Below are 130887 nucleotides of genomic sequence, written 5' to 3'. Positions count from 1 at the left end.
CACCGAGATCAATGGCACAGAATAGAGAACCCAAAAATAAACCCACACATATATGATCACATTGAGTCCCACATTGAGGTCATGCTGGATGTGGAACCTGCTTGAGATTCTCTCTCTCCCTCTCCCTCTGTACCTCCTAAAGTTTTCATATAATATATGAAGTATATATGTGTGTATATAAAGAACTTATACAGCTGACCACACACACACACAAAAAAAAAACTCCCACACAATCCAATTCTAAAAGGGCAGAGACATGAACAAATATTTCCCCAAAGAAGATACACAGATGGCCAAGAAACACATGAAAAGATGCTCAACATCACTCATCATCAGGGAAATGGAAATCAAAACCACAGTGAGATATCACCTCACACCTGTCAGAATGGCTAAAATAAAAAACAAAAGAACAAGCATTGGGGAGAATGTGGGGAAAAGGGGGCCCTCTTATACAGTTGTTGGGAATGCAAACTGTGCAGCCACTGTGAAAACCAGTTTGGAAGTTTTTCAAAAAGTTACAAATATAACTACCCTATCTATGATCCAGTAATGGCACTACCAGGCATTTACCAAAAAATTACAAAAATATTAATTCAAAGGGATATTTGCACCACAATGTTTATTGCAGCATAATTTTCAATAGCCAAGGTACGGAAGCAGCCCAAATATATATCCAATAGATAAATGGATACAGATGTGATATGTGTGTGTGTGTACACACACACACACACACAGGAATAGTTTTTAGCCATGAAAAGGAATGAAATCTTGCCATTTGCAACAACATGGAAAGAGCTAAAGAGTATAATGCTAAGTGAACTACAGCAGTTAGAGAAACACAAATACCATATTGTTTTACTCACATGTGGCATTTAAGAAACCAAACAAATGAACAAAGGGGTAAAAAAGAGGCAAAAAACCAGACCCCTAACTATAGAGAATAAACTGATGGTTACCAGAAAGGAGGCGGGAGGGGGAGGGAGGAAATAGGTGAAGGGGATTAAGAGTACACTTATCTTGATGAGCACTGAGTAATGTGTAGAATTCTTGAGACACCATGTTGTGCACCTAAAATTAATATAATGATGTATGTTAACTATACTGTAGTTTTTAAATAGAAAAAACTTAAAAAGGTGGGAGGGATAAGTGTTGGCAAGGATGGTAAGAAACTGGCACCCTTTTGCACTGCTGGTGGGAATGTAAAATGATACAGCCACTGCGGAGAGTAGTTTGGCTGTTGCTCAAAAAGTTACAGAGAATGACCATGTGATTCAGGTATTCCACATGTAGGTACCTACTCAAAGGCCAAGCAGGAAGGCGGAAACTCCAACAGACACCTGCACACCAATGGTCACAGCAGCATTATTCACAAAAGCCGAGAGGTGGAAACAATCCAAATGTCCATCAATGGATGAATGGATAACTAAAATTAAAAACCCAGCCTTTCTGTGGTAGGAAAATACTTCAATTCAGTCTATCTCCAGTACAAAACATGCATTTCTCCTCATACAAAACATGCATTTCTGACACTTCCGGCCAACAAATGTGTGGCTCTTTTCTTCCCCCAGCAACAAGCAAGTCTGTGACACCAGTTGAGTGTCCTGCGATTTACCTCAATTCTGATACTCTCTACCCAGAGACAGCACTGGATCCCACAGCTTCAGGGTTTAATCCCACAGACTGTTCCTACCCACTGCCCCTCATACTACATACACTTCAGAAGCCAGCTGCAGGTCCAGGTTATCACCTGGGCTTCTGACCAACCAGCTATTGACTGGAGTTGCTAATGACCCTGGGTTCAGTTAATTTGCCAAAGTGGCTCACTGAACTCCAGGAAACACATCTACCAGATTATTGAAGGATATAACGGGTAAACAGCCAGGTGAAGAGATGCATAGGGTAAGGTCTCAATGTTCCTGAACGCAAGAGCTTTTGTCCCCATGGAGTTGGGGTGCATTATCCTCCCAGTGTGGATGTGTTCAGCAACCTGGAGGCTCTCTGAACCCCATACTTTTGGGATTTTATGGAGGCCTCATGTAGGCATGATCAATTATTAATGTTATTCTTAGCCCTCTCACCTCTCCGGAGGATGGAGGGCTGAAAATTCCAAGCCTCTCATCATGGCTTAGTCTTTCTGCTGACCACTCCCCTATCCAGGAGCCCACCTAGAGGTACCTCACTAGAACAAAAGATGCTCCTAGTGTTCTTGTCACTGAAGAAAAAAATTTTTTTAGATTTATTTGTTTATTTGAGACAGAGAGAGAGAGAGGGAGAGCGAGCGCAGGGAGGGGCAAAGGGAGAGGGAGAAGCAGGCTCTCCTCTGAGCAGGAAGCCCAAAGCAGGGCTCCTTCCCAGGACCCTGGGATCATGACCTGAGCCAAAGGTAGCCGCTCAACTGACTGAGTGGACTTGAGTGACCCACGTGCCACCACCTTTTTTTTTTTTCAAAGATTTTTATTTCTTTATTTTTTTTGTTATAATAAATTTATTTTTTATTGGTGTTCAATTTACCAACATACAGAATAACACCCAGTGCTCATCCCATCAAGTGCCCCCCTCAGTGCCCATCACCGATTCACCCCCACCCCCCGTCCTCCTCCCCTTCCACTACCCCTAGTTCGTTTCCCAGAGTTAGGAGTCTTTATGTTCTGTCTCCCTTTCTGATATTTCCCACTGACTTTTTCTCCTTTCCCCTTTATTCCCTTTCACTATTTTTTATATTCCCCAAATGAATGAGACTATACACTGTTTGTCCTTCTCCAATTGACTTACTTCACTCAGCATAATACCCTCCAGTTCCATCCACGTCGAAGCAAATGGTGGGTATTTGTCATTTCTAATGGCTGAGGAATATTCCATTGTATACATAAACCACATCTTCTTTATCCATTCATCTTTCGATGGACACCGAGGCTCCTTCCACAGTTTGGCTATTGTGGACATTGCTGCTAGAAACATCGGGGTGCAGGTGTCCCGGCATTTTATTGCATCTGAATCTTTGGGGTAAATCCCCAAGAGTGCAATTGCTGGGTCATAGGGCAGATCTACTTTTAACCCTTTGAGGAACCTCCACACAGTTTTCCAGAGTGGCTGCACCGGTTCACATTCCCACCAACAGCGCAAGAGGATTCCCTTTTCTCCGCATCCTCTCCAACATTTGTGGTTTCCTGCCTTGTTAATTTTCCCCATTCTCACTGGTGTGAGGTGGTATCTCATTGTGGTTTTGATTCGTATTTCCCTGATGGCCAGTGATGCAGAGCATTTTCTCATGTGCATGTTGGCCATGTCTCTGTCTTCCTCTGTGAAATTTCTCTTCATGTCTTTTGCCCATTTCATGATTGGATTGTTTGTTTCTTTGGTGTTGAGTTTAAGAAGTTCTTTATTAGGTCTTGGAAACTAGCCCTTTATCTGATATGTCATTTGCAAATATCTTCTCCCATTCTGTAGCTTGTCTTTTAGTTTTGTTGACTGTATCCTTTGCTGTGCAAAAGCTGCTTATCTTGATGAAGTCCCAATAGTTCATTTTTGCTTTTGTTTCTTTGCCTTCGTGGATATATCTTGCAAGAAGTTACTGTGGCTGAGTTCAAAAGGGTGTTGCCTGTGTTCTCCTCTAGGATTTTGATGGAATCTTGTCTCACATTTAGATCTTTCATCCACTTTGAGTTTATCTCTGTGTATGGTGAAAGAAGAGTGGTCTAGTTTCATTCTTCTGCATGTGGATGTCCAATTTTCCCAGCACCATTTATTGAAGAGACCGTCTTTCTTCCAATGGAGAGTCTTTCCTCCTTTATCGAATATTAGTTGACCATAAAGTTCAGGATCCACTTCTGGGTTCTCTATTCTGTTCCATTGACCTATGTGTCTGTTTTTGTGCCAGTACCACACTGTCTTGATGACCACAGCTTTGTAGTACAACCTGAAATCTGGCATTGTGATGCCCCCAGCTATGGTTTTCTTTTTTAAAATTCCCCTGGCTATTCGGGGTCTTTTCTGATTCCACACAAATCTTAAAATAATTTTTTCTAACTCTCTGAAGAAAGTCCATGGTATTTTGATAGGGATTGCATTAAACGTGTAAATAGCCCTGGGAAACATTGACCTTTTCACAATATTAATTCTGCCAATCCATGAGCATGGAATATTTTTCCATCTCTGTGTCTTCCTCAATTTCTTTCAGAAGTGTTCTATAGTTTTTAGGGTATAGATCTTTTACCTCTTTGGTTAGGTTTACTCCTAGGTATCTTATGCTTTTGGGTGCAATTGTAAATGGGATTGACTCCTTAATTTCTCTTTCTTCAGTCTCATTGTTAGTTTATAGGAATGCCATTGATTTCTGGGCATTGATTTTGTATCCTGCCACGCTACCAAATTGCTGTATGAGTTCTAGCAATCTTGGGGTGGAGGCTTTTGGGTTTTCTATGTAGAGTATCATGTCATCGGCAAAGAGGGAGAGTTTGATTTCTTTGCCAATTTGAATGCCTTTAACGTCTTTTTGTTGTCTGATTGCTGAGGTGAGGACTTCCAGTACTATGTTGAATAGCAGTGGTGAGAGTGGACATCCCTGTCTTGTTCCTGATCCTAGGGGAAAGGCTCCCAGTGCTTCCCCATTGAGAATGATATTTGCTGTGGGCTTTTCGTAGATGGCTTTTAAGATGTTGAGGAATGTTCCCTCTATCCCTACACTCTGAAGAGTTTTGATCAGGAATGGATGCTGTATTTTGTCAAATGCTTTCTCTGCATCTAATGAGAGGATCATATGGTTTTTGGTTTTTCTCTTGCTGATATGATGAATCACATTGATTGTTTTACGAATGTTGAACCAGCCTTGTGTCCCGGGGATAAATCCTACTTGGTCATGGTGAATAATTTTCTTAATGTACTCTTGGATCCGATTGGCTAGTATCTTGTTGAGAATTTTTGCATCCATGTTCATCAGGGATATTGGTCTGTAATTCTCCTTTTTGGTGGGGTCTTTGTCAGGTTTTGGAATTAAGGTGATGCTGGCCTCATAGAATGAATTTGGAAGTACTCCATCTCTTTCTATCTTTCCGAACAGTTTTAGTAGAATAGGTATGGTTTCTTCTTTAAACGTTTGATAGAATTCCCCTGGGAAGCCATCTGGCCCTGGACTTTTGTGTGTTGGGAGGTTTTTGATGACTGCTTCAATTTCCTCCCTGGTTACTGGCCTGTTCAGGTTTTCTATTTCTTCCTGCTCCAGTTTTGGTAGTTTGTGGCTTTCCAGGAACGTGTCCATTTCTTCTAGATTGCCTAATTTATTGGCGTATAGCTGTTCATTGTATGTTTTTGAAATCGTTTGTATTTCCTTGGTGTTGGTAGTGATCTCTCCTTTCTCATTCGTGATTTTATTAATTTGAGTCTTCTCTCTCTTCTTTTTAATAAGGCTGGCTCATGGTTTATCTATCTTATTAATTCTTTCAAAGAACCAACTCCTGGTTCTGTTGATCTGTTCCACAGTTCTTCTGGTCTCGATTTTGTTGAGTTCTGCTCGAATCTTAATTAACTCTCTTCTTCTGCTGGGTGTATAGGATCTATTTGCTGTTTTTTCTCTAGCTCCTTTATGTGTTAGGTTAGCTTTTGAATTTGAGTTCTTTCCAGTTTTTGAATGGATGCTTGTATTGCGATGTATTTCCCCCTTAGGACTGCTTTTGCTGCATCCCAAAGATTTTGAACGGTTGTATCTTCATTCTCATTAGTTTCCATGAATCTTTTTAATTCTTCCTTAATTTCCTGGTTGACCGTTTCATCTTTTAGCAGGATGGTCCTTAACCTCCACATGTTTGAGGTCCTTCCAAACTGCTTATTGTGATTTAGTTCTAATTTCAAGGCAGGCATTAAGGTCTGAGAATATGCAGGGGACGATCCCAATCTTTTGGTATCGGTTCAGACCCGATTTGTGACCCAGTATGTGGTCTATTCTGGAGAAAGTTCCATGTGCACTTGAGAAGAATGTGTATTCAGTTGAGTTTGGATGTAAAGTTCTGTAGATATCTGTGAAATCCATCTGGTCCAGTGTATCATTTAAAGCTCTTGTTTCTTTGGAAATGTTGTGCTTAGAAGACCTATCGAATATAGAAAGAGCTAGATTGAAGCCACCAAGTATAAGTGTATTATTATCTAAGTTTTTCTTCACTTTGGTTATTAATTGGTTTAAATATTTGGCAGGTCCCACATTCGGGGCATATATATTGAGGATTGTTAAGTCCTCTTGTTGGATAGATCCTTTAAGTATGAGATAGTGTCCCTCTTCATCTCTCACTACAGTCTTCGGGGTAAATTTTAGTTTATCTGATATAAGGATGGCTTTTCCTGCTTTCTTTTGAGGACCATTTGAATGGTAAATGGTTCTCCAACCTTTTATTTTCAGGCTGTAGGTGTCCTTCTGTCTAAAATGAGTCTCTTGTAGACAGCAAATAGATGGGTCCTGCTTTTTTATCCAGTCTGACACCCTGCGCCTTTTGATGGGGTCATTAATCCTGTTCACGTTCAGAGTTACTATTGACAGATATGAGTTTAGTGTCATCATGGTATCTGTTCAATCCTTGTTTTTGTGGATTGTTCCACTGGACTTCTTCTTAAAGGGGAATTTTAAGAGTCCCCCTTAAAATTTCTTGCAGAGCTGGTTTGGAGGTCACATATTCTTTCAGTTCCTGCCTGTCTTGGAAGCTCTTTATCTCTCCTTCCATTTTGAATGAGAGCCTTGCTGGAGAAGTGTTCTTGGTTGCATGTTCTTCTCATTTAGGACCCTGAATATATCCTGCCAGCCCTTTCTGGCCTGCCAGGTCTCTGTGGAGAGGTCTGCTGTTACCCTAATACTCCTCCCCATAAAAGTCAGGGATTTCTTGTCTCTTGCAGCTTTAAGGATCTTCTCTTTATCTTTGGAATTTGCAAGCTTAACTATTAAATGTCGAGGTGTTGAACGGTTTTTATTGATTTTGGGGGGGGATCTATTTCCTGGATCTGAATGCCTGTTTCCCTTCCCAGATTAGGAAAGTTTTCAGCTAGGATTTGTTCAAATACATATTCTGGCCCTCTGGCCCTTTCGGCATCCTTGGGAACCCCAATTAAACGTAGTTTTTTCTTCCTCAGGCTGTCATTTATTTCCCTTAATCTATCTTCATGGTCTTTTAATTGTCTCTTTTTTCCTCAGTTTCCCTCTTTGCCATCAACTTGTCTTCTATGTCACTCACTTGTTCTTCCACCTCATTAACCCTCGTCGTTAGGACTTCTAGTTTGGATTGCATCTCATTCAATTGATTTTTAAATTCTGCCTGATTAGATCTAAATTCTGCAGTCATGAAGTCTCTTGAGTCCTTTATGCTTTTTTCTAGAGCCACCAGTAGCTGTATAACAGTGCTTCTGAATTGGCTTTCTGACATTGAATTGTAATCCAGATTTTGTAACTCTGTGGGAGAGAGGACTGTTTCTGATTCTTTCTTTTGAGTGAGGTTTTCCTTCTAGTCATTTTGCTCAGTGTAGAGTGGCCAAAAACAAGTTGTATTGGGAAAAGGAGAAAAAGAGAGGAGAGAAAGGAGGAAAGAAAAAAGAAAAAAGGAAGAAAAAAAGAGATAGAAAAAGAAAGGGGAAAAAAAGGGTGGGGGAAGCAAACAGAAATTAAAAAAAAAAAAAAAAAAAACCACGGGGGAGTATCTTCTGATTCTGTATACTTTAAGTCCCTTGACTTCCCCTGGAACTGGTCCGTCTCGCTGGTCTTCTGGGGGAGGGGCCTGTTGTGCTGATTTTCAGGTTAGCACTTGGGGGAGCTGCTCTGCCCCTGCCTGGTGCAGGGCTCCGTGGGGGTTGTTTACCCCATGAGGCCCCAGGAGGAACAACCGCAGTGGCGGGGCCAGCCCTGGAGCCCTGGAGTCAGCCCCCGCAGTACCTCCGGGGCTCTCCGTCTGCAAGGCCTGGAGGCTCCGGGGGGGGGGCCCGCTGATCTGCTCAGCTCATGGCAGGAGCGTCCTTGCTGTCCTGGGCCCTCCCGGCCTCTGCCTGTCCCGGGGGGTGGGGGGCGGATCCTGGGGTGTGTCCCGGCCCCCTGGGCTCCCGGGCCTGCACTGTTGTTTTCGCACTTCTGGTGGCGCAGCCGCCTCCACACGGAGCCGCCGCCTGAGCCCCTCCCTCCCAGCTGCTCCCAGAGCCGCGCAGCCCCCTCCGCACGGAGCCTCTTCGTCTGCCGGAGTCGCCTCCGAGCTGCTCCCGGGACACGCAGCCCCTTCAAGCTGCTCCCGGGTCAATGCGTGCGCAAGATTTTTATTTCTTAGTGTTCTTATAACTTAGGAAATTCCAAGGGTTTTTTAAGAGCTTTGTGCCCAGGAATTGGGGGCAGAGACCAATACATATGTTTTCTACTATCTTACAAAAACAGAATTGCTATATACATAAAGCAGAATATTATTCAGCCTTACATGGGAATTAAAATCTGACATTTTACAATATAGATGAACCCTGAAATAAGTCAGAAAAAAGAACAAATATTGTATGATTCCACTTATGTGAAGAACTTAGAAGAGACAAATTTATAAAGACAAGAAGATCAGAGGTTTCCAGGAATAAAGGCGAAGGAGGTAAAAGAGAATTATCATTTAATGGGTACAGTTTGTTTGAAATGATAAAAAATTCCAGAGAAGGATAGTGGTGATGGTTGCATAACATTGTGAATATAAAAAAAACAAAAACAAAAACAACAACAACAACAAAAAAAACATTTTGAATATACTAATACCAATGAATATATTTAATACTCAGAATGATAAATTGTTGATAAATTGTGTATTTTATCACTTAAAAAAAAAGAAGCAACAAAAGTAAAAGAAGTGGAGTGTATCAAACTGAAAAGCTTCTGCACAGCAAAAGAGACCCATCAACAAAACCAAAAAACAACCTACTGAATGGGAAAAAATATATAAAAATCATATAGCTGATAAGGGGCTAATAGCCAAAATGTATAAAGAATTCATATAACTCAATAGCAAAAAAAAAAAATCTGATTTAAAAATGAGCAGAGAATCTGACATTTTTCCAAAGACAGTCAAATGGCCAAGACACAGGAAAAGATGCTCAACACCACCAATCATCAGGGATAGGCAAATCAAAACGACAAGGAAGTATCACCTCACACAAATCGGAATGGCTATTATCAACAAGACGAGAAATAGTGCTGGCATGGATGTGGAGAAAGGAACCCTTGTGCACCATTGGTAGGAATGTAAATTGGTACAGCTACCATGGAAATAGTATTGAGGTTCCTCAAAAACAAAAACAAAAACAACCCCCAAAATTAGAACTATCATATAATCCAACAATTCCACTCAGGTATTTATCCAAAGGAAACAAAAAACATGAACTCAAAAAGATACATGCACCCCCAAGTTCTTTGCAGCATTATTTATAGTAGCCAAGACATGGAAATAACCTAACTCTCTATCCATGGGTGAATGTATAAAGAAAACATTATGTGTATGTACATTTATGTGTACACACACCCACACACCACAGTATTACTCAACCATAAAAAAGAATTTAATCTTGCCATGTGTCACAACACGGATGGATCTCCAGGGCATTATGCTAAGTGAAATAAGTTGGATAGGGAAAGACAAATACCATATGATCTCACTTAAATATGGAATGTAAAATAACAAAAACACAACACAAAACCCACTAGATAGATACAGGTGTTTATAAGAGGCAGAAGAGTAGAGAAAGGGATGTGGAGGGAGAGAAATGGGTGAAGGAGGTCAAAAGGTGAGAACTTCCAGTTATAAAATAAATAAGTCATGGGAATGTAATGTATAGCACAGTGACTATAGTTAATAACACTGTAGTGCATATTTGAATGTACATCTTAAAAGTTATCATAAGGTTTGATTTGCTAGTATCTTGTTGAGAATTTTTTCATCCATGTGCATCAGGGATGTTAGTCTGTAATTCTCCTTTTTAGTAGGGTCTTTGTCTAGTTTTGGAATCAAGGTAATGCTCGCTAGTAGGGGTTTGGAAGTTTTCCCTCCATTTCTGTCCTTTTTGAGGACAGTTTGAGAATTATTCACTTTGATCAAGTGGGATCTATTCCTGGGCATCAGGGGTGGTTCAATATTTGCAAATCAATCAACAGGATACACCACATTAATAAAAGAAAGGAGAAGAACCACATCCTCTCAATAGATGCAGAAACAGCATTTGACAAAATACAGCACTGATTTTTGATAAAAACTCTCAACAAAATAGAGATAGAGGGAGCATACCTCAATATCATAATGGCCATATTCAAAAGACCCACAGCTAATATCCTCAATGGGGAAAAACTGAGAGCTTTTCCTGTAGCTTCAGGAACAAGACAGGGAAGTCCACTTTCACCACTTCTATTTAACATAGTACTGGAAGTCCTAGCCTCAGCAATCAGACAACAAAAACTACTAAAAGGCATCGAAATCGGTAAGGAAGAAGTCAAACTTTCATTATTCACAGACAATAATGATACTGTCTGTAGAAAACCCAAAGACTCCACCAAAAACTTACTAGAACTGATACACAAATTCAGCAAAGTCTCAGGATATAAAGTTGACATACTGAAATCTGTTGCATTTCTGTCCACCAATAATGAAGTAACAAATAAAAATTAAGGAATTGGTTCCATTTATAAGTGTACCAAAAACCCTAAGATAACTAGGAATAAAACTTAATGAAAAAGGTAAAAGATTTGTCCTCTGAAAACTATCGATCATTTATGAAGGACACAAAGAAATGGAAAAGCATTCCATGCTCATGGATTGGAAGAACAAATATTGTTACAATATGCATACTCCCAAAGCAATGTACCTGTGTAATGCAATTCCCATCAAAATACCATCAGCATTTGGGGCACGTGGGTGGCTCAATTAAGTGTCCAACTCTTGATTTTGAGTCAGGTTATGATCTCAGTCAGAGTTGTGAGATTGAGCCCCACAACAGGCTCTGTCCTCAGCATGGAATCTGCTTGAGACTCTCTCCCTCTACTCCTTCACCTGCTTGCTCTCTCTCTAAAATAAACAAAATCTTAAAAAAAAAAAAAAAATACCACTAGCATTTTTCACAGAGTTAGAACAAACACTCCGAAAATTTGTATGGAACTATAAAGACCCCAAATCACCAAAGCAATTTTGAAAAAGAAAAGCAGAGCAAGAGACATCACAATTCCAGACTTCAAGCTCTATTATAAATCTGTAGTTATCAAGACAGTATGGTACTGGCACAAAAACAGTCACACAGATCAATGAAACAGAATAGAAAACCCATAAAGGGATCCACAACTATATTATGGTCAACAAATGTTCGACAAAACAAGAAAGAATATCCAGTGGAAAAAAGAGCCTCTTCAACAAATGGTGTTGGGAAAACCAGACAGCAGCATATAGAAGGATGAAACTGGTCCACTTTCTTACACCATACACAAAAATAAATTTTAAAACGATGAAAGACCTAAATGTGAGACAGGAAACCATCCAAATCCTAGAGGAGAACACAGGCAGCAAGTTCTTTGATCTCAACCAAAGCAGCTTCTTACCAGACACGTCTCTGGAGGTAAGGGAAGCAAAAGCAAAAATGAACTTTTGGGACTTCACTGAAATAAAAAGCCATGAAGGAAACAATCAACAAAACTAAAAAGATCAATATGCCAAATCTGTAAAGAACTTACCAAACTCAACACCCAAAAAAATAAAATTTCAGTCAAGAAATGGGCAGAAGACATGATCAGATATTTCTCCAAAGACATATAAATGGCCAACAGACACATGAAAAAATGCTCAGTATCACTCATCACCAGGAAAACACAAATCAAAACCACAATGAGATACTGCCTCACTCCAGTCAGAATGACTAAAATTAGCGACACAGGAAACAACAGATGTTGGCAAGAATGCAGAGGAAGGGGGGCCCTCTTACACTGCTGGTGGGAATGCAAACTGGTGCGGCCACCCTGGAAATTGGCATGAAGGTTCCTCAAAAGGTTAAAAATAAAACTACCCTATGACCTAGCAATTACACTACTGGGTATCTACCCAAAGGACACAAATACTGATTCAAAGGGGCACATGCACCCCAATGTTCGTAGCAGCATTATCAACAATAGCCAAAATATGGAAAGATAAGAGAAAAAAGGATGCTAGAGTATCAGTAATATTGCCATATATATATATATATATATCTCCATCAAAAAGAATGACATCTTACCATTTGCAATGACATGGATGGAGCTAGAGTTTATTATTCTAATCCAAATAAGTCAGTCAGAGAGAGATAAATACCATATGATTTCACTCATGTGGAATTTAAGAAACAAAACAGATGAACCTAGAGAAAGGGGGAAAAAAGAGAGGGAAGCAAGCTATAAGAGACTTAACCCTAGAGAACAAACTACAGGTTGCTGTGCTGAAGGCGGGCAGGGGATGGGCTACATGGTGATGGGTACTAAGGAGGCTCACTCCTTGTGTTAAGCACTGGGTGTAATATGTAAGTAATGAATCACTAAGTTCTACACCTGAAACCAATTTTACCACATTACTAGAACTGAAATAAAAATTGGAAATAAAAAAGTAAATACAAGTTATCATAAGAAAATAAAATTCTGAACACCCTGGGTGGCTCAGTGGTTGAGCATCTGCCTTTGGCTCAGGTCATGATCCCGGGGTCCTGGGATCGAGTCCCGTGTCAGGCTCCTCTCAGGGAGCCTGCTTCCTCCTCTGCCTGTGTCTCTGCTTCTCTCTTTCTCTGTGTCTCTCATGAATAAATAAATATTAAAAAAAGAAAGAAAAGAAAATTCTGTAACTATGTAAGGGAATAGATGTTCATTAGACTTACTGTGATCATTTCACAATATATACAAATATTGAATCCTTCATGTTATATGAAACTACATGTTATATGAACTTCATGTTATATGAATGTTACATGAAAATTACTTTTTTTTTTTTTAACAGACTTGAGAGTGAGCGGGAAAGAGCACGGGGCAAATGCAGAGGGAGAGAATCCCCAAGGCGACTCCCTGCTGTGCACAGAGCCCTGTGGGGCTGCAGCTCCTGGCTGAGGAGGCCCTGACCTGAGCCAAAACCAAGAGTCGGACACTTAACTGACCGAGCGGACTGACCAAGGTGCCCCTCAACTAATTAGTATTTCTCAAAAGACTAAGGAGTAGTACTATCCCAGTGACTTTGCATTGTTTTCTGAATAAAAATATCTAAAGATTCATCCCTGTTCTTCCTTTTTTGTCCACATACCCTTTTCTACATGAATGTTCTCCCCTTGGATGCTTCAGCAAGTGTCCGCCTCAGCCTTTGAACGGAAGCTGCTGGGAATATACGGTCAGAGAAGTGGGGAGGAAGAAATGAAGACAACCTTGGATGCTAGAAGGTCCTGTACAGCCAATTCTGGGCTTGTGCCAGAAATCCTCTTCTGCTGCCACCTACGGAATTCAGTTGTCTTTTTTTTTTTTTTTTTTAAGATTTTATTTATTTATTCATGAGAGACAGAGAGAGAGAGAGAGGCAGAGGGATAAGCAGGCCCCATTCAGGGAGCCCAACTCAATCCCGGGTCTCCAGGATCAGGACCCGGGCTGAAGGCAGCGCTAAACCACTGGGCCACCCGGGCTGCCCCAGTTGTCATCTCTTTATGAGAGTTTTTTTCATGCCCTCACAATGACCTAGGCATTCTCATCTATGTGTACCTGGAGCACTTATACTTATTCAAATATTTGTTAAGTAGCTACTATGTGCCAGGCATTCCTTAACATGGTTGGAATAACTAGATCATTGAACAAAATGTAAAAATATCCCTCCCCTCATGGGACTTAGATTAGAATCAGGGCAAGTGGACAAAGGACAATAAACATGATAAATCCACTGAGCGTTAGACAGTGATACGTGACGCAGAGAAGAGAAAATGGTAGAGTATCAGCGCAGGGGGTGAGAAACGATGGCAGGGCGCAGTATTAAGCCGACTAGCCCAGGTTAGCCTCGTTAAAAGGTGACGCACGAGCAAAGGCATGTTTTCATCTCCCCAGATGGGCTTCAATTACCATGTAATTATTTGGGGGCTTTCCTTTCTGGCACCATGCCTAACTCTTAGTAAGTTATTAAATGAATTCATTGAAATAGGTGTGTATCTTTAAAACAACCTGTGTGTGTCCACATGTTCACACACACGTGTGATTGTACATACACATAAATTCTTTTACATTCTAAATTCATTGCCATTTTATATTTCATCTAGTTATACATTAAAAATATATGCACACCTTGCTTCATTTAAAAAAGATTAAAAATGACTACGAAGAAGACATACGGGGGGGCACCTAGATGGCTTAGTTGGTTAAGCACGTGCCTTCATCTCCTGTCCACAATCCCAGGGGCCAGATGGATCGGGATTCCCTGTTCATCTGAGAGTGTGCTTCTCCCTCTCCCTCTGCTGCTCCCCCCTGCTTGTGCTCACTCACTCTCTCCCATTCTCTCTCAAATAAAATCTTTCTTTTTTAAAAAAAAAGAAGACATAAAAAAAATATTTATTCTTTATTAAAGTTACAAATTGGGGGGATCCCTGGGTGGCGCAGCGGTTTGGTGCCTGCCTTTGGCCCAGGGCGCGATCCTGGAGACCCGGGATCGAATCCCACATCGGGCTCCCGGCGCATGGAGCCTGCTTCTCCCTCCGCCTGTGTCTCTGCCTCTCTCTTTCTCTCTGTGTGACTATCATAAATAAATAAAGATTAAAAAAATAAAATAAAATAAAGTTACAAATTGGGCAGCCCAGGTGGCTCAGCAGTTTAGCGCCACCTTTGGCCCCGGGCCTGATCCTGGAGACCCAGGATCGAGTCCCATGTCGGGCTCCCTGCATGGAGTCTACTTCTCCCTCTGCCTGTGTCTCTGCCTTTCTGTGTGTGTGTGTGTGTGTGTGTGTGTGTGTGTGTGTGTGTGTCTCATGCATAAATAAATAAAATCTTTATTAAAAAATAAAGTTACAAATTAAGGGCACCTGAGTGGCTCAGTTGGTTAAGCAACTGACTCTTGATTGATCTCAGGGTCATGAGATCAAGTCCTGGGTTGGGAAGCCTGCTTAAGATTCTCTCTCCCTCTCTCTCTGCCCCTCCCCAAGCCCTGCTTGTGCTCTCCCCCGATAGAAGATAGGTAGGTAGATACCTAACTAACTAAATTGTAGAAAATCAGGACTAACTGAAAATTAGGACTAACAGAAACATGTAACTGAAGGCCAACATAATGGCTTAAACTTCAGTGCTTGCCTGATGCCTCTTTAAACTAGAATGAAAAGATGTATGGTTCTTCTCTTCTTTTAAAGAAAATTTAAAGAATTTATTTAAAATATTTTATTTAAAAATATTTTATTTAAAATCTTTTTTTAAAGATTTATTTATTTATTCATGAGACACAGAGACACAGAGACACAGAGAGAGAGAGAGAGAGAGAGAGAGAGAGAGAGAGAGAAAGAGAGAGGCAGAGACACAGGCAGGGGGAGAAGCAGGCTCCATGCAGGGAGCCTGATGTGGGACTCGATCTCGGGTCTCCAGGTGATCCTGGATCACGCCCTGGGCTGAAGGCACGCCCTGGGCTGAAGGCAGGCGCTAAATTGCTAAGCCACCCAGGGCTGCCCTAAAATCTTTTTTAAAAAAGATTTTATTTATTTATTCATGGGAGACACTGAGAGAGGCAGAGACACAGGCAGAGAGAGAAGCAGGCTCCCCGCGAGGAGCCCAATGCAGGACTCGATCCCAGGACCCCAAGATCACGACCTGAGCTGAAGGCAGATGCTCAACCACTGTGTCACTCAGGCTTCCCTTTATCTAAAATCTTTAAATAAAATAAAGATTTTTTAAATTTTAGATAGAGAGAAGGAAAGTGGGAGAGGGCCAAGAAGATTCCACGCTGAGTGCAGAGCCCGACTTGGGGCTCTATCCCAAGACCCTGAGATCATGACCTGAGCTGGAATCAAGAGTTGGATGCTTAATTGCCTGAGCCACCCAGGCACCCTGGCTATTTGATTCTTATTAACAGAAAAGAGAAAGGCTTTTGGGGAGGAGAAAAGGCTTTTGGGGAGGAGAAAAAGTTTTCATAACTCTGAAGGAATTTCCACAGAAATTTATGAGACAACTGGATAAAGTAGTAAATGGTATTCTCTTTTATGATTACAACAAAACAGATGAATTTCACAAAGCTGTTTAAAGTAAACTTTGATAAAAAGGAAAATTATAGTATTTTAGAATAACTCAATGTAAGAAATTCCACAAAAAGTGCCCGACTACATAGTAGCTTTGTAGTGTATAACCTGATCACTGGGTGTAATTGAGAATATAAGAATGGAAAGCCCCACAGGCTAGGTGTCTCAAATACCATTTCTCTCGGCTAGGCTCTGGGCGAGCAGAGGAGTCTATAATCTGACAAGCTATTAATGACAAGACTTGGAACGCTGCTAGTTTATGTTTCCAACTGAGGACAGAACCACAGGTTTTGGAAATGAGAGAACTAAGATCAAATCATGAAACCTGAGCTAACCTCTGTTACGGCTACCTCCTCTGACCGGTTCATGTTGAGCAAAGTGAAAATTTTCCCCAGTAAGTTGCTTTTAATTAAATCGATGTTAGCGCCTAAAATAACTTTTTACTGGAATTCCAGAGCTCCAGGTCTTTTTTTTTTTTTAAGATTTTATTTATTTATTCATGAGAGACACACAGAGAGAGACACAGGCAGAGACTCAGGCAGAGTGAGAAGCAAGCTCCATGCAAGGAGCCTGGCGTGGGACTCGATCCCGGGTCTCCAGGATCACACCCTGGGCTGCAGGCGGCGCTAAACCGCTGTGCCACCGGGGCTGCCCCAGAGCTCCAGGTCTTAAAGCACTGTTGAAATAATTTGGCTGGAGCACTTTCAAAGCAGCTCTTGATGTCATCCAACACAGCCAAAGAATAGCTTCAGTCGTGCATCCCCGAAGCATCTGTTTAGAGCTGCATGGACTTCCTGGTGTATAATTTAGCCACAAAATGTCTTTCTAGGAAACTAAAATTCAATTTGCAGTGTGGCAATGCTATAAACCAATTATCCATTGTGCAAAAGTCACTGATTTCATTTCCTAGTTAATAAATTTCCTGAGTAACCTTTATGTGCCAGTTATTGTTCAAAATACATTTGTGTTGATGTTGAGCCACGTTTTTCTACCGATAATAATTTAAAAATAGGACAATTCGTTTTTCTTAAAAAATCAGGGGGAGTTGCACAGAAGATGGTAGAGGAAGAGGATCACCTTGCCTCATGGATACACTGGACAATACCCACATCAGTGTAAATAACCCAGAAAATAGCCTGAACACTGGCAGCACAGACTCTCCACAGTTCAATGTAAAGAAGAGGCCACAACAAAGAGGGTAGGAAGGGGAGAGGTGCAGTCAGGAACTAGAAGGACCCAAGGGATGTTCTGTGACTGAGAAGGACGAGTGGCTGCAGAGAAGCAAGAGGAGCAGAGCCGCACACCCAGCATCCCAGGCATGGGGAAATGAACCCCTCAACATTTGGCTCTGAAATCAGTGGGGCTTAAGACATGGACATTTAAGAATCAGCAGGCTCAGCTCTAGGAGAGCCAGAAGGGCAGATTCTCCACCCTCAAAGAGCACAGCTGAGATATAGTGGAGAAATAGCAATTTAAAAAATACCTAGGATAGGGACACTGGGTGGTTCAGTGGTTCAGCATCTGCCTTTGGCCCAGGCCATGATTCTGGGGTCCCAGAATCGAGTCCCGCATCAGGCTCCCTGCATGGAGCCTGCTTTTCCCTCTGCCTGTGTCTCTGCCTCTCTCTCTCTGTGTCTCTCATGAATGAATAAATAAAATCAAAAAAAAAAAAAAAAAGAGAGTTCTGTCCTTTTCTGAGGAGGCAGCTAGAATCTATCAGGTAGCATAGTTTGAGTCAACAGAACAGAAAACACTGAAAAGAGGTCTTGTGAACTAGTCTCGCAATAAAGACTAAAAACTAAAAGTCAAAAGTGAAGTAAATTGTTAAAAACATTAAAGTCAGATAAAGACAGTAATATTTCCATCATTTACTGTCCACATACAATGTGTCAAGGACTGTTTTAGGAGTAGGGATATATCAGTGGGGTTGGGGGGGGCGGGTTTCCCTGCTCTGTGTGCCCCAAGGGAGCTTCTATTGTTGTGGGAGTATATGTATATTTGTAAAAATGTTATACACATTTATACATATAATAGATAAAAATAAGTAAAAAGCACAGATGTGTATTGTCAGATGACAATAAGTACAATGGAGCAAAATAAAGAAGGGTAGAAAGGAGTACAGGCAGGGAGTGGGGCTATGGACTATGCCCTGAGGGGAGTGAACCAGGGAGATAACTGGCAGATGAGTATTCCAGGCAAGAGTAACAGGAAATGCAAAGTGCTAATGCAGAAGAGAACGGATGTCTGATGAACAGCACTGTGGCTGTATTGGAGTGAGCACAGGAGAATAGTTGGATGTACAATAAACTGATGAAAGTTTTAAAAGCTTAAAAAGATATTTAAAGACTAAAGCAAAGTTACATAAATATTTTAGTGCTAGGGCAAAAATTCATACAACAAACATCATCCAGTCTCTATTGTGTGAAAGGTAGTGTTTTAAGAGTTTTGAAGCTAACAAAAATTCCAGCTCTCGGTGTCCATCGAAAGATGAATGGATAAAATGCAATGGAATATTCCTCAGCCATTACAAATGACAAATACCCACCATTTGCTTTGACGTGGATGGAACTGGAGGGTATTATGCTGAGTGAAATAAGTCAATCAGAGAAGGACAAACATTATATGGTCTCATTCATTTGGGGAATATAAAAAATAGTGAAAGGGAATAAAGGGGAAAGGAGAAAAAGGGAAATATCAGAAAGGGAGACAGAACGTGAGAGACTCCTAACTCTGGGAAACGAACTAGGGGTGGTGGAAGGGGAGGTGGGAAGGGGGGTGGGGGTGACTGAGTGGCAGGCACTGAGGGGGGCACTTGGGTGTTATTGGGTGTTATTGGGATGAGAACTGGGTGTTATTCTATATGTTGGCAAATTGAACACCAATAAAAAATAAATTTACAAAACAAACAAAAAAAATTCCAGCTCACATTTTAGCAGAATGTAAATTATTAGATAAAATGGAATATGAGAAGATACAAAATAGGACAAATACAGAAAGTAAGGTCTACTGTAATACAGTCATTTCCAACCACATCACTGGAAATTTACAGAAATAAAACTAGGTAAAGGATTCAAAACTACTTAATTAACAAGATGAAGGATCAAGTGGTAGAGGAACTTGTTAAGTAGAAATATAACAGAAAATATTTTTTAAAAGATACAAATTCAACTTCTAGACATGAAAACTACAATGGCTGAGATATAAAATACATTGAATAGGATTAACAGATTTGACACTGCAGAAGATTAGTGAATTTATAGACACAGAAATAGAAACTATTCGAAATGAAAGAAAAAAGACTCCAAAAAGTGAACAGAATTCTTCCTCAGTGAGTTCTGTAAGCCAATGTCAAATAGCATAAAATATGTATAGTTGGAGATTCTCAAAGGACAGGGATATGGATGGCAGAAAAAAATCTTAGATGAAATAAAAGCCAAAATATTTTCCAAATTTGGTGAAAACCATAAATCCACAGATCCAAGAAATTCAACAAATCCAAGGCTCAAAAAATATGAAGTAAAATACATCAAGGCAAGTCATAAGCTGCTCAACATGTGATAAAGAGAAGTTTCAAAGGAGCCAAGAGGAAGGGTGTTATTTATAAACAAACTAAAATAAGGAGGACAATAGATCTCTAACTGGAAATAGTGCAAGACAGAAGACAGTAGAGCAAGGTCTGTAAGGCCAGGAAAACAACAATAGTAATAATGTGTTAACCTACAATTTTATGCCCTGTAAAAAGGCCTTTCAAAAATATAGGTTCTAACAAAGCTGTGGTAATCAAAACGGGATGGTACTAGCACAGAAACAGATACACAGATCAACAGAACAGAACAGAGAATCCAGAAATCAACTCACAATTATATAGTCAATGAATCTGTAACAGAGGAGGCAAAAGTAAACGTATTCAATGGTGCTGGGAAAACTGGACAGCTGCATGAGAAAGAAGGAAACTAGACCACACCATATAGGCCTAAATGTGAAAACTGAAACCAGAAAACTCCTAAAAGAAAACGTAGGCAGTAACTTCTTTGACATCATCATTAGCAACTTTTTTCTAGATATGTCTCCACAGGCAAGGAAAATGAAAGCAAAAATAAACTATTGGGACTACATCAAAATAAAAAGCTTTCACATATTGAGGGAAACATTGACAAAATGAAAAGACAACCTACTGAATGGTAGAAGATATTTGCTAATGATATATCTGATGGAAGTTAACATTGAAAATATATGTAGTACTTACACAACACCAAAGAAAAGACTCCCACATAACCTACTTTGAAAAATGGGCAGAGGACCTGAATAGACATTTTTCAAAGAAGACATACAGCTGGCCAACAGAGACATGAAAATATGCTCAATGTCACTAATTATCAAGGAAATGCAAATCAAAGCCACAGAGAGATATCACTTTATACCTGTCAGAATAGCTAGGATCAAAAGGATAAGAAATAAGTGTTGGCAAAAATGTGAAGAAAAAGTAAACCTCATACATGGTAATGTAAATGGATGCAGCCACTATGGAAAACAGTATGGAGGGTCCTCAAAAAATTAAAAATAGGGGCACCTGAGTGGCTCAGTCAGGTGTCCAACTCTTGATCTCAGCTCAGATCTTGATCTCAGGGTTGAGTTCAAGCTTCACATTGGGCTCTGTGCTGGGTGTGGAGCCTATTTAAAAAAAAAAAAAAAGAAACAGTATATGATCCAGGAATTCCAACTGGGTATTTACCCAAAGAAAACAAAAACACTAATTCAAAAAGATACGTGCATTCATGTATTTATTGCAGCATTACTTACAATAGCCAAGATATGGAAGCAAGCTAAGTGCCTACTGGTAGACAAATGGATAAAGAGGATGTGGTGTGTGTGTGTGTGTGTGTGTATATGTGTGTGTATATATATATATATACATACACACACACATACATACCGTGGAATATTAGCCATAGAAATAAATGAGATCTTACCATTTGCAACAATATGGATGGACCTAGATGATATTATGCTAAGTGAGGGGTCACTGAAAGCCAAATACCACGCGATTCATTTATATGTGGAATATAAAAACAAATAAGCAGCAGAAACAGACTCAAAAATACAGAGAGCACACTGATGGTTGCCAAAGGGGAAGGGAGTGGGGGAGATGGAAAAAATGGGTGAAGGAGAATGGGAGATACAGGCTTCTAGTTATGGAACGGATAAATCACAAAAGGTATAGCATAACGAACAGTCAATATAATAGCATTGTATCATGACAGTAGCTACATGTGTGGCAGCACAGCATTATGTATAACCTTGTCAAATTGCTGTTACACCAGAAACTAATATAACATTGTGTATCAACTACACTTCAATTAAAAATATATATATGTATGTGTCATACCTAAATATCAAATCATTATGTCATATACCTGGAACTAATATGATGGTGTATATCAACTATACCTCAGTAAGAAAAAATATATATAACATCTTCAGACATATAAAGCTGTATGCATTCATCACCAAAAGACCTGTATTACAAGAAATATTAATGGCAAATCAGACAAAAGAAAAATTATATCAAAAGAATACATGCGTAATTGAACCATCAAAGGGGGAAGGTACAGAAAATATTTGAAGAAATAATGGAAGGACTAGAAATCATAACCACATGAGTAAATACATATGATTACTTTCTTGTTATTGCAATCTTTTTTGAATAGAATTTATTTGAGGGCACCCCGGGCTCAGCGGTTTAGCGCCTGCCTTCGGCCCAGGGCGTGATCCTGGAGTCCTGGGATCGAGTCCCATGTCGGGCTCCCTGCATGGAGCCTGCTTCTCCCTCTGCCTGTGTCTCTACCTCTCTCTCTCTCTCTCTCTGTCTCTCATGAATAAATACATAAAATCTTAAAAAAAAAAAAAAAAAGAAGAAGAATTTATTTGAGAGAGAGAGCAAGTGCGAGCACAAGCAGGGAGAGCGACAGATGGAGAGGGAGAAGTAAGCTCCCTGCTGAGGAGGGATCCCTGATGTGGGCTCTATCCCAGGACCCTGGGTTCGTCACCTGAGCTAAAGGCAGCCGCTTAATTGACTGAGCCACTCAGTGCCCCTATTTAAGTCTCCTTAAAAGACAAATGAGATTTCCAGGTTTTGGTCAGCATTTAAGAAGCCTGAAAGTTGCCACTTCACCTTACGAAGTAAAAAAAACTTGAAAAGCTAAAAAATCAACAACTTTTCCTAGATCCATAAAAGAGAGGTCACAGAGCAAACAACTGCTCCCTGCCCCCAAAATTGGATAATAGGCTAATACAGAAAATCACAACTTACCGGAGTAGAAACTGAAAACCTCCACAAGAACGGATGCCAGGGTAGGTAAACTTGAACTGCAACTGAAGAATTACTGGAGGCTTGGTGTGGGCAAGCCCAAAAAAGATAAAAAGCTTCAGAGGAGCACAGTCACACTTCTGAGAGTTTTACTTCTAGGAGTTCACAGGGTCCTCACAAAATCCCTTTGTGCTTCTGGCGGGGTTTGGGAGAATGGAAACATTTAGAAACATACTAGGGCATTTTGTTCTTAAAAAGTTCTGCCTTCGGGATCCCTGGGTGGCTCGGTGGTTTGGGGCCTGCCTTTGGCCCAGGGCGCTATCCTGGAGTCCCGGGATCGAGTCCTGCGTTGGACTCTCGGCATGGAGTCTGCCTCTCCCTCCTCCTGTATCTCTGCCTCTTTCTCTCTATCATAATAAGTAAATAAATAAATCTTAAGAAAAAAAAAAAGTTCTGCCTTCAGGTGAAACTAGTTAACCAGAGCCTAACCTACTAGGGCTTATCAGAGCCCAATTGATCTGGGGGTAGAGAAACCCTCAGCTCCAGCTGGCTCTAGCCTTTTTAGAGGAAAAAAGGTAAATACCCAACTCATGCCCACTATAATCATCGTGTCCCACTTATGGGGGGGTGAGGAGAGGTGAAGTTCACAGTCCAGAAGCAAAAGCTAACTGGAGCCTGAGACCTAATCATAGGACTACAAAACACTTCCCTGGACCCACAGCTTACCACCACATTCCTAAAACCTATTTACAGCACTTTTACCCAGTACATCATGTTCATCTTTCAACCAAAAATAAGAAAAGATACTAAAAGAAAAAACAGTTTGAAAAAACAGGGCATTAGAACCAGACTCAGCTATGGCAGGGATATTGAATTATCAGGCTGGGATATAAAATAACTATCATTAATATGCTAAGGGCTTGGGCAGCCCCAATGGCCCAGCAGTTTAGCGCCCCCCTTCAGCCCCAGGGCGTGATCCTGGAGACCTGGGATCCAGTCCCATGTTGTGCTCCCTGCATGGAGCCTGCTTCTCCCTCTGCCTGTGTCTCTGCCTCTCTGTCTTATCTCTCATGAATAAATAAAATCTTTAAAAAAATATGCTAAGGGCTCTAATGGATAGCTAGCATCAAGAACATATAGGAAATGCAGGCAGAGAGACTGAAATTGTAAGAACCAAAAAGAAATATTAGAGATTAAAAACACTGTAACAGAAATAAGGAAAGTCTTTGATGGTCTCATCAGTAGATCGCACGCAACTGAGGAAAAAAAATCTCTGAGCTTAAGGATATGTCAATAGACATTCCAAAACTGAAAAGACAAAAAGACTGAAAAATAAAAAGCCCCAAGATATCCAAGAACCCTGGGACAACTACAATAGGTGTAACATATCTGTAATGGGAATTACCAAAAAGAGAAGAAAGACAGAAAGAAAAAGAGGAATATTAGAAGCAACAATGCTTAAAAACATCCCCAAATTAATGTCAGACACCAAACCAAGGATCCAAGCAGCTCTGAGAATAGCAACCAGGATAAAAGCCAAAAAACTACACATAGGCATATTATTTTCAAACTATAGACAAACATAAAAGTTCATAAAAGGAGTCAGAGGAGAAAAAACACCTATAGAGGAGCAAAGATGAAAATTATATTCAACCTCTCAAACTATATGAGCAAGAAGAGAGTACAGTGAAATATTTATGGTTGAGAAAAAAAACCCCAACAACCTAGAGTTCTGTGTACCTTGAGAAATTATCCTTGTAATGTGAAGTAGAAATAAACACTTTCTCAGACAAACAAAAATTGAGGGAATTTGTTACAAGTCAACCTATCTTGTAAGAAACGTTAGAAGCTCTTTAGAAAGAGGGGCACCTGGGTGGCTCAGCGATTGAGCGTCTGCCTTTGGCTCAGGGCGTGATCCTGGAGTCTCGGGGATGGAGTCCCACATCGGGCTCCCTGCATGGAGCCTGCTTCTTTCTCTGCCTGCGTCTCTGCCTCTCTCTCTCTGTGTGTATCTCTCATGAATAAATAAATAAAATCTTAAAAAAAAAAGTTCTTTAGAAAGAAGGAATATTATATAGGTCAGAAAGTCAGATCTAAAGGAAGAGCCCTGAAGAAGGGCTAGTAAAATAAAAATTTTTATTTTTCTTCTTCTTAATTGATTTAATAGATAACAATTTATTCAAAATAATAACAGCAACAATGTATTTTTGTATGTTTATGTCTTATAGGCTTATCTAAGCAAAATGAATGAACTACCACTAATACACGAGATGGAAAGGAAGAATTAGGCTTACTTTGTCACTGTTAAGGTACTTGCTTGCACTACCCTAGAAATGGACCTGGATATCCATAAGTGTATGTTGCAGACTCTAGGGCAACCAATAAAAAAGTTTTAAAAAAAGAGGCATAATTGATTTGCCAACAAAGGAGAGAAAATGGAATCATATAAGGTGCTCAATTAAAACCACACAGGAGGGATCCCTGGGTGGCGCAGTGGTTTGGCGCTTGCCTTTGGCCCAGGGCGCGATCCTGGAGACCCGGGATCGAATCCCACATCAGGCTCCCGGTGCATGGAGCCTGCTTCTCCCTCTGCCTATGTCTCTGCCTCTCTCTCTCTCTCTCTGTGACTATCATAAATAAATAAAAAAATTAAAAAAAAACACACAGGACAGAAAAATATGGAAGACAGTAACAGGAACAAAGGCAACAAACAGAAAAGATTAGCAAATATAGTAGATAGTAATGCAATTATATTGATAATCACTTTGGTTTTTTTTTTTTTTTAATTTTTATTTATTTATGATAGTCACACAGAGAGAGGCAGAGACACAGGCAGAGGGAGAAGCAGGCTCCATGCACCGGGAGCCCGACGTGGGATTCAATCCCGGGTCTCCGTGATGGCACCCTGGGCCAAAGGCAGGCGCCAAACCGCTGCGCCACCCAGGGATTCCATCACTTTGGGTTTTAAGATTTTATTTATTTATTCATGAGAGACACAGAGAGAGAGAGAGAGAAGCAGAGACACAGGCAGAGGGAGAAGCAGGCTTGACGTGGGACTTGATCCCAGGACTCCAGGATCACGCCCTGGGCCGAAGGCAGGTGCTAAACCGCTGAGCCACCCAAGGATCCCCTTGATAATCACTTTGAACATCAATGGTCTAAATATATGAATTAGAAGGCAGAGACTGTCAGAGGAGATTAAAAAACAACATTCAGCTATATGTTATCTATAAGAAATCTTATAGAGATAAAATAAAGACATATAAGATTAAAAGTAAAGAGATGAAGAAAGATATACCATGCAAATACAAAGTAAAAGAAAGCAGGAGTAGCTATATTAATTTCAGACAGAGCAGACTTCAAAGCAAGAGAAGTTATCAGGACTAGAGAGAGGCATTATGTAATGAGAAAGGGGTCAACACTCCAAGAAGACATAACAACCCTAAATGTGTATGGACCTCAGAATATGTGAAGCAAAAATTGATATAATAGCAAAGAGAGGGGCACCTGGGTGGTTGAGTCAGTTAAGCATCTGTATTCCGCTCAGGTCACTATTCCAGGGTCCTGGGATCAGGCCCTGCATCAGGTTCCCTGGTCAGTAGGAGTCTGTTTCTCCCTCTGCCACTCCCCCTGTTTGTGTTCTCTTGCTCTGTCAAATAAATAAATCAAATCTTAAAAAAAAAAAAAAAAAAAAGGAACTACAAAGAGAAATAGTTGTATCCTATTGTAGCCTTCAACACCCCAGTAGAGAAATGGACAGATCCAGCAGGAAGAAAATCAGTTACGGTCAGAATTGAACTCAACACCACCATCAATCTACTGGATATGATGAACATCTACAGACTACTTCATCTAATATCAGCAGATTACATTCTTCTCAAACTTACATGAAACATTCACCAAGAGAGACAACATTCTGAGCCATAAAACAAACTTTAACACATTTAAAAGAACAGATATCATAAATGGCTGCTTTTTAGATCACAATGGAAGTAAACTGGAAATTCATAACAGAAAGAAGACTGGAAAAATCACAAAATACCTGGACATCAAGCAACACACTTCTAAACGACACATGGGTCAAAGAAGAAATCTCAAGAGAAATTTAAAAATACTTTGAACTTTGTTTTTTTTTTTTTACTTTGAACTTTAAATGAAAATGAAAGCACAACTTCTCAAAATTTGTCGATGCAGCAGAAATAGTGCTTACAGCAAAATTTATAGCATTGAATGCATGTATTAGAAATGAAATACCTAATATCAATCATTTAAGCTGCTACCTTAGGTAAAAAAGGAAAAGAAGAGCAAAATGAATCCAAAGTAAATGAAAGAAGAGAAATAATAATTAGAGCAGAAATCAATAAAACAAAAAACAGGAAGACAATAAAGTCAACAAAACCAAAAGCTGTTTCTTTAAAAAGAATAAAAATCAATAAGCCTCTAGCCAGACTAAAGGAGAAAAAAAAGAAGACACCAATTACTAATATAAAAAATGAAAGAGAGGCTATCACTGCTGATTCCCTATACATTAGAAGGATAATAATGAAATATTATGAACTTTATGTCCATATATTTGATAACCAGGATGAAATGGACTAATTCCTTGAAAGATACAAACTGTCAGAATTCACAGATGAAGAAACAATCTACATAGGTCTATATCTATCAAAGGCATTTAATCAATAATTAGTAACTCCCAAAACAGAAAGGACCAGGCTTACTTGAGTTTACCAGTGAATTCTACCAAACATTTAAATAAAAAACTTTTCCAATTCTCTACAATCTCTTCTAGAACACAGAAGTAGAGGGACTATTTCCTAACTCAGTCTTTCAGGGCAGCATTTCCCTAGTGCCAAAATCTGACAGAGACACTCTAAGAAAAATAGAGATCAGTATCTCTTAAGAACTTAGATGCAAAAAAATCCTCAACAAAATATTGGCAGATTGAATCCAATAATGTATGAAAAGAATTAAGCACCACACCCAAGTGGGATTTATCCAAGGTATGCAAGGCTGTTTCAATATTTGAAAATCAGTTCCTGGATTGCCTGGGTGGCTCAGTGATTGGGTGCCTGCCTTCAGGCCAGGGTGTGATCCTGGGATCTGGAATCGAGTTCTGCATCAGTCTCCCCTGTGAGAAGTCTGCCTCTCTCTCTTAGTCTGTGTCTGTCATGAATAAATAAATAAATCTTTTAAAAAAGAAAAGAAAAGAAAATCAGTTACTATAATGCATCATATCAGCAGGCTAATGAAGGAAATCATGGGATTTTTTAAAGAGAAGCAGAAAAAGCATTTCACAAAATCTGACACTGATTCATGAGAAAAACTCCCAGCAAACTAGAAATAGAGAGTAACTTTCTCAACTTGATAAAGAACATGTACTGAAAATCCTGGCAGGTAACATCATATTTATTAGTGAGAAACTCGCTTTCCCACTAAGATCAGGAACAAGGCAAGGGTGTCCCCTAAGATCAGGAACAAGGCAAGGGTGTCCCCTTTCATCACTGCTTTTCAATATCATATTAGAAGTCCCAGTTAACGCAATAAAAAAAGAAAATAGAAATCACAGAGATCGGGAAGAAAGAAATAAAACTGTATTTATTGGGGTGCTTGGATGGCTCAGTGGTTGAGCATCTGCCTTCGCTCAGGTCGTGATCCCAGGGTCCTGGGATCAAGTCCCACATCAGACTCCCAGCAGGAAGCCTGCTTCTTTCTCTGCCTATGTCTCTGCCTTTCTCTGTGTCTTTCAGGAATAAATAAAATCTTTTATTTTAATTTTTTTAAAGTAAAACTATTTATTTGCAGATAGCATGATCATCTATGTAGAAAATCTGAAAGAATCTACATATAAAACTTCTAGAATAATAACTGATTATGGCAAGACTGCATGATACAAATACGCGGCTGCTCTCTTATACATAAGCAGTGAAGCAGTGGAATTTGAAATTAAAAACATATTACCATTTACATTAGCACCTCCCTCACACACACATACTTAGGTATAAATCTCAGGACACCTGAGTGGCTCAGTGGTTGAGCATCTGCCTTTGGCTCAGGGCATAATCCCGGAGTCTTGGGATCGAGTCCCACATCGGGCTTCCTGCATGGAGCCTGCTTCTCCCTCTGCCTGTGTCTCTGCTCTTGCGCTCTCTCTCTCTCTCTCTCTCTCTCTCTCTCTGTCTCTCATGAATAAATAAAATCTTTAAAATAAATAAATAAATCTAGCAAGGTATGTACAAAATCTATATGAAGAAAACTACAAAACTCTGATGCAAGATATCAAAGAAGAACTAAATTAGTGGAGAGATAGATACTCCATATTCATAAATAGGAAGACTCAATATTGTCAAAACATTAGTTCTTCCCAACTTGATCTATAGTTTCATTCCATCTCAATCAAAATCCCAGCAAGTCATCTCATGGATGTTGACAAAAGGTTTCTAAAGTTTATATGGAGAAGCAAAAAACCTAGAATAGCCAACTCAATATTGAAGGAGAATAAATTTGGAGGACTGACACACTCTGACTTCAAGGCTCACTATAAAACTACAGTAATCAAGAGAGTGTGGTATCATTGAAAGAACAGACTAATAGATTAATGGAACAGAATAGAGGGCCCACAAATATACCACATAAATATGGACAGTCAACTGATCTTTGTCAAGGGAGCAAAGACAATATAGATCTTTAACAAATAGAACAAAAACAGTCTTTCAACAAATGGTACTGGAACAACCGGACATCCACATGTGTGCGTATGTGCACACACACAATCTAGACACAGATCTTGCCACCCTTCACAAAAATTAACTCAGAGTAGATAATAGACCTAAGCGTAAAACACAAAACTACAGAAGTCCTAAAACACAGGACAAAACCTAGATGACTTTGGGAATGGTGATGACTTTTTAAATACAACACCAAAAGCCCAATCCGTGAAAGAAACCATTGATATGCTGGATAAAATTAAAAATCTACTCAGTGAGAGACAATGTTAAGAAAAAGAAGATAAGCCACAGACCGGAAATATTTGCAAGATACGTCTGATAAGGGACTCCTAAAACTAGACAATAAGAAAAAACCTGATTTAAAGACAGATAAAAGACGTGCAAACAGACATCTCACCAAAGATAAGCAGATGAAAAGATGTTCACCATCCCTTGTTATCAGGGAAATGCAAATTAACGCAACAATGAGCTACAATTATACACCTATTAGAATGGCCAAAATCCAAAATACTGACAACATCAAGTGCTGCAGAGCAATAGAAACTTTCACTCGTTGTCAGGAATGCCAAATTGTACGACCTCTTTGGAAGACATTTTGGTGGTTTCTTACAAAACTAAACATACCCTTACCAGGTAATTCATTTAAGAAGAAATCATGCTCCTTGGTATTTACCCAAAGGGGCTAAAAACTCATACTCACATAGAAACCTGTCCATGGATGGATATACTTGGTTTTATCCATAACTGACAAAACTTGGAAGCTACCAAGATATCCTTCAGTAGGTAAGTGGACAAAGTATGGTATATCCAGATAATGAATTAGTATTCAACACCAAAAAAGAAGTGAGCTATCAGGCCATGAAAAGACATGGAGGAAACTTAAATGTATATTACTAAGTGAAAGAAGACAATCTGAAAAAGGTACTTACCACAAGTGACGCTTGAACAACACAGGGATTGCGGTTGTTAAAAATCCACATACAACTTTTGATTCTGCTGCAAAAAGTTAATTACTAATGGCTTGTTGACAAGAAGCTTTAGTGATAACATAAACTATTAATACATATTATATACTGTATTATTACAGTAAACTAGAGAAAAGATAATGTTACTTTAAAAATCATAAGGATAAAAAAAATCATAAGGAGGGGTGCCTGGCTGACTCAGAAGCACCAGGGATGCTTGACCTTAGGATCATGAGTTCCAGCCCCAGGTGGGGTATAGAGATTTCTTAAATAAATCTTTAAAAAAAGGAAACAGGGGGGCAGCCTGGGTGGCTCAGCGGTTTAGCGCTGCCTTTAGCCCAGGGCGTGATCCTGGAGTCCAGGGATCGAGTCCCACCTTGGGCTCCCTGCGTGGGGCCTGCTTCTCCCCCTGCCTGTGTCTCTGCCTCTCTCTCTCTCTCTCTCTCTGTGTCTCTCATAAACAAATAAAAAATATATTTAAAAAAAAAAAAAGGAAAGAGGGGCTCCTGGGTGGCTCAGATGGTTGAGAGTCTGGCTTCAGCTCAGGTCACGATCCGGAGTCCTGGGACGAGCCCCACGTCGGGCTCCCTGCTCAGTGGGGGGTCTGCTTCTCCCTCTCCCTCTGCTCTCACGTTCTCGGTATCTCCGTGTCTCAAGTGAATAAATATTTTAAAAATTTAAAAAAATTAAAAAGAAAATCATGAAAAAATCTATTTACAGTACTGTAAAAAAAAAAATGTGTAAGTGGAACCCTACAGTTCAAACCTGCTATTTGAGTCAATTATATATGACATCCTGCAAAAGGAAAAACGATGGAAATGGTAAAAAAAAAAAAAAAGATGAGCCGTTGCTAGAGATGCGGCGAGAGAGAGGGATGGAGACAGCACAGCTTTTCAGGGCAGTAAAGTCTTCTGCGTAACCCGACCACCGCGCTGTGCACCTGTTACCCAGGTACCTGTTACTGTTACTACGTACCTGTTACTACGCCGCGTCTGTTAAAACCCATAGGAGGTACACCACTACGAGTGAACGAGACTGCGAACCACGAACTCTGGGGGATGATGTTTCAATACGCGCTCCCTGGTTGTAACGAAGGCTCCCCTCCGGGGAAAGTATGTTGCCCCTGGGCGTGCGGGGAATACGGTTTACGGGGCGGGGGGCGGGGGATACGGGAACTCTGTACCTTCCTCCTAAAACTTCTACAAGAAAACACAGCAGAAACCCCTTGCGACCTCGCGTCTGCCGGAGTTCCAGGACCAAAAGCGGGAACCGCACAGGCCACCTGAGCCACCGCACCGCCAGCCCGGCTCCTCCGGTTCCACCTGGGCGGGAGGCGCAGCCTGGCCCCGCCCCGGAAGTCCTCGGGCCCCGCCCCCGGCCCCGCCCCCTCGCGTCCCGCGGCACCAGGCGGAGCGCGCGCCCGCCCGCCCCTCCACCCGGAAGAGCCGCCTGAGCGGCGAAGTTGAGGCGGCGCGCGGCTCGGCGTCCGTCGGGGGCGCGGGCCCGGCCGAGGAGCCCGCGCGGCGCCTAGTTCGCTCGGGCGCGAGGCGGCCCCGTCGGAGCCTGCGCGCCCCCGTGGCCCGCCCCGCCCCCAGCGGCCTCCGGGAGCCCCCGGCGCCAGGCCCGAGCCCTGGGCGCCCGTCGGCCTCGGGCGCGCCGTGTTCCCGGTGCCCGCCGACACTGCGTCTCCGCCAGTAAGTGACAGCCGCGGCCCCGAGTCGGCGTCCCCGCCGTTCCGTCCCTCCCGCAGCCGGCCCCGTGTCGCCCACATCTGGGTAGTTCCCAAACTCCTCAACTCGGGGGTGGCTGGGGCGGCCGCGCTGCCCGTCAGGGCCCTGCCGGGGACCGGCCGGGCGGGGGCCGCGACCCGAGGCCGAAGCGCGGAGAGCCGCCCCCTCCGAGGACGAGCCGGCTCCGTCCGCCGAGCGCCCGCGGGGAGCCGGGCGGGCGGGCGGGAAGGCGGCGCCCGAGAGACGCGGGCCGCCGGCGAGGGGGCGGGCCCCGGGCCGCGGGGAGCGGCTGGGGGCGTGGCCTGGGGGCTGCGGCGGGCGCCCGGCGGAGGGGCGCGGTGCTGCGGCTGGGGTCGCCTCGGGGCCGGGTGGGCGCCTCAGGTGGCCCCGAAGCCGCAGCCGCTCGCTGGTCCTCGCGGTTCCGCCTCGGACGCTCCACGAGTGAAAGGACGGGGAGCTTCAGAGCAGTTGTACGACCGTGGGGGGCGTGTTCGTGGGGCTAGGAGCTGCGTAGAGGCAGTCGAACACTTCTACACAGATTTTTGAAAGGGAATCTTTTTTTTTTTTTTTAAGCTTCCATTTCAGAAAGCAGTAGGCGAATGTAATCTGGCTTTAGCTTGAGCCACGAATTCTGCAGCCACACACACCCCCTTTTCTGCCCCATGTGGGGCCGTCTTTTAAGTTGCTAAACTTGGGGCTCCGAATTTACTATGCACTTATAGAACCTTCGAGAGTCTCTTGTAGCAGCAACTCTTGGGAGTCCGGTTAAGTTTTCTTTTTCTTTTTTTAATATTTATTTATTAGAGACACAGAGAGAGGGCAGAGGGAGAAGCAGGCTCTATGAAGGGAACCCGACGTGGGACTCGATCCTGAGACTCCAGGATCACGCGCTGGGCCCAAGGCAGGCGCCAAACCGCTAAGCCATCCAGGGATTCCCCTGATTACTTATTTCTAAGTGGTTTTTCTGCTCTACGCTTGGCTGGATTTATGTTATCTAATCAGAACAATTTACTTATCAATGCAGTGGCCGTAATTTGCTCTCTCTCACTTCTCCGGATATACACATACCGGTCTGTCAGGCTCACACTGGCATCCTGTAACTGTGAGACTTCCTGGTCTATGATACATACCCCCCTTGACTCCTTCCACATCTTCTCCAATAGTTGGTTCCCAGAAAAGGCAAAATATTGCTAATAAGTAGCCTTTGTAACATGTAGTTAGGATGCGGAAATGTGGACTTTGTAAGTCTTTATCACCCGTTTGTTGAACTGAATACAAAACTGTTGGTTGAATGAAGTAAGTCAAAATAAATAAGTCAAAGTACGTTTGTCCTCCAGTTTCTGTTTCCAACCCAAATAAGAGTTTCTTAGATGATTGATTTCAGCAGTTTATTTGGAACTGCCCATTGCCACGTCTGGGATTGTCAATCCACTTAAATTTAATCCTTCTCTCCTTTGTGCTCCTATTCATATTGCATTTTTACCACTGTTAGGGCACTGTTTCATTTCATCTGGCCCTTGGTTTTCCTCTGAGGCTATTAAGGATATTTTATTGTGCTTTTTATTTCCCAACATAGTACCCTGAACATGATTGATATCTGTGTACATGAAAGTAGAATGAAGCTCGGCCCTTTAAATCTGTAGGTGCAAATTTAAAAATACACACACATATATATATTACTAGGGGAATGAGAGGTGAATACAATATAATATGTTTACTTTCAGGCAGCCCCCGGTGGCTCAGCGGTTTAGCACCGCCTTCAGCCCAGGGCATGGTCCTGGAGACCGAGGATCGAGTCCCACATTGGGCTCCCTGCATGGAGCCTGTTTCTCCCTGAGTCTGTGTCTCTGCCTCTCTCTCTCTCTGTGTCTCTCATGAATAAATAAATTTTAAAAAATAATAATATGTTTACTTTCAATCCTAGTTATCATTTATTTCCTTTCCTTCAGTTTAATTATCTAGTTTATACTCTTTGACAGCTGTTTTTGCTAAGGCCAATAGGTTTCCTAGGTTACATAGAGAAAATGGGAAGCAAATTCACCTCAAAATGTAAATTTCAGAAGCAATTTGTTAGCTATTCAAGTCAGAACTGGGTATCCATGTATGTTCCATTTATGTAGCAGAAAACACATGAATATGTGTGATGAGCGAGAGTCAAAGAGAGAGGGGAAGATCCGTTCTTTGGATAAAACCTAGAATCTGGACACATGCAAAGAAGTCTACTGGAAGAAACTTTAGCCAAAAGACTGCTGTTTAAGATTTTACACTTGAGAGCAAATGTGTATATAGAGTGTGGTTAAAGAAAAGAGAAGGGCCTTTTACATAACATATCATAGGGTTAATGAGGAAGTTTGGGGAAGAGATATGGAAAAGGCATTGGACCATGTGGATTTCAGTGATCAGTACCAACATAATTCTTTGGTTTGACTTCCCTTTATTAAAAAATACATTTACTAAGTGATTATAACAAGTAATGCAGATCTAATTAAGAGTTCAATTCAGATAATATTTTCAGTTTATGGTGGGACCCATAACAATTTACAGTCAGACTTTTTTTTTTTAACTTGTCTGAGTCTGCTATATCAAAAGTATACGACCAATCTTTTTTGTTAATTTTTGTCTAAGTCTGCAATATCGGAGATATAATATGGTCTTTTTCTTTAGTCACCTAGATTCAAGATGAATAGTGATCAAGTCACACTGGTTGGTCAAGTGTTTGAGTCCTATGTATCGGAATACCATAAGAATGATATTCTTCTAATCTTGAAGGAAAGAGATGAAGATGCTCATTACCCAGTTGTGGTTAATGCCATGACCCTTTTTGAGACCAACATGGAAATTGGGGAATATTTCAATGCATTCCCGAATGAAGTACTAACAGTGTTTGATAGTGCTCTGCGAAGATCAGCCTTGACAATTCTCCAGTCCCTTTCTCAGCCTGAGGGTGCCTCTATGAAGCAGAATCTTCATGCCCGGATATCAGGTGAATCACTTAAGGATTTTACTGCCACATACTCTCCAGGAATGTTTGAAGAGATTCTAACACACTGAATTCAGATCACTAAGAAATAATTTATATTTATACTTAAAAATATATCTACTATATAGTTTATGGTCACTTTTAGAGCAAAGTAATGGTTTTAAACTGTTTCCTCTGGACGTTTGGAAGGCTGGGATACTAGCCATTCCATCTGAGGGGAAAGAGAATGTAGGTGACAGTATGTTAATATGCACATATACACACATGGGTATGTGTGTATAAAATTGGAATTCAGAAGTTTTTGAACTACTAACAAAAAATTGATACCACAAAGAACTTGAAAAGTGGTAGATTCTACCCTGTAATCTTCAAAACTATTTTAGGGAATTTATTATTTTTATATATCAAGTTTAGCATTATGCTGGCCACCTATTAGGCACTCAATTTTTGTTGAATGAATGACAGAGTAAGTACCTTAATTTTTAGTTGCTCCAGTGGAGCAGTCAGCTTGTAGCAAAGCTCTATCTTTGAATTACTGCAGATTAAGTTGGAGAACACATGTATCATTTTGTTTAAAAATGTAGTACATGTCAAAAAAATATATAGTACATTTCAGAAAGGTGGGGATTTGTAATCAATAAAAATGCTTTTTATGATTCCAAAAAGATGAATCAGTATAGTACAACTCTTTGGGGACCAATTAAGATCCCTCAAAAGACCATACATTTGATTTCATTGAAAAAAAGTAGTATTTTATCTAGAATAAAATTATGAATATTATAAATCTTTAAGCGACAAGACGCTAGATCATCTCTTGGTAGGATCAAGAATAAATGTTTCCTTATAATAATGTTGCAAAAATGTTGTTAAAAGAGGGTTTAGTTAATGTTATTGAAATGGCACTTAGGAATGGTTTTAGGCTGTCCTTATCCTTATGTTTAGATATTTTTCCATGTTCAGTTTAAATACCAAAATTTTGCCTGCCTAGGTGACCCTATTGGTTTTGGGTAAATTTAGTCTATTTTTTCCCCCAATTCTTCTCTGAAAAAGTAAATTACAAATTATGTTACTACCGTGGTATATTCATCCTACAAACATATTATGTCAAATATTTAACAATTGGTGTATGTATGCCCAAAGATACATGGCCTATTGTATATTAAACTTAATCATAAAGGAGCTTAGTGGCAGCTTTTATGTTATATGATTTGTGCCTCACTCAGGATATGTGCTAGCAGAACAGGGAATGAATTCTAGCAGATTCACTGGAGATTTCAAGAAGAGAGGGTAAGGCAAGGATAGAGGTGTCCCAGGCAGAATGAACCAGAGATGGAAATAGTCTGGTTTTAGTTCTATTGCACCTTCATTGTGGACTCCAGGCAAGGCATTCAATTATGAAAACATAGGTTGCCTCTGTGATTCAGGCTCCTTAGGAACCTAAGACATTTTCCAGTTGTCTTTCTAGGATATACATTGCTCTTTGTCTTCTGGGATTTTTATTAGACTAAAGTTTACTTACCTTTTCCATGGTTTTGATGAAAGGTGTTCTAATACCCAGATAGCATCAAACTAAATGAGAAGGAAAAAATAGCATTCATGTGTTCTCAAACATTAATGGCAATCAGAATCAACTGTAGGGCTTGTTAAAACACTGATAGGCCCCACCCACAAGAGATTCTAATTGTGAAGGTCTGGCATGGGGCCCAATAATTTGCATTTCTAACAGCTCCCAGGTGATGCTGATGCTGCTGTTCCAGGAACTACATGCTGAAAACCAGGGGCCTAAAATCATTGATATGGACATATCACTAGCATAGATATGGACAGATCACAAACTATTTCCAAAATTTCTTTTTGTACTCGATCATTGAATGAATCAGGGAATGGTAAAGGTTTCTGTGTTCACTAATGGTAGCTAAGCACCTGATGTCCGCCACACTCCACTACCACCACCCCTTCACTGGTACAGTTGAAGAACATACTTAGTAACATAGATAGTAAGACAGAAAGATTAACATACACTGACATTTCCATCAAAACATTGTCTCTTAGTATCTTTTTAGTATTAAAATTTTGATTGTTATATGGTCTGTTTTGCTAACATTTTGTTGCCTTTATCTTTATATTTTGTTTATCTAAAAATCATAATGTTCTGAAATGAAAAGAATCTGATGACCCAGAAATATACTCACCTTTATTATTTTTTTCTTAAAATAATACAGTTACTTTACAAAATAATCACTTACCTAAAAAAAAACAAAAACAAAATAATCACTTAATCTTTCATATGTTAGACACATTTGCTCAAAAAAAAAAAAAAAGCAAATTTCTCCTAACAGGTACTATGTACATGATTCAGTAAAATGTAAATTGCTCTTTTGTTTACAGTGCAAGAACATTAAAAGTGATATATTGCCCTGTATTGTAAAAGTAGAGAGGATAATTGAAAGCAGATTTTCTTAGAAAATTTGGTTGTAATCTTTACATAGTTTTTCCTTCAGAGACATTGTAATTGTGTTAGACATAGGACCGTTGCTGGGGGTGAGCAGCAGGGAGTTCATTCATCCTGGCTACACTTCTAGAATAACACAGAAAGGGTTGGTGAGCATATGTGAGACCCTTGGAACTGAGTCCTACCTTCCTCCACCTCCCACCTGCCTTCTTTGCAAGTGTGTAATATCTCTCCAGCACATCTCCATATGTTGACTGAAATAAAACCAGTTTGTGTAGACTTGTCATGACCCAGCTTGCATCGGCCAGGGTTATCATTTGCAAGGAATGGATGGGTGTCTCTGGAACCTTCGTTTTTACTCTGGCAATAGATTTCTCTAGACATAAAAGGCATTATTTATACAATGGCATATTCATTTGACCATTTTGCTTGCTTACTCCATTTGTTTTGTTGTGGGTGCTAGCCTGGGCTTGGGGAGGTTTTCTTGTAGAAAGGAAAACTCGAATGTACTTTCCTGGCTGGAGAGAGTTTGCCAGACCAAGTAAAGTGCCTAAGGAAAGGTACGGAGGTATAAAGTCCCTCTCTGCACAGAAAAATCAAGCATTTTGTTCTGAACTGGGAAATTTGAGGCCACATTTGCTAAAAGTGAGGCTAGAGAGAGAGGGAAGCCCATTCCCCTGTCTCATTTATTCATTAATTTTCTCCTTATGGGAAAGTACTTATTAAAGCACTGGGCTAGGCAGAGAGAGGCCATAAGTGAGCAGTACAGTCAGTAGGTGACTATGAAAGTCACTGTCATGCTAAAGCATTTGGAGGAAGCCTTGTAGAATGTGAGCTAAGACCAGGGATATGAATAGAGATATGAGAGATTAGGGTATTACTATTAAATTAGGGGAAGGGAGGAAGATTTAGTAACTGTTTCCACAATGTAAGTTTCTTCTGTTCTTGGAGTCATGCAAGCCAATAGAACTATGGGACTGAGTATTTAAATAAGTTCTTCAGGGTTTTTTGTTGAGAAGGTTATGGACCCTCTCCAGAAAGTACAGGTATGTGTATATACATAACCTTGTACCTGAATTTCAAGAGATTTAGAGCTTTCCTAAAGCTCAGCCATGTCCCATAATTAAAACCTTGATTTAGATGAGACATTACCCCGCATCCTAAGGTCAGTTAGGATGGAGTAAGTGACCAAGGTAGGAAGGTGGGTAAACTATGTGCTCTAAAGTCAGTCACCAATCAGGCCAAACCCCTGGGGGAGCATGGACTCTATGGGGCGGTGGTAGGTTAGACTGTGAATCCTTTTGGCAATTCTATCTGAATTTTCTCTTTCAGGTTTCTCCCATTTTGTAGAAGGAGAAAGATCTCTTTCAACCATCAGTCCCCCTTCATCCACTGTTCTTTTCATAAGTAAATGTTCTGACAAAGTATATCCAATCTTCATGATAATCTCCTATTCATCCTTTCACGTCCACCATACTGAAACCGCCCTTGCCATCGTCACTAGTGACAGCCTCATGGCCAAACTGAGGGTCACTTTTCAGTATTTCACTTCATTTCCCTGCTGAGTTTGATACTATTGACTCCTCCCACCTTATAAAATTCCAGCGTTGGCCCCACGACAGCACTCTCTTGCTCCTTCCTCCCTTTCTGGCTGTGGCTTCTCTCCCTCTTCTTAGGCGCTGCCTCTTCCTTTACTTGGCCTGTAGGTGGTAGGTAGGTCCTTAGGATTCAGATGTGGTCACATTCTCCTGGATCCTACACTCTCATAGGGTAGTCTCTATCCCAAACCTGAGCTTCAGCTGCCACCTATGTAGAAACAAATGCCAACTCTATTTTTTTTCTTAATTTTAGCCAGAATCTGTCTCTTAAGCTCTGTATCCAAATATCACCATGCTTATCAAATGTCTCATACTAAATCTCTTCTTGCAAACTCAGTGATTGAAAAGTGTAATGATTTTACTCTCTCTGCCCCACTCCAACCGAAAGTGGTATTTCCTTTTTCTTTCAATAGGTATTTACTGATTGATTACTATGTAGCTTGCAGAATTTCTTGTTAATGGAACCAGAGAACTGAGAGTCACTCTAAATTTCACCCTCCTCTTCATCCCTTATCTCTAATTGATCTCGAAGCTAACACAGTAACCTTAATCTCTCATATCTATCCCCCCACTTTCTAGCCTTGCCTTTCATCTTTCTCTCAAGTATCTTCTAAAGCATGGTGCTTACTCTAATAAGAGTGGTGAATAAAATCTACCTCAATCCTGATTCTCTGGAATTTATTTCTAGTGTGGAAGTGTAATAAATTGCAGTAAGTGGGGGATACCTGGGGGACTCAGTTGAGCATATGCCTTCCGCTCAAGTCATGATCCCAGGGTCCTGGGGTCAGTCTCCCCCATTGAGCTCCTTTTAGCAGGGAGCCTGCTCTCCCTCTGCCGCTGCCTGCTGATGCTCCCCTGCTTATGCTCTCTCTCTGTTGAATAAATAAATACAATCTTTAAAAATAAATAAATTGCAGTAAGTGGTATGAAGGAGAGGAACAGTGTGTTAAAGCACATAAAAGAGAAAATTTAACCTGAAGTGGGTTAAATAAAGATTTTATTAAGAAAATTATATTGAAGCTGATCTTTTAGGGAGGAAAAATGATAGTAATCATGTATTAAGAACTAATGTTTAAATAGTGTTTGCTATATGTAAGGTGCTATTCTAAGAAACTTTACATATATGAATTATTTTAATCCTATGACCTATGAGGTAGGTTTTATGGTTTTTGCCATTTTATAGAAGGAAAATATGAGAAGTTATAAGTTAGCCAAGGTCACATAGCTAGTAAGTAATAGAGCTGTGACTCAAAGCTGGCTTTAGACTCTATCTTCTTAACCTCTATATTGTTTCTTTTTGTGGACATTTTTGAGGAGCAGTTCTGGAGGAGAGTGTTGAGGCAAAGGAGACAAATATATGTAAATGAGTGAGTGATTAGAGTAGTTGGTATGAGAGGAAGGCCCTGTAGTCCAGTACAGATTTGGTGCCTTATTCTTAGATCTGTAGGCAGCAATGGAAGGATTATATGCAGAGGAGGTTTGAAGTTAGGCCTTCATTACTTCCTTCTGGATTACTACAGAAGCAATGAAGGTAGGGGATTTTATTTTTCTATTCTAAAGTACTATGTACAATAAGATAATACCAAGTTAAAAATCGCTTTCTAGGAAAAAATTGCAATAAAATTACACTTACTACTGTTTTCAATGCAAAATTTATAAGCCAGAGATAGCGAACATCTATCTAAACAACTATGTAAGTTTTCATCAGTTACATAGGATTTCATCATATTAAATATCCAAAGACTCTGCTAAATTAACACTAGCAGTCTATAGTTTTTATCTGCAGCTATGCAAGCCATCAGAGTAACGCAACACTTTCTACAACCTGGTTCTTGTGATTTTAGTTTTTCTTAAGTTCTAATATATTCATAATATAATTTAAACTGAACAATCACTTTGCATCTGAAACAGAACTAAAATGAGAGGAGTAGAAATTGAATGCAAAAATGATATTTTTTTAGGGGCCTAGGAAGAGAGAATGGATACTGAAAAAAACCTAGGCAGTTGTTAAAATAAGTTTCTTAATCCGTTTTTTTTCCTATTCTTTTTACTTTGCTCATTTTTCTTAGGAGTACTTGTTGGTAGATTTTGTCTATTCTTCATGAAGGAATTTGGAGTAATAATCTTATTTCCCATTTGAATAATGCTATTTTTCCATCCTCTCTATACTTACATTAGAGAACACTTAGTGACTTTTTTTGCAAGTGCAAAAATAAAATTGTTTCAAAAAGTATATGTAATTATATGACTCAGTAATTCCACTCCTAGATACATGCCCAAGAAAATTGAAAACAGATAATCGAACAAAAACTTGAACATGAATGTTTGTAGCAGCACTATAATAGCCAAAAAGTGTAAGCAATCCAAATGTTCATCAGTTGATGAATGGATAAAGAATATGTGGCATATCCATACCATGGAATATTTAGCCTTAAAGAGTAATGAAGTATGGATACATGTAACGACATAGATGAATCTTGGAAACATTATGCTAAGTGAAGAAAGCCAGACACAAAAGGCCACTTACTGTATATGAAATGTCCAAAATAGATTTACCATAGAGATAGCAGCTTAGTGGTTGACCAAGGCTGGGAGTAAGGGAGTGGGGAGTGACCACTACCGAGTACAGGGTTTCTTTCTGAAGTGATAAAAAATATTCTGAAATTAGTGGTGATGGCTGTATAGCCTTGTGAATATACTATTAACCACTGAATTATACGTGTTAAAAGAGGGAACTTACGGAATGCAAATTATAACTCAGTTTTGAAAATATATTCATGTGGGGAGCAAAAGAAAGGTAACAGAATCTCTAAAGCAGTGTTAAGGATTGCCATAATATACATTCCAGTTAAGACCCAATAAAAAGGCTTTCCATTTGGTCATTTCTTTCTTACCATTCTGTGATATAAACTAAAACATAAGTAGTGTTGGGCATGAAAACAAAACCTGTTTTTAATGAGAAGTTTTGGTTGCTGGTAAGGCTTTTACTGGATTGTATCAGTATAGTTCAACATTTAGCTACCCACAGCTGAATTAACAGGTGCCTGAAATCAACATGAAATTAATAGAATGGATATATTTTTTTTTTTAGAATGGATATTTTTAATGGATAAAGTATCTAATCCAGGTCCAACCTCTCTATTCTTGTGCATGTGATACCACACTTGTCAGCCCTGGGGTCAGCCTTGGATAGGAAAAGAAGTTATAGTGGCAAATAATTGGCAGTGCTTACCTTGTTAATACAATATACAGTATACAGAGAGAGAGTCTCAGCCATCAAAAGAAAATTTAAGTCTGTAGACTTGTAATCTGTAACACCAGATGTAGTCTCATGCCTGAAGCATACAGTTCATGTCACTGATTTGATTTTTCCCCCTTTAGTTTCATAATTCACAAACTACCTTATTATTACTATTATTTGGTTTTCAGAATAGATCTACCAATAGGAAGAAAATGTGCTGGCCATAGAAACTTAAAGTATGGGATCCCTGGGTGGCGCAGCGGTTTGGCGCCTGCCTTTGGCCCAGGGCGCGATCCTGGAGACCCGGGATCGAGTCCCACGTCGGGCTCCCGGTGCATGGAGCCTGCTTCTCCCTCTCCCTCTGCCTGTGCCTCTGCCTCTCTCTCTCTATCTCTGTGACTATCATAAATAAATAAAAACTAAAAAAAAAAAAAAAAAAAAAAAAAAAAAAAAAAAAAAGAAACTTAAAGTATAATTGTAACTATTATGGCTCTTTCTCAGAGCGTGGCAAATCTAGTAGATCCATCTTCGAGGTGCACGTTTGCCAGATTTCAGAGCTGCTAAATTCTGAGGACAAGACAGTGGACCATGGGTTCATTTGTTAAACCAGTGTAACAAATGCTGCTGCCTTATAAACCTGTTAGAAGGCAGCCTTTGACCATCATAGGCAGCATTTCTGTACTCCAGTGATGCATGGTAGCCAAACATGAGAAGGTGGGGATTCCTTTTTTTTTTTTTTTTTAAAGATTTTATTTATTCATGAGAGAGATAGGTAGAGACATAGGCATAGGCAAAGGGAGAGGCAGGCTCCCTTGTGGGAGCCTGATATGGGCACTTGCGACTCCATCTCAGGATTCCAGGATCATGACCTGAGCCACCCAGGTGCCCCAAAGTGGGCATTCCTACTAAGAATTTTCTTTGGTATTTTGTACCTTTTAAGAAGTTGCCTGTTTATTAATGGTGAAAAACATGTTTTTTAAGGGATAAAATGGTGCTGCTGTGGTTAAACCTCTAGGTAATTCAAGGCTTGGAAATAGTCAGATTTATGTATTAATGAATTCTGAACCTAAAAAAGGAATAGCCTTCTAGCACTGTGGGGCTCTGTCATTATGCTACCCTCCCTTTATCAGTTAGCTTTGTGGTTTATTCAGTCATCAGTTGATTTTATGTGTTGCATGTGGCAGTATGTTTTTTTGTTGAATGAGGTTACAATTACTGTATTTAGATTCTATTCAGCCCTTTTAATGAAAATCAGTCCTTTTTTTTTTTCTTTTAATCCTGGTTATTATTATGTCATCTGGATATGTACTTTTAAAAAGAGTCCACTGATCATCTTTATTTAAAAAATCCTTTTCTATTTTCTTAATTGAGTTGATCTGATTTCTTTTTTCTTAAGTCAAACTCAATTTTTTTTTTTCCTGAAATTATACCTTCTCTGCCAGGAAATATAAGAAGAATATATTCCATGGAGTCAAATTCCAAGATAATAAGTTGATATGGTTTTGTTGTTGTTTTTCTCCATCAGGTTTGCCTGTTTGTCCTGAGCTGGTGAGGGAGCACATCCCTAAAACCAAAGATGTGGGACACTTTTTATCTGTCACGGGGACAGTGATTCGAACAAGTCTGGTGAAGATCCTGGAATTTGAGCGGGATTACATGTGTAACAAATGCAAACATGTATTTGTGGTCAAGGCTGACTTTGAGCAGTACTATACCTTCTGCCGGCCATCCTCCTGCCCGAGCTTGGAGGGCTGTGATTCTTCCAAATTCACTTGCCTCTCAGGCTTGTCTTCATCTCCAGCGAGGTGTAGAGATTATCAGGAAATCAAAATTCAGGAACAGGTAAATGATCAAATGATCAAATGAAAAAACAAAACCAACTTTGAAGAAGCTGAAGGTCAACCTTTTTAGCTCTGGGCAAATTACCAGGATAGGGAACGCATACAGGATTACACATGGGATGTGTGTTGCCCATACATCAGAATACAGTCTTTAGAGTCATGCAATTTTATTTTATTTTATTTATTTATTTTTGTATATTTTTTGTATATTTTTTGTATTTTTTTTTGTATATTTTTTTATTGGAGTTCGATTTGCCAACATATTGCATAACACCCAGTGCTCATCCCATCAAGCGCCCTAGTCATCTCTGTATAGAGAACATTGGTGAGAGGGTTGTAGAATGGCTTAATAATTATGTTAAAATTAAGGGAATATTTAAGAAGTTCAGATAAGCTGTATTTAAGGGATAGGAGAAAATTAAATGGGTTTAAGTGATTATTAAACATTAGAGTGGTCAGGATTTAGGGTTTAGGCCTGATTTTATATGCCGTGTCAAATGAGACATACATAGACACTTTAACACTGAGAGTATGCCAGCTTTTCCTTTACTTGCTACTTAAAGTCATATTCAGTGTTGAGGACTCAAACTCCTATCTTTCTACACCATTCTTAACACATGGCCTCTATTCTTAGTCCAGGATGGTAGTTTACAACTCTGTCACTGCTGTATGCTAGTCAAGGAGCAGGGAGAGGGAAGGACAGATGAGAGCATCAGTCATCTACCCCAAGTCACCATTCGAGTAGTCTTCCTTGAAGTCTCCCCGGGCAGGTCTACTTGTATTTCTTTGGCCAGAGCTTAGTCATAGGACCATATGAGTATACCCAGGGGCAGAGTAACCTGGGAAATACAGTCTTTTTACTGGGTAGATGTCCACATGGACTAAAACCAGGGTTCTGTCACTAAGGAACAGTAATTTGTCCTGGGTCTTAAGACTGCAGAGGAAAGAACTACATGTCTTGTCTAGGTAAGTAATTTTTTATTCTACTTAATCATGGAGTATACATTTATTTTGACCATCTACAAGGTAGATTACATTTTGAGATATTTTCTGTAATCTGTAATGGTGTTTTTATTTTACTCTAGTTTTAGTTTATAAATGGATAGTAGGCACAGTTTTCAAGAAAATTCTGTAAATCTCCATCATAATTGAATTGTATGATAATACCAGGGAAATAGAAAACAGTAATTTCAAGAACTGCTAGCTTCTGAATACTTAGCATGTATTTAAGCATACTCAGAATGTATCTGCTTTTCCTTGCTAGGTACAAAGGCTGTCTGTTGGAAGTATTCCACGATCTATGAAGGTTATCCTGGAAGATGATTTAGTAGACAGTTGCAAATCTGGTGAGAATTAACTTTTGCTAACTTATGTAAGATGTCCTAAAGTGCTGATTAGGAAAAAGCCACTTTTTATTTTCCCGAGAGCACTGGGAAATGACTGTAGAGGCTTAATTGCTCACCTTGAGAATAGAAACTGGCATAGAGGCAGGAGGTGATACATAACAGGGAAGAAGCTGGGCCAGTAGCTTAGCAGTCCAGTACAGCCACTTGTTTTGTAAATGAAGAACTTGACTTGCCCAAGTCATTTGGAGAATAAGGGGCAGAACTAGAACATGAACCCAAGTCCACTGACTTGTCATCCAGGAGTCTCTTCAGTATATGCTTGCCTAACAGCAGCAGCTTTAAAGATTATAGCAGATTTAGTGAGGAATTAAGTAAAATGGACCAGACGTATGACTCTGTCAGATGCTCTTGTACTCTTATTGCTACCTAGAAGAAAGGAAGTGATTGTTCTTCTTTCCTCTGTGCTGGTGACAGCACTACAGGAGTCACATTTTTTGTCCTCTGAGGGTTCTCAGTGTTTTCATTGGCCAATTGCCCAAATTGGAAAGGAACTTAAAACCATACTGAAAAGAACTGTGGGTATTTATCACAGAGAAGTCTCAGGAAGGACATGACAGCCAACTTTTCATTAATTGGAAGGTTGTCATACAGAGATGGAATTATAGTTATAGAAGATACTATTGGGTTTCGGTAGGCTGAAGCTCCAGAAGGTAGATTTTGACTCCATATCTAATAATATAAGGTGTCTACCATGGGACGCAGATAATGGTTGAGTTTCTTTTTTCAGAGACAATCAAGCAGAGGGTATACAGCATCTTGTTAGTGACTTATGCCTTATGATGGCGGTTGGTCTGGATGATTACAATGTTGCAGACAAGTCAAAGACTCTGAGCTTCAGAGCCATTCTGGAGATCTGAGGGCTCCAGAAGGGGTTATTATGATGTCATTCTTAGTTATATTTTGATCTTGAGGCTGACTAGACAGCTCATTAGCTCTCTTTTGCCCCATTTCAACTCATCTTGCCCTGCCTATTCTCTTCTCACCGGGGAGAAGGAATCAAAAGTATCTGTGGAAAGAGAGCCTGGGTGACTCAGTCAGTTGAGTACCTGACTGTTGGTTTCAGCTCAGGCCATGATCTCATAGTTGTGGGATTGAGCCCCAAATTGGGCTCTGCACTCAGGGTGGAATCTGCTAGAGATTATCTTCTCCCTATCCCTCTGTTCCGCTCCTTGCTTGTGCTCTCTTTTTCTTTCTCTAGAATAAATGAAATCTGGAAAAAAAAAAAAAAAAAAAAGTCCTGTGGAAGGGCAAGGATTAATATCAGCTTCTGTGTATAGAAGTGTTCTGCATTGAATTTTTAAATTATTTTTACAAAAGTGTTAAGGAGGAATTTTATTGGAAAAATTAAGATGTGGGGTGCCTGAGTGGCTCAGTCTGTTAAGCGTCTGCCTTTGGCTCGGGTCATGATCCCAGGGTCCTGAGATTGAGCCCCACATCAGGCTCCCTGCTCAGTGGTAGTCTACTTCTCCCTCCCTCTGCTTGTGTGCTCTCTCTCTCACGTTCTCTCTGCCTTCCTCTCCCCCTTTCCCTTCTCTCTCTCTCAAAAAATAAAAAAATAAAATCTTTAAAAAAAAAAAGAAAAATTAAGATGTTGGGAGGTTTTGTAAATCAGTGTTGCTCAGGAGAGTAAATACTATTCTGTCTCTGCAGTAACATTTAAATATCGTGAGATATTAATAAAATTTGGTGTGTTTTTTAAACCAATGTGATGGTGTTATTTTACATATATAATGCAAAAAGAAGAATAAACGGAGCTTTTTTCAGTTGTTGGTAGGGGCTAGGGCTATAAAATTTACATGGCGCATAGGTCAGCTAACAGTAAAGATCTCAGACACCAAGCAGATTGCCTTCAAAGTAATAATCTGAAAGTTAATCAGAAACTTTTACCAGAACTGACAGGCACTAAAGACTCTAATGTGGAGTTTAAAAGTCTTTTGGATTTACAGAACTTTGATCCAAAAAAGGTTGTCTAGAACTGCAAAACTTGAGTCAGCTTCTCTGAAGCTACTCTTTCTACCCCTAGAAAAGACAGATGACAACCTGTTCCCCTAAAGCCAGTATGTTCTGCTCCCAATACACATTCCCAGTCCTTGACCGACCTTTGTCTGTGAAAAAGATATGAGAGCTTATTCTTTCTCTCTTCTTATTCCAAGTAACTTTAAAACGGTTGCTTTCACTATTTCTCTAGGAATTTCCAGTTGCTATTTAACATTTAAATTGCATTGAAGGTGGGTCAGAAAGTGGAAATGGTTGGTAATCTTAAACTAAGCATCAACAGTTGTTTCTTAATTCACCTCAACATTCCCTGCTATAAAGTATTTCCTGTTCTCACTCACACCTTAATCTCACTCACCCTTAATCTGTATAGAAAACACAAAGCACAAATGTGTCCCCTGGCAGAAACAGGTATATCTAACCTCTTACTCTGCATCCCTGTTCTCGCCTACCAGACAGATCATTTCTCCAAATTCCATCGTTTCCCTTTCTAACTCTAGATTTTTCCAGATGCCTCATTTATGAAATATTTGCTGAGCTACCATTTCATTAAAATGATGAGGCAAGGGCAGCCCCGGTGGCGCAGCGGTTTGGCGCCGCCTGCAGCCTGGGGTGTGGTCCTGGAGACCCGGGATGGAGTCCCACGTCCGGCTCCCTGCATGGAGCCTGCTTCTCCCTCTGCCTGTGTCTCTGCCTCTCTCTTTCTGTGTCTATGAATAAATAAATGAAATCTTTAAAAAATAAATGATGAGGCAAACACCTATGGAAGTAAGAGTTCATTATCTAGAACCAAGACTGCCCCCATCCACCCAAGAATCACCAACCCATAGTTTGAAATTTATAATATCAAATATATCAAATATATTAAATTTACATATATATAATATGTATTATATATATATTAACAGTTTATCATTGTCTAAATGATTCTCCATGAAAATAACTGTGATCGTGGATTGCCTGCTGAATGGACCAGGCTGTGTAAAGTACTTTTTTCATATAGGACAGATACTTTTTGATTTTAATCAAAACCTATGATATGTGGATCAGCAAAGTAGTGCTTATATAAGCTTAGCCTGAACATGAAAGTACCCTTTGTTGGAAAATAAGATGTTTTTATGCAGTTCATCTAAACTGAATTCTTCAGTGAAAAATCTAAAGCTATTTTTCTCTGACATGTCACTAATAATAATGGGTGGAAGCAGTCTGTCAACAGTGCTTTTTTCATTTATCCATAGCTACAAACGTCTGTGGGAATCAAAAGATAAATGGCATAATCCTTGCCCTTCAGGAATTTACAGTCTGGTTGGGAACCCCAGTCTGACACATGCAGAGTAATAAAGTTGGAGGTTGTGTCCTGATAACTGCCAGTGCAGCAGGAGATCAGAAATGGGTCCGAATGTGGGTAGCTGAGTGGTAAATAAGCTGCCGAAGACAGAGCAGGACAAAGAGATAAGATTATATAAAAGCAAAAATCTTAGCTTCCTGCAAATAACATCATTTATAACATTTACTACAGAAAAGTTAAAGTATAAGTAACAGCTAATATTTAGCTGTTGAGTGCTTCTTATATTCTACATTTTGTATGAAGTAATTTACAAACATCATCTGACTTAATTTTCACTGTGGTTCCGTGATATAACTATTCCCATTATTGTAGGTCAAAGCATAGCTCAGCAAATTTAGATAATTTGCCCAAGGATATAAACAAGTGAATTGTGGAGCTGGGATCTGAACCCAAATCTGAGGAGATCAGTGCTCTTGGCCATTCTTCAGTACTCTACATTTCCATATAATCACAAGTCAGATTATTTGTGGGTGCTGTATCTAAAGGTTGTTTCTTATTTGACTAATTCAGAAACAACTTAAGTATAATCCATTAAAATGACAGTAAAGGACTGTTCTAAGTGCTCATAGAAAGGTTACCCCAGTTGTTTTCATCTAAAAATGGGGGGCAAACAATATAGTAAATGATCACTATCTTGATTTGGTTTGAAAACCATCCAAGGGGATCCCTGGGTGGCGCAGCGGTTCAGCGCCTGCCTTTGGCCCAGGGCGCGATCCTGGAGACCCAGGATCGAATCCCACGTCGGGCTCCCGGTGCATGGAGCCTGCTTCTCCCTCTGCCTGTATCTCTGCCTCTCTCTCTCTCTCTCTGTGACTATCATAAATAAATAATAATTAAAAAAAAAAAAAGAAAACCATCCAAGCAGTGTCTTCCAAAGATCTTGAAAACACATGCAGAGCACCTACTGAATTTGTCACCATTTGTTACAAAGTTGCTTCTGGCTAGAAATCTTTCTATCCTGTAATTGCTACCACCAGTTTCTTCATGCGTTTAGCATTTACAGAATGTTTTTCTTCAGAAAATCAAAAGTTCTGCAGATTATACATTGCTATTGATATTTAGAGAGGCATTTTGCATCAGCAAATATCGTGTATTTGACACAAGCTTGGATGTGAAGACTTGTCAGTTCAGAGACGCTGTTGCACAAATTATAAATACCAGATTGGATTTGGGGTATGTCCAACATCTTCTATTCAACAAGATTTTGAGAACTAGGACCATCTTTTCTTCTTGGGGCTCCCTTTTCTCTAACACCAAAATACTGAATGCCAACCATTCATTCATATATACCCGTTAATTGATGCACTGAATTGTATGTAATAATCACAGATGTTAAGTGTTTGGAGAATGTGCCCATAAACTACCCAAGACCTCTTAGGAAAACCTGTAGAAGTTAAATATTCTGCTCCCTAGGAATAGGAGAGTTTCTTTAGGTGGGAAGAAACCAAGAAGGAACAGGCAGTATTTATCTTCTGTTTTCATAGTTTATGGAAAAGGGCTTTGAAGAAGAACAGGCATTTACTTATTTCTTAGTTCATTCATCTGGTTTTTTTTTAGGCAATAAGTAAAATATCAGTAAAGGTGATAAGTAAAAACTAATATATAAGAAACTAAAACTAGTGTCACTTACCACAAGACTGTCTCCTTTCCTGATACCAAACTGATCATAGTCTAACCTTCTAGCTGTAGCTCCTATTCTTTAAATGAGAACTGTATGGTTAGGGATTATGAGAGGATGGACATTTCATCCAATATAGTAAGAATGAATAAATCATCCAATAAGTTATTTTTCCAGTGAAGGGTGATAATCTTGTATGATTATCATGGTGCAGATTAAGAAAAATAAAAATGCCAACTTTAGCTTTTGGCTATGCAAATATAAGTGCCTGTACCAAAAAAAAAAAAAAAAAAAAGAAGAAGAAGAAGAAGAAGAAAGAAAAAGTAGGAAATCTGTGGTGTTCCTTTGCCTCCAGATTGTTTTCTAGATGAGTGTTTACCATTCACTGAGTGTAGGAGAGTGGTTTATTTATTTCCGGATCTTTGCCATGCAACCCTGTGCCCAGCAAGCAGTATGCTACTCCTGGACTTTGCTGCTACTTGGTGCTCTTCCCTAGGTGATGATCTCACTATTTACGGAGTTGTAATGCAACGGTGGAAGCCCTTTCAGCAAGATGTGCGCTGTGAAGTGGAGATAGTCTTGAAAGCCAATTACGTCCAAGTAAATAATGAGCAGTCTGCAGGAATCGTCATGGATGAGGAGGTCCAAAAGGAATTTGAAGATTTTTGGGAATCCTATAAGAGTGATCCCTTTGCAGGTTTGTGATTTAATGGCATTTCATTCAGTAGTTAAATATGAGGTCTGTGATTAGGAGGGGCCTTACATGCTGCAAAACTCAATGGCTGAATTCAAAGGGTGGCAGAATTCATCAGTACTTGTAGCCATAGTTTCCTTTTGAAGAGCCCTTTTCTGGTATAGTCTTTTCAGTTATAAATCTTTTTGGAAAATCAAGGCTGGATTACAAGCCATCTTCCACTTCTGTTATTTTAGATGTCTCTTGTACTGCCAGTTTTCTCCCTTAACCAATCAAATATACAATTCATCCTTACATAGGCAAAACACATCCTACTATGAAACCTAATTCTGTTAAAGCTTTATTCCTTTTCTGATGTACTTAGATAATAAAGACAACTTCACCCTATTTTAGCTAAAATTTTTTTTTAAAGAGATTTTACTTATTTATTCATGAGAGACACATAGAGAGGGGCAGAGAACTAGGCAGAGGGAGAAGCACGTTCCCTGTGGGGAGCCTGATGTAGGACTCCATCCCAGGACCCCAGGATCATGACCTGAGCCAAAGGCAGATGCTCAGCCACTGAGCCACCCAGGCATCCCTTAGCTAAAGATTTTGAAGTATACAATCAGTAGGAAAGAGATGAGAGATAGAAAGATGCAAAAAATAAGCTTTGTCATCATAGCAAAAACATGACTATGGCACTAAAATATGTAGACTAAAACATGATAGCTTTTGGATGCATGGACTATTTTTTATTTAAAAATTCCAAAGGTATAATACCAGTTAAATCTTTAAATGTCTGTTTTCATTCTTCCTTGGAGGCATCTTCTGAGAAAATTAAACAAGTCAGTGATAGACTATTTGTAATAAACTTCACCTCAAGTCTCACTCATATTGATTATTTTATTCTTAAATACTGAACTGGGGCACCTGGGTGGTGCAGTCACTTAAGCATCTGACTCTTGGTTTTGGCTCAGGTCATAATCTCAGGGTCATGAGATCAAGCTCTACATCAGGCTCCATACTCAGCACAGAGTCTGCTTGAGATTCTCTCTCCCTCTCCTTGTGCCCCTGCTTGTGTTCTTTCTCCCTGAATAACATCCTAAAACAAAATAAAATACTGAACTGGACAGACACCAACTCACAAAGTAAGGTTCTTACTTGCCTCATTATGAATTGTTAGCTTTTATTTTGTGGATGGATTCTTTTTTTTTTTTTTTTTTGTATCTGCAAATAGCATGTACATAGGGGGTTCCTGATCATTCTTTTATCTAATCTGTACAAAAGGAACTAAAGTTCTCCACATTGTGGCTTTAATAAGCAAGCCCTTTAAGAATCATTTATATTTTTAAATGAATTTTTTAATTTAAAATTGTTTCTTAGGATCAGGTCCTCACAAAAATCTGTAATTCTTCCTTGGACCACAATCACTTCTTATTAATTCCTGTAACGAGTGAAGGAAGGGTATTATTATACAGTGTTTTAACCAGACCATGAGAAATACTTTGTGCTGGCAATTAAAAAGAGTCTGTTTTGTTTTAATTAGAAAGTTATGGATGTACAACTGATTTACTGGATAAAAGGAAGAAGTAAATATAATGAATGATCTTGTAAGAAACATTAGTTAAGAAGACAGAAAGAAAATGAGGCAACATTTTTCTTTTTAGTCTGAGTGGATTCTGCTTTCTTAGTTTCCCAAGCACAGTATATTGTACTTTACCAATGAAAGTATATATGTACTAGTTGCAGGGAAGAAGACAGGGATGGTGAAGGTGGGGAGCTATATCCAGAAGGGTGTCTTCATTTTGCTAGTCTAAAGTCAGAGATTACTTCACTGCTCAGCTCTTAGAGGTTGATCTGCTTCATTAAGATCTGATACTGTGGGTATTGTCTAGAAGCTGAAGGCTTTTTTATTCCAGTCTACAGTGTCCTCAGGAATTCTCTGACCCTGGTGTTTAGATGCTGGTTATAAACCCACATGTAGGCATTGGAGTCTGTTGGGCTATCTGAACCCATTTTGGGGTGACTCAGTTATCTTAGATCTAGGAAGTTCTCTTCATTGGGTAACTGAGGGCCATACCACAAGAGTGGGCTAATAGGCCATAGACACACTATAAACATGGTCTAGAATCAGAAATTTGGGAGCGAGAAAGGGTTGGGGGTAGCAGTCACTCTAATGCGTTCTCTTCCATGATACAGCCATGGGAGCATCTACTGTCATGATTCAAGGAACTTTAGACCGCAAATTTAAGGGAATGGTTCTTCCCCTTTATTTTTTTCTGGTATCAGATCTGCCTTTATAGTATATCTTTTGTGAGAAAATCTTGAGATCAGAAATAAGTACAAGTAATACAAGTAATATAATAGTTTAACAGTTAAGTGTGTTAGGTATTGTTTGTTTCTGTGCTATACAATTATTAACTCCTTTGATCCTCAACAATTCTACAAGATACCATTATCATAACCATTTTACAGATACGGAAATAGAGGCAGAGAGGTTAAGAAACTTGCCAAGGTCAGACAGGTAGTAAGTAATAGCACTGGTATGTGAATCCAGGCCCTGATTTTAGAGCCTGTGCTCTTTACAGGGATATGTTTTCTGTCAGCATATCAGTCACTAAATCCACCTTTATTCAGGAAAGCTGGCATAGAAGTCTCCCAGGTCAGTTTGCCTACTCCTAAACCTTTTTGGGGGCTATTCCTTCTTTCTTTGTAATGTTAATCCCTAGATTCTGGACAGAATTTACATACCTGCTTTAAGGTCTTATTTGCTTAGATCCCAGATATTCATCTTTTTTCTCTGGGTTTTCTACCTCAGGAAAAGGGAGTGATTCCCTCTGGTAATTAATGAACTGCCTTCCAGGATTTACTAATTCTTTTTTTTTTTTTTGATCCCCATTTTACTAAAAGGTTTTCTTTCTTCACCATTTCTGCCATCCCAGGTCATATCATTGCCTGTATTGCCAATGGATCAATTTTGATTCATTACAAAAAGTAGCCCTTGTGTTTAAGGCCATAAATTCTGGAGGAAGCCCTTTCCTTTCCCTTAATGCTTTGGCAGAAAAGCTTCTGGAACTGGAATAATTAGCTAAATATTTACACGATTACTTTCCTCTTCAAAAGAGCTACCTCTGAAACATTAATACAAACCTGGAAGTCCCTGAAACATTGCAAATTAGTTGGCAGCATGTAGACATACAGAGTACCATCACAGCAGTGAATTCGTGTAAGTTAAGACAAGCTCAGGACAGGCTTGTTAGGATATTATAGGTTCTAAGAGCCCCTGCTGGTTGATTGGGCCAGTGATTGAATGAAATAGCTAATTTATATGTGGATAGGCAGATTCTCAGATTTGATGTTTTGATATTTCTGAAAACAAACTCAAACAGTGATACTCTCTTATTTAAAGTACATGACCAGGGGCACATGGGTGGTGCAGTCAGTTATGTGTCTGATTCTTGGTTTGGCTTAGGTCACGATCTCAGGAGATGGGAGCCCTGCATCAAACTTTACACTTAGTGCAGTCTTCTTGAGATTCTCTCTTTCTCTCTGCCCTTCCTGCTTATGTGGTGATGCGTGCACTCTAAAATAAGTAAAATCTTAATTAAAAAAAAAAAAAAAAAAGCACGTACTTAGGAGAATCCAAGACTTCCAGCTTAGATTACTGGAATTGTAGTTTATAATAATCTTTTTAATACTGATTCCCTGGTAACTTATTCTAGGTAAAACAGACTTAACCAAATTGTTCAGAACAAACGCTGAATTGACTCACAGGTAGATTGATTTTACTTCTCTTACACCTCTGAAGAAGCTCCGTTGAGCTCCAAGTACCTGTTGTATTTAAAAATTATTGGTTTCTGCAATCTTACTGTTTGAGATCAAGCACCTTCACTTTATTTAGGCAATGGAATTACTGCACAGAAGTGCTGTGTTATTTTAAAGGGATAATATTATCTTAATGAAGGGATAAAGGAGATTGCTTTCTGTCCCTTGTAAAGTATGATAAATTTATGGAAACTTAAGTAGAGGTCTAAAAATAAATAGCAAGGACTAAAAAGCAGACTTCTCCTATCATGTCATGGATAAAGAGGAATTTTAGGGCCAAAACAGTTATTCACTCCTTTAGGCATTTGGAAATAGTCTTCTTGATCATTTTAGATGGCAGAGTATGTTTATAGGAAGTTAGGATAGGAAGGGAAATTTCAGATAGGATTTCATGAAAACTGTTAGTAACATCTGACCTTTCTGCCTTTCCTAGGAAGGAACGAAATACTGGCTAGCTTGTGCCCTCAAGTTTTTGGGATGTACCTAGTAAAGCTTGCTGTGGCTATGGTGCTGGCTGGTGGGATTCAAAGGACTGATGCTTCAGGAACACGGGTCAGAGGTTAGTACCTACTTAAAACTTTGTGAGAAATGTTAATACATACAAGGTGAGAAGCTAGAATTTTTCTTTCCTGAATAAAAATTACTTGAGCTTTATTTTCCAGCCATAATCTTTTAAAGCTGACAGTTGTCTAATACTTAGTCTAACATCCAAATGTCAAAAGGTAATTTCTAGAGTTCCAAGGACTAAAAGAAATGTTAAGTTTTTTGATGAATATAAATTTTTGCTCCATTCTGTAAGGGTGCCACAAAATAAAATCATTACATTTTGATTACTATGTTTTTCATTGGATTCCCAGTCTGTCTTCAAGAGGAAAAGATTAGAAATAGTGCTTTTTAAGGTCTCCAAGTCAGTGTCTCCCCATCTGTGACTGTCAGTGTGTTTCTCTCAGACTGCTGCTCCCAGTCATCTGCCTGCTGATTCCCCTTCTGCTGGTAGGTAGCAAAAGTGCCATCTGCCATGAGGTGCTGCTGTAGGTCACACATTCAAGCAAAGATTACTCTAAATGTATAATTATGTTCAAATGGCGGAAAGCTCTTTTGCGGCTAACACATTTAACTGACCTGAATCTGGCATACAGTAGGTTTATTATGGCCCATATATAGGCCACCTGAGGGTCATAATAACGAAAGACTAAAAGGACATTGTAATAAGCAAGGCAGGCTATTAGTAAGATTTCTAAATCCATATGGTACAGTACAGAATAGTAAGTATAATAAGGTTTATGTGTATTTTATATTTTGATCACCTGCTGATTGCAGGCACTCTGCTAAATATTGAGCTTAAGTAGGAGTTTCCTATTAAGGTAAAAATACTTGAATATTACTGAATAAATTTGATAAGTTAGATAATACATACAAGATATTCATATGTTCATTTATGTTACATTTGAAAATAAGTACTTTAATATAGATATTTCATTAAATTACTAAGATTTTCATAAAATGAAAAGGTCTTCACTTAACTGTTAGAATTATAGCAATTCGATACTTATAAAGCACTTATAAAGTCCTGAACACTTAAAAATACTTAAATAAAAATGGAATAAAATATTTGTATAGCTTGTATGGAAAGATTTAATCAAGTAGTTTGCTTTTAAAAATAGATTAAAATCAGAAACTTTATAAGGCCCCAATTTTTAAAATGTTACACATGTCTAAACATTTGTAAATAGCAGTCTATTAATTTAGATTTTAAATGTCACATTCAGAAATCACTTAAGGATTGTTATTTATGATAGTTAACTTTTCTAAGGATATCTAGTTAAATCCTTAAGTGACCTTAAGTGTACAGCAAAAGCATAAAATGCAAATTGTGTTGGCATTCCAAGAAGACCATTTTCTTTTTGATTAATTCACTTACTCGTGCTCACTTTGGCAGCACATATACTAAAAATAATTCACTTACTCATGGGTCTTTTCATAGAAATGTAAAACTTAACTTTTTCCTAGGTGAATCTCATCTTTTATTGGTTGGGGATCCTGGCACAGGGAAATCTCAATTCCTCAAGTATGCAGCAAAGATTACACCAAGATCTGTGCTCACCACAGGAATTGGATCTACTAGTGCAGGTATTTTACATGATAATTTCGATTAATTTAACTTTACTACAGACGCTAACAGTTTTTTTTTTTCCTGATAAAAAAGTACCTAAAATAGGATAAGTTTCAAGCTAATTTTGTAGCTACTGCCAAAAATCAAAGAAAATATGTAGCAGTTCTTTTGTAGCTCGAAGAAAATATTTTAAAAGCTCTACTTTCACTTCTTTTCCTAAAACTTATCCCATTTATCTTTTTGCATCTTGGTTTTGAAAGATCCTATTTAATGTGGAAAAAGCATCATCTGGCATTCTATGAGGACCCAATAAACAATGTTGAGATAAATGGGGAAAATCTCACTTTACCAAAGTAGAACTTGAGGCATTTTTGTGCTCATAGATCTTAATGGGCAATGGTAGCTTCCACTGAAAATTCTTAGGTAGAAAATTTGTCTTAATATATGGAAAGCATACTTTAATTGCATTGTGGAGCCTCATTCATACGTTGTGATGATTCTTCAGCAAGTCTATTTAAAAGCCTTTGGAGACAAATATCAGGATCTGATTATAAAGTAACTTTAGGAAAAATTTAAAAACATGTCTTGATGCCATTTTGCGTTTTACATTGTTTTGACTGGGGAATTACTTCTCCTGCACTGTTGTCTGTAATAGGCCTTTGGTTTTACACATTATACAAATGTTCTTTGCTCTTTACTAAGGGAAGCCTGTACTGAAATTTTCTTATGAGAAGCTTATACCACAAAACTTACCATAAAACAGGAAATGCTGTATTAATAGTCCTACATAAGGAGAGCCCCATTCTAAGGGGCTTTCAGATTTTGAAATATAACTAAATAGTACATTAAGCATTGATGAGAAGGGATTTGTGAATGTGAGAGGCATAGACAAGCTTCAGCATACTAGAAGGGTATGCACACTTTATGTGCATTTAAAAATTTTTATGACCCAGTGTTCTAGAGTTCTGTATAAAATGATACCAGTAACAAACAGAAGTGTTTGCCAAGTAATTATGTGGAATGTTTCCTAAGTTAATTATACCAAGTGCCAGGAAATGAGAACAGGCTATGGTGGTGGGCTTACTAGTAATTTGGACAGTTTTTAAGTGAATGACTGCTGATTCACTACAGTAGCCCTTTACCCTCTTTTTTTTTTTTTTTTTTAAATGTCAGGATCATGTCCAATCCAGGACAAAAAAGATAGGTACAGGGAATATAAATTTTAGAACTATAGAAAAAGATTGCTATGTCTCATCTACTCAAAAGGTCAGACTAGCCTTTCTTCAAACTATGTATCCCAACCCCTTAGAGTCATAGATGCCAGTTCAGTGAATCAAACCAGCAATTTAAAAATAAAATACCATAAAACATACCAGAATGTAACAGCACATAGTAAAGATGCACTATATGGGTGCATTTTTATGAAAATTAATATAAATACTTGTGTTAAAAGGGTCATACTTTATATATATCATAGATTACAGTAAAAAGTTCTGAAAACTGCTGCCGTAGACTTTCTTGGTAAAACTATAAGCCCCAAATCTTAAAACCAAAGGATAAGACCACATGGAAGCCTAAGGTTATAAATGAGCAAATACATGCATGTTCCTCAGATTTCCAGAATGTTTTCTTAGCTCAAGATATCCTCATTCCATCCAACCTACCTGCTTCTCTCTTCTGTGGCATAAGTAATTTATCTTTTCATGACCGAGCTAGTTATGATCATAAAGGAGAAAAATTGTTCCAAACATTTTAGCTAAAATTCATAGTGTCTATAAATGAAGCCAAACCCGGGGGGGCGGGGGGGCGGGCATGACATGACTGTGCTAGATCTTCTTAGCCTCTAATGTTTGAATTCTAAATCTCATAGAATCATAAAAATTTTAGGATAGGATTTAAAAATTAAGTCGTAACCTATTGTGAAAATTAGCTGTCTGTTTACAAATTGATGTAAAAACCTACCCTTGGTGTCAATACAAATCAATCGTTATAATTAGTCAGAATAAAAACTCAGCAGTAAATTGCTTTATTTGGTAATTTGGCTTATATATGCTTTATTTCTAACAAGCACATATCTTGTTATATTAATCACTGAGCTCTTTGTTGGAAAATTTTATTTTCATTTTAATATTTTAACATTTTCCTGTAATTGCAATTAGACAAAAATGAAATTTTCTTCATATAGTTTTAACAGTTGGATGTATTTTATTTTTAAAATTTATGAACTAGTTAGTGGACAGTATTTTAATAATCTGGTATATTAAATTTCAAAGTTTAACATATAGCAAAATTTTGCTTCACAAATTCTTTTTTAGAATGACAGGAAATATATACAACTTAGAATCCATATTCAGACAAATGCCCTTTTCCCTTCCTCAAAATAAAAGCTTTAAAAAGTGCAGTATAAAAGTTTTAGATATGAAGGCACTGCATAACTGCATCATATGGCTAATGTCTTGCTTAGCAGCAAGAGTAATGAGAATATTCTACACTTAATTTAATGAAGCATAAGAAACTTTGAGGAAGGACCTAGCTCTTATCAAAGAAAAAGATCCCTTTGGCCCAGTTAATGGATTCCTTTCCAAGACTGCTTTTAAGAAACTTACCTGGAAAGGCTATCTAAAATATGCTGACCACAAACATGCCTAATCTTATTCTACATGAGTGTCAAGGGATATGGAGAAGAGTACCACATGTGTGAAAATATATATATTTCCAAAATAGTGACTTATCTATTATGATAAAGCTAATAACACCTTCCCAAATCCACTGTTTTTTAGAAATGCTGCCAACAATAGATGATCCACCAAATAGTTTTGAAGAGTTAAGTTCATAGTATTTTTATAAGTCATTATAATATCCTATTCTTAAACTTAGCAAGTTTGTATCTGCTCTTGACCTGTTGAATTCACTGAATAAAAATGATGTATGATTCAAGGAGTATTCAGTATTCAGATGTTCCAAACTATTATAAAACAAAATCCATAGCCAGAGGACCTTAAAAACAGTTAACTACATTTGTTATCTTAGAAACCAAACTGAATGCTAACATTCCATATGATAGTAGCCATAAGAGGCTTCAAGGTGGCCTAGGAAATCAGGTCCTAAAGTTCGCGGTTGCATATATTTGACTTCAAATCCCTTCTTTAAGGACAAAAAAAAAAAAAAAAAAAAAAAAAAAGAATGGAAATTTGCCCCTCACATTAAACCAAACTATTTATCACTGGAAGAAACATTTTAGTTGAAGTTTGTTCTTGGAAGGCCAGTAAAATAGTGGTCCAAAGATTATTGTCAAAAAGGCTGACAGCTTTACAACCTACTCTGATGATTTCTATTTTTCTTTATAAGTGCTTTAATTACATATAGAGGAGAAGAAAATAATATATATGTTTTAATCAGGTTAGTTTCAGAACAAATAAAATAACACATTAGAGAAAAAAATTACTTAAAAATAGTTGTATTTATATTCCACAATTTGCTCAAATACTGGTTTTCTTATAAACTTTCTACAGGATGTTTTTAAACAAATTCTTCACATTGTGTCTTGACTATGTACTTACGGAATTTCAGGGAAATAGTTCTGTGTGTTTTTATAGCTTAATTTGTACTAAAGGGATGGCAGGTGGTCACATGCAGTCCATATGGGATTCTAACATGACATTTAATGAGTTTTCTGACGTGGACCATCCCTTTGATGCTGAAGGTAATGCATCTGTTGAAAGAAGTGATTGTAGATTTGGATTACTGCTCTCTGCATCTTCCAGTTTTTCTGTGTTATCTTCCCAATTAATGTGGAATCTTGTGACTCTGGGATTAGATGCCAAAATGTTCCTTTGAAGCTAAAGGAAGAAGGAAATATATAAATTAAAGTTAGATACCATATACAAAAAGAAGCTTAATAGAATAGTTCTTTATATCCTACTCCTTAAAGTTCTCATACAAGGGTAAAATTAAGTAAAGCACCTTAAACTTAATTAATACACAATGACTAAGGCTATAGCAAAAAAAAAAAAAAAAATTATTGTAGCCTAATGGAAACAGGACATGGAAAATCTGAGGGAATTCATGCAGATTATTTACTAACCAACAAAATATCTAATCCCTCTACACTTCTGTTTCCTGAAGGGAGAGAATTTCTTTTTTGAGGGTGAGTTCTTCACAAGATGCTTTATCTAACAAACTAGTATGCTTTTTAGATTGACGTGATATTTCTTCAGTAATATTTTCAGAGAAAATAAAAATTTCCTCAAATATAACCTCTCATGGTTAGTGGTTTCCTACCTTTAAATTATTGTGGTTCATTCTCAGAAAACGGTATTCTAGTTTTTTCTTTTTGCTACACAAGATGCCATTCATGTAACTAATACATTGAATCAGTAGAAGGTCCCACACCAGGATTAAACATTTCAGCCTAATTATCAGAAAGAACATTCCATGCTACTCTCATGTAATTTTTCTTGCATGATCCAGCAGATGGAGTGTTGTGTTCCAATCTCATATAAGTCACCAATTACTAAATTGTTATAGGTCCCAATGAAAAATCATAAAATAGTGAGTATTTCTGAGAATCTGTATTTCTGAATCACGGGTTTCAGCTTCTTACACAGAAGCTATTTCCATTAACCAGAAATACTTAAGACCTTTAGTTTAACCTCCAATACATATTGACATATGGGAAATGCCATAGAGAAAGTTGTAAACAACTGTTTCTTACAGGAGGCACTTTCTATTTTCTAAACCATCAGAGACCCTGAAGGTGCCTGACCAACATTAATTACTAATGATCTCTCTGGAGGTAGGGTATGAGGTCACGTCTGGCAATGGAATGATTAGTTTGCCCAGTTGGTACACAGGCCTCAAATTTATTTTGTCTCCAAGCTGTTTTCACAATATACTATGAAATGACATTTGCTTAAAAAAAAAGTATAGTAAAAGTAATGAAAAAGGAATAGTTAGGACATTACCTTAGAAAAGTCTGGTTTTACTGGTGGATTTTCCCTTAGTTCTGTCTCAGTATATTCATTATTTACATAATAGCCAACTCTAATAAATTCTTGACCTCGATAGGTACATGTAATTAGCACAACGGTTACACCCACTGCATCTGCATCTGGAATGAGTCCTGGATTAGGTGCATCAGCCTAGGATCATTTAAAAAGGAAAGAAACAGATCTTTTAAAAGGCTGTTAACTGCAAGCCTGACTGAAGTTTTACTTACCTTGAGCACCACTGGTTAAGGGCAGAGCAACAAAAACTAGCAAGGCAAATGCTCATTTTTGAGACTGACTTATTGCCAGAAAATGTAGTTTGAATATTAGTCCAAACAATAGACCTGACTGTTCTGGGCACCTGAAAGCTTCACTCTTTTTATAGGAAGATAAATCTAGCCAGACTGTGTGGTAGTTAATGAGGGATTATACAATATTCAATTACAACCCTTTTATAAAATACAGCAAACGATTAACCCAATAGTCTAATTGATTCTAACCTTTTCCAGTCATATTTTCAAACCTAAATTAGTAAATACTCAGTGATCTCCACACAGCCGGTTGGCAACAAAGGTTTGCTATATCAGTTTCTTTCTTATACCCAGGACACATATTCTCACACCCACTCTCCCATCCTGTACAGATATTCTAATAGTAAATTAAAACAAGACTGAAAATGACATAGAAATAGCTACATAGATTTTCAAAAATATTAATCCTCTATTGTAAATGACTTTGATAGGCACTAAAAACATAGCATGTACTATTTAAACCACATATATTATGGAAATACATTAAGGTAAAGATTGATTTAAGCAGATATACTCAATGACATTATTTTAAATCAAGCCGCTGAATTTTGAGGAATGCAGAAGGTGAAAGCAAGTGAACTAGAGAAGGCTAACAGCATGAGCAAAGGCTAGTAGGGTCCTGTCCACAGCAGTGTGCGAGGCAGTAGGGAGACTGGTTTGAAGGAGTCCCAGGCTGATGGGCAGTGATTGTGAGGCATCTGAGCGTGACCTGAGGCAGCCATTGAGTGGTGAATGGATGAAGCTTATCCCAGCAGATTAGCTTACTCTTGCCAGGACACTAAAGAACATCCTGGACCTGGGTGACCACTTCAGCCAGTGCCTTAGCTTGGCAACACCCCTGGCTGGTATTCTCAATCAGGCCATTATCATCAAACACTAATGATTATCATGTACCTCACCACGTGTAGATGACACAAAAAGGCACACAATACCTATCTAGTCTAAAACATTGATGTAGGCTAAAAACTTCACTCATCTTCTGCTTCCCTCCCTCCCATATCCAGCCAGTCTCAACGTTTCTCATCTCTGCAGACTCCATTCATGTCTTCATCTCTTACCTGGAATACTGCTGACACTTTTCTAACCCGCCTCCCCCAGCTCGCTTGCTATTTGCACTGCTGCCAGCATTAGCTAGGCAAAGATCCATTCCTATCCCTTTACCAGTTTTATAAACTCCAGATGACTACTCCCATTTGAGATAAAAATCTGTTAACTTCATCAATAAGGCCCTTTACAATTTGTCTTCAACCAACATCTCTGTTCACATTCCCTTTAACTCTATACCTCTTACTCTTGTTCTAGAATTAGAGTTCTTTAAAATGTATTGGTAATCTTTCCTGCCTGTGTGCCTTGCATATACTGGTTCCCTTGGCCTGTAAGGTTCTTCCCTAGCATCCTAAAAAGTTCATCTAAGTTTGCATGAATTTCCTTAGTGAAACTCTTTAAGTAGGCTCCATGCCCAGCGTGGAGTACAGCCTGGGACTTGAACTCAACCCTGAGATCAAGACCTGAGCTGAGATCAAGAGTTGGATGCTTAACCAACCAAGCCACCCAGGTGCTCCTAGTGAAGCCCTTTCTAATTCCGAAGGCAGAATTAATAATACTCTGTCTTTACACTTAAAATTACTTGACACACATCCTCTACTAACATATGTCCAATAATCTAAGTAAATATCTTTACCCTTCATTTTTCACTAGGATTTTAAGTGTTTTCCTAGGCAGAAGTCCTGTCCAGTTCATCTTGATAATCTCATGACTGGCACAGCTCTGGACACACCGTATATACTTAGTATTTTGAAATTCATTCATAACTCAATTCCTGGGCTGAAGTAATTTGAGTAATTGAAGAGAGATCAAGATCAGCAGGGGGACTCAGGGCCTGTCCTGAGAGTATTCTGTTGGTCCTACAGATCCTGTGTACCTCCCTTCCCCCAGAGGGGTCGGGTTACTTCCAGGTTACCCAAAGAGATTCTAATGTCCTGGAAGAGAGAGAATGGGAAACAGAGGTAGTTCAGTACTGCTATGGAAACCTTCCCTCCATAGTTCTTCCCATCCCCTCAGTAAATTAGTTCTGGCCATGTTTGGGTTTTAAAATTTGTTTGCCAAAGGATTCAACTTGAGCAAATTCAAATTCAAGTAGGAAAACCCAAAGGCTTCTCAAATCACTTAGGAAGAAGTGAGAAGTAGAGATTTTTAACTTCAACCAGCAATACTAGGCAGATGTCTGGACATCCTCCTGCTAGCCTTTGATACACTCAGGAGAAAGGCATATTTATTCACGGCAGACCAGGAGGATACTATGGCAGTTTGTTTAAAGCACAAAACAAAAACTGTATTTTAGTCACTTTTTGCTGATAATGGTGAATTTTGTAAAATGTACAGGCTGACCATCGGATTTAAATCGCATGGTGCTTTCTCTGTGCTTTTGGCAACATGAACACTGATACAAGGTAAAACTACTGGAAAATCACTGGAGGGAAATACTTTTGAACAAATTATTCACTCTAAGCCAAAAGCTTAAGAGTGTTCTTAACAACGTAAACACACAGGAAAGACATTTAAAGGTTTGTTTCAAAGCCAAGGGATTTATTTGCAGGTTTTATAGTAGCATAAAAAGGTATACCACTACATACCACATCATGAATTATCAGTGAAGTATAGGTTTTCCAAGCTTGTGGGTCAAAGCAGATACTGCTTCTTTTATGTAACAATTTCAAGAACTTAAGAGAATAAAAATTTAGTTCTAATTATAGTAGTAGGGTGCTATTTGTCAGTGATGGCACTTAACTGCTTTATTCCTCATTTAATCCTCATAACATTATGATGAGGTAGGATATTACCCACATTTTATAGATGACTAGAGTGACTAAGGGAGGCTAGGGAGCCTGTTCAATGTCACGTGTCTAAATAAGCAATGGAGCAGGATCTGAAGCAGGTCTTATAACTGCAGTGCCTTCCCCTACACATTCTCTGGTACCCATGTCTTTCACCAAGCTTATGCACTCACAATTCAGGGTAATAGCACTTTTAATGAGTAGATCTGAACTAATATATTTGAGCTTTTCTTAACCGTCTATTTAAATGTAGTAAATTATTTGTTGGTTTTTAATAAAAAGCACTAAGGCTAGGAGACCAAGATTCTGAATTCTGTGTTCAGTAGAGGGAAGGATGGGTAGTAGCTCTAGAGATACCATACGTTTGATTCTTGACCCATATCTGATGGGATTAGCTGACCAATAGTATTCATTTAAATTGGTCCCATCTGTGAAATGAGAAAAAAAGGAGGTCAGGGGTAGAGAGTGAATTTTCTTTCTGGATTAAAGTCTTTTCAGTAGGTTCTACTTAACTGATGGGACTCTATTGTGTAGAAACACTTGTAACAAAAAAAAATTTTTAAACCTATGGCTACTCTTTGGGCTACTTATAAAGATCTCCCTCTAGTAAGCATGGATAATTGAGAAGTGAATGAATAGCCTTATACAACAATTTAACATGATTAAAAGAAGTAACACTTTGAATACAGAAGACAATGTCTAAAGCCTTGGCACAGACCCAAATACTGTCAGTGATATCTGAGAACATAATTTGTATTAGAATTTCCCCTAACAAATAATAAACAGAGCAACAGATTTGTAATAGTAATCCTCTATAATATATGTGGATTAGATGCTTTAGTAAACCACTGGACCTTAATTCTACTTTGTTTATGCAGTCGATCTCTATCTAGCAGAATACTTATAACCTAGTTCAATGACTGATTATGCTGAAATGAAGTTGTTGTTTTTGTGATCATTACTCCTAATGGCTGAAACCATAAACTGAAGATGCATATTACTAACTATACCAGTTAGTAGTATGCATTGAATCCCTGTATTGGGCTGATGGACAGCCACTCTGAAAGTCTGATACCATAGGACTTTTCACAGGAAGAACCCCAAATTAACCACCACATGGGCTGTGACACAGTATAAGCTTTACTGCATGCTGTGCAAACTCTGGAGTAAACATCACATTAACGTCCCACAGCACACAATAGAAGGTAAAAAGTGAATGCAGCAGAAGCAGAGTGATTTAACCCAAAAGGAAATGGATAAGGACCATGCAATCATAGGTTAGAAACATATTTGGCATACTTATTTACCAAGAATAATCTTACCTGAAATACAAACATATGCCTTCCTGCGGGAACAGGGCCCACTAAAACAGAGTCTAAAACTTGGTCGTATTCTTCACTTTCTGCAGAGCCCACATAGATAATTTTCCATTCCAAGTCTAGGGTTAAAAACCAAAACATTATTTCATATTCAGTAATTACATTATGAGATGCTATCAAAGACCCTTTTAATGTCCACTTAGGCCATTTATTGGCTGCTAAAATTGGCTTCTCATAGAAAATCCAGAAAGGCACTGGACTGCTCTTATAAAATTCTTAGGTTTCTTACCAGAGTCTCTCAAAATTTCTTTGGTGAAACGCTAGTCCCTGGGGCAGGGCTCCTTGCAAACAAAGCAGCATGGCCGAAAACTTGGGAAATGCTACCACCTTGTTTTGAGGATTCTTAAAGCACACTGGCAGAGTAAGGAACACTAGTAACATTAATCTAGGATTTCCCAAGTTTGTTCTGCTATGGAATTCCTCCCCACTTTTACATGTCATCTTTTAACAAGCTACTAAGCACACTTTGGAAGGGCTGGGCTGCTCCATATTATGTTGCACAGATCCAAATTATCAAAAAGCTCTAAAGTGGGGGAAAATCCTTATTAGCAAACGTCCCTTGTGGTTCAGGAGGGGCTTCAGCTCATCCACTGGCAAAGGGACCACAGTCGGTTTTTTCCTCATGGCACCTCTTCATGTTGTACATTCTTTTAAATTGGAAAGAGGAAACCAAGGATCCTTATAACCACTTGATACAGGAGTATAGATGGTGGGGACAGGCATAAGGAAGAATGAGACACTGAGTGCAACCCAAGACATTTCATGTAATTTAATTCTTCTACGTAATTCAGCATTTATTGAGCACCTTTTACAGAGTGCTCTGTGACAATGAACCCAGAGATGAGTAAAACTGCTTTTTCAAAGAAGCTGCCTCCTCTTTAGTAGGAGGAGGAAGACAACTGCAAATACAGATCACCTCTGAGACCTTTTGATCCTCCGAGGGTGTTTAAGCACTGTGCGGCCTGCCTCTTGGATTCACTAAGCTGAGGCTACAGCACCACTACCACGGGGGTGTTTCTAGGTCACTTGTTGAGAATTTACTTAGTGCTGCTGTATATTGCCACTTTTGTGTAATTGTGTAAATATTTTTGTTCCCTAGACAAGAGAAATAGCATAGGTACTACTTATTCATACCATATAATCTTCAATTTACTGAAAAGCTACTTTAGGTTTATTACTATTACTACATTAGGTTCTCTTTCTAAGTCAGCAGTCATTTTCTGAGACCCTATTATCTATTTCGTGGCTCCATCCTAGACCACTTGTATCTCCATCTTCTAGCACATTTCCAGATGCAAGGTCCTGCATCTGACATCTCACAAGATCATCTATTTGTTGATGAAGATTAAGAGGAAAGAAGCAATATGTATATCTAGTTAGAAGGAACAACAAATATCTGGAGTAGGAACATGCTTAGCTTGCTCAAGAAAAAGCAAGAGAGGGCGCCTGGGTGGCTCAGTCAGTTAAGAGTCTGCCTTTGGCTCAGGTCATGATCCCGGGGTCCCCTGCTCAGCCAGGAGTCTGCTTCTCCCCTCTCCCTCTGTTGCTCCTCCTGCTTGTGCACACACACACACATTCTCTCTAATTATAAATAAATTAGTTAAGGAAAAAAGAAAAAGCAAGGAGGCCGGGCTGGTACAAATTGAATAAAGGGGAAAATAACTGACCATTAGATTGGGCGTGAGGGGCATGACCAGATTATGCAAAGTTTCAAAGGCTGTGTCATAAAGACTTTTGACTTTTACACTGAGTGGCATGAGAAGCCATTGGGAGGGTTCTGATTGGAGGAATAACATGATCCAACTTTCATTTCAGAAAGATCATTTTAGATCCTGTGTTCAGTACAGACTGTAAGACAGGGAGGGAAGAAACAGGTAGATATTTAAACAACTGAGGCAAGAAGGGATGGTAGTTTGGACCGCGTGTAGCCATGGGGGTGAGAAGCTACCACACTCTGGATAAATCTTGATGATCAAGGCAGCAAGAGTCACCTTTTTTTCAAGGGGTAGGGGATGAAAACCAACAAGAATTAGTTTTGGACATGATAAGTTTGAGTTATTTACTAGATACAGGTATCAATGACATAGGAAACCCAAAAGCTAAGTGGAGAAACTTTTTAAGAAAGGAGTGTAAAATCTACTAAACTAGCCAAGTGAGAGTAAGTCTGGGAATTGTCACATGGATGTTTTCATATTTTGTTCATTTCATATGTATTTATTTGTACCATACATCTAGTGCTCTTGGCCTCCTAATTGGTAAAAGGTAAGGTGGCAGTTGTGGTCTGGCAGAGGAACCATAGTCAGGATTTATAAACTCTACTACGTGCTGGGCATTGGTCTTGCCAACTTCACACTTGTTATTTAAATCTCAACAGCTTTATTTTATGGATTGAATTATTCTATTATGCAAACAAGAAAGCCCTGAGAGGCTAAGTAATCTACCCAAATTCACACAGCTAGCAAACTCAGGAATCAGAACCCAAGCTATGTCTCTGCAACTCCAAAGCCTGGGCTCTTTCCAAAACCGAAACTAGGAAGATAAATTCTTCCGTTTCTGGCTCTCAAATGGATAGTGGAATAAAGGAACTTAATTGTGTATGCGGGGGTGGGGGGAGATGGGTGAGGGCAGAGGCCATGGAAAGATAATCTACCCTCAAGGAGCACAGGCTGTAACTCAGGGAACACCTGTACCCTTAAGCTAATGGAATCCTTGCTATAGCTGAGTTTAATTTATTTATAAATTAGCATCAGTTGTTAATTTTTTTTTTTTTAAACTCCACTTCCATTCCCGTGTCTCCTGTATTCAAAGGAGAAAGGGGTAGAGTCTGATGCACAGGTTATCTGTTGAAGGACTTTATTCATTTATTTAAAAAGTCAATTGTTGACTTAATCATGGTAATCCCAATCTGCGAGTATCTGCATTTATGTTTGGGAGTGAGGGAAGTGAGCAAGGGAATTTTAAACTAATTACCCTACTTGGGAAGATCTGTGGTTACTGTGAAGTACGTAATCTTTGGGGATTAGAGCAAGCCTGAAATTTAAAAGCATGAAACACCATGTTCAATTCTGGTACCTTTTAAGGGTTCAACTGACAGTAGTTTATAATTATCGATATTGACCAACTTAAAAAAAATGGCTCCATTCTGTGAGAGAAACAAAGAATCAGCAGTCCACAGAGGGTATACAAGATTAGCAGGAAGATCAATCCAAACTTGTACAAGCTTGGGAACCATCATATCAAACATCCTGAGTCTCCTGTTAAGTTTAAGAAATGGTGGCCAATGTCTGGCTTGGGACTAAGACAAAATTATGAAGTGAAAATTTCTCTTCAGAATATTCTCTAGACTGCAGGACAAAAGTATGGAACTTGTTAAAAGCTTTTACTAAATAAACTCAATTTCCATAATCCACATAGCCTCTAGGTGGAGTACACAAGCATGGCACCTTTTTGAAAGATTCCTTTGCAGCTTCAGTATGACTCAGCTTAAACTCTTGAAAAATGCTAAATAACCAGTATAAGTGCCCTGGGAAGAGGTACACAAGTGGGAAGTGTACTGTTAATACTAGTACCCTAAAAACTCTGACGTGATTCAGCTGAGTACTCAATTGATGCCAGTTAAAGATGGAACATAATTCGGCTTCCATGAATGGCGGCTTTCAGCCATCCAGTGTCAAAGCCCTGTAACCTCTTGAATCCATCTATCATCCTTGTCCAAAACTGGCTCTTAAAATGGAAGGCCTCACTTAAGAAATACCTATAATTTGAAGAACTTCTAAAGCTTAAAATATATAGTACGTTGGAAAGGACCCGATAATGGTTTCTCTTGCATTTGCCCATTTTTATATGCAATTGGCAATAAAAAGGAAAACTTACTGTTGGGTATGAAAAATTGGCCTGGTAGCTTTCAGTGATTATAGCACTGTTCTGGGAAAGTAATCAAATAGTTTCAGAATAATAACAAAATCCCCTTTAATTTTATTATCAGTGGCCTATTAGAAATTAGCTTAATAAATGAGTTCTCTCAAAATGTGACCTACATATTATATACATATGCATACATGCTTTATGTATGCATTAATGCTTATTGGAAGAGCACAGATGAAAGTGTTCTAAATTACAGGAGATGGTGGAAGGCACTGAAGGCAGAGGACTACTTTATATATGTATGTACAACTTTTAAAAAGTTTATTCCAATAAGCATGTATTGCTTTTATAATTTAAAAATCTAACACCCTACATAAAACATTTTGTGGAGACTGAAAACTAATTTTTAAAGTGAAACACTTTAGATGCCATGATTAGCATAATTTTAAATGCATTTTGTTAAATAACTTGTAAGTTCAAATAAGTATGTCCCCTATTTAATCGTAAACTTACCATTGATGGAGTCAAATTTTCCTCTCTTCAAATTTCGAAAGTGAACCACTGGATTATTTTATAAACTCTTAAGTGCAAAGATGAAAACCTTGGCAAGCTTTAGCTTTCTAAATATTTATTACTGCACACGACAAAAATATCTTTGGAGACCTTAAAACGAACTTAAGAAAAAAATTGTAAGAATTTTTGCATTGCTATCAGGACTTCCTTTTATTTCCTAGCCCACTTTCGTGTTTTATGCTGAGGGTGCTGGGACGTGGGGCGATTTTTAAATTAGATCCCAATCGGGTCTTGAAGCAAAGTCCTCTCAGACTACCGAGAAGCCAGTGATTAAGTCCTGGAAACGATTTCGGTGTTTGACTTTATTTCTGCTCCCGGGCTAAATGCAACTTTCTGGCTTGGCGGCGTCTTTCCTCCGGGAGAGGGGAGCCCACGCCGGCCGGGGCGGGCCTGCGCGCCTGCACCGGGCGCCCCGAGCATCCCGGCGCCGTCCCCGGGGAGCGCCGGCGCCCGAGCCTGCGCCCGCCTCCCCCGCTGGTTGGTCCAGGGAGCCAGAAATCAGCGCGAGGACAGCCTCGCTCTCCTCCCCGAGCGGCCGGCCACGGCCACCCCCGAGCGGGGCAGCGCCGGCGCGGGCTCTAAAAATGGATCAGCCTCCGGCCCGGGGGCAGGGGGTGGGCAGGCGGGGCGCCGCGCTCGTCACCCGCGGCGCGGAGAGGAGGCGTCGTGACGCCGGGGTCGGTGGCCCAGCTCTCCGCTCTGGTAAGATGGCTCCGCGGCGGACCCGCCGGCGCGACCCCACGCGAGCCGGTCCCTCCCCGGCCCGCGCGCCGGCCCGGCCCGCGGAGGCCGCTCGCGGCGCGGGGCCAGCCCGGGACGCCCCCCGGCCGGCGGCGCGGGCGAGTGCGGGGCTCGCGCGCCGCCCGCCCGCCCGCCAGACAAAGCTGACAACATGGCTACCTCCGCTCGGGCAAGTTCCGCGCAAGTTGAGCCGCGGCAGGCGCCCCGGCGGCGGCAGGACGCCGCGCGCGCCCCGGTGGCCGCCGTCCGCCAACTTCAAGTTTCCCTCCGCGGCGCCGAGCCCGCCGCCCGTCCGGCGCCGAGCACCGGCCGCCCGCGCGAGGCCGGGCCCGGGAAACTTTCAACGTCTGCAGCCCGCAACTGACAGCCCGGCGGCGGGCGGGCGCCGACTCACCTTCAGACAGGTCCTCGATGCACTCGAAGGTGATCTCGAACTGGAACGGGTTGTAGAAAGGAGAAGGGTTATCCAGCACCACTACATTGTTCACCTGAACCTTTGCCATATTTTGAAAAAAACACAAACAATGGGAACGGGGGCTTGTTGCGGCACAATAAAGTCCAGCGCGCGGCCGCTCGGGAGAGCGCAGACCCCCGCCCCGGCGCCTGCCCGACGTCGTGCAGCGGCGACTTGAGAAACTTTTTTTTTTCCTCTTTTTATTTACACGGGAGCACTCCACAGTGTTTTGCAGCTTTCCTATTTCACTAAACTACAGCCCATTCTGCTCTGATAACTAGCAGCGTTGCCCGCGATTGGCTGCACCCGAGCTCTGACCCTCCTCCTCCAGCGAGGGCCGCGGCGGCGAGCAAGATGGGCTCCCGCTCCCGGAATGGACTCGGAAACTTTAACTGCGGCTCCACCTGCTGGTGTGGATTAGGACAAAGGCGGAGAACAAAGTGAGTGGAATACGGGCTGGGAGGCCCGCGCGGAGGCCGCCGGCGGCGGCGGGGGGAGGGGCGGCGCAGGCCCCGCCCCCGGCCCGGCGGCTCCCGCGCCTCACGTCGGGCGTGGCCGCGGCGGGCGGGGCGGGGGCGGGGCCGGGCGGGGGCGTGGCCGCCGGGGAGGCGTGCTCGCGGCCGGCGGGGCGGCGGGAGGGCGCGGTCGGGCGGCTCGGGCGGCTCGGGCGGCTGGGGCGGCGCCCGCCCCTGGGTGTAGGCTCCGTGTGGTTTCTGGTTGGGGTTTTTCTGTTTTTTTTTTTTTTTTCTCCTTTTTCTTCACCACCCGCCCCCCGTAACGCTCTTTTTACATTAGTCCAACGGCTGTGCCGTCCCTCTGTTGAATTTAGCAGCTGTGATTCGGTTGTTGTCTACACCGGGTTAGGTTCAGCTGCGTCCGTACGGAGTAACATTTCGGGTAGACGGAAGGGTTGGTTGCAGTGGAAATAAATTGTATTTTATAGACCCCGTGCCAGCTCGAAAGGAGCAAAGCCATTTTGAAAATGTAGTTCTTGGTCAATACCTGCGTCTGGGCGCTACCGCGCCGTTAGTCAAATAGACGCAAAATGAAGGGCGAAGGGAGGCTTTTCCACGCGCACTTCGCTTGGAAAACCTGAATAGGTAATATCTGGGCTGCCCTGGGTCTCCCGTTCTCTTCTGGAAAGCCCTAGCATAAGAAAAAGCTTGCTAGAGATGTGATCGGTTGCACCCCACGTTTCTGCCGTTTGATGAGCATAACAGGAACATAAAAAGAGAAAATGGAAGTGTCAGGAAACCAAAGGGCAAAAAATATGATAAGAAAGGGAAAGGAAGAGTACAGAACACAGCGGCATACCGGGACATGTGACTCTCAAAAAATTTATGACCTAAACCGTTAGTAAATGAAAATTTATGGCACCACAGACAAGTTTCCAGGAGTCTTTGCTTGATTCATCGGCTTTCATGTCGAATCATTTATGCTGTTTGACTACCATTGTGGGGAAAGGGAGACGTTTTTAACACATTTGTGGGGTTGTTGAACAATTTCTGTTTAGTAAGGAGTGGTATAAAGATTTGCTTGATTATCTGCTATTCATAAACCATCTTTTTTTTTTTTTTTTTTTTTTGTCTTTCACTGTTTTGAATGAAACCACTGACCTTGGCTAATTAAATTCAGAGAAAATATTATTTCTTAGGTGTTATCGGGGCTGAAAGAGTTGTTGCTTAGAATAGTGCCCAGGATTTCGAGTCGTCAAGCTTTGGACATTGTTCATACTTAGGTAGGTTGCTGTTGACGTGGCTTCTTTATCTGATGGTCTTTTGAAAGTTAATGTGGCAAAGGTAATACCAGGCCTCCCCGTATTTAGGGAAACTACTTAGAGCCGGGGTTCTCATTTTATTGGCAATGGATTAAACAGTAAAATAGGACCTACCAGAGAAGGCTTCCTCAAGCCCAGTTGTTTGTGTACCTTAGACTATGAGTCTTAGTGTGGTGATAGATTCAGATTACTGTTACTGATAAGCTGTATTGTCAGTTCACTCCTAATAGTGCTGGTCCAAACACTAGCCAAGATAACGTGTTAATTGTTGTGTATGGTGTTGAGATACACTAGATGTATAAGGTAATATATGGCCATTTGAAGTTTCAAACGTGAGAGAGCCTTGAGGATGGTGTACGCAATTTCTGATTATTGCAGGCACTCTGAAGAGATTCTAATTCACTTGCTTTATAAAAATGACTTTAGAAGCTTGGTGTAAAATAAAGTGTATTTTGCAGTCTGAGCATAGGTATGACATAATAAGGCACATCTTCCATAAAACTTGAAACGTCAAGAACTGAAAAAAATCTATCTGAATACCACTAGTTTGGCTTTTTTTTTTTAAAGATAGATAAATAGATTTATTTATTTATTTATGATAGATAGAGGCAGAGGAGGGACACAGGAGGAGGGAGAAAGAGGCTCCATGCCGGGAGCCCGACGCGGGACTCGATCCTGAGACTCCAGGATCGCGCCCTGGGCCGAAGACAGGCGCTGAACTGCTGAGCCACCCAGGGATCCCCTGGCTTATTTTTTTAAAAACCTTTTGTTTAACATGTCATATACAATAGTAATTAAGGGGAAAATGACCCTCCTCAGTAGTCCACTAGAAGCCACAAGTATTGACTCTGGGCCTCTCATGCTGCCTTCCTAACTCTTTTATTATTGCTCCTCAGAAATCTTAAAGAGCCTTTGAGCACTTTCTCCAATAGTTTCTTTCTTCACCTTTGACAATATTTTACAAGATAAGTCAAAGGGATTCAGGATGTGCCATGGCATATTTCAGATGAGCTGGTGTCTCATACTGGGAAAAAATTTGTAAAAGCATTACTCTGGTTACTAGCATTACTATCTAGGAGATCTCTCGCTGGACAACTTTTTGGTGACACTCAAAGAGCTAACCGTGTTGTAGCAGATGGGGGCATCGTGAGTGTCTTCACTTATTAAATACCCAAGGGGAGATCCATGTGATGCTTGGAGGGCTACATAGAATATAATCTCCAAAATTGCTTCTCTCTGTACAGATTACATGGGGGAGGGATGGCTGAAAGAGATCATTTGGGTTCTAAGATGAACAAAGCCTAAACTAGTGCCTCAAACAGAGATAAATGAACCTAGTTAGCTGTTGTTATAGGCTGAATTTTGTCCCCTCACCCTGTTCGTGTGGTGACACCCTAAGTCTTCAGTACCTCAGAATGTGACTGTATTGATGATAGGGCCTTTAAAGAGGTGGTTAAGTTGAAATGAGTTCCTTAAAGTGGGGCCCTAATCCAGTCAACTGATGTCCCTACTCAAGGAGGGAATTTGGACATAAAAAGAGACACCAAGGGTAACATACACAGAGAAAAGACCATGTGAGAATACAGCAAGCAGGAAGCTATTTGCAAGCCAAAGAGAGGCTTTAAAAGAAACCAACCCTGCTGATACCTTAATCTTGTATTTCTAGCCTCCAAAACTGTGAGAAAATATATTTATATTGCTTAAGCTCCCTGGGCTGGTATTTTGTTATGATGGTGGCCCTGGCAAACAAATACAGCTATAATTATTTTCCCTCATAATTAGGCTTATTTGGCAATCCAGGTTTATTTAATCCAGTTATTGGGCTGTTATCAAGTGCTTTCTGTGGTGTGAAATGGGGTGGTCATTTAACCACACCAATAGATTATGGCGGGGTGTGGAATGGTGTGCTGCTGTAGCTATTCAGAGAAAGTACCTACTGGTGTTGGGCGTACATCTTAAAATCTGAAGGGACAAGATGCAGCTTGCTTCCTTGCTCCAAAGCTTCTCTGCAGAGGGCTTCTAAGAATCTTAAGCTTGAAATTAAATTGTCACACAAAAAACAAGATGAAAGAGTGAATTAAAATGAACTAGAATTAAATTGAATTAAATTAAAATATATTGAATTAAAGTGTATTATAACTAAGATTTAAATCAAGTCTCAGCTCCTGTCTACTGCAGAAGTTATCATAGGAATGGAAGTGCTAACCTCTTGCTTTTGTTCAAATCCTGGGTTTCCACCTGGGGTGATTATATTAGCCCTGCGTTTAATTCTCTTTAAAGAGACACTTGCATTTTTGTTCCCATCTTTTAAAAAAATTCTCATGTAAGGCTTGTTGTAGTATGATCTTTAGTTAGTTTAAAGGGCTTCCACTTATTAGTTATAGGATGTCAACATTTAATGACAGTTTTAAATAAGATTTTCTATATAAATGTAGAATGTTGAGGTTTGCTGGAGGTTACGTTTCTAAAAGGAATAAATCCTAAATGATTTAGTAATAACTAAATAATAACTCATTATATTGAGAGAGCATTTATTATGTGAAATTGTGCTAGGCTCTATGGATTATTCAAAGATAAAACATACATAGAATTTATTGGAAAGATAACTGTAACCAGGGCAGCCCAGGTGGCTCAGCGGTTTAGCGCCGCCTTCAGCCAGGGCCTGATCCTGGAGACCCGGGATCAATTCCCACATGAGGCTCCCCACATGGAGCCTGCTTCTCCCTCTGCTTGTGTCTCTGACTCACTCTCTCTCTCTCTCTCTCTCTCTGTCTCTCATGAATAAATAAATAAAATCTTAAAAAAAATAGATAACTGTAACCAAGTGAGTATGGTACACAATAGAAAGTATTAGACGCAACTTTAACCAGTTATTGTTAAAGTTCTGTGGGAGGCAAAATAGGGTATCACAATAAAAGCTATGTGTGTATGTGTGCGCACATGTGTGTAGTATGTGTGTGTATATATATGGTGCATATATATGGAGCATGTGTATATTTATATATAGTATGATGCTTTATCCTTTGCAAAGAACTTTTAAATAACCTGCTTTTAGGCCTCAAAACATCCTGGTATGGTGGGAGGGTAAGGTATTACCATTCCTACATAACAAATGAATCAGACACTGGTGCTCAGAAACCCTGTTCTTGTTATTGCTGACCTAGTGCCTCTCTGCTCTCCTCTGTCAGATATTTAAAGTGGCTTTTATGTGTAGAAAAAGCAATTGGTATCATTTCCTGAAGAACCCACAGGCTGGCAGACACGGTAGTAATATCTTGATTAATGAACTCTTGAGGAACCCAGCTCCATGAATGAGGTTAGCGTAGTATATATGGGGAGTAAGAAGAGAGGCTCAGCCCAGGCAGAGCTGTGGGAGTCTCCCCCTTGAGGCACTACAGAGGTCAAGCCTCCTGTTGCAGAAGGGATGTCTGGGGGAGGATGGAGCTACACATCCTAGAATGCCTCCCTATATTTTTTAAAGAGGTTTCCATATTTGTTACATAAAGTATGACTCTTTCTCCCCATTCTGTGTTCCACTTCATTGATAACAGTTTCACTGTTTGGTGGTCACTGCTATCCATCATTAGGTTATGAGTTTGTTGAAGATATAAACTATAAAACTGTTTTTGCTTTTTTTTCCTTGTTCTTTTGGTGTCACTTCTCTGATTCCTATCCGTAATGGGACTCTACTGTAAAACACCCTGTGTAGAGCTATCAGTGACATACGTCAGTTAGTTTTCTAAAGCACTGTAATTATGTTTGCTGTTGACAGTTGTTGATGTTAATATCATTATATCGGTTCTGACCAGAAGAATATGAATGGAAATGCTTAATAATTATTTTCTGCTTTTCGTATCTAGTTTCTTACCATGTGTTCTTACTCCTGTATGAAACAAAGCTCCTTCTAAATTCATTTTCCTCTTGGTTTCAGTCTCCACTCATCCAGCTTCCTTCATGTTTTACATTCAGTCTTTTTCTCTTTAGCCCTCTACCTCTCTCATTCATCATCAGATGCTCTCTTTCTCCAGTATCAGGAGAAATGGGTGATAAATAGAAAAAGGACTCAAATCTTTAAAACCTCTCTAGGCTAGAGCACTACTTGCACAAAGCCACTGCTAAGCATAGCAGCATTTCTAGTTGGTTACTATAGAGACAATCAGCATTAGATGGAGCCTCGCTTGACAGAAGCTAGGAAAGGAGGCTTCGTGAGATTGGAGAGCTTGTATGCAGGGGCATGTGGAAAAGGCCAAAAACTAGAAAGGATAGGAAGGGGAATAGTTTCACAAAGGAGCTAACAGGTAAATACTGATAGATTTTAGGTTGATAGAATCTGTGCCTGCCAAAGCCTTGAATCTAGCATATAAAGAATCCAATTCGGAACCAGTATGATTACACAGTAATTTTTTTTTTTTTTTTTTTTTTTAGTAACAGCTATGCTGCTATTAACATTTGTGTACAAGTTTTTGCATAGGACCTGCATTTCCTTTCTTTTGGTTATATGCTTAATTAAGAGTGGAATTGCTGGGTCATATGGTAATTCCTTTTGAGGAGCTACCAGGCTCTTTCCCATAGTGGCTGTACCATTTTACATTCCCACCAACAGTATTTGAGCATTCTAATTTCTCCATGTCCTCACTAAGGCTTATTATTATGTCCTTTTTTTTTTTTTTTTACGATTTTATTTATTCATACATGAGAGACAGAGGGGGCGGGGGCAGAGACACAAGCAGAGGGAGAAGGAGGCTCCATGCAGGAAAGATGCGGGACTCGAGCCTGGTCTCCAGGTTCGCACCCTGGGCCGAAGGCAGGTGCCAAACCGCTGAGCCACCCAGGCTGCCCCTGTCTTTCTGATTATAGCCACGAATTGTATGTGAAGTGGGATCCCATTGTGGATTTTGTTTTTTTTTTTAAGATTTTTATTTATTTATTCATGAGAGACACACACACACACACACACACACACACACACATACACACACAGAGAGAGAGGCAGAGACACAGGCAGAAGGAGAAGCAGGCTCCATGCAGGGAGCCCGAAGTGGGACTCGATCCCAGGTCTCCAGGATCAGGCCCTGAGCTGACAGCCACGCTAAATCGCTGAGCCACCCAGGCTGCCCCTCATTGTGGTTTTGACTTACGTTTACCTGATGGCTAGAGATGTTGAACATTTTTCGTTTGCTTATTGACTATTTGTATATCTTCTGTGGAGAAATGTCTATTCAGATCCTTTGATCTTTTAAAAAATTGGGTTTTTGTCTTATTGAGTTGTAAAGTTCCTTGTAGATTCTAAATACAAGTTTCTTATCAGAGACTTTCAGGTTCAGAAAAATTTTCTTCCATTCTGTGAGGTTTCTTTCCTTTTTTTCTTTTTTCTTAATTTTGGTGGTGGCGGGATCCCTGGGTGGCGCAGCGGTTTGGCACCTGCCTTTGGCCCAGGGCGCGATCCTGGAGACCCGGGATCGAATCCCACGTCGGGCTCCCGGTGCATGGAGCCTGCTTCTCCCTCTGCCTGTGTCTCTGCCTCTCTCTCTATCTCTCTGTGACTATCATAAATAAATAAAAATTAAAAAAAAAATTTTGGTGGTGGCTTGCTGCCCAAAAGCTTTTAATTTAGATAAAGTCCAATTTATCTGTTTTGCTTTTTTTCCTTGTTCTTTTGGTGTCATTTCTCAAAAAAACTGCCATTATAATCAAGGGTCATGAAGATTTACACCTGTTTTTTTTCTTTTTCTAAGCATTTTATACATGTATTTTTGTTCTCTTCAAGAATTTTAGTAGTTTCATTTTTAGAAGTTTTTTATTACAAATTATTCAATGTACTTAAACCAAAAAAGAGAAAAAAGACAATTCACCCATTTCTCCCTCCCCACCAATAGATTGGCAGCTACCAATCTATCTTTTGTGTCTGTGAGCCTGATTCTCTATGTCTATGAGCTTTTTTAGATTCCACATGTATGAGAGATCATGCAGTGTCTTTCTCTGTCTGATTGATTTCACTTAACGTAATGCCCTCAAGGTTTATCCATGTTGTGAATGGCAAGATTTCATTCTTTTTTATGGCTGAATAATATTCCACTGTATATATACAACAATTTCTTTATTCATCCATCAATGGACACTTAGGTTGTTTTCATGTCTTGATCTTTGTAATAATGCTGCAGCCAACAATGGGAGTGCACGTATCTTTTTCTAGTTCATGTTTTCGTTTTCTTCAGATAATTACCCAGAGTAGAATTGCTGGATGGTTTTCCTCTAAGAGTTTTATACTTTTAGTACCTTATATTTAAATCTTTGATCCAGTTTAAATTATTTTTTTGTATATGATGTGAAGTAGGGGTCCAAATTCGTATTTTTGCAAGTGGATCTCCAATTTCCCAGCAGTATCATTTGAAAAAACTATTCTTTCCCCCAAGAATGAATTGACCATAAATGTATGGGTTTATTTCTGGACAGTTCTGTTGGTCTATATACTTATGCCATTACCATATTTTCTTGATTATTGTAGCTTTGTAGTTGTTCTTTTTCAAGATTATGTTGGCTATTTGGGATGCATTGAATTTCCATATGAATTTTAGGATCACTTTGTCAATTTGTGCAAGGAAGATAATTGAGATTTTGATCGGGATTGCATTGAATCTGTAGTACTCTTTGAGGGATATTGTTGTCTTTAACAATATTAAGTCTTCCAGTCATTAAGCATGGAATATCTTTTAGTTTATTTAAGTCATCCATAATTTCTTTCAACAGTGTTTTATAATTTTTAGGGTATAGGGTATACTTTTTTTTGTTAAATTTATTCCTAAGTATTTTATTCTTTTTTAAATTATTTTATTTATTCAATGAGAGAGACAGAGAGAGGCAGAGACATAGGCAGAGGGAGAAGCAGGCTTCCTGTGGGAAACCTGATGTGGGACTCGATCCCAGGATCCCGACTCAAGCCAAAGGCAGACGCTCAACCACTGAACCATCCAGGTGCCCAAGTATATTATTCTTTTTAATGCTATTGTAAATGGAATTATTTTCTTAATTACATTTTTGTATTCTTCATTGAAAGTATAGGGGTGGCTCAGTCAGTTAAGCGTCTGCTTTTGGCTCAGGTCATGATCTCAGGGTCCTGGAATCCAGGCCTACATTAGGTTCCCCGCTCAGTGGGGAAGTCTGCTTCTCCCTCTGCCCCTTCTCCTGTTCATGCTCTTTTGTGCCCACTCTCTCTTAAATAAATAAAATCTTTTTTAAAAAGTGTGTAGGCATACAATTGATTTTTAAAAATTGATTTTGTAGCCTTTCAACCTTGCTGAACTCATTTATTACTTATAATACATTTTTAGTGGATTCCTTAGGATTTTTTGCATGCAAGATTATGTTATCTGCAAATCGAGATAGTTTTACTTCTTTGCCTCCCCCATGGATGCCTATTATTTCATTTTTGGCCTAATTGCCCTTTCCAGAACTTCCAGTATAGTGTTTAATAGAAATAGTGAGAGTGGGGTACCTAGGTGGCTCAGTTGGTTGAATTCCTGGCTTTGGCTTAGGTTCAGGTTCTGGTCTCCAGGTTGGGTCCTGGGATCCAACTAGTGTGGGGCTTGGTACTCAGTGGAGAGTATGCTTTCTTCTCTGTGCCCCTACCTCCTCCTCACGTGTGTGCTCTATCTCTCTCAGATAAATAAATAGATCTTAAAAAAAAAAAATAGCAAAAGTGACTATCCCTATCTTGTTTCTGATCTTAGCAGGAAAACATTCAATATTACACCATTAAGAATGATGTTTAGTTGTGGGTTTTCTATAGATGCCCTTTATCAGGTTGAGAAAGTTCCCTCCTCTTCCTAGTTTGTTGTTTTTTCATGAAGAAATATTGAATTTTGTCAAATTCTCTTGCTGTCTCTGTTGAGATGATCATGTGCTTTTATCCTTTATTCTATTTCTTTTGAAGCTACTCCCAATTAGTCTAATTTCTCTTCTAAAAGCTAGTTTTCTAAATACGTAAAAATTATTCTCTTCTCTAAATCTTTCTTTCAGGCTAATCGTACCGTGTGCCGTAAACTAGTCTTTAAATGACATTATTTCCTTGTTCTTTATTATGTTTACCCTTCTCTTTTTATTAGTATTTCTTTTAAAATTTGATGTCCCCAAAGTAAACATTAATACTCTAGATTAAGAGTCAGCAACCATTTTTTTCTCTGTAAAAGGCCAGCTATAAATATTTTAGATTTTTGAGGGTCATACAGTGTTTGTCACAACTACTTACCTCTGCTATGTAGTGTGAAAGTAGCCATTGACAGTAAGTAAATGATGACCATGACTGTGTTCCAAAATAACTATTTTTACAAAAACAAGTGGTTGGGCCAGATTTTGCCCCACAGATTATAGTTTGCTGACTTCTGCTGTAGATGTTATCTAACTAGTGCAAAAGCCAGTGTGATTATATCTTCACTTGTGAATGCTATTCTCACATTAATGTATTTTTTAAATTGTATTAAAATATTTCTCTGATATTAGCATAGCCACTGTAATCCCCTTTTGGTTACTGTCTAAAGTGTGTCCCTTTAGACAATACATAGTTGGATCAAGTCTTTGTATTCATTCTACAAACTGCTTTTTATTAAAGTGTTTATTTACATTTAATGTACTTACTGATAGGATTTATGAATGCTTATTTTCCACTCTGTTTTCTATACAGCTTATGTCTTTGTTGCAGTATTCTCCGTTACTGCCTTCTTTTGTGTTTAATTTCTAGTGTATCATTTTAATACCCTTTTGTTTCTTGTACTGTATTTTTTGAGTTATTTTCTTAGTGATTATCTTGGTGGTTCTTATAACATCTTAATCTAAAACCTAAGTAGTTCAGATTACTACTAATTTAATTTTAATAGTATATAAAAATTTTGTTCCATGTAATTCTGTTCCCTCCACCTTCTTTTGTGTTATTATTGTCATACAAATTTCATCTTTATACATTTTAAGCTGGTCAGCACAGTTTTATGATTTTTGCTTTCTGTAGTTTTTACTTGAATCAGAAGAAAAGAGTTACCAAAAAATTACATTGATACCATCTTTAATATTTACCTATGTGGTTAACTGTACTGGTGTTTTTCATTTCTTTATGTGTACTTGAATTACTATCTTAGTGTTCTTTCATTTCACCCTGAAAGATTCCCCTAGTATTTCTTATAGGTCAGGTCTATTTGCACTATTTTGTTTTTGCCTGATATTTTTGCTTTACAGTAATGAAATTGTAGAGAATATTCTTTTGCTCAATATTATGTTTGTAATATTTTATCTGTATTTTATTTAGCTGTACTTCAGTTTTTATTGCTGTCTTATTCCACAGTATGAATATGTAACAATTCATTATCTGTTCTGTTAATGGGCTTCTGAGTCTGCTCTGTGATTTTTTTTTTTCTTTAGTCTGTCAGTTTGATAGATAACATCAGTTGATTTTTGCTTGTTGAACTAGCCTTACACACTTCGGATAAATCCCACTGAGTCATGGTGTATAATTTTTTTTATACATTGTTAGATTTAATTTGCTAATATTTTAGTATATGTGCTGCTGAAGCAAGCAGAAGTTTGCTAATAGTTTACTGAGGATCTTTATATATGTTCATGAGAAACATAAGTTGTAGTTTTCTTGTAATGTCTTTGTTGGATTTTGGTATGGAGATAATGCTGCTATCATAGAATGAATTAGGAAGTATTACTCTATTTCTGTCTTCTGCAAGAAACTGTAGAGGATGAGTATCATTTCTTCCTTAAATGTTTAGTAGAATTCACCAGTGAAGTCATCTGGGCCTGGTACTTTCTGTTTTAGAAAGTTATTAATTATTGATCAAGTTCTTTATGGGATATGACCCTATTCAGATTGTTTCTTCTCCTGTGAGTTAGCAGCATGTCTTTCAAGGAATTGGTCTATTTCATCTAGGTTATCAAACTTGTGGGCATAAAGTTGTTTGTAATAATTCTTCATTATCTGCTTAATGTCCATAGGATCAGTAGTGATGCCCCCCTCTTTCATTTCTGATATTAGTAATTGGTGTCTTTTCTCTCTCTTTTTTTTTTCTTAGCTTAACAATTTTATTGATCTTGTCAAGAATACCCTTTGGTTTCAATGATTTTCTCTATTGATTTCCTGTTTCCTTTTTTTTTTTTTTTTTTAAGATTTATTTATTCATTCAGGGAGAGCGAGAGAGAGGCAGAGACACAGGCAGAGGGAGAAGCAGGCTCCATGCAGGAAGCCCGATGTGGGACTCAATCCCTGGTCTCCAGGATCACACCCCGGGCTGCAGGCTGCGCTAAACCGCTGTGCCACCAGGGCTACCCCTGACTTCCTGTTTTCAATTTCATTGATTTCTGCTGAAATTTTTACTATTACCTTTTTTTCTGCTTGGTTTGGATTTTATCTGCTCTTCTTTTTGTAGTCTCCTAAAGTGGAAGTTTGGATTATTGATTTTAGATCTTTCTTCTCTTCTAATATATGCACTTAGTGCCATCAGTTTCTCTCTAAGCACTGCTTTCCCTGTATCCCACACATTTTGATAACTTATGTTTTAATTGTGACTTAGTTAAAACATTTTTAAATTTCTCTTGAGATTTCTTTCTTGAGCCATATGTTATTTAGAAGTGTGGTGTTTAATCTCCACATAATTTGGGATTTTCTAGTTGTCTTCCTGTTATTGCTTTCTAATTTAATTACATTATGGTCTGAGAGAAGATTTATGATTTCTTTTATAAATTGCTAAGGTGTGTTTTATCATCTATCTTTGTGAATATTCCATGGGTGCTGGAGGAAAAAAATACATTCTGCTGTTGTTGGATAAAGTTGTTTATAGATGCCTGTTATATTCAGTTGATTGATGGTACTTTTGAGTTCAGTTACGGCCTTTCTGATTATCTACCTGCTGGTTATGTCCATTTCTGATACAGGGGTGGTGAAGTCTCCAACTATAATCTACTCCTGTTTTGAGTTCCACTAGTTCTTACCTCTTATATTCCTCGGCCCATAAATATTAAGGATTGTTACATCATCTTGCAGTTTTGACCCCCTTTTTTCATTATGTAATGCTTCTCTGTCTCCCAGATAATTTTTCTTGCCCTAATATCTGTTCTGTCTGAAATTAATATAGCTACTCCCATATTTTTTTGGATTAGTGTTTGCATGATATATCTATCTCTGTCTTTTTACTTTTAATCTGTATGTCCTAATATTTAATGTGGGTTTCAAAAAAGGAATAAAAATAAAAGTGAGTTTCTTATAGATAATATATAGTTGGGTCTTTTTTCTTTTTTTCTTTTTTTTTTAAATCTTTTTTTTAAATTTTTATTTATTTATGATAGTCACAGAGAGAGAGAGAGAGGCAGAGACACAGGCAGAGGGAGAAGCAGGCTCCATGCACCGAGAGCCCGATGTGGGATTCGATCCCGGGTCTCCAGGATCGGGCCCTGGGCCAAAGGCAGGCGCCAAACCGCTGCGCCACCCAGGGATCCCAGTTGGGTCTTTTTTCATCGACGGTGATAATCTTTCAACTGGTAATTTAGACTATAGATGTTTGAAGTGAATATTGATATAGCTGGATTAATACTTGCCATATTTGTTAGCATTTTCTATTTGTTGCCCTTGTTGTTTGTTCCTGTTTTTATCTTCCACTGTTTTTCTGCCTTTTATGGTTTTAATTGAGCATTTTATATGCTTCCATTTTTTTCTCCTTTCTTAGTGTATCAATTATACTTCTTTTTTTAGTCCTGTAATTGGTAACTCTAGAGTATGCAATATATATTTACAATTAACCCAAGTCCACTTTCAAATAACACTGTACCACTTCATAGGTAGCACAGTACCTTACAACCAGCAATATATTTCTAATTCCTCCCTCTCATCCTTTATATTCTTGCTCTCATTCATTTTACTTGAACATAAACATATATAAGCATACATATTTGAATACATTGTTGCTGTTATTTTTAACACACTACTATCTGTTAGATTAATTAAAAATAAGAAAAATAGAAGTTGTTTTACCTAGTCTTCCTTTGTTCCTCCCTTATGTAGATCTGAGTTTCTTTTTTTCTTTCTTTAAAGTTTATTTATTTATGTAAGTAATCTCTACAGCCCATGTGGGGCTCAAACTCACAACCCTAAGACCAAGAGTTACGTGCTCAGACCAACTGAGCCAGCCAGGTCTCTTTGTGTAGATCTGGGTTTCTGACCTATATCACTTTCTTCTCCCTAAGAATTTCTTTTAACATTTCTTGCAAGACAGGTCTCCTGGCAACAAATTACCTCGAGAATTTTTTTTTGTGGAGAAAGTCTATTTTTTTTTTTCACTTTGCAGGTAATTTCACAAAGGATACAGAATTCTAGACTAGTGGGTTTTTTTCTCTCAATACTTTGGATATTTAATTCTACTCTTGTTACCTGCATACTTTGCTCCACTACAGGTAAGTTGAATTTTTCCTCTGATTTCTTTCAAGATTTTTTCTTTATGTTTGATTTTCTGACATCTGAATATGACAGGCTTACATGTAGTTTTTTAAAAAACATTTTTCCTGTCTAGTGTTATCTTGAGTTTTCTGGATCCATGGTTTGTTGTCTGACATTAATTAATCAATTCATGACTAATTCTTAGTCATTATTGCTTCAGATGTTGCTTCTTTTCCTTTCTCTCTTTCTTCTCATTCTGGTTTCCCATTACATTTATATTACACCTTTTGTAGTTGTCTCACGTTCTTGGGTATTGTGCTCTGTTATTTTCCATTTTGTCTCCTGTTTGCTTTTTAGTTTTGGAAGTTTCCATTGAAGCTTATACTATCTTTACACTCAGAGATTCTTTAATCAGCCGTGTCCAGTCCACTAATGAGCCCATCAAAGGCATTCTTCCTTTATTTTACAGTGTTTTTGACCTCTAGAATTTTAAAAAAAAAATTTTTTTTTTCGTAGACTTTCCATCTCTCTGCTTACAGTTTCAGAGAAAAATTGCTGATACTTAATGTGATACTTAACCTGGGAGGGCTCTTGGAGGTAAAACTCACAAAAGTGTGAGGGTCCCCCATGAATGGAGATTGTAATTCTGAGAGTTATCCACACTGAGCCTCCAGCAATTCTACAATTACAGTTCAGGTTTTCTTATACCATTACTGGTTCCCATGGAGGTATCAGCTCTGGTAAGTTGTGATTCTATCTTTCTAATTTTGAGGACATTGGTTTGCCTCATGACCTCATTTCTCTAATGCATCTTAGAAGAATTATTGATTTTCCAGTTTGTTCAGGTTTTTACTTATTATTAAACAAGTGGCAACTTGTGGCAACCTCTGAGCTCCTTAAATGCTGGACTGGAAAACAGAAGAACTTACATAGATTTTCTCTTGTATTTTCTTTTATGAGTTTTCGTCTATAAGTTTTACATTTTTCATTTAGATTTTTTCTTTCATTCAGTTAATTTTTGTATCACATTTGAGGTATGGATCAAGGTTGATTTTTTTTTTCTTTTTGCATAAGGCTATCCAATTATTCCAACACATTTGTAGAACAGATTATCTTTTCTTCATTGGATAACTTTTGCATTTTTATCAAAAATAACTTGACCAGATATGTGTGGGCCTGTATTTGGACTCTATTCCATTGTTCTCTCTGTCTCTCCTTTTTCTAGTACCACACTGAATTGGTTACTGTAGCTTTGTAGTAAATGTGGAAACTAAATCATGACCTTCTACTTTGTTTTTTGGTTTGATTCTTCAGTTTCCTTTGCTTCTCCATATAAATTGTAGAATCACTCTGTTTCTGTAAAAAGAAAAATCCCATTAGAATTTTTTTGAGGGGGCGCCTGAGTGGCACAGTCTGACTTTTGGTTTCCTATTGGGTCGTGATCTCAGGGTGCTGAGATTAAGCTCTTATCAGGCTCCATGCCCAGTGCACACTCTGCTGAAGACCCTGTCTCCCTCTGTACTCTACCCCGTCCCTACTGTGTTCTCTCTCTCAAATAAATAAATCTTTAAAAAAAATTTATTTTGCTTAGAATTGCATTGAATCTTTAGGGACAATTAATAGAGCAATTTGAGGAAGCATCTTTAAAGTACTGAGTTTCTCAATTTCATGAACATGGAATATCTCTTGATTTAATTAGTTGTCTTTGATTTCTTTCATCATTGTTTTGTAGTTTTTCATATAGATCTTGCATATTTTTTATTTTTAAAATTATTTTTTTTAGTAATCTCTGCACCCAACGTGGGGCTTCAACTCAAGGCCTAGATCTTACACATTTTTAAAGATTTATACCCAGGTATTTCATATTTTCAGGTGCTATTATAAATTGTATTACTTTTAATTGGAGTTTAAAATTTTTTTTCTAGTACATAGAAATATGACAGATTTTTATATATTGACATATATCCTGCAACCTTGCTATGCTCACTTAGTTCTAGTAGCTTTGTTGTACATTTTTTTGAATTTCATACGTAATCATGTTGTCTGAAAATATAAAGTTTTGTTTTTTCCTTTTGATCTGATGGTTGTTAATTTCTTTTCCTTTATTTTACTGGCTAGAACCTCCACAAAGATTTTGAATAAGAATGATGAGAGCACATCTTGCCTTGTTTTGATCTTGGGAATGAGGGTGGGTGTGGTGGTAAGCATTCAGTCTTTTACAATTAACTATGTTAGTTGTACGATTTTTGTAAATACCCTTTATAAGACTGAAGAAGTTCCCTCTATTCTTTGCTTTTTGAGAGGTTTTTTTTTTTAATCATGAATAATTGTTGAGTTTTATCAAGTGTTTTTCTGAATATATTGAGGTGGTCATTTGCTTTTTCTTCCTTAGTTTATTGATTTGGTGTATTATTTCGGTTAATTTTTGAATGTCAAATTAACCTTGTAATCCCAAAATAAATCCCACTTGTTTATAATCTGTTATTTTAAGTATTTGATTTGCTTGTATTTTTTGAGGATTTTTGTGTCTATGTTTATGAGAGATACTAGTCTGTAGTTTTCTTTTAATATACCTTTATCTGGTTTTGGTATCTTAATAGTGCTGGCTATAGTAAATGAGTTGGGAGGTGTTCCTTGTTTTTCTGTATTTTTGAAAATTTTGTAAAATTGGTATTATCTCTTTCATGAATGTTTGGTAGAATTCACCATGAAGTCATCTCAGTCTGTAGATTTATGTGTTGCAGGATTTTTAACTATATAGCCAATTTTCAAAAGAGGTATAGGAGTATGCAAGCTATCTATAAACATTCACAGTTTATATATTTCAAAAAATCTGACCATTTCATCTAAGTTACCAAACTTAGTGCATAGAGTTGTTCATCATATTTCCTTACTACCAGTTAAGTGTTGGTAGGGTTTATAGGGATATCCCCCTTCATTCCTAATATTTGTAAGTTGTTTTTCCTCTTTTTTTTTTTTCTTGGTCAGTCTGGCTTATCAATGGTTATTGTAAAATAAGTACTCATTATATGTCATACACCTGTTAAAGAGTTTTATTATATTCTATTTGAATATCCAAGACTCTATAAGATACATTCCATTGTTATCCTGTTTCATAAATGAATAAATAGAGACCAGGACATATTAGGAAACTTGCCTACAGTAGGACAACCAGAATGACAGATCCAAGATTCAGATCCAAGTCTGTGTGACTCAAAAGCCTTTGCTTTAAAAAAAAAAAAAATTCATTCATTCATTCATTCATTCATTTATTTTAGAGAGAGAGAGAGTGCTTACATGCACGCACAAGTGGGGGGAGGGATAGAGGGAGAGGGAGAGAATCTCAAGCAGACTCCACACTGAGCGTGGAGTCCACTGTGGGGCTCCATCTCATGATGCCCAAATTCATAAACTGGGCTGAAACCAAGACTCAGATGCTTAACCAGTGGAGCCAACCAGCCAGGTGCCCCCAAAGCCTTTGCTTTTGACCACTGTGGTATAAAGGATGAATCAAATCCAGAAAAAAACATAATTAAAGGAATCTTCTTTCTCACACTGTGACTGGGAACAAACTCTTCATTTTCATCATTGGACTCTAATATCTACTGTTTTCTGTCTTTGGACTTATAGGCCTTTTTATTTTTTTATTTTTTTTAAAGATTTTATTTATTTATTCATAGAGACAGAGAGGGGCAGAGACACAGGCAGAGGGAGAAGCAGGCATCATACAGAGAGCCCGATGTGGGACTCGATCCAGGGTCTCCAGGATCACGCCCTGGGCTGCAGGCGGTGCCAAACCACTGCGCCACCGGGGCTGCCCCCTTATAGGCCTTTTTAAACAGCATATGATACAGAACCTCTTTTCAGAAGATCTGTTTGCTCCTTCTATTCAGTGAGGGTACCTACCAAGGAAAGAAAATTTGGGGATTTTTGGTTGCTATAAAATATTCAATAACACATCTTATATTTTCAGAACATAGGATCTTCTGAGGCTTTCCAGTGCCTGGAAACCAGAAATAGTTGTCCTGATGCCATCCATTTTTTTTAATTGAAGTATAGTTGACATACAATATTATATTCATTTCAGGTATACAATATAGTGATTTTTCAGTTATATACATTATGAAATCCTCACCATGATCAATCTACTTACCATCTGTTACCATTTAAAGTTATTGCAATATTATTGACTATATCCTCTATACTATACTTTACATCCCTGTGACTCATTTATAAGTTTGTCCCTCTTAATTCCTTTCACTTATTTTGCCCATCCTCCCATTCCTCCTCTCCTTGGGAACCACCCATTCTTTGTCTGATGTAATTCATTCTTGACAGATTACAAATAAAGGCAATTGACTCTTTTTTGTTTAAAATGTAGGTACTGTCCGCTCATAGGTATAAGACATGGTTTTGAAAATAAAAGTTAATATAGCTTGCTTGTTTCCTTAGGTCTGACGGTAACTGCTGTGAAAGACTCAGGAGAATGGAATTTGGAGGCTGGGGCATTAGTACTTGCAGATGCGGGCCTTTGCTGTATCGATGAGTTTAACAGCCTCAAAGAACATGACAGAACCAGTATCCATGAGGCAATGGAGCAACAAACTATAAGTGTTGCTAAGGCTGGGTAAGAGTTTCTTTAAAGTCTATGGGAATAATGAGATTAGTTAATATGTGATTATGGAAAAATGTGAACCTTATTGCACTGCAAGGTATATTTGGTCTTATCAGGGGTTATCAGGTGCACTCATCAAGACACACATTAGCATCCCCACAGAGGTGTATGAGGAAGTAAAAGTGAATTGTGGGGCAGTGAAAGGAAAAACTAAAGTATAAATGTAAGTTGACTTAATTCGTGAAGGGAACTTATGAAGAGCTTTCATGCAAGATCCAACTTATTCTCTCATTATAATGTATATCTGCTATGGGCATATTATTAGTATGTTAGGAATTTTTAAAGATTCAAAAAGAAATAACATAATTTCTGCTTTCAGTGGCATTCTCCTTATCTACCCTAATAGAAGGTTGATCACGGGATGTGGAAAACTAAACCATAAACTATATTAGCTAAAATGAAATGCCTGTTTTTTTTTGTTTTTTGTTTTTGTTTTTGTTTTTTTTTTTTGAAATGCCTGTTTTTGACTCAAAGATGTTTAGGCATTGAGGTATGTGAGTCACTTGCAACATATGACCACTGAGGAGGAAAAATAGGGATGTCAGATAGAAATCCATTCACCCAGTACCTGACGTGGTTATGAGAAACTTACCTGGCTACAAAGGCTGACCACCAAATAGGCTGCCGGGTCATCCAAACAAAGGACAGAGCTAGAACTACCTCAGCCCTCTGCTACTATTATAGGTATGAGGCCAGCTGATGAGGTAGATGGGGCTGCCAGCAGAGTCTTTGAACAGTAGTGGGTATTAAAAGGGATGCTGGTGTATATAGATTCCAGGAGATCTAATTATATGTGCTTGGAAAGACAAAAGAGGTGAGGTAAAGAGGATAGAGCCTGTAGAAAAAGAAGAAAAAGCTAGGTAGAACAATTACCAGAACTATTCATTTCATTCAATATTCATTGACTCAGTGTATATTCATTAAGAGCCTGATGTATGCCAGGCACTGTGCTAGACACTGAGAAGTACGAAGACGAATATAGCACTATTCTTGAGGTGTTTGCTATTTTGTTGGGCAAGATAGACAAAAAGAGCACCATAGCAATAGGTTCATAATAAAAGTGTTATGAGAACATACTTTAAAATAATTATTGCTTCTAAAATCTTTATCAGGGGAAATTAGAGGTATAGTTTCCTAAATATCTTCAAGGCTACTTTCTCTTTTCATTTCTTCATTTAATTAGCACCTTTGCTGATTGGTAGACTTTGTGGTTTATTTTGATGTGCCTTTTCCAGAGAAAATCTGGGATGTTTTGAAATATTCTTAAATAAATTAACCCTCACATCAGGGAAAAATGGGACAAATTCTATTAATCTATTTGAGATAGAGAAAAAATAGCAATATTATATGATGGGCTACAGAATAAATTTTTTAGAGTGAAAATATTTGATTAACCACTCCTAATACCTTACTCTCTGCTAGGTGTGAATTAGTATGAATCTTTTTGCTATCCATAAATATGTCATAAGTTCCAAAAAAAAATGTTCTGTAGCTGAATAGTTCACTTATGGCACCTATAGGTTAGACAATCTTGTCCTAACTCTAACTACTTTATGCACTGGAACCATGATTTTCACACTATGATGAGGGACCAGTTTTGTTGTCTTTTTCAATCCATCACAAAACAATATTTTTATAAAATACAATAAAAATTAATTATTTTAGAAAATGAAATAAAAAAGCAAAGACATACAAAACATAAGCCTAAGTTCTTCTTCCATTTCCAGGGTGTGGAAAACTGTAAGAGCAGATCACTCCCATCCTAATAAGAAAAATCCAATAGCCCCCAAAAGCATAATTTTCTTTGAACGTATCAGACAGCTAACAGCTGAGTTTATAAGGAAATCAAGGAAACTTAATTCTAAAGTTTGAGAAGCCCATCTGAGGAGAATGAGGCACACAAACTGTTCACCTTTGAATAGAGCGTTAGAAGAAGTGGCTGCCATAGAAGCAAATAAGAAAAAACAACTAAAATAGTTTAAATTCCTTGATGTCTAATCATGGGCTAGCTTTAGTTTGGAATAACTGGGAGCTCCAAACCCAACAGCAACTCCTTCTCCACAGGTCTCCAACCATGACCTCTTGTGGGAAGGGTAGAAAGGCCTACAGCTTTCTAGCCCATCCCATCCAAAAGCAGGCTCACAGACCCTGCCTCACACTAGGAGACCAAAAGCCGAATCTGGCCCCCAAGTAAGCCTAACACCTAGTAACAAGCAGTCCATCACTGGGGAAGGTACAGGAATATGGAAAGAGACTAGAGACTTCCACTGTGGTGCACGTGTGCAGTGACTGCTGAAAGCTAAAGTAGAGTAGAAATACTGAGAATGATCTTCCAGTACTGGGTTATAACTTGCGCAAAGTAATGGCAGCTCAACAGTGAAAGAATTTGAAATCTTTGGTCCATTGAGGGCAAAGTTAACAACAATACCAAAATGTAGATCAACTATCATGACCTCATAGATACAAAAACTGAAGGTAGACTGTAAGAAATTAAAGATGTAAACTCTAGAACAACCACTAGAAAATAAAAGACACATAACTAATAAACCAGTGGTAGAGATAAAATGAAATCATAAAAAATAACACAAAAAGATGCAATAAGAGAACCAAAGAGAACAAAGAATAGATGGGACAAATAGAATATAATTAGCAAGATGGTAGACCCAAATTCAGCCTTATCAATTATTATATTAATTATCTTATAAACAATTAAAAGGCAGTGATTGTCAGATTGGATAGAAAAGCAAGACCCAACTAAACACTACCTTTGAGAAACTGACTTTAAATTCAAATGGATAGGGGCACTTGGGTGGCTCAGTAGTTGAGTCTGCCTTTGGCTCAGGGCATGATTCCAAGCTCCTGGAATTGAGTCCCATATCAGGCTCCGTGCACAGAGCCTGCTTCTCCCTCTGTCTATGTCTCCGCCTCTCTCTTTGTGTCTCTCATGAATAAATGAATAAAGATTTGAAAAAAAAATTTTCAAACACATAGATAAGTTAAAGGGACGGGAAAAAAATATTCCATGGAAACACCAAAACGTGACCAAGATATTACAAGAAAATAAAACTACAGAATGATATCCTGCATGAACAATAAGACATGAAAATTTCTTTCTTTCTTTTTTTTTTTTTTTAAGTAGCTCCAAGCCCAATGGGGGGCTTGAACTCACAGCCCTGAGATCAAGAGTCACGTTCTGACTCTTGACTCTTGACGACTGAGCCAGCCAGGTGCCCCATGACATGAGAATTTTTAATAATACTTGAGTAACTAAGTCCAGCAGTGTATTAAAAGGACTATACATTATAACCAAGTGGAGATCATCCAGGAATGCAAAGTTGGTATAATACCCAATAATGATAAAAATTTTCTGCAAACAGCAAGAGAAGTTCATCTGCCTGTTTAAATGTCATCTATGGAAAACCTAAAAGAAACATTTCATACCTTATGATGAAGTGAAATGTTTTCCATTTAAGATTGGGAGCAAGTTAAGGATGTCCAGTCTTCCTACTTCTAGTCAGTATTTAGTGAAAGTCCTAGTCAGTTTAGTAATGTAAGAAAAAGAAATAAAAGACATTCAGTTTGGAAAGAAAGAAGCTAAAACTGTCAATATGACATGATTGTCTCCATACAAGATCTCAAAGAATCAATGAAAAGGTATTAGAACTAATAAATGAGTTTTTAAAAATCATAGGATGCAAGGTTATATAAAAATGTTTATTTCTGTATGCTGCAATGAATAATTAGAAACTGAAGTAAAACATACCATTTACAATAGTATCCACAAATATGAAACCTATATTTTTACAATGAAAACTTCAGAACGTTGGTGAAAGAAATTAAAGAAGACCTAAGTAAATGGGTATATATACCAAGTTTCACTTACCAGAAGACAATATTGTTAAAATATCTGTTTTCTTCAAAGTGATATGTAGAATCCATGCAATTTCAATTAAAATCCCAGCAAGCTTTTTGCATAAATCAACAAGCTAATTTTAAATTTTATATGGAAAACCACAGGATCTAGCATAGCCAAAACAATTTTGAAAAAGAACAAATCTGGAGGACTTTATTTCAAGATTTACAATAAAGCTTCAGTAACCAAGCTAGTGTAGCATTGGTGTAAAGATAGACATAGAACAATGGAAGAGACTATAGGTCCAAAAATAGGTATAAAGTTAGTTGGTTTTGAAGAACAATACCAAGACAATTCAATAGAAAAAGGATAGTCGTTTTTAAAAAATGGTGCTAGAACACCTGGATATTCATTTACAAAAAATGACTTGTACATAAATGCTTATAGCAGCTTTATTCATAGTCACTCAAGATTGAAAATAACCCAGAAATCGATCAATTGGTGAATGGATAAGCAGTTTGATGAATTTATACAGTAGAATACTACTAGAAAGATAAAAACTATTGGTACATGCAATAGCATTGAATCTGAAAAGCACTGCTATGTAAAGTGACAGATGCCAGGCACAAATGACTACTTAGTTTATGATTCCCCTATATGAAATTCTAGAAAAGGCAAAATTATAAGAGAAATCAGATCAATGGTTGCAAAGGATAAGGCATTAGGAGAAGAGATTGCAGAGAGGCACCTAAAAAAGTTGGATTTTACTATATGTAAATTATATCACGATAATCCTTAATTTAAAAAATATGTAAATATGTGTTTTTAATTTTTATTTTTTCCATGTATTTTATTTTTAGATTCATGAGACACAGAGAGAGAGAGAGAGAGACAGAGAGAGAGAGACAGAGACAGAGACAGAGACACAGGCAGAGGGAGAAACAGGCCCCATGCAGGGAGCCTGATGTGGGACTCAATCCTGGGTTTCCAGGATCATGCCCTGGGCCGAAGGCAGGTGCCAAACCACTGAGCCACCCAGGGATCCCCCTTATTTTTAGATTCAGCAGGCATGAAATCACTTTGTTAAATTGCTATTGAAATTTCTAAATTCTTACTTTTTCTGTATGTATCTCTTCCCTAATTCAGGCTAGCAGTATATAGAATAAGTATAAGTTTATGGCCCACACTTTGACTGCTGGTGATGGACTTGGATAGTAAACTACCACATAAGTATACATGAAGGAAATGGGAAGGAACAACAGTGCCAGGGGAGATGATACATTTATGATCAGTAAAACCCTTTTTTAAAATTGTAGTGACATCTTCTAAAGGAAATAATTTTAATGAATAATTTTCAAATTGGATTTCTTTGCCTGTTGGGAAGGGAGACAATTTACAGCCAGAAGACATGTGCTACTCATTCTCAATCAGCTTTAAATTACTTCTTCTTTAAACCATTTGTCAAATATACACGTACAAAAAGGAGTTTTGCACGAAAAGCACTTTGAATGCTTTGATCTTAAGAACTTTTCTGAAAGGCTTACTTTTTTAACCATTGTACCACAATAGGCATTGACATTATGGTTATTATTGTGGTAAATATTTGTATGATTATCTTTTCAAGATAAAATTCATCAAATCTTTCTCTTTTGTCTTGGCTACTATCCAGACTTTAATACCTCTTTGAACTGTGGTATGGATCAGACTAGATATTTTAGCCTTTCAGCTTCTTTACACTTATGTAAGAATTTTTACTTTTTGAAGCTTTTTGGCATATCTATTTCATTTACAGATAACTGTAATTTACCATATTCCAGGAATTATAGCATCTTTGTTCTCATCTAGTTATTATCATTACACTAGTTTTTATTCATCCAGGTGTGGATGTTGGTGGCATTCTGATTTGTTCCACACCCTATATAACTGTTTCTGGATTCACAAAGACATTTATACTATTTAATTTTTATCATGTATTTTAAGACATAGTTTGTAAATGTTGCATAACTGTATTATGTAATAATTTCCAATGGTTTTTAAATTTTCTCCATCTTAAAAGAGTTTGTTGAGCAATTTAGTGAAGATATTTTTTAATTACCTTGTACTAACAGAGCTTAGGTTCCTATGGTCTCTGAACTTACTGAACAGCCAATTCCCAGGGGAAACAGGGCCACCGCATGTGCATGAGCTTTTAGTAGTGGCTGCTTTGGCTTCTGAACATAATGTTTCTAATATATGCTGGCTTGAACATGTGTTCCAACCAGACTTAACATTTTTACACTGTTCAAAAATTTAAAATTGTATTTAAAAGCAGATTAGGCATATACCTTGGATTCGAATCTCTTCTACCTTGAGCTATTAGGCTCCATTTTTTCCAGGCAGAGGATATGACCTGAAACAACAACACTCGGGAAGGCCAGATGTCATTATCTAAGAGACCAAACACCCTTCTGGAATTATTTCCTTCTCTTGCAAATTCTTGGCAAAAGTCCTTAAAACTGCCACTATCACTACTCAGTAACAACAAATATCCAACAATAACAAAAGCAGTGAATGTCCATTCATTTAAAATAAAGCAAAAGTATGGTGCACCTGGGTGGCTCAATCCATTAAGCGTCTAACTCCTGGTTTCAGCTCAGGTCATGATCTCAGGGTTGTGAAATCGAGCCCCACATCCGGTTTCACACTAAGTGCAGAGTCTGCTTGAGATTCTTTCCCTCTTCCTCTCCCTCCTCCTCCCCTGCTCGCGCTCTCTCTCTAAAATAAATAAAATCTTTAAAAAAATAAATCAAAACTAAATTGTTAATATTCTTTTTGAAAAATCATTTGGTTATGGTGGAAAGAGCATGATAAGCTTTGGGGTCAGTAAAACAGCCAGTAGTTCTAGTCTCTGTTACTACTTTCTCGTCTTATGTGACATAATTACCAACTCTGGGCCTCAGTTTAGTCCTCTGTGAAAGGAAAATAACAATATCCTTCTTCCAGGGATAATCTCAGTTTAGGGTTGATAGATGTCAATATCCTGGCTCCATGCCTACCATATGGTAAAATTCACATAACTTGAAACTTACCATCTTAACCATTTTTAAGCATATAGTTAAGCAGTAATAAATACATTTAAATTGTTGTGCAACTATATATGTACGTTTTAAAATATATATGTACTTTTTAAAAAAACGTTTTCTAGCCAATCCTTAGGTTAGAGTGAGAAGATACACTCTCCAAAATTACTTTATTTCATATGTATATGAAAGTTTACAGAACTCCTTGTATTTCTGAACTCCATTGAATCTGCAAAATAGTTTCAGAATTAGTACACCAACACTGTTGCAGTAACAACAACCACACAAAAAACACTAGGTAATATTCAAGCCTTCTTTGCAGATTTTCTTGTGCTTAGAGTATATTCCACTAAAGTCATATTTGATCAGAGTATATTTTCAAAGTTAATTTGAATTGTTTTCTTTGTGTGATCATGTTATTGACTTGATATACAGTTGGAAAATAGAGTTTTAAATTTACGCTTGTGTCCACTTTTAGAGTTTGTTTTTTTCAACCTTTTTAAAATTTTATTTTCTGAATTTGTAAAACATGTTTCAAAAGTCAAAACTATATAAATAAATATACCAAAGGTATCACACTCCTATACCTACCTCATCCATTCTATTTTTTCCTGTCCTTTACAGATACCGTTTTCGTTGGTTTCTTTTATATTTCTTTTTTTGGAAAAAATAAGCCAAAGTACTTGGGGAGGGGGGTTGAGTGTGCATATGTTTGCATCTATTCTCTTATGCAAAAGATATTATATATATTCTCTTTGGTACTGCTTCAATAATTAGTATATGTAGTATTTTCATTCTCATCTTTTCATACGTTTTTTAGAAATACTGCAGTTTGGGTTTGTATATCCCCCTTTCTCGCAAGAGGATGCTTTGAAGAGTTTTTTAATGTTCAAGTAGAAGAACCTTTTTCAATTTACGTGTTCTGATGTTATTAATTTCTAGTTTTATGGCATTGTGGCCAGAAAAGGTCTGTACCTTAGGAACTTCATGAGGTGTTTTTGTTTTTGTTTTGTTTTGCTTTTTTATGGCCTAATATAAGGACAGTTTCATGACTGGCCTGTGTATGCTTGAGAAATTATATTTTCTATAATCAATGTAATATACACACATGTACAGTATGCCTTATAAATGATGTTGGTTAGGTCCCCTATATCTTTATTTACTTTTTGTTTGTTTGACATGTCTCAGGCTCAGAATGGTGTTTTAGTCTCTTATTGTGTCTCTTCCGGGTTCTCTTTGCATCTCTCATAGCCTCTGCTTTATGAAGATAGTTGCTGTGGTTTTGGCATTTGTACTTCTCTGTCTTTATGCTTTTGGTCTGAATGTTGCCTTGCCTGGTATCAAAATCACAACTCCTAGGATGCCTGGGTGGCTCAGTGGTTGGGCGTCTACCTTTGGCTCGGGGCATGATCCTGGGGTTCCAGGATCGAGTTCCTCATCGGGCTCCCTGCATGGAGCCTGCTTCTCCCTCTGCCTACATCTCTGCCTCGCTTTCTCTCTCATGAATAAATAAATAAAATCTTTAAAAAAAAAAATCACAACTCCTGATTTCATGTTATTGGCATTTGCCTAGTATATCTTTGCTCATTCCTTCATGTTTAACTTTTAGATTTCTTTTTAAATTTTTAAATTATTTTACTTTTGAGGTGCTTTTATTATATCATGGGGATGGGATCTGTGGGCAGAAAAAGCTGCCTCAATTTGTTCTCTTTTAAAGAGCATACAGTTGGTGTTATTTTATTTTGCTTTATGAACGGCCCCAAAACCCTTTTTTTTAATGTATGAATTAAGCACATTTACATTTATTGATATTACATATATGATTGATATTAACTGTTTCATTTTTTAAAAAACTTACTATGTTTCTTTTTCTGTGTTTTTGGCATTTAGGAAAGTTTTGTATTTTTGTTATACATTAGGAGTTGGCAAACTTTTTTTGTAAAGGCCCACATAGTAAGTATTTAAGGCTTTGTGGGTCATACCATCTCTTACAAATACCTCTGTTGATTTGGACAGTACGACTACATTAATGTCTATGATGTAGACAGAACAAAAGTTATAGGCAATATGTAACTGGATGGATTTGGCTGTGTGCCACTAAAACTTTATTTACAAAAAAGGTGAACTGTATTTGACCTGCCACCTAAAGATTGCCAACACCTACTCTAGGATTTACCTTTAAAAAAGACCTTTTGTAATGCCAGCAGCCCCTTTATCCTAGGTTGGGAGCTTTAAATAATACCATTGACTCTATACCCATATGATAACCAATGAGCTTATTCTACTTTCCCTCTACTCCCTTCTCTTTACTATTAAATAAATGATTGTATTATTTATACTTTGACAGGACAGATAACATGTACTCTTCTACTTCTATCCCTTCCTATGTTTTGGTCTTTGATCTAAAATTTAATGTATTCAAGGGCACCTGGATGGCTCAGTTGGTTAAGCGTCTGCTTTTGGCCCAGGTCATGATTCTGGAGTCCCGGGATTGAGCCCCATATCAGGCTCTGCACTCATTGAGGAATCTGCTTCTTCCTCTCTCTTTGCCCTTCCCCCTGTTCCTTTTCTCTCTCTCTGTCTGTCTCTGTCTCAAATAAATAAATAAAAATCTTCAAAAAAATTAAATGTGTTCAGTGTTCACCATAGTCCAGAACATCACTGACACCTCATACTTAAATGAAGTTCATTCTCTTACAGATTCCATGGAGAGGGCTCCTGAGTACTATACTGAGTTTGCGCAGGTTTCAAACTATTTTTCATAGCTTTAATACTTGAAAACAGTTTGGCTGGATATAAAGACCTAGCCTTATACTTTCTTTCCTGTACTCTTGCTATGTGTGTTACTGTTGACAAATACGATGCCATTATGATATCCTTTGCTTTGTAGTGATTTGGTTTTCTTGCCTAAGGTCCAGAAGGATTTTTTCTTTTGTTTTAAATGCAGTATTTTTAGTAGGCTATGTCTCAGATGATTGATTATTCTTGGTCAATTTGTCTAGATGTTAGCAAGCCCTTTGAAAATTTTTTTTGAATTACAGTTATATATATACAGGCTCTGTCCTTTGTTTTTATTTTTCAGAAATTTTAATTACATACAGTTTAGGTCTTCTTTGCTTAGATTCTATAGCAACCAATTTGTGTCTTAGATTTTTTAGCTCTTTTGTATTTTGTTTTTATTCTCTTGGCATTTTTATTCCTCTTCATAGCACCTGCTGTTATATTTCCAGTCTTGTCTCTTTGGCATCTCAGATTTGAATGTTCATTTCTGAAATTATTTTGTCTTCCTCTCTCTTCTCCTTTTCTTCCCTGAGTCATCTCTGGGATCTTTTTTGTACTTTTCTGTTTTGAGTTTTTGAATTTCTGATTTAGAGTGTTTTTTCACATATGCAAATATTTGTTTAAGGATATTAATGTGAGCAGATTATATACAGAGTTCTGCTTTGTGGGTTTTATGGCAGGGTATCAGATAAGGGGCTTTATCACCTGAGGTATTTTGATTCTTACAGTAGTTTTATATGGATGTTACCTGTTATTCCCATCACTTTTAAAATGTCTTATCTTTTCCTAAATCAATAGTAGTTATTCTACTATGGTGATGGTGAGAAGTTTGGATGGTGTACTAGTTTTTAGTTTAGAGTAACCTCAGCTGAGTGCCTATTATTTAACAGGTAGCATTTTTTCTAAGAGTTAAGGTGGTGGTTGATGGGTCTTCTGATTTTGTGTTTCTTATTTGTTTAATAGGATCTTTAAAATCCACTGCTTCTCTCTCCCTTCCCCTGATCACCGAGATTCCAAGGGACTCCTGCTGGTCACCGCCACCTCTGTTCTCAAGAACTTTCAGGTCCTTCTTTCTGTTCCCCAGTAGTTACTGCTCTGATCCACAAGGTCTCAAACCTTTTCTCAATATTTCCCTATTCCTGTGGGACTCTGTCCTTCTAAGGGTGATGTTAGCTGTGTTCTGCCATCATGAGGAACCCATTGGTCTCTTCTCCTTTTCACTTATTCTCCACTGATTTTTCTATTCCATTATGAGCTCTAGATTAGCTTTGCTGGTTTTTAATGTCCATTTGTTGATTTCCATGTAAATTGCAGTTTGCAGTATTCTCCGTCACTCTTATTTTTTAGTTTTGTTTTATGGATTTTTTTGTTCTCCTTGTTTATCTATAAAGTCTCTGGAGGATATGTGGAGAAATTTGGGTATAAGCAGCTACCATCATCTGGAAACCTGGAAATCAACATTTTGTTTTTTAAGTTATCCTTTCTCATTGTTTAACTCCTCATATCAACTTTTGCTGTGTATTTTTTTAAAAGATTTATTTATTTACTTATGAGAGACACAGAGAGAGGCAGAGACACAGGCAGAGGGAGAAGCAGGCTCCCTGCCGGGAGCCAGATGCAGGACTCGATCCTGGATCCTGGGATCACGCCCTTGGCCAAAGGCAGATGCTCAACCACTGAGCCACCCAGGCATCCCTGCTGTGTATTTTAAAAATATTACCCATGTTTTCTTTGAACCATTTCTAGAAAGAGTAATTGGAGAAATAGTTATCTATAATGATTTTAAAGGGTTCAAACATATGGAAATGGAAATGACCTTTTCTGTGTTTAGAATCAATGGCTAGAAAGTTCAGGGAAGCATTTTAGAATTAGCACAAGGAAGACTTCTTAGTGATTAGAGCTGCCTAGAGCCCAAGTAGGCTGCCTATACAGTTGTAGAGACATTCCAGTGTAGACTAGAAAAAATTTGTGTAAGGAATTCAAGCATCTAATGAGTAAATAGCATTTAAGGTGCCACCTGAGATGCTATAAACCTCAGCCATGACAAATGAATTCAGCTGCTAGCTGGTTTATTGCAGAATATGTACTTATATAAAATACAGTGTCAAATTATATCATGAAATACTGAACATGATCTATGCTAGACATGGAATGAGTTCAGGAAACGGCATCAAGAGATCCACCTTTCTTTAGTGACCACAATAATGCATCGGGTATTGAAAGAATTATGATAATGAAGAGGAAGAGTCTCAGAGCTCGTCTGGCTGGGCTGAGGTTTTGGCTCTACTACCTACTAGCTAATTACGGCATTTTACTACTGCCTTGGCTTTCTCATTGCTAAGATATGAGAATTACTACATTTTATAGGGCTACTGTGAAAATTAAATGAGTTAATCCATATAAAGTGCTTCTGATATAACCTGACATATAATAAATGCTAGTTAAGCATTATTGTTATAGGTGTACAATTCGTTTTAGAAACCTTTGAGGCCAAATACATGTTGAAATTCAGATTTGTTTTCATTTTAAGAAAGTAACTCAATGCATATGTCCTATATTATGAAACCTACTAGCAATACTGCAGACGGCACCCTGTAATCAAACATTTTAATCCTATTGTGGTGAAATTTATGAAACTTCACACTAAATGGAATAAAGACACATAAATTTAGGTCAGATTTTCCTGCCAAATTAACTCTGAACAGCTTGCTTTTCCAGAACTTTTTGGATTTTGAAATTGGGATACATGAATATGGACCATTGTCACCATCATCATTAGGCCTCCTCCATCTGTCCAGGAACTTTGATCAGTCAGCCAAAACATGATTCTGCTCCAGGATGAAATATCAAGTGCTACAGGGTGGATGATAACTGGAAAGGCCTTTTTAAAGTTATAATGAGAAGAGCTCCTGTTACCTGAAGTGCATCTTACACCAGGCCTGCTAGGGTCTAGGGTACCTCGGGCAACCAAAGCTGCATCGTTTGGTGACGGGAACGTTCAAAGTGGATATAAAATAGCATCTGTATTATTTCATTACTGCCTTAGCATCAAAAAGGTTTTCACCTTCAAACCTGCCTTCCCATTATTTTGACTCAGATGCTTTCTCTGACTGATTCTTTATATGTGTCTGTGGGTCTTTCAGACTCATTCAGATCTCTTTAGTGGTTAGTACTTGCTAACTGTAATTCTATATAAATGGTCCTGCTGGTGTTTAAAGCTGTATGATTCATTTTACTTTTTCTTCAGCTGATATCTAAACTCCTGTTTTGAAGTGGGAAGAAAATCACCTTCAGGTGTATATATGTGGGTAACTTACTACAAGAAAAATAGAAGTTCAGTCCAATGAATCCTGTGGTCAACAGGAGCAACAAAAGGCAGGCCTTGCATCACCTTGGGCTTCAGGACGTTTCTTAATGAAGTGGGGGGAAAAAAAGAAAAAAAATGAACAGAAGATTATAAATAAAAAGGAAAGAAAAACCACCACCAACAGCAACAACAAAAATTGGAAAGATCCAACCTGGATGGCCTGCTGCATGTGGTTTCAGCACTCAAAACATTGGTTCCAGTGACACCATTGAGAATAAGCAGTAGTAATTCCCAAACGTGTTCATATTTTTGTGTTGTTACTTTTTCAGTTTTCTAAATCTACACACTCCTCAGGAAGCCAATGAGGCACTTATTTAGTGCTCTTGTTACTGTTTTTTGCTGCTACGGTGGCTTTGGTGAGGGATACCAAGACCCAGCCCTCAGCTGTGGGGAATGGTTGCTGGCAGGGTGATAACATCAGGCACATATTCTGCTTGTTGACAGTGAGGACCTGGACCACCTCACCTTGGTTCACACAGATGTCACTCTCTGTCAGCACATAATAATCTTTGATGAATGAGGTCCTGTGGCAGCATTTAAGGAGTCTTATTGTGTTTCTAAGACTTGATTAGTGCTCTGTGCCCAGGTTTGCTATGTGTCTGTATTGGTGGCTTACAGAATGGTCTTCTCAGAAGTCTCCCTGTTCATAAATGCAGACTTGCTAGGGTCACTGTCCATGTTCTCATCCAGGACCAAGTAATTCATCTTGATTCTCCTTTTGAATATGTAGTCCAGGGTGAAGGACCCCCTCTTGAGTAGTTTGCTTAAGGTGACAGTTTGCTCAAAGAGGAACATGTGCCTCTACTTGCCTGTACCCATCTCAATCATGTAGAACATGTTCTGCTGCAATAGTATCTTCAAAAAACAGCCTACAAAATAGGAGAAAATACTTGCCATATATTAGATAAAGGGTTAATATCCAAAATACATACAGGACTCCTACAACAAGCAATTGGGTTAAAAAAAAATGGGCAGAGAACCAAATAGACATTTTTCCAAAGAAGATGTACACCCACTATTAAAAAGAAATGGTAATTACATAACATGATGGTAGTGACTTTCACTACATTGGCAGCCCTATTACAATATATAAATGTATCAAATCAATATATTGTATACGTTAAGTTTATATAATGTTACATGTTAAATAGAATTCAATAGAAAAAAAGTTGGTTTACTCTTACATGTAAATCACACAGCATAGTATCTGGCACATGATCAGGTGCTTAAGTATAGTAAGTAACACAAGTATCTTTCTCTGGCCAAATCTATTTTGTTCCTGAATTTGGATAGTTGAGGAATTTATCAGATTTATCTTACTAAATTCAAATTCCTATTTTCAGAAAGCAGGAGTGTGGATAATAAGAGATATCTGTATTTATCTTGTACTTAGTAGGTGCCAGGCTCTATTCTTAAGTATTGCACACATGTAACTTTTTCTTCCTCACAATAGTTCTATATCAGAGCACCATTATTATAACCTGCTTTTTACAAATGTGGAAACAGAGGAACAGAAAAAAAGCCATTTCTTTTGGTGACTGAAACATAATTTGGGGAATGGGAGTTAGTTCAAAGTAGATATAAAACAGCAGCCATTCCTGCCCTCTCATTATTAGGACTCATACTATCCTATGACTGTTTCTGTTTCTCAGATTTGTTCAGCTCCCTTTAGTAGTTCAGTTCTCCCTCTTGTGTCCATTTCAGATACCCTCAAAAGAAAGACAATTAGATTGTTCTAGTAGATTCATGCCACAGCAGCTCAGAGGCCTCTGGGCAGCCTAGGGAGTGGCTGCCCTTAGTGGGTTCCCAGTCCCTGGTCGAGCCTGCTGTTTGCGCATGGCGTTCACAAAGTGGAGTTTGGAGTGTGGAGTTACGGGCTTGGTGGACGTTCCAGTGGTTGGCCTGTCCAGATCTGTAATGAGGACAAAAGAATCACTTCAGGAATATACTGAACAACAAGCCATACAACAGTTGTCCGTGCTGATGGAATTGTCAATGCTAGGGACCAGGAGTGTAGACAGAGTAGCCTGGTGACTCAGTCTAACTAGGAGTTACTTCTTGATGAGGAAAGTCTTGAGCTCAGTGGGTTTCAAAGAGACAGATTAAAAGGATGGTGGGGTTTATAAAGACAATACTTAGTCACTTCCTAGTCAAGCTCTGTAGTAGTTTTTACAGTTTTTCCCACATCATCACATCTACCACCATTATGGGATATTTTCCCTCCAGCTGGAGGAATTGTCCCAATTGACATAATACCACTTACAGAGTGGTGGAAGAAAAGCACACTCTGGTTTTGCTCTTGGGATGGCCGTCAAGTTTGCCTTTGGTGCACAGTGTTCATGTATCATCTGCAACGAAAACATCTGAGCTCCCCTGTAGCTCATGTTCATTTCTTTCTTTAAAAGATTTTATTCATTTGAGAGCATGTGCACTCACAAGTGAGCATGAGTAGGGGAGAGGGGCAGAGGGAGAGGGAGAAGCAGACTCCCTACTGAGCAGGGAGCCCAACTGGGGGCTCAATCCCAAGGCCCTGAAATCATGAGCTGAACTGAAGGCAGACACTTAACCAATTGAACCACCCAGGAGCCCCTTGTGTTCATTTTTCATGACACTTATTTTGTGTGTCACTCTACAATTTATGAAAGAATTGGATTTGCCTCCAACAGTAGCTCATCTAATTTTTTGGCTAACAGTTTTCATAATCTTCAGTTCATTCTTTCCCTAATTAGAAGCCTGTTAGTTTTCCTGATGTAAGGTATATAGTTATTTGCCAAATGCAGAGCTCTTGAGAAAATGTCTCTAGAGGCATAAAGCATACCAAGTTGTTAATTAGTAAGCAGATTAGAAGGGTTAAGTGTGAAAAGGGAATACTTAATCATAAATTCTACCAAAGTAAAATAAAGATACTCTGAATTTTAACCTTAAAACACTTTACCTCCTCCTCACTCCTCAGTTCAAAGCCTTCTTCATTTGGCCAGTAATACAAAAGCCATCATCATCCTGATGTTTTGGGCCTTTTTTTCTTGGGAACACTTCAAGTTTTTCTTTAAGATGTTTGATACCTTTATGACATCATATCTAGGAATTCTTAAATGGGTCTGCTTTTGCTTTCTGTCTCTCTCTCATGTTTCAAGTGACTAACATCTGATTTCTCTGTGAAGAATTTTTAAATCTGAATTATAATATCCTTTAAGGACATTAGTATGAACCATGGAATCAATAGCTGGCTGACCTCCACAGCTACAGAGGATTTCTTGGAGGTTTTATTTTTTAATGTGTCACTTTGCTTACACCGCTCAGGAGTTAGGATTCTAGGGCAGGGTATCATAGACTCTTCAGTAATAGATAATAACTTTTGCTATTTGCTGAGGACCATAGTAGGTGAAAATCTGATACCAAAATATATATTTTGTGCTACTAAATTATACTCATAAGGCCAGGTAAGAAATACAGTCTAAATTTAAAAAAAATTAAAAACAAGCATGATGGCCATTTATTGTTTTGTTCAGTAAACCTATTTTGAGCACTAAGCAACATCATGCTCTCTGCTAGCTCCTCACATCACAAGGATGAAAAGACAAAGCATTTGTTGTCAAGATACTCAGAACTATAGTGAGACAGACAAGTATACATCTATTGTACATGTGATTCTAACAGCCATAGAAGGGCCACAGCACCAGTCCCACCTAGCTGATCTTTAGTTTTCTACCTCATGCCAGGCCTATGCATTGGCCTCTCAGAGGCGGGACCTGGGAATCTGTATTATTAAAACCCACCTTAGTTTTCTTTGATGAGCCCCCAGGTTTGCTCTACACACCAGGCAACCTGTCTGCCTCTTCCTCTGGATCTTGTGAAGCTGCATCTCTGGTGGCATCCTCCTCGGAAGAGCCTCAGGTGAAGGTGGGGAGACAGGGAGAGGTGGGAGCAAGTCCTCCTACCCAGTCCCACTGAGAGGGCTCTGACTCCTAGGGGACTAGGAGACACTGGAGCAGGTTGAGAAGTATCCTTAGAGGCATCTCAGTATGCCACCTGGATGTGAAGAGGTAAGTTCAGATCATGTACTTTGAGAGTTTCTGTTCTTTCCGGATGCTCCATGTAAGCAGTATTTTGACTCCTGTTCTGGCTTATGACTTTGTTACCCTTTACTGAATCAATCTAGAGTAAAAGGCAATTTGTTAACTTAATCAGCCTATTATTAAAAAGCGAGAGTGTGTGTATATCTGGCATTTAAGATTACCAAATATGTATATAATGGATTGTGAGAATATCACTAACATATTTTTATTCTGTATAGTTTTGTAAGGCTTTTTACCCCATTTTTGGGGGGTGCTAACAGGTTGTTTTTTAAAAATTGAGACCCTAGTCTAGAAATGTTGGATAATTGGATAATCTGGAAACATATATGACTTTTGCATTGCAGGCTGTTGTTTGGCTTGTTTTGGCAAGGAGACTACTCAAACACTGGAGTAGTGTTTGCCAAAGGATCTGGAGCTCATTAGATTTGTCTTGTATTATTTAGGATAGGCTAACTGCTGTAGCAAACAGTGGCTTAACGCATTCTAAGTTGTGTCTTGCTCCTGTGTGTGTGGGAAAGGAGTTATTCTAGCCCATGAAATCATTTAGGGGCCCTGGCCCTTCCTAGGGCTCTTTAGCCTTTGGAACTGGTCCTGAAGACTGTTGGTATAATGTTCCCAAGTTGTTCCATAGTTTGTTCCTTTTCATGGCCCAGTAGTTTTCCATTATATGAATATACCAGGGGTTTTTGGGTTTTTTTATTTTTATTTTTTAACCACTTTGTTTATCCATTACCAGTTGATGAAACTTTGGGCTGTTTCCACTTTTTGGCTATTATGGATAATGCTACTAAGAAGATTGACATAGAAGTTTTTATGTGGATATGTGTTTTCATTGCTTTGAGGTATATAATAGAGATTCCTGGGTAATATGGTAACTGTATTTAACTTTTTAAGGAACCATCAAACTGTTTTCCAATGCCACTATACCAGTTTACAGTACCTGGAGCAGCGTAAGAAGGTTCTCATTTCTCAACATTCTTGCCAACACTTGTTGTCTTTGTGATTATAACACTCTTAGTGTGTCTAAAGTAGTATCTCCCCTGTGGTCTTTTTTCTTTTTTTTTTTTTTTTAAAGATTTATTTATTTATTTATGATAGACAGAAAGAGAGGGGCAGAGACACAGGAGGAGGGAGAAGCAGGCTCCATGCCGGGAGCTCGACGTGGGACTCGATCCCGGGTCTCCAGTCCCACACCCTGGGACAAGGCAGGCGCCAAACCGCTGAGCCACCCAGGGACCCCCCTTACCTGTGGTCTTGATTTGCATTTCCCTAATGACTAGTGATACTGGGCATCTTTTCATGTGCTTATTGGCCATTTGTATCTTTGTTAGAGAAATATCTATTCAAGTCCTTTGCCCAGCTTTGCGCAGTGGCAGTATCCTAGCCAATGAGGTTTATCCGAGACGCGATTATTGCTAATTCAAATCCTTTGCCCATTTTTCAACTGGGTTTTCTTTTTCTTGTTCAGTTTTAAGAGTTATATGTATATTCTATATATAAGTCCTTTCATATATATATGATATGCAAATAATTTCATTCTGTGGGTTTTTTCACTTCTTTGATGGTGTTCTTTGAAGCACAAAGTTTTCAATTTTGATGAAGTCAATTTTATTGGTTTTGTCTTTTTTTGCTTGTGCTTTTGGTGTCTTATCTGCCACAGGTTGTTTTACAACTTGAAAGCAACAAAGGCTTTCTTTAGAGTGAGATTGTGGTTTCTTCAGCAGCACTGATCCCCTGGAAACTTAGGCCTTTCTCATCTCTTTGCTTCCCATCAATTGTATGTGTCAGTATCCAGAGTTCTTTTCTTCACATTTCTCAAGCCTGGTTTGTTAGGTTTTTGTTTTCTTTTCTTCTTTGTCTTAATCTTAGTTTGGGCTGCTGTAACAAAATAACATTGGCTGGGTGGCTTCAACAGCAGACATTTATTTTTCACAGTTCTGGAAGCTGGAAGTACAAGATCAAAGTGCTGGCAGGTTTGGTTCCTAGGGAGGAACTTCCTCCTGGCTTGTAAACAGCTGCCTTCTCGCAGTGCTCACATGGTCATTCCTTGCTTTGTGTGTATGTGTGTGAGCTTGTGTGTGCATGTATGTATCTTTGTGTGGAGAGAGAGAGAAAGATGGAGAGAGCCCTGGTCTCTCCTCTTCTTCCCACAAGAACATTAATCCCATTATGGGGGCACTACCCTCATGACCTCATCTATACATATCACCTCCCTAAGGCCCCAACTCAATATCATATTGGGGGTTAAGGCTTCAACATGTGGATTTGGGAGAATCACAAACATTCAGGCTACTATAGCCTCCATTTTTTTTATTGTGGTAAAAAAAGAATCATAACGTGACGTTCACCATCCTAATTATTTCTCAGTGTACAGTTCAGTGTTGTTAAGTGTATTCATATTCACATTGTCATATCACTAATCTTCAAAACTATTTTCATCTTACAGAACTGAAACTATACCCATTAAACCACAACTCCCTATTTTCCCCTCTTCCAGTCCCTGGAAATCACCATTTCACTTTCTGTCCCTATGAATTTGACTACTCTAGAAATCCCATGTAAGTGTAATCATTCTGTATTTTTCTTCTGTGACTGACTTATTTCACTTAGTATAATGCCCTTAAGGTTCATCCCTGTTGTAATTAATAGTAGAGTTTCCTTTCTTTTTAGGACTGAATAATATTTCATTGTGTGCATGTATGTGTGTGTGTATCACATTTTGTTTATGTATTCGTCCATCCGTGGACACTCGTGTTGCTTCCACCTCTTGGCCATTGTGAATAGTATCCCCGTGAAAATGGGTGTGGCCTCCATTCCTCTTTTATTCAACCTAATTGCGGCTGCCTTAAGGCCATCTAAACCGAAGCCTTCACCCTTAACCTGGGTCATTTTATACAACTGAGAAGATTTATTAGGACTCTGTTGATCAAAGCCTTTTCAGCCCTTGTTCTTAATCTCTAGGGTCTAGAAGCTGTTTTTTTATAGCCTTTCAAAACTTCAAATTTCTGAGCTTTCTGTTCTCTTTCATTACTCCTTGGGAACTGGTCAGTTCTTTCTTATGTTCGTCTCTTTCCTGCAATATTTTGCTTAAGGCAGTTTTTCTAGCTCCTGTCATGGTCTGATGTAGGTTGAGGGTGGGGTGCTCTCCTCCACACAATCATCCAGGGCCCAGGCTTCCTCCCTCAGGTGGCTCTCTGACTCCATGGCTTTATCCTGGTCGATACTGGCAAAGACCGGGAAAAGGAGGAGAGTTGCACAGGAAGGCTTTTAGGGACCCACCTGGAAGTGGCATGTGTTCTTCCACCCCCATTCCACTGGCAGCACTTACTTACTGCAGTTCTACTCAACCATAAAGGAGGAAGGGAAACATGGCCCAGCTCTGCTCCTAGGGAGAAAGGGAAACAAGGCCTGATGAACACACAATGGCCACTATCTCACGCAAGAACTGAATTTAGGGGTACCAGCATATCAATGGTGATTAAAGCCATGAGTGGGGATGGGGATCACCCTGTAAAAGATGTAATGAGAGTACTGGGAGAGCATTGCAAAAACAAGAGCACATTCCAGGGAGCCTGTAATACTAAAAATAATTTATGTAACCTAACTTTTACAACGTTTATAAAAGTTATTACTATGCTTTTAGGAAAGTGAAAATGTGTGGACTAAAGGGATGCCAGGTGGCTCAGCGGTTAAGTGTCTGCCTTTGGCCCAGGCCAGGCCGTGATCCTGGGTCCTGGGATCAAGTCCCACACTGGGCTCCCTCCATAGAGCCTGTTTCTCCCTCTGCCTGTGTCTCTGCCTCTCTCTCTGTGTGTGTCTCTCATGAATAAGTAAATAAATAAATATTTAAAAATTTTTGTGGACTACAAATAGAAAAATTATCATATGATTTTGCTCATGTATGGAATTTAAGAAACAAAATGGAGGACCATAAGGGAAGGGAGGGAAAAATAAAATAAGATGAAATCAGAGAGGGAGACAAACCATTAAGAGACTCTTAACTTTAGGAAACAGACTGAGAATCAATAGAGGGGAGTGGGGAGGGGAATGGAGTAACTGGTTGATGGGCATTAAGGAGGGCATGTGATGGAATGAGCACTGGGTATTATATGCCACTGATGAATCACTAAACTCTGCTTTTGAAACTGATAATATACTATATGCTAATTAATTGAAATTTTTAAAAACTAGCTTTTTAGAAACCGGGATGTTTTCATTCCTTGATATTCATGTAGAAAACAATATATATTAGCATGATTATTTTATGAATGTTGAAATCTGTAAGTATAGAATGGCATTGAATTTTAGAAACACTGAACTAAGTAGTTTTTCATTTATCATGTATTTAGTGAATGTTTAATGAGCATTTATTATGTGACAGGCATGTGAGGATAACAATAAGTCATAGTCCCTCAAGGAGGATCGAATCAAGTAGGAAAAAGATAAGGCAAGTCAGTAAACACCTAAACCATCAGGCAGGTTCTCTAAGACTACAGGAACTGTTTAAGATGTTAAACCATCGGGGTGACAGTCTACAGGTAATGAAAGAGTACTCGTTTTGAGTTAAGCAGGTCTGGGTTTGAATGGCAGCTCTGCTGCTCTCACTGGTGGGGGAGTTACTAACATTTTTTAACTTCTACTTTTATTTCTAAGTTGGTGATATGTTACCTACCTTGTGAATTGTGAATTGTGAATTGTGATTGTGAATATTAGGGATAGTATGTATACATACAGCCTAGCACAATGGTTGATGTTACAGATATGGTAGTTCCCTTTATTATTGTTATCAAAGAAGGTGGAGGTCATACTGGATTGGAAAAATCACTATTACCTTACACAAATTCATGAGTTCATTCATTCAGTAGTTATTTAGTAAGCCACCACTATGCACAAAGTACCTGGGATTATACTGTGTTTGCATATCTGTTCTTATGCAGTAGTGTTTGTATCACAGGCATTTATACTACCTTCCCCTCTTTCAGATGACCACGCCTCTATTTTTCATTGCTCACATTTCCACTAACTGCCAATGAGGCAGCCTTTTTTCTTCACATGTGAATTGTCCTTGGCCCCCTTCCTTACACTAACTCATATTCATTTTGTCCCAATTTGGAATAATTCACCACCTTCTTTCTGTGTTTGCCAGTTCATTTTCCTTCTCACATCATCATGTATAGCTGTAAGATTGTGTACCTCATAGATACTCAGGAGTCTCCTTAGAAGGTCTCTTTGCTGATGCTAATGCTGACACAGATGCCATCATCCTGCTGCTTGGCAGGCGCAGTATAGGAACTCCCTGTCCTCCAGCAGCTCTCTTGTAAACTAACTGAGGGCAGGGACCACTACACCTTCTTGAATTCTCAGTCTGGTCCTTTGCACACAGGAAATGGTTTATAAATATTTGTCAATCAGAGAGAAGAACAGTCAATTTCACCTCACATTGAAAATAATTTTTTTAAGTATCACTTTATATGCAGTTGTATTTTGTTTCATTGCCAGTGTTCCAGCAGTATTCCTTTTCTATGATAAATGCAAACAGCCTCACTTCAGTATGGATTAAATGTGCTTTGTGGGATTAGTTAGGAACAATTTACTACATTTTTTTTGGCAAACTGGATTCCAGGTTCCAAACAACTGCCTTTACAAACCCATTCTGGCACATAAATTATAAGATGTAGACCGTCTGTTCAGCATTTTTCCCTTTCAGTAATTTTTTAAAAGGGGATTTGGTTTTAAAGGGGGATTTAGTGCCTTGCTTGTCGTTCTCTTCTTTGATAAGTGTCTTTACCACAAATAAAGATTCTCAAACTTTTTCCGTCTTACAGCATGGTCTGATCGCTAGAGCCAACTGGAAATAGAGCAGACATTAACGAATGTAGCACATGTTTGCTGATGTCACCGGGCTGTGACTGCTGAGAGGCAGACATGCCACCAAAACTAAAAATGGCTGTTGAATGAAGAGTATACAAATTTATAGAGAGAAAAGAACCTACATTTGTTGTTGTTAATGAATATGCCATGTTATTTTGAGGACTTGCCCATCATTAATAAGTTTAAAAACAGTATCTATGTGATGGCATATCCATACCTGCGGCACCCCTGCTCTGTTGCATGCCTCTCCTCATGTCCACAGTTCCCCATCTTACCTGCCCAGACCTCCTTAGCCTATCCTTCCCTGTTGCTCCTCAAGAACATGATGCTTGGGATCCCTGGGTGGCGCAGTGGTTTGGCGCTTGCCTTTGGCCCAGGGCGTGATCCTGGAGACCCGGGATCGAATCCCACGTCGGGCTCCCGGTGCATGGAGCCTGCTTCTCCCTCTGCCTGTGTCTCTGCCTCTCTCTCTCTCTCTCTGTGACTATCATAAATAAATAGAAATTTAAAAAAAAAAAAAAGAAAAAAAAAAGAACATGATGCTTTTCATACATCTGATGGTTATCTGATGTCTTCTTTGGAAAAAGAACTATTCAGATCCTCTGCCCAGTTTTTTAATTGGATTGTTTGGTTCTTTGGTGGTGAGTTGTCTAAGTTCTTTGTATATTTTGGATATTAATCCCTTATGAATTTATCCCTTACAAACATTTTCTCCTGTTCAGTAAGTTGTCTTTTGTTTTCTTGATGGCTTCCTTTGTTGTGAAGAAGTTTTTTATTTTGATGTATTTTACTTTTGCTTTCATTTCCCTTGTCTTGGGAGACATATCTAGAAAAATGTTGCTATTTGGGGCACCTAGGTGGCTCAGTCAGTTGAGCATCTGACTCTTGGTTTCAGCTCAGGTCATGATCTTAGGGTTCTGAGATCGAGCCCCCCACTTCAGTTGCTCAGCACAAAATCTGATCGTCCTTCTTCCTTACCCTCTGCCTGTGCCCCTTGCTCACGCAAGCATGTGCTCTCTCACTCTCCCTCTGTCAAATAAAATAAATAAAAAATTTTTAAAAAAGAAAGAAAAATGTTGCTATGACTAATGTCAAAGAAATTACTGCCCGTGTTCTCTTCTAGGATTTTATGGTGACGGGTCTCATGTTTAGGTCTTTAATCCATTTTATTTTTGTGCGTGGTTTTAGAAAGTATTCTAGTTTCACTCTTCTACATGTAGCTGTCCAGTTTTTGCAGCATCATTTATTGAAAAAAAAAAACAACTATCTTGTCTTCATTGTGTATTCCTGCCTTCTTTGTCATAGGTGAATTGACCATGTAATCATGAATTTATTTCTGGAGTTTCTATTTTGTTCCATTGATCTTTGTGTCTATTTTTGTGTCAGTGTTATATAGTTTTGATTACTACAGCTTTGGTAGTATATACCTTGAAATCTAGAATTGTGATACCTCCATTTTTGTTCCTTCTTTCTCAGGTTTGTTTTGACTATTTGGGGTCTTCTGTGATTCTTTGTTATTATTTGTTCTAGTTCTCTGAAAAATAATGTTGACATTTTGATAGAGATTGGATTGAATTTATAGATTGCTTTGGGTAATGTAGACATTTTAGTAGTATTTGATCTTCCAACTCATGAGCATGGAAAATCTTCCCATTTGTGTCATCTTCAATTTCTTTTATCAGTGTTTTATAGTTTTCAGAGTATAGGTCTTTTACCTCTTTGGTAAAGTTTATTTCCAGGTATTTTACTCTTTTTGATGCAGCTGTAAATGGTGTTGTTTTTTAAATTTCTCTTGCTGCAATTTCGTTTTTTAGTGTATAAAAAAGCTACAGATTTCATGGTACTAATTTTGTATCCTACCACTTCACTTATTTGTTTATTCTAGTACTTTGGGTAGATGCGTTAGGATTTTCTGGACCTGAATAGACATTTTTCCAAAGAAGACATACAGATGGCCAACAGACACATAAAAAGATGCTCAACAGCGATGATCAGGGAAATGCAAATCAAAACTATATCGAAATATCACCTGTTAGAGTGGCCAGAATAAAAAAAAGAAACAACAAATGTTGGTGAGGATGTAGAAAAAAAGGAACCCTCATACACTGTTGGTGGGAATGCAAATTGGTATAGCTATTGTGGAAAACAGTATAGAGGTTTCTCAAAAAATTAAAAATAGAAATACCATATGGTCTAGTAATTCAAAAACACTAATTCAAAAAGATATGTGCACACTTATGTTTATTGAAGCATTACTTATAAATAATAGCCGAGATAGGGAAGCAGCCTGTGTCCTGTCCATCAATAGATAAATGGATAAGGAAAATGTGATCTGTGTATATACACATACACAGGAATATTACGCAGCCATAAAAAGGATGAGATTATGCCATTTGAGACAACATGGATGAACCTAGAGTATTATGCTAAGTAAAACAAGTCAGAGAAAGGCAAATACCATATGATTTCACTCATAAATGAAATCTAATGGGTGTTTTTCTGTATGTTGGTAAATTGAACACCAATAAAAGTTAATTAAAAAAAAAAAGAAATCTAAAAAAATTTAAAGCAGAATTATTTTTAAAGATTTTATTTATTTATTCATGAGAGACAGAGAGAGAGAGAGAGAGAGAGAGAGAGAGGCAGAGATACAGGCAGAGGGGGAAGCAGGCTCTCCACACAGGGAGCCTGATACAGGACTCAATCCCGGGTCTCCAGGATCAGGCCCTGGGCTGAAGGTGGCGCTAAACCGCTGAGCCATCCAGGCTGCCCTAAAGCAGAATTATAACTATAAATACAAAGAACAAGCTGATGGTTGCCAAAGGGGAGAGAGATGGGAGTTTGTGAAAAATAGGTGAAAGGGAGAGGGAATGAGTTCAATTTGGAAATGAGTAGGTCACAGGAATAAAAAGCAGAGCATAAGGAATACAGTCAATGATATTGTAGTAGAGATGTAATGGAACAGGTAATAGGTACACTTATGGTGAACATGGAATAATGTATAAACTTGTCAAATCACTTAAATTATGCACTTGAAACTAATGTAACATTGTGTGTCAACTATACCCAAACGAACGTGATGCCAATCAATCCTTATTTTTCCTGATTTCCTTTTCCCCTCTCCTTTCCCCTCTTTCTCTCCCTCTGTCTCTTTCTTGCTCTCGTTCTCTCTCTCTCTCGTTCTGACTCTTGTTTCTTTAACTTTAGAAAAATCAAGAGAAGTGACCACACAGGAAGTTTTTACTTCAACTACTCACTGTTCTCCAAAGTCACCCTTACCCTTACCCGTCACCTGCAGTTTCACAAATACATGTGTGTGCATGTATGTGTGTATATTTGTATGTAGATAGACACCGTCACTTAAAGAAGTCCAGATGTTATGAAGGAGTTCAAAAGCTACTTGATCATGTTTCTTTCATTATCTCTTCCATCCACATAAATGAATACACATCATCTTTACTTCCCCTGGGAATTTATCCTTCTAGAATTTACCATAGTCGTCTTTCATTATAGCTCATAGATTACAAGCTCTTTCAGAGCAGTATCCATGTTAATTTTGTATACCTCTTAGCACCCAGTAGAGGGATCTGCTCATTGGAGGGGCATTAGAAATGTTTATTCAGTAGTAACTTCCATTCTGGATAGGCTTCTATAAATGTACTGCCTTCAAACTTAATGTTTGTGATATGTCCTTGTATCATTCCACATGCTCTTTCACACAAGTCTCTCTCAATTTTTAAGCTACAGGAGCAGCCCCTTTTCATTAACAAGTTTAATTTTGTTTTTCATTTTAATCTCAACAGTCAGTGAATTGTACCCTCTCTTTTAATAGCCTTGTGTGTAAGCTGAACACAAGGACCACCATCCTGGCAGCAACTAACCCCAAAGGCCAGTATGATCCACACGAGTCTGTGTCTGTGAACATCGCCCTTGGCAGCCCACTCTTAAGTCGATTTGACCTGATCCTGGTTTTGCTTGATACCAAGAATGAAGACTGGGATCGTATAATTTCTTCCTTTATCTTAGAAAACAAAGGTACGTGGAGATAAATCATTCAAGGTAACAAAGAAAAAGTAGACATAACCAAATGAAATTCTCTTTGAAGAAAATTAGGTAAATACCCAAGGTACTGTATCTAACAGTCAATAGACGCTTGCACAGAAAGGCAGTAAGGGAAGCCATTTAGTGCACCCAAAATAATGAGCAGAAGGAAAAGGGCCTACTGATGATATTATAGTTGGTAAGAATGTTCTTTGTGATGAAAGGGGGCAACGTCATGATACATAATTGCCACTCACCTCTTGTACACAAAGAAAACTGGGCTGAATTATAAAAACAAACCCCTAAATGTAAACTTTAAATTAGATTTATTCAAATACTATGTATTACTAGGACAGATGAGAGTTATTATCAGTAATTTTAGCACCTTTAGGAAGTTTACCTTTATTAAACTTCAATCCTAAAGCTACTTATTCTTGAACTATATGCTATGCAGAGTCAGATCTAGTGGCCACAAACCTGGAGGTTATCTTTTTAAAAATGAGTGTAAGAACTTTATCAGAACCCTTCAAGTAAGGTGTTTGCCTGTTCTTAGAAATTACTGACCTAACACCTGATATGTACAGGTTATCCAAGCAAATCAGAGAAGCTCTGGAGCATGGAAAAGATGAAAACCTACTTTTGCCTAATTAGGAATCTACAGCCCACACTGTCTGACGTGGGTAATCAGGTCCTTCTCCGGTACTACCAGATGCAGAGGCAGAGTGATTCCCGGAATGCTGCCCGGACCACCATCCGCCTGTTGGAAAGCTTGATCCGATTAGCAGAAGGTTTATTTCATTCAACAAATAATACTTCTCTTGGGTGTGCAATATGTACAAGGCATGGAGTTTGGCACCATGAATTCAAAGATGAATAAGAAGAATCTCTAAGGTGCTCATGGTTACTTAAAAAGTGAAGGTTTTGAGCTATGGAACAAACCTCCATCCTTCTGGGGACAGATTATGGGTATTGAGTAGAATGTAGTATCATTAAGAAAGAGGAATCTTAGTGAAATCCTTCATTTAGAAAGCCTTATTTACTAATGTTTCTTTCTCAATGGCTGTCTGTTAGCATTTTGGATGGAACACTTTCTTGATTAGCGTTGTTTCCCATAGAGCATCTCTGTTTTTTCCTAATTGCCATTCACAGCCCACCACTACCGTAGCAAAGCCCAGCCCAAGGCATGAGCCTTACATACATACATACAACTAATGCACATCTCAAGACTTTTCCCCTAATACTGGCTTTTATATTTAGCCCTTGTTAAAATAATTCTAAAAAAAAAAACACATTCCACGTGGACTGAGTGCATCACGACAGAATATATGCTTAATAAAAAGGTCTGTAAGACAAATGCATTGTACTTTGTTAGGGATTGAGAGCCGATAATAAGACAAGAACTACTGCAAAGACAAGTAGTTGAATATTAGAGATATGCTTCTATAACCCCTTTGTTTTTGGAGCCCAGAGTACTTTTTCATATAAATGCCCAAAATTGCCACAGGCTGTGCAAGATTAGGCCCATTACTAGGGAAACCACTTTAAAGCTAGTTGAAACTAGACTTTTGTATTTGTTTTAGTAAAATGAATTCATTATTAGTAGCTCATTCATTAAATGTATTTTTTGGGGGGGATCAGATAAAGTGTTACATAATCATCTCAAATACTCATTAAAAATTTTTCTGTCTTCGTAATTTTCTTAGCTCATGCTCGCCTGATGTTTCGTGACACTGTGACTCTGGAAGACGCTATTACAGCAGTGTCAGTAATGGAATCCTCAATGCAGGTAAGGGTATTTTGCACCTAATATTTGAACCCTAATTATACGCCTGTAAGAAAAAAGACAATTTATATCATATCAGAAGTTATAAAAATGATTATATTTTGGATATCCAAAGGAGACTATTTAAAAGGGGAAAAAATTATCATGGAAACATCCTTTGTATCAGTAGCATTGCTTTTGCCCACTGGTGTGCAGTAGGGGGTTTCACTCTTTTCCCTCAGCATATCCAAGAGATGCTTATGGTCCCACTAGTGACAATGTGCTTCCTGGAGCAGTGCTCATGACCAGGAATTGAGAACTGCTGAAATTTGAAACAGGCCCCAGGTGATTATAATATCCAAGATGGCAGTGGAGAGGGCTCATCTGGGAGCAGTGGTCTCTAGTGTGTGCTTCCTCCATGCAGGCTGACCTGGTGTCTCTCCCTGGTACTTTCCATTTTCTCACCCCTTCAGGGAGGTGCACTGCTGGGAGGTGTGAATGCACTCCACACTTCCTTTCCTGAAAACCCTCTGAAGCAGTACCAGAGGCAGTGCGAACTTATTCTGGAAAAGCTGGAGCTGCACAACCTTTTGAGTGAAGAGCTAAGAAGACTCGAAAGGTGAGAAGAGAGATCCAAGAAAGGCTTATAATGGAAAATCCTTCTTTTGACATTTAGTGAAATGAAGGAAGTGGAAATTAAGTGGAAAACCTGTGTGTACTATCTGTAGGGGATAGGCTCAGTTATCTATTGCTATATAATCAACTACCCAAGAGCTCAGTCATTCAAAAAATACCACCACCACCATTTTAGTGCTCACTTTTCTGAGAGACAGAAATTCAGGAGGGTTCAGTGGAAATGCTTATCTGCACTCCACATAGTGTTGTCTGGGATCACTCTTGTGTTCAACTGGGAGTCCAGGTAGAACTGGAACATCCTGAATAGCTTCATTCACATAGACGGTGCCTTCGCTGGGATGGCTTAAATGGCTCGGGGCTGGCTGGGCTTCCTCTAATAATGGGGAATAGCTTACGGCTCAAGCAGAACAAAAATGGAAGCTGCCAGGCCTCATATGAGCTGGGCCAGAACTGGTACTACATCATTTCTGCCACATTTTATAGTTCAGAGCAAGTCACAAGGTCAGGCCCCATGCAAGATGGGGGGGAGTAGACACCACCTCTTGATGGGAGGAGTGACAGAGACACACAGGAATAGAGGAATTGATGGCTACCATCTTTGGCGACCACCTTCCATAGCTACGTTTCCTTGGCTTGCTGCTTGGTGAGCCTCATAGAGAACACTGGCTGCTCCTATGGTCTGTATAGCAAGCTATAAATTAATTTACCAAATTTATACCACTGGTTCCCAGTTATATAAGAAGCACCAAGGTTGGCTACTCCCAGTTTACCCCCGAGACAAACAGTTTCCATGGAATCAAGAAATCTCAGTAAATGGGCTTCATTCTGTTTACTGCCACTACTTCTTCCTCTTCTCTCTTTGGCTCAATATAAGTAGAGCATTGCTAGTCAGAGAGGTGGCTGGGAATGCTGTTGAGGAGGAGGAAGATGGACTCCAGGAAAGTGATCTACCCCAAGCCAGACCCAGACACAAAATATTTTCATAATTTGGCTTTATCATTTTTCCTTGCCAGGAGAGGACATGTGCAAGGGATTTTACATAAAGAATCTTAGAGTTTATCGGGATGCCTGGGTGGCTCAGTGGTTGAGCGTCTGCCTTAGGCCCAGGGTGTGATCCTGGAGTCCCGGGATCGAGTCCCACATCAGGCTTCCTGCATGGAGCCTGCTTCTCCTTCTGCCCGTGTCTCTGACTCTCTCTCTCTCTGTCTCTGCATCTCTCATGAATAAATAAATAAAATGTTTTAAAAAAAGAATCTTAGAGTTTACTAATATTTTAATTTTATTCTCAATGTTTTTAAAGCTTTCTCCCAAGCATGATAAATATGTGATCTTTATGATGTAACCCTGGTGAAAGAAAATCACAGAATACTGAGGCCCAGACTGCTTTCAGGCCAGCTGAAGCTAGCATGTGGCGAAAGTTAGACAAGTGGAGATAACTAGTACCCTCCTGGTTCATTAGTAACAGTTCTTGACCCTCCCTCAGCATCATGGTTTTCCTTCCCTACATGCCCAAATTCGTGCCTTTTAAATTTTTACATATTTCAAAAAATAAATAAATAAATAAATAAATTTTTACATATTTCATAAACTAAAAAAATTCCCAGTGAGAATGATGTATTTTGTTAAAGAGGAAAATCTGTTTCTCATCCCACAGGGTAACAACTCAAGAATGACAAAAGCAGTGTTTCAAAACTCAGCTTTCTAATAATTTGTTGAAACGTGGACACATGGGAAGGAACATGGCATGTGCATTACCTAAAGAATTTTTGCCCAGCTTTAATGTTTGTGTGCTCCGTGCATATATGAGCTTTTAAAAAGCTAGATGTTGAGTGCATACCTGTGAAACGTGACTGGGCAGTGGCAAAGGTGTCCATATGAGTATCTTTGTGATCAACACAAATGGCCCTGCAATGCCCTGAGTCTAGCAGTTGGCATTGCTCTCAAGCTGGGAGCTAGTAAATGGATGTATGTGGAAGCAGAGCAGCTGCTGAAGGAGGATTTGGGGATTGCCATGGGGTTGTTGACTGAATAAGTAAAACCTTGATAACTCTTTCCTGCTTTTCTCCTTTTGCTCGCTGCCTTCATGCAGTAGCATTCTCTCCAAAAATCCTAAAACTCCAGCACAGCCTTCCTGGGGAAGTGTTGGGACTGGCTTTGTGTTGCTGACACCCAGGTGCCAGCTTGCAGTAAACTTGCCCTTTGTATGAAATCAACCCACTTTACTTTTGGTCTCCTGGGTCTTTAATGATCCAGAACATGGTGTTAAGATGAAAGCTGTTCCTTCAGTTCTTTTATGATTTGATATAGCTGGGCCTTTTCAGGCCTACTGTGGGGCTGGCTTGGCTTTTGGAGAGGCTGCTCATTTTGACTGACCAGTCCACTGGTCATGTGGACTACCAAAAGCTGTCATATGCCGGATTCAAGAAGGAAAGGAATATGAAGCTCAGAATCAGTGTTATGTGATAGAAAATTCAAAATGACCCTCCTGGAGGGAAAGAAGATGAAAAAAAGAATTGGTAATGATCTAAAAAAAAAAAAAAAAAAAACGGATTCTACCTTAAAATATGCTTTTCTTCTGGTATGTCTTTGAAATGCAAAGGCATAATGGGTGTTGATCCTCAAAGCCACAAAACCGGGTGCTTTGCAAATGAAAGTGAATGAATGACCTCCAAGACATATCGAAAGCCAGTCTTACCATGTGAGAAGAGTCCAAGTAGCATATAAGTAGCATATGGGTTTATCCCCTTAGGAAAGAGTTCTTATCCCTTAAGGGGATGATATATGAGTAATAAAACTTATTTGTATTTTTTTACACTTTTCTTCTGGAAAATGCTTACTAGTGATGGCCAGCCTCAAATCATGGCCATTCATATCCACCTGGAAACAGAATGCAAAGAAGCTGTATTTTAGGAAGGTTTGGTAAAACTGCAGACATTTTATATCAGAGAGAATTTAATTCCCAAAGTCAGAATTAAACTAAAATGGTAGGGCTAAATTATTCTATCCCTCTAAAATTCCCTATCTTTTAGAACATTTTTATGGAGCATAGTAGATAGTAGTAATTTTGAAAGCTATTTCATTTTTGTTTGGTTATCACTACAATGAATATGGATTTTGCTGTATTGATGTGTCCAAATCTACAGTGAGTGAATATAACCCAGTATTTTTATAATAATTTTTTGTGGGTTTATTCCTGTTCATAAGAGGTAATACATGTTCCTTATATTTTGGAAAGTAACAGTAATAAATTAAGAAAGCAAAAATCACTTATAATCTTATTTCCCAGAGAGGCCTACCATTAACATTTTAATGTATTTAAATATATTTAAATTTAAAATTCATTTAAATTTAATGTATTTTCTTCTATGCCTTTTTCTATGAGTACACATGATTTTTAGAATAATTTACTCATCTTCTTTTTGGTTTAGTTCCTTTTCAAATTTAACACATGGAAACAGGGTCATGTTGCCCCTTACACTGAGAAGCTATTTCTGGGTTGTTAGGAAGGGCTTTCTGAAGGACTTCCTTTTGAGAAACTATCATCTTTGTTACAAATTGGTCATCTGGCATTATTTCATGTTTCTAATCTGCCCAAGATTAAAAATGAATATCACTGATCAGATCCTTCATTCTGGGAGGTCAGTAGATTTCACCTCTGTGTCAACTTGATAGAGAGTAGTTACCCAGAGCACATTTTGAAACGTGGCTGCCTCTGCAGGAAAGATGTTACAGTTGCCTAGGGTAGGAGTACCATGAGCATGATGCCACAGGGACACTATGAGCTGTGGTACAGAGGAATTATGGTTTCTACTCCCAAGTAAGGTGACTTCTAGGTGCACTAACATTCAGTACTCAGGTAGAGACGTGAGGAGATCATAATTTCTGCTCTTCCACTTTGTTTCTGATCTGCAAACCAATTATGAAACGACTTGATCAGTGATTGGCCAGTGTGCAAATAGCTACAAATCTGTCTCGTAGCGGAACGTTTAACAGGAGAGATAAGAATGAGCATTTTACATTGACCTTCAAACAATCTTAAATGATTTAAATGGACTTGCAGTGAGAGCTAAAAAAGTAGACAAACCTGTTACTTCATTTCCTTTATTTCACTAGGTTTAAGAATGATTATTGGAGCACTTAGATTCTATACTGATGAAAAAGGATAATTTTCTCCTGCTGCTGTAAAGAGACTGTATTTGGTATTTACTTGGAATTATGTTGGACTCAAGCCCTTTAGATGGCATCTCAGAGACTAAGCAAATGGAAAGGTTAAAGCAAATTATCTTCAATACATGTTTTCCTTATTTATCTCTGCTACAGGTTACAGAATCAGAGTGTGTACCAATCCCAGCCACAGGCAGTGGAGGTAGAGACTAACCCAGGATCCTCAAAAAGTGATTCAGGAGAAGCGTCAAAGTCCAGAATCTGGTCAGCACAACAGGAAGTAAACTGTAGCATGCTGACATCCTTTACTGGAAGCAGTCCTGAGGGAAGCCCATGTCCCAATCCCTTATCCCATCAGGGTCCTAGTAGATCAACAAATAGAAAACATTCAGCTGAGTGCAAAAATAGGAAAGATGACGGTATGGATTGGTTTGACTCCATAGCAACTTATCAGCCTGAACCTAAAAACACTCTTCCTGTATCTCCCAAAACAATTGGAGGAAAAATGGCCTTGCAAACCTTCAAGAACAAATCTCAGGGTAAAGAAAAGGGGGAGCCAGGCCAAAGGAATGCATTGGAAACTGGACAGCTTTCAGCACCAGGAGAGACAGAAGCTCCGTTGAGGCCAGACCATGTTGACGGTGAAGAGGCAAAAAAGGCAGCAATAGTTTCTGAAGCAGCAATACCTATAGGTGAGTCGGACTCAGTGCTAACCCATCATGTCTCCAGGAAACTGCACCAGCTGCGCAAGGCAAGGGCCCAGGAGTTGTGCAGAAGCCCCGCCAGGGTGCCTTTACAGCCCACAAGCCCTTCTCATGCTCCGTCCAGTCCTGTATGTAGCCCACAAGGAACATTGGAGACTCCCAAACGAAAGAGACAAAAATCCCTTGTTCAGCTGGAAGAGCCCAAACTTGAAAGTGTTGAGAGTCCAGGTCCCCCATTGGCCAAACTGGCAAAATTTTCTTTCAAACAGAAGTCAAAACTGATCCACTCCCCTGAAGACCACAGTTCTGTGATTCATGCAACTAAAGTAGCAGTTCTGAGTCCTAGAATTGCCCGTAGAACAAGAAGAGAAGCAGCTCTGCCTGGGAAGGGTCCACAGAAGTTGGTGTCTACCTCAGGAAGCAGAAGCTCAAATCAGCCACAGGATAAGGCAAAGGAGAAGTCCCAGCAGGCACCAGAGGAAGACAGATCAAAAGAGAAAGGCAAACATGGCCCTGAAGGGAGAGTGACCCAGCCTGAATTTGAGCTTGGGAACCAGACTGGGCATTCTCATCTTGCTTGTCAAAGAGACAGAAAGGAAGAGGTCTCATGCCATAACAAAAGCAGCAAGGTTCATGCTTGCACATTAGCCAGATTGGCAAACTTCTCCTTTACTTCCCCCTCTGAATCCAAATCAGAATCCCCTCCTCCTCCTGAAAGTAAGAACCTGGGGGAGAGAGGCCCAAGCCCTTCCCCTGGGGCTGTGGCTACAGTGCTTGGCGGGAAAAGGAAAACTTTTCAGCTGGAAGGGTCCACTGAGAGATTGATTCTTTCCAAAAAATCTCTCTTTTCTTTATCAGAACTAGATGACGAAGCATTGGATTTTGATTGGGATGAAGAAATGAGAAAAAAACCTTAATCATGAAAAGCTTACTGATCAAATTTCATCACACCAACTCCACGTACCACCTTCAGGATATCGACATGGTGTTTATATATGTGCAGAACTCTTGGCCATATTGAGTACCATTTTGAATTATCAGCTTCCCCAACAGGTTTTATAATTTCAGGTTTATCTTCGTGACTTGAAAAGTTATGTAATCAATGTCAGGCAACATGATACTAGCACCTGAATTGACATTGTGCTTAATTTTGCTGCATATGGAATACTTGTATTCCCAAAGATGTTTCTAGGTATTTTGGGGGGGGGGGGGGGTTTGTTTGTTTTTTTGGCTTTGTTCTCCTTTATTTATTATTATTATTTTTTTAATTGGGGGTTGGATCTTCCCGAGAATGCTTCCTCCATTCATTCAGAAACAAATGCCCAGAAAGTAGCCTTCGTAAAGCTAACAAGTTAGATGAACTCTTTTTTCCTTCTTCACCCAAGATGTGCAAAGTGTAGTGAATATTTATTATGCTTTGCCAAATCATGTGATTTTTCTAATATTTTTGTTTATTCTCATGTGTCAGATTAGATGTGACTAATGCTTTTCCTCCTTTGAGAGGTATCCTTACAATTCCATGGTATTCCTAAAAAATCTGGCAACTTTCTGAAGGTTAAACTGTAGCTTTCAGAAGTATTGATCTTTTGAGTTTTCCCTGTTTTCTTGAGCAAACATTTTGTCCTTCAGATTCTTTGTATCATTAGGAGATGTACCTTCAACACAACTTAAATCCTGTGTGTGGCTAGAAGGAGAATGTACAGTAATCTCAATCACATATCATGGCATCTACCCAAGTGGTTAATATGGAAATGTAATTCCTACTAAATTATGATTCATTTGTCTTTAAAGCGAAGCAAATGATGACTGTTTGGTAGAAATAGACAACTCCAGCTTTGTCTTAAGTTCTTTTAAAATCACTTCTTTTGGATTCTAGCAGGGGCTGTTAGGATTCTATAATTACAGACTTTCTCTTCTGAATTATGAATTTTTAAAATAATAAAGAATCTTTCATTGTCTGAGGCACTTTTAAATGTGAAGAATACCCAAAACTATATGTACTTCATTTAAGAGTTGCTTCATTAGGACAGCCCCGGTGGCTCAGCGATTTAGTGCTGCATTCAGCCAAGGGCATGATTCTGGAGACCTGGTATTGAGTACCACATCGGGCTCCCTGCATGGAGCCTGCTTCTCCCTTTGCCTATGTCTCTGCCCCTCTCTCTCTGTGTGTCTCTCATGAATAAATAAATAAAATCTTTTTTTTTTTTAAAAAAGAGTTGCTTCATTAAATTCATACCAGAAAAAAATCAAGGAACCCCAGATTTTCCTGAGCATTTAAATGTTAATTCCAAAAAACAAATAAATAAATAAATAAATGTTAATTCCAAAATTAATTCAATTTTCTGAAAAATTTTAAACTGTGAGTTCAAATCTAGTATGGATGAGTCTTTTGAAATAACACTTTAAACAGCTGGTGAAAGACATATGTAAGCAGTGATTATAAAATGTGTTAATGTGCATTCATTTCAACCTATTCTAAGACATGAAGACCATGGTTTAGGTAATGTCTTGTTATTTCCATACTTAATAACTTCCTAGTGTGATATGATTCTTAATGTGATCTGTTCTGAATGTCTCAGTATTAGTACTTTCCTGAATTTCAGTAGTCTGACCAGAAATGAGGGAAAAAGAGAGGATCTGGGTTATTGAGCAGATGACCAGATGAATGTTGGTCTAGACACGATCTGGTCTGATTGTGTAGTAGATTGGGGTAATTCAAACCTGACTCACCATGCCGAGCTTGATTTTTTTGTTTGTTTTGTGTGTGTGTGTGTGGTAAACTTTTAATTCCTCTTCTTATAAATGTTTGACACTTGGTATCTTGCAGTTATGGTGTATTAAGCTTTGCATGGCTGACAAGTCTAATCTTTTGGCTTGTCACTTGGGCATTTTGATTTATTCTGTTTTTATTATTTAAAATGGCTGTATTCCTTATTGGGAATCTTGATTCTAGGGCTTTCATTTCTTGGTAGTGAGGGATTTAGGTTATGTAGTTAACTTCTCTCTTCAGGACATTGAATAATCATGTTTTAAAATACAGTGTTGAATTGTCTCTCTTCCTTTATTATTATATATGACCACCTAGGTCACCTGCTACCTGGTTATGATTTGTGCTCACCATACATCCTATTACTTAGGCTAATAAATCCACTCTATTTATTATTTTAGTACCTTCTGCCAGGATCGCTTGGCCAAGTTCCAAGTTCTATGTATTTTTTCTTTGATGCTTACCCAGTTAGAAATAACTATATATGTAAATATTGTAAACAGACAAAATTATTAGAAGGAATAAAATACTCACTATGGGGGTGTCTGTGTGACTCAGTTAAACATCTGCCTTCAGCCCAGCTCATGATCCCAGAGTCCTGGGATGGAGTTCCATGTCAGGCTCCCTGCTCAGCAGGGAGTCTGCTTCTCCCTCTCCCTCTGCCCTTGCGTTGTTTGTGCTCTCTTTCTCTCTCTCTCTCTCAAATAAGTAAATAAAATATTTAAAAAATACCCAATATGAACACTCCCCTACTTACCAAAAAATTAAACTTGTATCACAGCCTACTCTTGTATTACAATTAACTTGCTGTGCTTGAATTTGATGCCTAAAGTCTCACAGTTGGTCAATAGGAAGCTCCATTATGTTGATGCCAATGTCCTTTGAGGACTCTGACATTTCTAAAAGTATCCATAGTATCTGAAGACAACAGTATGCTCCAGACACGTTTTGATTTTTTTTCCTGCCTCAAGTCTTAGAATCAGTTACCCCCTAAGGCAGTCTATTCCTTTTATGGGCCTATGGTATTACAGGCCAACTCCTGGTCTCGAGGGTGCACAGAGGAGTCAGCAGTGGGCAAAAGGAACCACTGTTGTTGGCTCCCTGTAGTAGTTTCAGAGCTGAAAATGTCTAATGTCCTGAGGTCACATTTAATCCTGCTGTGTCCTATTTTTTTTTTACACTATGTGATTTTACAATACTTTCTCTTACATGGTATTTAGTGTGTACCAAAGAAGCACATAGGCATCTTGGGGGAAATAGGTACAATCATATTTCTGGTCAGAGAAGGAAAGTGTAAAAATAACTAGTTCTAAATCAAATGTCAGAACATTTTTATTTTAGGCCAGTGAAGTCCTTGAAAACATTTTAATGTAAAATTATTTTTTAAAGTTTTATTTATTTGAGAGAGAGAAAGAGAATGGTGGGAGGTAGGGGCAGAGAGAGAGGGAGAGAGGATCTCCAGCAGACTCTCCGCTGAGCACAGAGCCCAATGCAGGGCTCGATCCCATGATTCTGAGATCATGACCTAATCTGAAGTCAAGAGTCAGACACTTAACTGAGCCATCCAGGTGCCCTAATAATGTAAAATTATTTAAGCACAAAAAAATTATACCCAATTTTCTTTGTGAGAAGACCAAACCAGAATTTTAATTCTATCATAACTATGTAAAAGAAACGAGTTTTCTGACACTGTAAAAGATAGTGTCTTCAGTGAATATGTGATAGTCTAAAACAGGGATTTTATTGTAATTGTCAGTGTTTCTTAGAAATACAGACAGAATAAACTTATTATTCTGATATCTTTAACTATTTGGCTTAATTTAAACTTAAACTTTTCCTGAAGGTATACCAAAACTTTAATAATAGATATCTACTTTTGGTTGACAAATTTTAATTATAACACACACTGTACTTCCATTCCTTCCTCAAGCGCTAAACCCACCCAGCTGGTAGAATGACTGGAAGACCAATTCTAGGTCAACCACAGGGAGGATACCTAGAGCTCACTTTTAGCCAATCCACAACATTTGGGAATTCAGAACCAGCCTACACCGAAAGCCTAGGGCACCGGGGACTCCCTGTGACAGCCTAGTTCCAAATGGAACAAACAGTGTGGCAGGCTAGGCCACTGCATATTCCTCAGTGTTCAGAACAACACCTTCCTTGTCTGCTTTCCATATTGTTAACACTCAAGAAGGGTAAAAGAAGGCTCCTGGCTCATGTAAGTACTCACTGCAATAGGAGTCCATGCCCCATGTGTAAATGCCATACCCCCCCAGGTATATGGGGAGCCATTACCACACATCCCCTTCACTGTTTCTCAGAAGACCTACATAGGAAGCGGTGGTAATTTCTCCCTATGATTCACTTTTCTCTGGTTCTATACTATCTGTCCTCTTAAAGGCTTAAAATAGTCTAAATTTAATATTTGTATTAAATATTAACCATGTATTAATATTATTTAATATTTTAAAGTGAACTTGACAAATGTTAAATTAGGCTTACCTAAATTGTTGATGTGTCCATGTAAATATGCCAGTTCAAGATAGGTCCCAGAAGGCAAATAGGATATACAAGAATTAGGGTATGTTATTCATCTTGTGAACACCAGCAGTTTTTAGGCTACTCTTCTCTGTGTTTGGTTAGAACCTTAATTAAGCCTTGGCCAAGTTGAACCACCAGAAAGCAACATTCGTAGCAGGTGCATTTTTATGTGCAAATAAGCATGGTTTAATTTAGGACTTTCATAAAAAGCCA

General features: G+C 38.8%; 2 protein-coding genes and 2 pseudogenes across 8 annotated transcripts; 3 read left to right on the top strand and 1 right to left on the bottom strand.

The window, feature by feature from the left end:
* The first annotated feature begins 30987 nt into the window (after positions 1 to 30987).
* On the top strand, positions 30988 to 32114 carry LOC121484089 (annotated as a pseudogene).
* Positions 31620 to 127510, top strand: MCM9 (minichromosome maintenance 9 homologous recombination repair factor). 7 transcript variants are annotated; one of them, XM_041742785.1, is made up of 13 exons: positions 31776 to 31909; positions 34610 to 34928; positions 43742 to 44058; positions 45322 to 45403; positions 50921 to 51121; positions 55359 to 55484; positions 56936 to 57055; positions 90827 to 91001; positions 117889 to 118091; positions 118682 to 118885; positions 119801 to 119883; positions 120333 to 120478; positions 124816 to 127510. In XM_041742785.1, the coding sequence occupies exons 2-13, from the start codon at positions 34625 to 34627 to the stop codon at positions 126278 to 126280; spliced, it is 3426 nt and encodes a 1141-aa protein (XP_041598719.1). In that variant the 5' UTR covers positions 31776 to 31909; positions 34610 to 34624; the 3' UTR covers positions 126281 to 127510. The 7 variants fall into 7 exon arrangements, 5 of the variants coding, with proteins under 5 accessions (XP_041598721.1, XP_041598720.1, XP_041598722.1 ...); XM_041742789.1 differs by lacking the exon at positions 31776 to 31909 and adding an exon at positions 32353 to 32415; XR_005985933.1 differs by lacking the exon at positions 124816 to 127510 and having other exon boundaries at positions 31628 to 31909; positions 118682 to 118988; positions 120333 to 120368.
* Positions 59221 to 72521, bottom strand: ASF1A (anti-silencing function 1A histone chaperone). The gene is made up of 4 exons (XM_041742790.1): positions 72123 to 72521; positions 66494 to 66609; positions 62003 to 62179; positions 59221 to 60877 (listed from the first exon to the last, which is right to left on the bottom strand). Exons 1-4 carry the CDS (start codon positions 72229 to 72231, stop codon positions 60665 to 60667), a joined length of 615 nt encoding a protein of 204 aa, XP_041598724.1. The 5' UTR covers positions 72232 to 72521; the 3' UTR covers positions 59221 to 60664.
* On the top strand, positions 109544 to 109674 carry LOC121486052 (annotated as a pseudogene).
* Positions 127511 to 130887: the final 3377 nt, after the last annotated feature.

This window comes from Vulpes lagopus, chromosome 2, assembly GCF_018345385.1.
Source record: "Vulpes lagopus strain Blue_001 chromosome 2, ASM1834538v1, whole genome shotgun sequence".
Taxonomy (NCBI): domain Eukaryota; kingdom Metazoa; phylum Chordata; class Mammalia; order Carnivora; family Canidae; genus Vulpes; species Vulpes lagopus.
This window is presented reverse-complemented; position numbering and strand designations above follow the sequence as displayed.

What these genes read in the sequence shown, in the direction of transcription:
- MCM9 (XM_041742785.1), top strand. Translation starts at nt 34,625, where the DNA reads ATGAATAGTGATCAAGTCACACTGGTTGGTCAAGTGTTTGAGTCCTAT. An exon ending in AGTAGACAGTTGCAAATCTG is followed by an intron (nt 45,404 to 50,920) that starts GTGAGAATTAAC and finishes GCTCTTCCCTAG; the next exon opens with GTGATGATCTCACTATTTAC. An exon ending in ATAAGTGTTGCTAAGGCTGG is followed by an intron (nt 91,002 to 117,888) that starts GTAAGAGTTTCT and finishes CTCTTTTAATAG; the next exon opens with CCTTGTGTGTAAGCTGAACA.
- ASF1A (XM_041742790.1), bottom strand. Translation starts at nt 72,231, where the DNA reads ATGGCAAAGGTTCAGGTGAACAATGTAGTGGTGCTGGATAACCCTTCT. An exon ending in GGCATATGTTTGTATTTCAG is followed by an intron (nt 62,180 to 66,493) that starts GTAAGATTATTC and finishes AAATGATCCTAG; the next exon opens with GCTGATGCACCTAATCCAGG. An exon ending in TAAAACCAGACTTTTCTAAG is followed by an intron (nt 60,878 to 62,002) that starts GTAATGTCCTAA and finishes TTCTTCCTTTAG; the next exon opens with CTTCAAAGGAACATTTTGGC.